The sequence below is a fragment of the Dipodomys spectabilis genome, unplaced genomic scaffold, assembly GCF_019054845.1.
Source record: "Dipodomys spectabilis isolate Male_0828 unplaced genomic scaffold, ASM1905484v1 ptg000480l, whole genome shotgun sequence".
In the NCBI taxonomy this organism is placed as follows: Eukaryota; Metazoa; Chordata; class Mammalia; order Rodentia; family Heteromyidae; genus Dipodomys; species Dipodomys spectabilis.
In genome coordinates, this window is record NW_024871157.1 from 2830527 (window position 1) to 2952422 (window position 121896).

At 44.7% G+C, this 121896-nt stretch overlaps 5 protein-coding genes across 8 annotated transcripts; 3 read left to right on the top strand and 2 right to left on the bottom strand.

Moving 5' to 3' along the window:
- The first annotated feature begins 12469 nt into the window (after nucleotides 1–12469).
- LOC122098537 (disintegrin and metalloproteinase domain-containing protein 1b-like) lies at nucleotides 12470–15580 on the top strand. Its single transcript, XM_042669008.1, has one exon. The coding sequence runs from the start codon at nucleotides 13139–13141 to the stop codon at nucleotides 15578–15580; it is 2442 nt and encodes an 813-aa protein (XP_042524942.1). The 5' UTR covers nucleotides 12470–13138.
- Nucleotides 15581–17548: 1968 nt separating this feature from the next.
- Tmem116 (transmembrane protein 116) lies at nucleotides 17549–34438 on the bottom strand (the record flags this gene model as incomplete). Its single annotated transcript, XM_042668955.1, is given in 8 exon segments — nucleotides 17549–17601; nucleotides 19946–20084; nucleotides 22372–22403; nucleotides 22406–22444; nucleotides 23290–23305; nucleotides 27720–27818; nucleotides 33292–33418; nucleotides 34365–34438. Coding segments are annotated over 8 exon segments (579 nt in total), but the record flags the coding sequence as incomplete, so codon positions are not given.
- Nucleotides 34439–40372: 5934 nt separating this feature from the next.
- Erp29 (endoplasmic reticulum protein 29) lies at nucleotides 40373–49097 on the top strand. The gene is made up of 3 exons (XM_042668956.1): nucleotides 40373–40621; nucleotides 45910–46048; nucleotides 48291–49097. Exons 1-3 carry the CDS (start codon nucleotides 40373–40375, stop codon nucleotides 48791–48793), a joined length of 891 nt encoding a protein of 296 aa, XP_042524890.1. The 3' UTR covers nucleotides 48794–49097.
- A 2184-nt stretch (nucleotides 49098–51281) lies between these two features.
- On the bottom strand, nucleotides 51282–97324 carry Naa25 (N-alpha-acetyltransferase 25, NatB auxiliary subunit). The gene is made up of 24 exons (XM_042669007.1): nucleotides 97247–97324; nucleotides 87474–87559; nucleotides 85741–85879; nucleotides 84647–84765; nucleotides 80864–80938; nucleotides 79788–79895; nucleotides 79432–79510; nucleotides 78158–78269; nucleotides 76730–76819; nucleotides 75646–75815; nucleotides 72014–72126; nucleotides 70193–70403; nucleotides 68170–68259; nucleotides 66687–66867; nucleotides 64556–64655; nucleotides 60921–61072; nucleotides 60343–60468; nucleotides 59130–59373; nucleotides 58650–58773; nucleotides 57127–57192; nucleotides 55679–55776; nucleotides 54623–54733; nucleotides 53504–53650; nucleotides 51282–52878 (listed from the first exon to the last, which is right to left on the bottom strand). Exons 1-24 carry the CDS (start codon nucleotides 97302–97304, stop codon nucleotides 52756–52758), a joined length of 2922 nt encoding a protein of 973 aa, XP_042524941.1. The 5' UTR covers nucleotides 97305–97324; the 3' UTR covers nucleotides 51282–52755.
- An 11586-nt stretch (nucleotides 97325–108910) lies between these two features.
- On the top strand, nucleotides 108911–121269 carry Trafd1 (TRAF-type zinc finger domain containing 1). Of its 4 annotated transcripts, none has more exons than XM_042668973.1 (12): nucleotides 108911–109003; nucleotides 111143–111207; nucleotides 111853–111988; nucleotides 112607–112660; nucleotides 113879–114284; nucleotides 114917–115123; nucleotides 115611–115687; nucleotides 117975–118205; nucleotides 118954–119074; nucleotides 119621–119942; nucleotides 120254–120326; nucleotides 120448–121269. In XM_042668973.1, exons 2-12 carry the CDS (start codon nucleotides 111161–111163, stop codon nucleotides 120499–120501), a joined length of 1728 nt encoding a protein of 575 aa, XP_042524907.1. In that variant the 5' UTR covers nucleotides 108911–109003; nucleotides 111143–111160; the 3' UTR covers nucleotides 120502–121269. The 4 variants fall into 4 exon arrangements, with proteins under 4 accessions (XP_042524907.1, XP_042524910.1, XP_042524911.1 ...); XM_042668976.1 differs by having other exon boundaries at nucleotides 120257–120326; XM_042668977.1 differs by having other exon boundaries at nucleotides 115617–115687.
- The last annotated feature ends 627 nt before the right edge of the window (nucleotides 121270–121896 follow it).

Genomic DNA, 121896 nt, shown 5'->3' on the forward strand with positions numbered 1-121896 from the left:
AGCGCTTCAGCTCAAGGCTAGTGCTCTACCACTTGAACCACAGGTCCACCTCTGGCTTTTTTGGCTTATATGGTATTGAGGAATCAAACCCAGGGCTTAATGCATGCAAGGCAAGCACTCTACCACTGAGCCACCTTCCTAGCCCTATGAGACTCTCATCTTCAGTTCACCACCAGAAAACTGGAAGTGGAGCTGTGGCTCAAAGTGGTAGAACACAAGCATTGAGCACAAAAGCACAGCGACAGCGCCTAAGCTCTGTGTTCAGGCCCACTCAACACCAAAAAAAGAAAACAAAACCACTCTCCAAATAAACTCTAAACTGCAAATAGAGACACGGCACATCCCATCCACTGACCAGCTGAGGGCTATTAACCGAGGTTAGTCATAGCATCTGGACTTTGAAGTTAAATAGTGACTCAAATTTGAATCTTTACCTTAAAAAAAAAATTTTTTTTTTGGTTGTGGGCTTGAACTCTAGGCATGGAAGCTGTCTCCCATCTCTTCAGCTCAAGGCTAGTGCTCTACTACTTGAGCCACAGTCCCACTTCCAGCTTTTTGTTTATGTGGTGCTGAGGAATAGAATACAGGGCCTTATGCATGCATTCTATCACTGAGCCACCTTCCTAGCCCCAATTGTGTGTGTGTGTGTGTGTGTGTGTGTGTGTGCGTGTATGACTTTCTGTCTTTTGGAGATGCAGGGCTGAGTTTGAACTCAGGGCTGTAGGCTTGGTAGGCCACAACTCTAGTCTTTTTTATTATTTTTTTTTGGGGGGCCCGGTTTTGGGGCCTGAACTCTGGGCCTGGGCGCTGTCCCTCAGCTCTTCAGCTCAAGGCTAGCGCTCTACCACGTGTGCCACAGCGCCACTTCTGGCTTTTTTTCTTTTTGCTTATGTGGTGCTGAGGAATGGAACCCAGGGCCTCGAGCATGCAAGGCAAGTGCTCTACCACTGAGCCACCTTCCCAGACCCTTTATTGTTATTTTTTAATGTTTTTTTTTTTTATTGTGAAAATACTGTACATAGGGATTACAATTACATGGGCAAGATAATGAGTACATTTCTTATCAAGCATTGTAGCCTACTCCTTTGTTTCCCCTTCCCATCCCATCCTTCCCCCCCCACCAAAGTTGTAAAGTTGGTTTTTGACATAACTACTTGTACGTCTCATTGTTGCAGTGGGTCCACCTGTATCCCTATTTAAACGATTTGTTTTTTCCCTTCCCCTCCACAAATTATAACATCAAATACAGTGAAAGCAGGGGTTATACCGTGGGGGAGGGATACGGTTTTTTTTTGTGTTTTGTTTTTGTTTTTTGTGAAAATACTGTACAGGAAGGTGGGTTAAAATCACATGAGCAAGGAAATGAGTATATTTCTTATCAAGTATTGTTGCCTCCTCCTTTGTTTTTCCCCTACCATCCCTTCCCTCCCATCTCCATTTTATTGTTATTTTGGGATGGGGTCTTGCTCTTTTTCCCAGGCCAGCCTGCACGGGGGTGCTACTGTTTCCCACTGTAGCTGGAATGGCAGCTGCCTAATAAACACCTTGCCCAAAGCACAGCACAGCTACTGATGCGAGGATTCTCACAAACTTTTCCCCTGGGCTGGCCTGAAATAATAATCTGGCTGGCTTTAAAACACAAACACAAAACCTAGGTCACACTTTGTAGCCTAGGGTGCCCTAGGCACTTCAATTTTAAAAATCTTATTATGTTTTGTTTGTTTTGCCAGTCCTGGACTTGAACTCAGGGCCTAGGCAATGTCCCTGGCCTTCTTTTGCTCAAAGCTAGCACTCTACCACTTAAACAAACTAGTTTTAAAAAACTAGTTTTGGTGAACAATACAATGGTACCACTGAAAACTGTGTTCAAAATGAATTATATGGGGCTGGGAAGGTGGCTTAGTGGTAGCGTGCTTGCCTTGCATGCATGAGGCTCTGGGTTCGATTCCTCTATACCACATATGCAGAAAAAGCCAGAAGTGGTGATGTGGCTCAAGTGGTAGAGCCTGGAGTGAAGAGCTTAGGGACAGCGCCCAGGCTGAGTTCAGGGCTCACAACCGACAAAAAAAAAAAAAAAAAAGAAAAGAAAAGAAAATGAACTATACAACTTGTGGGTGAGGGGTGAGAGGGAGAGATGACACTGTCCAAAAAAGAAAAGCATTCTTTGCCTAACTCTGGTAACTATAATCCCTCTGTACATCACCATTATAATAACAATAAAAATGAAAATAAAAACGTAGTTTCTCAAAGCACAAATAAATCTAGTTACCATATTAACAACCATTCCACCTATGGATACATAGTATGCCTCAAAAATATGAAACAAGTATCCATACGAATACTTGTACATTAGTGTTCATAGTAGCATTGTTAATATTAAAAAAAAAGAAACCAAATACCCATCCACTGATGAGTAGATAAAATGTAGCATATGTATATAATAGACCATTATTCAGCAATAAAAGGAATGAAGAGAGCTCAGCGTGATCAACACAAGCAGGAATAAACACCTAAATATGCTCATAATTGTATTTTAGCTCAATAACTAACCGGATGCTTTCAGTTACACAAGTGTTAAAAGAAAATTATATATTTTTTTCTCTCTCTCCTGTCTTCTCCCTCCACCACTCCTACCCCTCTCCATTTCCTCAAGTGTAGAAATTCAAGAATGTCTCTATATCTCCAGGCAGGGTCACCACACTCCTCTCCCATCTTGTTGACCATGGGAGTGAGTAAGAGAACATACAGGATAGCAAGGACACGATTCTGGAGAATAACACCTGCATTGTGGAAAACAAGTAGGCCTACAGTCACCATATAGGCCTAGTCAAGCCTTGGCATGTGTATCATGGGCTTTTCTATGAAACTTTTCTTTCTCCCTCTCTGATTCTAAGTCTATGCTTTCTTCTGAGATAATAAATATATCAAGTCCTTAATTTGCCTGGTAATATTAATGAATATTTATTTTCTTTTCTCCAAGGCCTGGATCTCATTATTTGTGAATTGGCACTGAGTTCTGGGGACTGGATCTCAGTATAAAAAAAACAAAAACAATAAACAACCAATCAAACAAACAAAAAATACAACAGCCAGGTGCTAGTGGCTCATGCCTGTAATCCTAGCTACTCAGAAGTCTGAGATCGGAGAATTGCAGTTCAAAGCTATCCTGGGAAGAAGTCTGTGAGACTCTTATTTCCAATTAACCACCAGAAAATAAGAAGTGGAGTTGTAGCTCAAAGTAGTAGAGTGCTGGGTTTGAGCAAAAAAGCTCAGAGACAGCACCCAGGACCTGAGTTCAAGCCCTATGGCTGACAAAAACAAACAGCAAAAAAAAAATGCCAAACAACAACAACAAACCTGAAAACTTGATAATGGTGGCAGAACAAAGGGAAGAACCTCACCTTGAACTTAAGAGCAGGGGACACATTTCTGTGGGAAACCCCAGAGTCAAACTCCAAGACAGTAAGTGTGTGTGCCTGATAGGTAGCAGTTAGGCATGAGCGAAAGAGATGAGTGAGAGCACTAGGCACTGAGTTCACTCAGTTACTGGCACAAAAAACAAAAGAAAGACTAAAAGAAAAAAATGTTATGACAAGCCAGGTGTGGTAGAACATCGGTATTCCCTAGCTATCTGGGAGACAGAGTCAGGAGGATCACAAGTTCAAAGCTAGCCCATGTAAAACTATAAAGACTTTATCTCAAAATCTAAATAAAAACAAAAGAGGGTGGCTATAGCTCACATGGTAAAGTGCTTGGCTGGTGAACATAAGACCCTAGTTTCAATTTCTAATACTATTGCTAGGGGGAGAAGATGTTAGAAGAGAGACAGCCCACTCCTCATCCTGAAGCTTTATCAAGGACCAGCACCTGCCATAGCCACCAAACCAGCACACGTCCTGATTGTGTTCTCCCCGCTGAAAATCAGGGAACATCTGTTCTCTATCTCGTGCCTTTGAGACTGCAGCCACTCCTGCCGAAAGCCATGTCCAAGCATGTCTCTGGGGACCAGGGAAGAACCGATCAGTATACTGTATCTCCAGGATCAGGAGTACCAATGCCACAGTGCTATACCTGCATGGATACCAAAACCGTAAGCCAAAATGACACCCACACATGCCCTGGGAGACCTAGGGAAGGTGTCCTTCACAGGTTATAGACTTGAGCTTGATGTTGGTATCAAATCCCTTATATGACTTTATTTTTTTATTTTTTTTTTGGGGTCCAGTCATAGGGCCTGAAATCTGGGCCTGGGCGATGTCCATCAGCTCTTCAGCTCAAGGGTAGCACTCTACCACTTGAGCCACAGCACCACTTCTGGCTTTTTTCTTTTTGCTTATGTGGTACTGAGGAATCGAACCCAGGGCCTCATGCATGCAAGCAAGCGCTCTACCACTGAGCCAACTTCCCAGCCCCCCTTATATGACTTATATTTGTTCCCTGGAACCTGGAGATGGTATCATCTGGTTCCCAGAGCTTCAGGAGAACAGGTGCGAGTACAATAAGCCCCAGAACCACCTACAAACCATCCATAGCATCCATAGGACCTACAGAAGGATTTCTTCATGTTCTATAACTTGAAGTCCCACAGGACCAAGCACCATAAATCCTAGCATCACCTGTGCTCATCCGACAGCACATGGAGAAGTTCCTATCCCATCCTGGGACTCTAGAATTGTGATGGTTGGGTCCCATAGACCTAAATAATCTCTTGTATTCATTTGGAGAGATCTGAGAGGTCTGTGGGTGCTGGTATCATAGCCTTTGCTGTCAACTATGCTTTCCCTGAAACTGAACTGAAGACAGGTCTCTCTACATCCTGTATCACTGAGAATAAGCCCCAGTGACATTATTGCTCAACTCTGTGTAATCCCAGGACACATACATTTGGAAGTCTATGTCCATTGTATAACTGTGCAACTACCATTATATTTTGAGCATCAGGCGCTCAAAGACATTGCTTGGATCACCCAAAGCGGACAAAATTAGACACTATACTTTGAGCTTCCCTATGACCCAGGCCAAACATCTTCCTGACTCTCTAACCTACCTAAACAAAATGTCTTCCTACATAAGTTACTCAATAAAACTGGTAGAGGCAAATATTACAACAGGTGTACAGACACTAATGAAGGTACTAAAAAAAAAAACAACAGGAAAAGATCTTTACCAGCTACATACACATCTGAAAAGGGCCTAATATATAGAATATTCAAGGAGCTCAAGCAACTAACACCACTATCCCCAACCTCCCCGCCCCCCAGTAACTCAATAAGTCGGCAAAGAGCAAAGGAGATATATAGAGACTTTTCAGAAGACACAATAATGAAATACATGAGGAAATGCTTAACATCCCTGGATATAAAGGAAATGTAAATCAAAACAACACTGAGATTCCATCTCACATCAGTAATATTTGTCATTGTCAATAATACAAACAACAAAAGCTGGTTGAGAATTGAGGAAAAAGAAAGCCTATTATTATACTGTTAATGGGAATGTAAACTAGTACAACTACTCTGGAATAACCCTGTGATCCAGCAATATCACTCTTGGGCATCTACCCAAAATGTTACAAGTCAGTAATATAATAAAGACATCTATGAAACCATGTTTATTGATGCATTACTCATATTAACTACGTTATGCAAACTGCCCAAATGCCTTACAATCAATGAGTAGATCAAGAAAACATAGTAGATACATGCAATTGAATTCTACTTATCTATCAGAAAGAATAATATATCATTTGCAGGGAAATTGTAGGCCTAGAAAAAATTAAATGAAGTCAGGCTCAGAGAGACAAATGGCATATTTTTCTCATATATAGAAGTTAAATCTAAAATATAAACATACATGAAAGTGTACACAGGGTTATATGCATATAGACACAACAAAACTGACTAAAAGGATGGTATACTCAGGAGTCGTCCAGGGGTATACCTCTTTTGAACAACTGATGAACTGTTTAACAAAATGAATATCAGTGAGTTAAAACAAGTTCTGGGGGGCAAGAGAGCACTGAGAGGGGGAGCACATAAATGGAGGAAAGGGGCACCATATATAGTCATTATATTCTATATACATTATGTAAAACTGAACTACCTAACTTGAAGTATGGGGAAGATGGGAGAGAATGGTAGAAGGGGTGACATTATTCAAGATGCATTATACTGACTTCTGGAATTGAAACTCCTTCATATAACTACTTGATAAAAGACTTTTTTTTGTTGTTGTTGTTGGTCATGGTACTTGAACTCAAAGCCAGGACACTGTTCCTGAGCGTTTTTATTTTATCTTTTTTGGTCGGTTATGAGGCTTGAACTCTGAGCCTGGGCTCAGCTCTTCAGCTCAAGGTGAGTGCTCTATCACTTGAGCCACAGCACCACTTCTGCTTTTCTGGTGGTTTATTGGAGATAAGAGTCTCACAGACTTTCATGCCTGGGCTGGCTTTGAACTACCATCCTCAGATCTCAGCCTCCTAAGTACCTAGGATTACAGGTGTGAGCCAACAGTGCCTGGCTTCTGAGCTATTTATGTTCAAAGTTAGTACTGTACTACTTTGAGCCACAGCATCACTTCTGGTTTTCTGGTGGTTAATTGGAGATGAGTCTCGGACTTTCCTGCCCTGGCTGGCTTTGAATCGTGATCCTCAGATCTCAGTCTTCTGAGTAGCTAGGATTTTAGGTGAGAGCCATCAGCAACTGGCCAAAACATTTTTATTTTGTTTTATTTTTTGCCAGTCGTGGGGCCTGAACTCTGGGCCTGAATGCTGTCCTTCAGCTTTTCAACTCAAGGCTAGCACTCTACCACTTGAGCCAAAGCGCTACTTCCAGCTTTTTTTTTCTGCTTATGTGCTGCTAAGGAATTAAACCCAGGGCCTCATGAATGCAAGGCAAGCATTCTACTACTGAGCCACCTTCCCAGCCTCCAAAACTTATTTTTTTTAAAAAAGAGAACTGGGAAGGAGGCATAACATAAAATAGAAAACAATTATTCTCCAGAAATACATCCCAATTGGGAGGAAACTATGAAGCTCCTAAAAAACAATAAAAAATAATGATCCTGAAGAAACTCAGTTATATGCAAGAGAATAGATACAGAGACACAGAGATAAAGAGAGACAGATACAGAGGCAGAGAGAGATAGTGAATTCAGAGTCGGAATATGGAAGTTACCAGAAATGTTAAAAGAAACAATAAGTTACTAAAAAGCAACAATGAGAAATATTGGCGCTTGAAATTTCAATGAAATAAGGAGTAGAGATCTTCCAGAAGACACTACAACAAGAAAATGAATTTCTGAACTATACATAGGATGGGTATTTTCAATTAGCCAAAAAAGAAAGGGAGAGGGTGAGGGAGAAGAGAGATATGGGGAAAAGAGTGAAGATAGTCTTAAAGAATGAGAAAAGGTTAGGCATGGTGGCTCTTCGCTAAAATCCTAGGTACTTCTGAGCCAGCGATCTGGGGAAATCATGGTTCAAGGTTATCCTAGGCAAAGCTTCAGGGACATTTCATCCAAAACAAGAACAAGCTGAGTGTGGTACATGGACCTGTCATCTCAATTACATAGGAAGTTCAAATAGGAAGATCATGGTCCGGGCTGGTTTCGGCATAAGTGTGAGACCTTATTTGAAAAATAACTAAAGCAAAAAAGGCTAGAGACATGGCTCAAGAAGCAGAGAACCTGCCTAACAAGCCACCAGGCCTTAAAATCTAGGACCATACTAAAATAATAATAATAGCCTGCAAGACTTAGGAAACAATGATAAGCAAAAATATTTGTATTACAGGAATTTCAGAAAGTGGAGGGAAGGAACTGAAAACTTATTTCATGAAAAAGAAAGTCTGAAAGTCTACCAAACATGGGCATGCAGATGCCAACAGCTCAAAAGATTACAACTAGATTCAACCAAATAGACCTTCATAAAAGGAAATTATATAGAAATGTCAAAAGGATAAGAGAAAATTCTACAAACAGCAAGAAACATCTGGTCTTGTCTAGCATCTTGTCGACTGGATTATAGCATATTTCTCAGTACAAACCTTATAGTCTAGAAGAGAATTAGATGATACGTTTAAAGGTCTAAAAATAAAATCTTACCTGCCAACCAAGAACTAATATAACTTATGAAATTTCTTTTTTTTGGGGGGGTGGGGGGATCCGATCGTGGGGCCTGAACTCTGGGTCTGGGCACTGTCCCTCAGCTTTTCAGCTCAAGGCTAGCGCTCTCCCACTTGAGCCACAGCGCCACTTTCGGGTTTTTTTCTGCTTATGTGGTGCTGAGGAATCGAACCCAGGGCCTCATACATTCAAGGCAAGCGCTCTACCACTGAGCCACCTTCCCAGCCCTAACTTATGAAATTGAAACTCCTTTGTACACTTACATACTATGGTATATCTATATTTTTGGCCAGCCCTGAGCCTCTTTGTGCTCAAGGCTAGCACTCTACCACTTGAGCCACAGTTCTACCTCTAGCTTTTTCTGAGTAGTTTATTGGAGATAAGAGACTCATGGAGTTTTCTGCCTGGGCTGACTTTGAACTACGATCCTCAAAACTCAGCCTCCTGAGTATATAGGATTATAGGCATGAGCCACCAGTGCCCAGCTATATATAGTATTTTTTTATTATTTTTTGTTGTTGTTGTTGTTGGTTGTGGCTCTTGAACGACTGGCCTGGGCACTCTCCCTCAGCTGAATCTTCAGCTCAAGGTGAGCATTCTACCACTTGAGCCACAGTACCACTCCAGCTTTTTCTGCTTATGTGGTGCTGAGGAATAGAACCCAGGGCCTCATGCATGCAAAGCAAGCACTCTACCACTGAGCCACCTTCCCAATCCCTATATTTTTAAGTCTACTATACTCAACAAAATTACCCTTCAAAAATGAAGAGTGGGGGGGGAGGGTTGGGTGGGGGGTCAGGGGGATGTGAAGGGTAAACAAAGGAGAGGCTGCAATGCTTAATAAGAAATGTACTCATTATCTTGCCCATGTAATTGTAACCCCTCTGTACAGTATGTTCACAAAAAATTAAAATTAAAATAAAAAAAATGAAGAGTAAACTTATTTCAAAAACAATTATTTCCTAGACTCAATAGAAACTGAGGCAATCCATCACTACTAAGACTAGTCCTATGGGAAACAGGAAAAGCAATAAATGGATGTTAACCTCCTCTATGAAAATGCTCGGATGTATAAATCTCACTAGAGCATATGCAAAAGACAAAGAAAAACAGCATGAGTGAAAACTATCAATTATGAAAGTAACAGAAAGTGGGTAGGGACAAAGAATTTATAAACTGAGAAACAAAAAGATGAACAAATTTATACTGGTTGAATGCATTTAAGAACTTCCTCAGCAGTGTCTGAGGGTTCTATTTACTCAATATCCAGAACAACTTTTGCTGTTGTAATATCTTTTCACTTTAGCTATTCTGGTATGTTTTGATATTGCCATGTGGTTTTTATTAGAATTATCCTGATGGCAGATGGGACTGGGCAGTTTTGTTTTTTTTTTTTTACTGTTTATTGACCAGTTAGATTGCTTCTTTTGTGAAGTGTTAACTCAATTTCTTGGCCATGTTTTACTGACTTGTAACTTCCTTATACAAGTGTAGGACTTCTTTATGTGTTTTGGATATGAGTTTCTTGTCAGACACACATTACATATAAATCTTCTTTATTTTTTCATTCTGTGTGGTTAGAATGAACTTAAATTTTTATTGTCAAGCTAATGGAACTGCTCCAGTGCTAGGTGGAAAACCTGGGCATATGAACTGCGTTTGATTAATATTGGGGTTGGCCCACTCATTTGTGAGGGTAAATTCAAGAATGGTAGGGCATACCTCTTAGATTCCTAACAAGAGTCCCTCAGCTCAATCAGTCTGAGAACTGACCTTGTTCTTTCTTGGGTTTCAGGCCATGGATTCAGACAAAGTAGATCGACTCAAACTGGCAGAAATTGTGAAGCAAGTGATAGAAGAGCAAACCACTTCCCACGAATCCCAATAATAACAGTGTCAAACTTTGTTTTTTAAGAATTTGAAAAATTATTCCTTAATGTATAAAGTAATTTTATGTAAATTAATAAATCATAATTTCATTTCCACATTGCTTACAGTTGTTACACACATTAGGGGCAGAGTTTAGTATACTTGTTGTATACTTAGTACACTTAGTAGACTATTGATTTAGGACTGTTTTAGTTTTAGTTGTATATGGCAATAATATTGTCAGGAAAGACTATTTTACTTATAATGAAGTATTCATAAACCACTTGGTAGAGGTAGATAAAGGACCAACTAAGTGACCTACTGCTTAGTGAACAAACAGTTGAGTCTAATACTGTGGAATCTCGCTCAGTTACCCTGTGCGTTTACCTTCTACACCAGTGATAGATTCACTCAAGTGCCAAGAAACTGTTGTAGACTTGTTGCAGATGCACAGAGGGGTCCTGCGAGCTGCTTCCTGTGATGGAAGAGGCGGGAGCCGTGTCTTTCCTTTTCTTGCCTCTTAATTCCCAGAAAAAAAACAGACAGCATTTCCTTTTTGTCATTGTTTGTATATATGGTACTAGTATGTTGTTTAAATCTAGAAGCACATGCTTTGGGGTTTATTCTTAACATGTTTAACCACAGCTTTCCTTTCCCTGTTCCCCCTTTCCTGAGTTCCCACTACTTCTTTCTTTTCTCTGCTCCTCTGGCCTCTGCTAGGATGATTTTCCTGAGCTAGTCATAAATATATAACAGAAACCTGACTAGCATCTAAGATGATTTACTTTTTTGTTCCACCAACCTAGAAGTCCTCCCTTTCCTCTGCAATGTTTCTGCCTGGATTTCTCATTAGCATCCTCTGAGCTGTATCTGTTTTATTTAGTACCCTCTATCTTCAGAGAAGGTGTTTGAGTAAAAAATAAGGTTACATGCCTTTCCAGTTTTCTGTGGTGAATACCGTCACAATTTTGGTTTTGGTTTTTTTTTTTTTTTATCCGATCATGGGGGCTGAACTCTGGGCCTAGGCGCTGTCCCTCAGCTCTTCAGTTCATGGTTAGCGCTTTACCACTTGAGCCACAGCGCCACTTCCGGTTTTTTTCTGCTTATGTGGTGCTGAGGAATAGAACCCAGGGGCTCATGTATGCGAGGCAAGCACTCTAGCACTGAGCCAACTTCCCAGCCCTTTGGTATTGTTTTTGTTGTTTATTTGTTCAAGGTGATTTTTGATGGGTGGATATGTTAATAACAGAAGAGTTCACAGATAAACTGCAGCTCATGGAACAGAAGAAAACTATGAGTAACCTCATTTATTTAGTTGTATCCTGCCCCATCCCATCCAAAGAACTCACTTCTTTTCTTTTCTTTTTTTTTTTTTTGGTCCGGTCGTGGGGCCTGAACTCTGGGCCTGGGTGCTGCCCCTCAGCTCTTTATCTCAAGGCTAGTGCTCTGCCACTTGAGCCAAAGTGCTACTTCCGGCTTTTTTCTTTTTGCTTATGTGGTGCTGAGGAATCGAACCCAGGGCCTCATGCATGCAAGGCAAGCCCTCTACCACTGAGCCATTTTCCCAGCCCCAGAACTCAACTTATTTTCTAATGTTTCCATTTATGCTTTGAGGGCAAAATTTTGATAGCATGCCCTGTATGTACATGTAGGACTGACTGATGAAATATATATTGTAAAAACACAACGTATCTTTAAGTGTCTCATGGATTTTCCTCCCCTGGCTGGCTTTGAACCATAATTCTCAGATTTCAGTTTTCTAAGTAGCTAGGATAAATAGATTTGAGCCACCAGTGCCCAGCTCCACAACATTTCTTTTCTTTCTTTCACTTTTGTTTTCCCTAGGTTGGAGTTTGGTATACAAACTCATTGGTTAGTAAGCACTCTACCACCTGAGGCACACCTCCAATGTATCTTCTAAGAGTGAATTTATTAGTCAGGTGCCAGAGGATCACACCTACAATCCTATTCAGAAAGCTAAGATCTGAGGACCAGGGTTTGAAGCCAACCTGGGCATGCCCATGAGATTCTTATCTCCAATTAACCACCAGAAAAAAAACACCAGAAGTTGACACTCTGGAGAAAAGTGGTAGAGTGCTGGCCATGAGTGAAAAAGCTCAGGGACAGTGCCCAGGTCCTGAGTTCAAGCTCCATGACTGACAAGAAAAAAAAAAAAAAAGAATTAATTAAACAGACATCTTGGAGTCTACATCAGTTAAGGAAATGCCACGGTTTAATACTAAGCACCCAACCAAACAAGCAGGCAAACAAGTATCTACCAAACACTTACAATTCAATTTTATTACAAAAATGGAAATAGACTTCTTATAGATCCTATACTTATAATCTTGATTGAGAAGTCCAGACCTGTTTAAATCAGAATTCACTTTTACTCTGAACTCAGTTTTAATGTTGAGGCAGTTAAGAGGAACTGAACTTTGACCAGGTCTCATATCCTTACCTGCTGAAAATAATATCACACAACACTATGTCTGCTTTAGGAAAATGTCTTGGTAGAGAGGAATTACTTTTCACAAGATAGAAAGTCCTAAATCCATTTACTAAAAACTTGGACTATCATGATTTTCAGGGAGAGAAAAATACCAAATCACTGACTAAGGAGGACTGAACAGAGAAACATCACGCAGAAACCTGCAGACAAGAGGAAGAGGCAGTGGGCAACAGAGAACACCGTCCTGCTCAGAGATCCCCAGAGAATCTGCAGCCCCTCCCCCAGGGCCACTCGCCAGAATGCTGGATTTGAAAGAATGAGCAGATTAACGGCTATCAGGAGCAGTGTGGCCTGGACAAAACAAAGTGAAATCAGAGATACTGTACTGCTGAACCACACCAAGCCTTCTACCTGGTTCATCTCTCCATGAACATAAAAAGAAACATAGCCAGGGAACGTCAAACTGTGGCTGTTGAAAGGAACTTCTGTCCAGTGGCTACTGCTGAAGGCCAGGTGAGAAACAATAGGAAAAGACACAGCCTGAAGGCCGTGCTTAAGTGTGGGTCAGCAACTGCCCACAAGGAGCCAGCACACCTCCGGGGATAGTACCGCGTCTCAGAAGAGCTTGTCAGGCAACGTGCTGCTGATGGACACAGGCCTGGCGTTTACCTGATCAACTGATTCCTTTGGGCCATGTCAGTGGTGACATCTCCGAGAGTCTCAGCCTCCATCCTGCCTTCTCTGTGCAAAAGGCAAGTGACCCTAGAAGCAGTTGAGGTAATGTTTCAGACTTGGGCTCCCCCAATGAAGGGACTGAGGCTGGAACTTGCAGCAGGACATCGGTGTGTCAGGCTGGCAGCCATGTTGCTCCTGGGGGTAATTCTTCTCCCAAGCATGCACTGTGACCTGGAATCGGTACACGGCTCTTCCCATGAAATAGTCATCCCAGAGCAGCTGACAGTCAAGAGAGGCGAAGGTCTGGTCCAAGCCGCATCGTACATGCTGTTCATACAAGGCCAGAAGCAGCTGGTTCACCTGAAGGTGAAGACAGACTACTTTGTGAGCGGCTTTCCTGTCTACAGTTACCAACGTGGTGTCCTGGAGCAAGCAGTGCCTTGGCTCTCACAGGACTGCCACTATGAAGGCTACATAGAAGGAGTGCCACATTCTTTTGTTTCTGTCAACACCTGTTCAGGCCTCAGGGGCATCCTGATTAAGGAGGAGGCATCCTACCGCATTGAGCCCATGCCCTCTTCCCAACGGTTCGAACATGTCTTGTACGCCATGGCACATCAAGCCCCAGCCTCCTGTCGTGTGGCTTCCACACACAGCCAAGTGCTGCCCACTGGCCGGCAGCAAGAGAGCAGGGAGCCTCATCACCTCCAGGGGCTGTCCTACTTGTGGTCACACACCAAGTATGTGGAGATGTTTGTGGTGGTCAACTACCAGAGGTTCCAGATGTGGGGCAGTAACATCAATGACACGGTCCAGGGAGTACTGGACATCATTGCTCTGGCCAACAGCTTCACCAGGGGACTCAATACAAAGGTGGTGCTGGCTGGGGTGGAGATCTGGACCGAGGGGGACCTGGCAGAGGTCCTGGTGGACCTGCAGGTGGCACTCAGGAATTTCAACAGCTGGCGGCGAGACAAGCTCCTCCACCGTGTGAGGCACGATGTTGCCCACATGATCGTCGGGCATCATCCCGGACAGAGCATGGGCCAGGCATTTCTCGATGGTGCCTGTTCACGTGGTTTTGCGGCGGCTGTGGAATCTTTCCATCACAAAGATGTCCTCCTCTTTGCAGCACTCATGGTCCATGAGCTCGGACACAACCTGGGCATTCAGCATGACCACTCAGCCTGCTCTTGTAAAGGCAAGCACTTTTGCCTCATGCATGAAAACATCACCCAAGGAAGTGTCTTCAGCAACTGCAGCTCTGACTCCTTCTACCGTTTCCTTCTCGCACACAAAGGGGCTTGTCTGTTTAACAAGCCACAGCGCAGAAGCCGCAAGCACAGGAGTGCTACGTGTGGAAACGGTGTGATAGAGGAGTCGGAGCAGTGTGACTGTGGGGGTTCTTGTGACAGTGACCCATGCTGTAACCGGAATTGTGAACTAAAACGTAATGCAGTATGTAGTAATGAACCCTGCTGTGCTAGATGCCAAATTCAAAAGCGTGGATTCATGTGTCGTGCTCTTTTTGGGTTGTGTGACCTCCCAGAATACTGTGATGGTGCTTCAGCAAAATGCCCTCAAAACAGATATTTAGAAGATGGCAGTCCATGTAATGAAGAATATTATTGTCTTAATGGTCATTGCATGGACTATAATGGACAGTGTATGTTTGTGTTTGGGGAAAGTGCAACATCCGCTCCAAGGGCATGTTATGTTGCACTGAACAGCAGAGGCAATAGATTTGGACACTGTGGCCGTGTCTCTGGGTCTTCAGGAAGCTTTGTCAAGTGTCCTGATGAAAATGCAGTTTGTGGTAAAATTGTATGTATGAGTGTAACTTCAATGCCAAAAATCACACCTGGTCATACCCTTATTCAGGTACCTCATGAGCAAGATTTCTGTTGGACCATGGATGCTTTTAAGACGGCAGGAGTCCCTGAAGATGGAGATGTATGGAGAGGCAGTATTTGTGGTGACAGGAAAACTTGTCAAGATTATACTTGTATTCACACTGAAATAATCAAACCTTCCTGCAATTTACATACAATGTGTAATTCAAGAGGAGTTTGCAATGATTTAATGCACTGCCATTGTATACCTGGCACTGCACCTCCAGATTGCAGAAATAGAGGAAATGGTGGGAGTTTGGACAGTGGCCCACCAGAGCAGCCCAAGAAAGAAGGTCCACAAGAAGAAGAAACTAAAACCAAAAATGAACTGGCTAAAAGCACACAAATTATAATTGTTGTGATAATTTTGTCAATAATAATATTAGGAGTAATTATTTACCTTTTATGTATTGCCAAAGAAGAGGAAGAAGAAGAAGAAGAAGAAGAATTAGGGAAAGAGGCAGAGAAACCAGAAGTGCAAGAGGAAGAAAAACCAGAAGAGGTGGAGAAAAAGGAAGAGGAAGGTGAAGAGGAAGAAGAAGAAGAGGATGAGGAAGAATCAGACTAATAAGAGGGAAAATGGAGTCCAGTATATCCAATTCCTGAGGCACGAGGTGACAATGAGAAGGTCGGGGAAACAGGTTAGGTGGGAACTGATGGGCTTAGTGTCTCTGACTAGAAGCCCTTCAGTCTAAAATTATACTCATGTTGCAGGAGGGATTCTTCTATCTTTATTATTTAGTAAATAAGTGATCATTAATGCATCAAATGTCTTAGTACGTTTTGTCACATTTCATTTGAACTTATCAAATGTATCTGAACATCAAAGTCCTTGTCACTTGGACCTTTTTTAAGTTATTAGAAACTCTTTTTTCAGGACATGCTTTCTTCCACGTAACTTGTTGATGTATGATACATTCCTGAATTATTATATAGTATGATATATTACTGAATTTATATCTACCAGGATATACTATAATCTGAACCTAGGTCCTAGCACTTGCTAAGCACTTGAACTAAACTCTTAGTTTTTGCTTTAGTTATTCAACTGGGATCTTGCATTTTTGTCTAGGTGGCCTTGGATTACAAGCCTCCTATTCATGCTTCCAGTGTAGCTGGGATGACATGCACAGGCTATTATGTCCCTGGGTCATTGGTTGAGAGATTCCCTAACTTCTTTTCCAGGCTGGCCTCAGACCATGATCTCACTGTTCTCCACCTCCCAAGTAACTAGAATTGTAGGTGAGAAGTACTACACCGAGTCAGCTCAGGTGGTGAAAGTTCCACAATCTGTAAACATTTCCAAAACCCACGGATTGTAAGCTTTAAATGGATGAATTTTAGAGCATGTAACTTGTATGTTAAAGATACTTTTCAGTATTTTTTTTCTTTCATTATTTTTTGGTGATACTAGGGTTTGAATTTAGGGCCATATGCTTTCTTTTTTGTTTTGTTTTCATTTTTGTCAGTCATGGTGCTTGAACTCTGGGCCTGGGCGCTGTCCCTGAGCTCTTCAGATCAAGGCTAGCACTCTACTACTTGAACCACAGGGTCACTTCCAGTTTTCTGGTGGTTAATTGGAGATGAGAGTCTCATGGATGTTCCTGTCCAGGCTGGCTTTGAATGTTCTTGCCTGGGTGACTTTGAACCGTGATCCTCAGATTTCAGCCTGCTCATTAGCTAGGATTACAGGTGTGAGCCACCAGGGCTTGGCAGGCCATATGATTTCTAAAGAGGTCCTCTGCCACTTAAGCCAGCCCCTTTTAGGGTTTGTAATTTTCAAGATAGTTTTCTTCTTAATGCTCAGGCTGGCCTGCATTGTAATCTTCCTCTTTTTGCTTCCCTGTGTCCGTGGGACATAATGTTCATGCCACTTCTCCAAATTAATCAAAATGTAGTCTTTTATCTTTTCCCAGGGTAATCTTGAACCACTGATCTCTGCTTCTCAAGTAGTTAGGATTACAGGCTTGAGTCACTGCACCCAGCAAATATTTTTCAGCAAACATAATTAACTCTAAAAGGAGACACCAACTCTAATGCAAAAAAATTTGAGGAGAGTAACATTCTACTTTTGTCAATAGGACAGATCTCCTAGAGCAAAAATACCATCAAAAAAGCACTGGGGTTGGGCTGGGAATGTGGCCTAGTGTTAGAGTGCTTGCCTCACACGCATGAAGCCCTGGGTTTGGTTCCTCAGAACCACATACACAGAAGAAGCCGGAAGTGTCACTGTGATTCAAGTGGTACAGCACTAGCCTTGAGCAAAAGCAGCTCAGGGACAGTGCCCAAGCCCTGAGTTCAAGCTCCAGGATTGGCAAAAAAAAAAAAAAAAGCAGCGGAATTAAGCTAAACCATAGACTATATATTGTATATTTACAAAATACATTAACAGCTATAGAATGCTCAGAGAACAATCTCTATGGTGACAGGAGTTTAACTCAAGAGCACTGAACATGGAGGGAGAGTGCAAATAAGGGCACTCTTGGAAGATGGGACAAAGAAGTGATGAGAAGAAAAAGAAAAACAGAAGAGACGGTCAACAGGCAGGCACCACCACGTAATACCCAGAAGCGCGAGCAGCTACACTCCCTGCAGGCAGCTTAGCTTTAATATTTGACCAAAAACCCGTACCACTAACAACAAGTATATCCAGGAAAGGAACTGAGATAGAAAGGTCCAGGATCGTTGGCTGTTTCACTCTGGCTATGACAATAGCATTCCCTGTAGTTTAATTGGCCTCCTGACTCTTCTATGAAGTTTAATAGTCATAGATTAAATTTGGTGTATTTTTTTTATCTAGGAATTATATGGAGAGATTGAGAACAGAATAGTTAGGCTGTAGAACATTATCTTGCTGATGACAGAAACACTTTCATGGGAAATTAAGTGAGAGATCTCTACTATCAAAGTTACGCCTATGTATATGACAGTGTACAATGGCTAGAAGGAAAAGTAGAATGGTCTAGGTCCTACTTCTGAGGATAATGGAAGGTTTGAGTTGTGAGGAAAATGAGATTGTCAATACTTTCCTAGTCAATACTCATTAAAGTAAGAAACATGCCTCTTATACAGAATCAGCACTACTTCCATGGGTATATTAAAATGGTCACCTGTATTTTTTTCGACTACAGCACTTTCTCACAGCTAAAGGAAGTTCTGAATTGACATGGCACTGTCTATATATAAACTATTTTTTGAGCATATGGTTGACATATGACATATCTGGGACATCAGATGAATCTATGTAGTCATTGGAGATGAACAAGAGAAGCCCTGAACCACTTCACAATTTCAAAGCAGAACAGAACCCATTCCTCATGTTTTCTCTCCATGTATATATCTATATATACCTATATAGATATATACTCATAAATGGCTACTTCCCAAATATTTAGAAATGTTTATTGTGGTTGATAGTTACTCCTAACATGAAATAATGTAAGACAGTATGTGGCAAAAGACAACTATGCGCTCATCAAGTATTACATGAATGTGGTAAATGTGCAAGTAACATTTACTCAGTTCAAGATAAGGACAGAGGGCTGGGAAGGTGGCTCAGTGGTAGAACGCTTGCCTTGCATGCCTGAGGCCCTGGGTTCGATTCCTCAGCACCACATAAGCAATAAAGAAAAAAGCCGGAAGTGGCACTGTGGCTCAAGTAGTAGAGTGCTAGCCTTGAGCTGAAGAGCTGAGGGACAGTGCCCAGGCCCAGAGTTCAGGCCCCACGACTGCCCCCCCCCCACCAAAAAAAAGATAAGGACAGAAAGAAACCTAGTACAAATATTCTAGAATCTTGGGGCTGGGAAGGTGGCTCAGTGGTAGAGCGCTTGCCTTGCATGCATGAGGCCCTGGGTTCGATCCCTCAGCACCACATAAGCAAAAAGAAAAAAGTCGGAAGTGGTGCTGTGGCTCAAGTGGTAGAGCGCTAGCCTTGAGCTGAAGAGCTGAGGGACAGCGCCCAAGCCCAGAGTTCAGGCCCCACGACCGGACCCCCCCCCCCCCAAAAAAAAATTCTAGAATCTGCAGACATCTTTTTTTTTTTTCCTTTTTATTTTGGGTCCGGTCGTGGGGCCTGTACTCTGGGCCTGGGCGCTGTCCCTCAGCTCTTCAGCTCAAGGCTAGCGCTCTACCACTTGAGCCACAGCACCACTCCTGGTTTTGTCTTTTTGCTTATGGGGTGCTGAGGAATCGAACCCAGGGCCTCATGCATGCAAGGCAAGCACTCTACCACTGAGCCACCTTCCCAGACCTGGGCCACACTTTTTCTCAGTGGTATTTATATTGCTAAGAATGAATCTTTCACATAAAGAGATGCCCAGTCTTCCAATTTTCATGGTTCATGAGTGCTTGGCCACAGCTTGGGAATGAAGCTTAACTATGTGGCTTACAAGTGCCAAGACGGGAACCACAGTACCATGCAATGAATTTATTACTGTAGATCAAGGCTTCAGTAATTTCAGCTAACACTACTTCAACCAGCTGTCTTATACACAATGATGAATGAAAATATAGCTAGGTGCTGGTGGTTCACACCTGCAATCCTCGCTACTCAGGAGGCTGAGATCTAAAGGATTGAGGTTTAAAAGCCAGCCCAAGGGCTGGTAAGGTGGCTTCAGTGGTAGAGTGCTTACTGCACATGCATGAGGCCCTGGGTTCAATTCCTCAGCACCATATAAACAGAAAAAGTTGAAAGTGGCACTGTGGCTCAATTGGTAGAGTGCTAGCTTTGAGCAAAAAGAAGCTCAGGGACGGTTGGGATGTAGCTGGGCTAGAATGTAGCTCAGTGGCAAAGCGCTTGCCTAGCAAGTGCAACGTTCTGAGTTCGATCCCCAGTACCAAAAAAAAAGAAAAGACAAAAAAAAAAAAAAGCTCGGGACAGCGCACAAGCTCTGAGTTCAAGCCCCAGAACTGGCAATAATAATAATAATAAAGCCCAAGAAGAAAATAATAATGGTTAATGGTGTCTGGGTATCTGCATCACATTGAGACTCTTGCTTTACTTGGCAGAACTTGTGCCGTGTCTAGCCATGTACTCCACAGTTGAGCAGACCCTGGGATGTTGCTGTTAAAGCCTGGAGAAGACGAAGGGGTGATGAAGCCCAACCTTCAGGGCAGTTTGCAGAGACCCAGAATAATCCTTCTCAATTTTATTTATAAAACACTGTTACAGGTTCTTTTGTATTGCATATCAAAATGTAGCTGTTTTTTGGTTTGGTTGGTTTTTAAAAATATTTTCTAGCTCTTCTTGGACTCACTCTTTTTTTTTTTTTTTTTGTTGGTCATGGGGCCTGAACTCTGGGCCTGGGCGCTGTCCCTCAGCTCTTCAGCTCAAGGCTAGCGCTCTACCACTTGAGCCACAGTGCCACTTCCGGCTTTTTACTTTTTGCTTATGTGGTGTTGAGGAATGGAACCAAGGGCCTCAGGAAGGCAAGGCAAGCACTCTACCACTGAGCCACCTTCCCAGCCCCAACACTTTTGGCTTTATTCTGCCTATGTGATGCTGAGGAATCGAACCCAGAGCCTCATTAATGCAAGACAAGCACTCTACCACTGAGCTACCTTTGCACCTCCTGGACTCACTCTTTAAATGTACTTTTCATAGATGATTGAGAGTTGGTCATATTTCTTAGTATGTACATTACAGGTAATGAGGACAAGGAAAGGCTTCAATGCCTCTTAATGCTGGCCCATATCACAGGGAAAACTATCTAGTCAGTATAGTTAAGATAATCGGAAAAGTTTGAACAATGGAGTAAAGGGGAGAATAAGAATATCACAAACTCCCTTGTTCACTAAGAATAGCTAATTTATCTCACTCAATCGACTCTGGATTGAAGAAATCATCACTATTAGTGTTTCTAGATACTAAGAGCATGAGATCATAAGAGTATGATCTTGGTTTTTTTCTTTTATTGCCCATTAAAAAAACAAATCAATAAAACAAAGCTCCCTAGAGATACGTTTGCTTTGTGGTATATGGCAGCACTTTTTGTTTTTGTTTCTTGATGGCTATACTGGGGTTTGAATTAAGGTCCTGAGCTTATTAGGCAAGCACTCTACTACTTGAGCCATGACTCCAGCCTTTTTTCCTTTAGTTTTTCAAATAGGATCTCTTGGCCTGGTTGGCTTTGGATTGATATTCTCTGTCTCCCAAGTAGGTGGGATTATAAATGTGTGGCACTGTGCCCAGCTTGTTTTTTGTTTTTCTTTGTTTTGTTTTGGTCAGTTGTGGACCTGAGTGCTGTCCCTGAGCTCTTCAGCTCAAGGCTAGTCTTCTATCACTTGAGCCACAGCACGACATCCAGCTTTTTCTGCTTATGTGGTGCTGAGGAATCGAACCCAGGGTCTCATGCATGTAAGGCAAGCACTCTTAACACTGAGCCACCTTCCCAGCTCCCCAGTTTGTTTGTTTTTTGGTCAGTCGTGGGGCTTGAACTCTGGGCTTGGGTGCTGTCCCTGTGCTCTTCAGCTCAAGGCGAGGGCTCTACCACTTGAGCCACAGCACCACTTCTGGTTTTCTAGTGGTTTATTGGAGATAAGAGTCTCACAGACTTTCCTGACCAGGTGACTTTGAATCGCGATCCTCAGATCTCAGCCTCCTGAGTAGCTAGGATGACAGGCACCTGGCCCCAGCTTGTTTTTGAGATACAGTGTTCCTAACTTTTTTTTTTCCCAGGCTGGCATTAAATCATTATCCTCCTACTATTTTACTTCCCAATTAGATGGAATTACAGGTATGCCCCACAATGTCCAACACAAAGCAGTAAGCTCTCTCCAATCCCCCTCTCCCTGCATATATTAACTGTACCAAGGGATTTCACTGTAATATTTCCACAATTAACGCAAGGTACTTTAATCAAATACACACGCTCTCCTACTCTTTCTTCTCCACCATCAGAAGCACTTATACTAAAGCAGCTATCTTTCCTCTGTCTGAGGCAAATTTTACATTTTCATAACTGAGCATAAATAGTACCTATTCTCTTGAACAATGTAGAAATAAATACGTGGGGTTTGTGTGTGATTGTGCTTACTAAGTAATATCAGTATAAGAGAACAGGATAAGAGTTAAGAAAATAGATTGTGGCCGGGCGCTAGTGGCTCACACCTATAATCCTAGTTACTCAGGAGGCTGAGATCTGAGGGTCACAGTTCAAAGCCAGCCCAGGCAGGAAAGTCCGTGAGACTCTCATCTCCAATAAACCATTCGAAAACTAGAAGTGGCACTGTGTCTCAAGTGGTAGAGCTCTCACCTTGAGCTGAAGAGCTGAGGGACAGTGCCCAGGCCCAGAGTTCAAGCCCCACAACCGAACAAAAAAAAAAAAGAAAGAAAATAGATTGTGGATTTGAAGATGTTACCTAGAGTATATATAGGACTATGTGTAGCTGTAGTCTTGTGACTTGATTAGCTTTATGATCATCAGAATAACAGCTGTGAATACAGAAAGTGAAAATCTTATGGTAATTCTCCCTGCCCAAAGACTAAAGTTCCTTAGTATGCCTGGCTGTGCATTCTTAGTATGTAAGCCACAGGTAAATCAAAGATTAGTGGTAAAATAAGGTGGCTCAGTGGTAGAGCGCTTGCCTTGCATGCCTGAGGCCCTGGGTTAGATTCCTCAGCACCACATAAGCAAAAAAAAGAAAAAAACGGACCTGGCACTGTGGCTCAAGTGGTAGAGTGCTAGCCTTGAGCTGAAGAGCTGAGGGACAGCGCCCAGGCCCAGAGTTCAGGCCCCACGACCGGACCTCCCCTCCCCCCCCAAAAAAAAGAAATGATAGGGACTTTGGTTTCTGATTTCTAGTCCTTATTGATTAAACTTCACAGATTAGTGCAGTAATGGTGTCAAGATATACTGTAGGAAGATGCTAATTTATTCTTATTATTCAGAATGTATTAAGCTCTTTCATAAACTTATCCAATCTAACCCATTATAAACTATATATTAGGAAGGGCAGTTGTTAATATTTGAATTAAATAAGGATATTTTACCTCTTATATCAGGTTACATCTCATGGCTAAATGTCTGACTTTCTAAAATAAAAGAAGGGCTGGGAATGTGGCTTAGTGGTAGAGTGCTTGCCTAGCATGAATGAAATCCTGCGTTTAATTCCTCAGTACTATTACATAAACAGAAAAAGTTGAAAGTGGCACTGTAACTCAAGTGGTAGAGTGCTAGCTTTGAGTACAGAGAGGCTCAGGGACAGAGCCCAGGCCCAGAGTTCAAGCTCCACGACTGACAAAAAAAAAAAAAAAAAAATCCTAGCATTGTGGCTCACCCCAGGAATTCCAGCTCTTTGGGAGACAGAGATCAGGAGGATCATGGTTTAAGGTCAAGCAAGGCAAAAAGTTAGTGACTCCATCTGAAAAATAAGCTGGGCACAGTGGCATATGCCTATCATTCCAGCTATACAGGAATTTTATTTTTTTACAGGAATTTTAATTAGTGGGATTATGGTCCTGCCAGGCCTAAGCAAAAAATGGGAGACCTTATCCAAAAATTAACTAAAGGAAAAAAGGTTGAGAGCAAGGTTCAAGTGGTAGAGCATCTACTTAGGAAGCACAAGGCCCCTAATTTAAACTGAAATCCTAGTTTTGAAAAAAAAAAAAAATCTAAATTCATAAAAGTAAGAGAAAAGCCGGGGGCCAGTGGCTCATGCCTATAATTCTAGCTACTCAGGAGGCTTAGATCTGAGGATCACGGTTCAAAGCCAGCCCAGACAGAAAAGTCCATGAGACTCTTATCTCCAATAAACCACTAAAAAACCGGAAGTGGTGTTGTGGCTCAAGTGGTAGAGCGCTTGCCTTGAGCTGAAGAGCGCAGGGACAGCACCCAAGCCCAGAGTTCAAGCCCCATGACCGACAAAAAAAAAAAAAAGTGAGAGAAAATCTACCAAAGAACTCTATATGTAGTCTGTTTCAATTTCCGAGGTGGCCAGGAATAACTTCATTCTCCTTAGCTTGTTCCTATGTGCTTTTTCCAGAGTATACCTTTAAGCAGGCAGCTATTCATCCAATAAATACAACCACGTTTAGGAGCAACGTCAGCTTGAGGTGACCACCACAGAACCTTTCTAGGTCTGAGATTCCTATTCAGTATTTCCTTACTTGAAGACCGCTCTTTATTAAATAACTAAAGGAATTAGAAGCCCAAAGACTTAAAGGAAATTGTTCAAATTCACCCAGAACTGATGGAAGAATTTTGGTTAAAATTCAACTCTAACAAATCAAAATAATTTCCTAGTCCATGTAGAAAACGAGCCAATGATCTCATATGGGTGGCTTCTGACTAAGGCTCTGAAAGGACTTAGTGACAATGGAGATAGCACTGTTTGATGCCACTGAGATACCACAATAGTGAGTCTCTAATAGTAGGAAAGAAAAAGACCTAGCTGGACACTGGGGCTTATGTAATCCAAACTACTCAGGAGGCTGAGATGTGAAGATTGCTGTTCAAAGCCAGCCTGGGTAGGAAAGTCCATGAGTCTCTTATCTCCAATTAACCAAAGAACCAGAAGTGGAGCTGTGGCTCAAAGTAGTAGAGTGCTAGCAAGAGCAAAGGAATTCAGGGACAGCACCCTCACCCTGAATTCAAGTACTATGATCGATGACAAAAAAAAAGAGAGAGAGAGAGAAAAGAAAAAGACCTTACCTTGGCAACATAAAGGCCACACAACCAAGTGGACAACTACAATCTCTCACCTATGTTAAGAATACATGTGAAAAACATCTTAAGACATTGTTATTCATATTACAATAAATGCCAGACCCAGATCATCACTTCCCACTCAATAGAACAGAGAGATTTCCAGAGCCAGTTTCCCCTCTCAAGCAATATTCATCATAAAATTCATGAGATGACTCTTAGCCCTGGTGATGATAGAATTTAATCTGTATTACTAGAGTCTGAAAAATAGAGCAGGAAATTATTTAAGATTTGAGTGCCCATCATGATTGTAATTCTACCTACTCAATCATGCCTCTAATTCTAGCTACTCAGGAAACTGGGTAGATAACTACTGAGTATCCAAACAAATTCTCTTAAGAAAAAAGGCAAGTATGAAATCATACAGTAACTCTCCCTCTTTTGATAATAGTTTTGATAGATGTTTAGCTTTTTTCTTTTAGACCCAGAAAGAAATGATATTTTCATACCTCTTGAGTGGAATGAAACTCTATAAAATACACAACACGGGGCTGGGAATGTGGCTTAGTGGTAGGTGCTTGCCTAGCATGCATGAAGCTCAGGGTTCAATTCCTCAGTACCACATAAACAGAAGAAGCTAGAAGTGGCACTGTGGCTCAAGTGGTAGCCTTGAGCAAAAGAAGGTCAGGGACAGTGCCCAGGGCATGAGTTCAAGCCCCAGGATTGGCAAAAAAAAAAAAAAAAACAAGTACCTAACAGAAAAGCATTAACATGCCATTGTTGATTTAATTGGGCAAGGTCAAATAAGCTCTTTTGATATAAAACCTTTAGATCCTAAAAAACAGAGTATGTAAAACTCTACTTGTTAGGTTAGTGGTATAGCTCAGTAATAGAGTAATTGCTTAGTATATAGGAGGCCTAGGTTCAAAGCCATTGCACTGTAACACAAATATTCACTGCTTGTATTAGAAACTCTAAAATAACTTAAGAATTGTTGCTACCCACTTGGACTCTACAAGGAAAGATTTTGAACAAAGCATTAAAAAAAAAACAAAAAAACAAAACAAAACAAAACAAAAAAAAAAAACAGGGTAAGTCAGGTGCTGTTGGCCCACGACTGTAATCCTAGCTACTCAGGAGGCTGAGATCCAAGGACTGCAGTTTGAAGTCTGCCTGGGCAGGAAAACCCATGAGACTCTCATCTCAAATTAATCATAGAAAAAGCCAGAAGTGGTGCTGTAGCTCAAGGGGTAGAGGTAGCCTTGAACAAAAAAAGCTTAGAGGCAGTGCCCAGGCTCTGAGTTCAAGTTCCAAGACAAGCTCACACACACACAAAAACACAACAACAACAAAAAACTCAATTCATATGCAATGAAATATTATTCAGCAATAAAAAGGAATTTGTTGTTGTTGTTATTGGTCATGGGGCCTGAACTCTGGGCCTGGGCACTGTCCCTCAGCTCTTCAGCTCAAGACTAGTGCTCTACCACTGGAGCCACAGCGTCACTTCCAGTTTTCTGAATGGTTTATTGGAAATAAGCGTCTCAAAGACTTTTCTTTTCTTTTTTTTTTGGGTCCAGGTGTGCAGCCTGAACTCTGGGCCTGGGCGCTGTCCCTCAGCTCTTCAGCTCAAGGCTAGCGCTCTACCACTTGAGCCACAGCGCCACTTCCAGCTTTTTTCTTTTTCTTCTGTGGTGCTGAGGAATCGAACCCAGGGCCTCAGGCATGCAAGGCAAGCGCTCTACCACTGAGCCACCTTCCCAGCCCCGACTTTTATTTTCTTTTGTCCATTGTGGGGCTTAAACTCTGAGCCTGGGTGCTGTCCCTCAGCTCTTCAGCTCAAGGTTAGCACTCTACCACTTGAGCCACAGCGCCACTTGTGGCTTTTTCTGTTTACGTGGTGCTCAGGAATTGAATCCAGGGCCTCATGCACGCGAGGCAAGCACTCTACCACTGAGCCACCTTCCCAGCCCCTCTCACAGACATTTCTGCCTGGGCTGGCTTTGAACCTTGATCCTCAGATCTCATCCTCCCAAGTAGGTAAGATTACAGGCATGAGCCACTGGCGCCGAGGAAAAAAGGAATTATTCATACATGCTAAAATGTACAAACTTCAAAGCATTATATATACTACATGAAAGAACAATATACAAGATATCACATATATTATTTTTGTATTTACATGAAATGTCCAGAAAGGCAGATGGATAGAAACAAAAAGTAAAATAATGGTTGCCTAGGGCGAAAAGGGTTGATTATAATAACACAATTTGGTAAGTTTACTAAAAACATCACTGAATTTTACACTTAAACAGGAGAATATGTAATATGTAAAATATGCACATATATACATTAAAAATTCATATGTGCTGACTTAGCATTCTCCTCTCTTATCATTACAATACTGGACAGTGTCTCAAATCCTGTTTGTGAATTGAAGAAGCCAAGATCCACCTTCTTTAGATCCACTTTGACTTTCTGCAAACCAATACTGTCATCTTCACAGATTACAGTAATATAGCAGAGGAGAACAAATGCCCTCCCTCTTCCAAGTCTGTATCGCCAATCCCAATGTAACAAATGCAGCGCCTCCCCTGGCTTTCTCCAAGATCTTTTCCTTTACTATAGTAACAATGATGGATTGACATGGAGCCAAAGATTTCCCTTACTGAATCAAACCAGGTAGAAATAGCAGGATTAGCAGTACTGCTAAATTATGTTTCCTATAATAAAACCTTTTTTTAATGTGTGTACAGCAATGGAGAAGAGGAAGTAATGTCAACAGAATAGAAATTCAGTGGGAATATGTTTTTTTCTTTGATTAACCTGAAAAAAATGTGCCTCTAGTGCTGAGTGCTTATACTGTTTGGCATGGATATATAGGCTTATTTTAGCCTACTATTCTGGGAGTTTTTTTTTTTTTTTTTTTGGGGGGGGTCGTGGGGCTTGAACTCTGGGCCTGGGCACAGTCCCTCGGCTCTTCAGCTCAAGGCTAGCGCTTCCCAACTGAGCCACAGCACCACTTCCTACTATTCTTAATTATTAGTTCTGAATAAAACTTACCAGAGGAGATGTGTTCTGTCCACTCTGTTTCATTCTCAGCTCTGTGTACGGATACCAGATGTGACTGACGGTGTAAAGAAGTGAGGAAATGTAGAATATCTAGACAAAAATCAAAATACCCCATCATAACTGTCCCATTCTAACTTCCTAAGATCTATTATTTTCTAGTATTAGAATCCTAACTACTGGCTTGTTGGTAATATACCATCAGTGTCCATACCACACAAATGAGATCACTTCTAGGTATTCTACTCAAACCTACCTAAAATAAGTTCAACTTACTATATATCCTTTTGATTGTTCAGAAGACCAACAGAATTATTCACCTCCTCTTACCTAAGTACTCCACTTTTATGAAGACATAAAATCTTCTAATATTTATATTTTTTTAATTTTTAATTTTTATTTTTTGTTGGTCATGGGGACCGAACTCTGGGCCTGGGCATTGTCCCTCAGCTCTTCGGCTCAAGGCTAGCATTCTACCACTTGAGCCACAGTGCCACTTCTGGCTTTTTCTGCTTATGTAGTGCTGAGGAATCAAACCCAGGGCCTCATGCATGCAAGGCAAGCACTCTACCACTGAGCACCTTCCCATCCCTTCTACTATTTTTTTAATTGAAAAGACAATATGGATTTTAATTTAGAATCATAATAGCTATATAGGTCTATTTTCAGTATGGTAACAAAATACCTGAGGCAGGTTCCTTTTGTTTGACTTTTTTTTTTTAATGTGGTACTGAGGAATCAAATCCAGGGCTTCATGTATACAAGGCAAGCACTCTACCACTGAGCCACCTTCCGAGTCCTGGCAGGTTCCTTTTGAAGAAAAAGGCTTCCTTTGATTCCTAGTCCAGAAGTTACAAGTTCTACGGTCTTTGTCTGGTAATAACTCTTTTGCTAGCAGAGTCCTAGCATGATGTAGAACATCACAGCAAGAAACAAGGAACATACATGTCTGTCTATGTATGTTACTCTCCCTCTGCTTGTCCACCAAGATTCACCGTGGGGTCTCCACTCTATAAAGACCTTACATATCCTAGTCACTTCGTTAAGGCCTTGCTTCTGAACACCTTAGTCAAAGTAAGTTTCCATCTCTTAATATCATTAGCATATTTGATCTGGGAGCTTAAGCTACCAAATAAATTTAAGGAAAGAAAACATCTTCAATGAATAGCAATCTAGGCTATTTCCATTCAAAAGAAATAAATATGCTGGATATTTATAAACATACTGGATCACTATGCTGAACTACTTTTTTTTTTAAGATCCTTATAAAAATAAAAGAATGGCATAATAGTAAGGAATTGGCAGGACAAAGTTTAAGGGAAAGAATTCCTGTTTTCAACATCAATAACAAAAATGGCTATTATGGGCTGGGAAGGTGGCTCAGTGGTAAAGCGCTTGCCTTGCATACATGAGGCCCTGGGTTCGATTCCTCAGCACCACATAAGCAGAAAAAAAAAAGCCAGAAGTGGTGCTATGGTTCAAGTGGTAGCGTGCTAGCCTTGAGCTGAAGAGCTGAGGGACAGCACTCAGGCCCAGAGTTCAGGCCCCATGACCGGACCAAAAAAAAAAAAAAAAAGGCTATTGTAATCTTCCTCCCCACCCCAAAATGGACTTTTTTGGATTAAGCAAACATTTCTCAGATGTAGCACCAAAAATGTAACAAAAGACCAAACTAATAAACTGGACTTCATCAAATTAACATTATTGCTCTTGAAAACTGTACAACTTAGTAGTAATGTTGCCTTGCATGCATGAGGCACTAGTTGATCTCTAACACCACACGAAAAAAGAAAAATAAATGTTAAGTATGTGAAATGAAGCTGGGTGCCAATGGCTCATGCCTGTAATCCTAGCTAATTGGAGGCTGAGATGTAAGGATCAAGGTTCAAGGCTAGCCCAGGCAGGAAAGTCCGTAAAACTCTTTTTAAAATTTATTTTGGAAATACTGTACAGAGGGGTTATAATCACATGAGCAAGGTAATGAGTACATTTCTTATCAAACATTGTTGCCTCCTCCTTGGTTTTTCCCCTACCATCCCTTCCCTCCCACCTCCACAACTACATCCCTGCCCCTCCCAATCCCACCTAAAATTTCAATTCGTTTTTCAACGTAGAGTCTTGCACATCTAATTGTTGCAATGGTTCAACCTGTATCCCTATTTAAACCATTTGTTTTTTCCCTTCCACTCTCCAAATTATACCAACATCAAATACAGTGAAAACAGGGGTTATACCGTGGGGGAGGGATATACAAAGCAACAACAACAAAATCAATGGTACCTTATAAATACGTTAGAAACGATAGCAAGAAAGAAAAAAACCACTTGTGTCCTTATCTTGAGGTTCATTTCACTTAACATCATCTTATCTGACATTTTCTGCTTGTCTCAGAATACTAGTTATTGCAAATAAGGGCAACCATGGAACCTATGTTTCTTTGCGCCTGGCTTACTTCACTTAGTATAATTTTTTCCAAGTCTTTCCATTTCCTAACAAATGGGGCAGTATCACTCTGTCTGATGGAGACACAGAATTCCATTGTGTATATATACCATATTTTCTCGATCTATTCATCTACTGAGGGGCACCGTCAAACTCTTATTGAATAAACCACTAGAAAATGAGAAGTGGCACTGTGGCCCAAGTTAGAGAGTGCTAGCCTTGAGCTGAAGAGCTGAGGGATAACGCCCAAGCCCAGAGTTCAAACCCTATGACTGAATTATTGACAGGGAATAAATGTTTGCAATATATATATATAAAGGACTTGATTCTAGAATATATAAGAATTCTCAAAAATCCACAACAGGGGATAAATGAGCAAAATGATGGTGCATGCCTTCATCCCAGCACTAAGAATTCTAAGACAAGAGGATTGTGAGTTCAAGGTAAGCTGGGACTACATAGCAAAAATCTGTCTCAAAAGAAAGAAAGAAAAAAGGGAAGAAGGAAGAAAGGGAGGAAGGGAGGGAGGGAGGGAGGGAGGGAGGGAAAGAAGATGACAGAGTGAAACAGTGTTATAGCATTATAACTCATTTATCTTTCTTTCCTCATTTCTGGTGTTTCTCCATGGGATCAGCTCAAGGAGATTGTCTTTATTTCACCCATCTTTACCTTCTAAGCACAGGAGTGACCTCAAAGGTAATATCTGCCAAGTATATTTAAAGGCAATATAAATAGCCTTAGCCTGCTGAGGCAAGAGATAACAGATGGGTTGAATAGCAGAAAGTAGCTAGGCAAGGTAGCTCAAACCTATAATTCTATTTGAGATGGCAATCAAGGAATCACAGTGTAAAGCCAAAACAGACATAAAGCAAGACACTGCCTCAAAAATAACCATGCCACTAAATGCCCACCAGCTGCTCACAGGTAGGAAAGTCTGCAACACTCTTCTGTCCAATTAGTCACCAAAAATCTAGAAGCAGAGCTGTGGCTCAAGTAGTAGAAACACTAGCCTTGAGTAAAAAAAAAAAATCTCAGGGACAGCATCCAGGCTCAGTTCAAGCTCCAAAACCAGCACAAAAAGAAGCAGAAAGTTCTAGCCAAGTGGTTGAGGTGGCAGACTGTCTAGCAAGCAGTATCATTACTGTATTATTTACTTGTTGTGTTGTTTGTTGATTGTGGGGCCTGAACTCTGGGCCTTGGCGCTGCCCCTCAACTCTTCAGCTCAAGACTAGCTCTACCACTTGAGCCACAATGCCACTTCCAGCTTTTTCTGCTTATGTGGTGCTGAGGAACAGAACCCAGGGCCTAATGCATGTGAGGCAAGCACTCTACCACTAAGCCACCTTCCCAGCCCCTGTATTTACTTACTTGTAATATTCTACCCAAAGGTAAATGCCCAAGAGTGGTCTCCCTAGATCATAGGGTTATTCTGTGTTTAGTTGTTTGAAGAATCTACACAACACCTTCCAGAGTGGTTGCAATTGATTACATTCCCCCCAACAGTGTAATAAGGTTACTTTCACCAGGATTTGTTGTTGTTCATGTGCTTTTTGTGATTGTGGGGCTTGAACTTGCTGTCCCTGAGCTCATTTTGCTCAAGGCTAGTGCTCTACCACCACATCTGGTTTTCAAACTCCAGTGTTTATTATATCCCAATAATATAAAACTATGCTGTCATTTCAAAAGTAGTTGCAGAAAAGTGTAACTCATTACATAGAAATATGGTCAAAATATTTTGACTAATAAAAGCTGATTACAAAAAGTATTAACACTACTTTGTGTATTAAAAATATATAGGTGCTGAGAATGGCTTAGTGGTAGAGTGTTTGTCTAGCATACATGAAGCCTTGGGTTCAATTCCTCAGTACCACATAAACAAAAAAGCTGGAAGTGGTGTTGTGGCTCAAATGGTAGAATGCTAGCCTTGAGTAAAAGTAGCTCAGATGGGCACCGGTGGCTCACACCTGTAATCCTGGCTACTAAGGAGGCTGAGATCTGACGATTGCAGTTCAAAGCTAGCCCAGGTAGGAAAGTCTGTGAGACTCTTATCTCCAATTAACCACTAGAAAACCAGAAGTGGTGCTGTGGCTCAACTGGTAGAGCGCGCCCCTTGAGCTGAAGAGCTCAGGGACAGTGCCCAGGCCCCCAGAGTTCAAGGCCCACAACCGACCAAAAAAAAAAAAGAAAAAAGAAAAAAGTTCAGGGACAGTGCCTAGGCCCTGAGTTCAAGCCAACCAACCAATCAAATACACACACACACACACATATACACACACACATACATACATATATATATATATATATATATATATATATATATATAAATTATACATAGATATGATACTGATGGCACTGGTGACGCAAGCCTGTAATTCTTGCACCTTAACAGGCTGAGATCTGAGGATCACAGTTCAAAGCCAGACTGGACAGGAAAGTCTGTGAGCCTCTTATCTCCAATAAACTAATTCTTCCCCCCCCCACAAAAAAAGCCAAAAGCAGAGCTGTGACTCAAGTGATAGAGCCCTAGAACTGGCACAAAAAAAGTGTATACACACATATAATATTAAAATTATTATTATGTCTGGGCAATTTTTGTGTGTGTGCATGTCAGTTTTTCTGTTCAAGGCTGGTGCTCTACCACTTGAGCCACACCTCTGCTTCTGGCTTTTTGGTGCTTAACTAAAAATAAGAGCCTCATAGACTTTTTCATCTGGGCTGGCTTTGTACCTTGATCCTCAGCTCCGAGTAGCTAGGATTCAGGCAAGAGCCACTAGCACATGGCTGATTTTTTAATTGTTTATACCTCTCTGAATTTTCCAAAATTTCCATAACAGATAAGTAGTGTTTTCTATTGGATTTTGTTTTAAGACAGAGTCTTGCTATTTAGCACAGTCTGACCTTGAACTCTGATCCTCTTGCCTCTGCCTCTTGAATGCTGGGACTACAAGCACATACTACCATGAGTGGTAGCAGTTATGTATATTATGAAAAATAATGAAAGCTATTCTTCAATGTGTAACAATAAAAAATACCTCTATATTTCCCAGAATATATTCTCAGTTTCTTATTTAGATTTGATTGTGTGTGCACCCTTGAAAAGTATGGTTGGTCTAATAGCACTTACCTGTCCAATTGTTTGCAGGTTATAGCAGATGATGTCCTTATGGGCTAGGGAAGTTCTATAGAGAAGTGTTTCAGTGAGTCGACAAATTCCCAGCAGCAGGTCAGAAAAGCTCAAATAAATGAGTGACTGTATCTACCAAAAGTCAAAATCTTCATTTGGTAAATGATGTAGCTAGGAAAATGTAACAATCACTTTGTTTGTATTGTACATGGGCCTCTTGCTCTCCCTGGGTTGCTCATGGCTATTGCTTTACCACTTTAGTCATGTCTTTATCTGCCATTTTGCAGGCTAATTGGAAACAGAGTCTCATGGACTTTCTTGCCTGGGCTGCCTTTGAACTACAATCTTCAGATCTCAGTCTCCTAGGAGGCTAGGAGTCACTAGTATTATAGGTGTGAGCCACTGGCAAACAGCCTTGAGCTATGTTTAGAAAAACAGTTGTTAAACTCTTAAAATGTTCTCTGAGCTAGTAAATATACCACTTTGCCTATATTCTATTAGCAAGGAAAGCTTTAACTTGGTCTTTTTGGAATGAATAGTTTTACCAAGGATGTAATTTTGTTCAACATTACATTTTAATTGCCTAGAACAGGGATAAGGAAATTGTTTTCTTTCAAGGGCCATTTGGATATTTGTAACATCATTCTTGGACCACAGAAATAATTTTCATGGCCCAAATGTTCTCCATCCCAGACAATATGGACAGAATAGCAAAACAAGTATTTACATATACCAAAGTCAGAGAACTATCTCTAATAATTTTCCTAGGATATAATAATGAGGACTCTCCCATGCTTAGAGTGAATATAGGCTTTAGTATTTCAATACTGTTTCCTTGATAATATATACCAAAGAAACCTAACATGATAATCGATATCTGAAAATTCAATGTTATAATTAAAATATTGCCTGGAAGAAAAGGGAGCAGTATTGACATTTCCTAAAGTATCTCTACCTATTATAATGAGGAATTCATGAACAGTTCATAAATTGATTCCATCATTTAGAGGTACTGTTTCTCTGTTATTTCAATGCCTAAGTTACTAAAAGTTCAAATTCAACGGAAAGAATTGCTCATCTCTGGAGATTTCTGTACATTCTGGAATACAGCATAGGTAATAAGTGAGCTTGAATCTATAAGAGATATAGTTGATTATCATTAAAGCAGGATCCTAAGACTTCTTTACTCTTGCTATTTATTTTTTAACAATTTTATTGATGCAACTAATGTAAAATAAATCACAAATATTTTTATGAAATACAGAATGACTTATGAATTTGCATGTCACTCTTCTTTAGAAATTATGTCAATCTTCTCTGTATCAGTTTTAATTTTAATACATGGGATACTGAAGAAAGCACTTTGCCATTGATTTTGCAGTCTTTGACCAGTTTGTCCACTGATTTTAAATGTTATCTTTCAGTCTCTTTTTTGGTTATTATTGTTGTTTCTTAGTTCGAAAGTTATCAACATAGTGAAGAATGTCATTTCTAACTAAAGAGTAAAAAACTGCAACATTCTCCAATTTTGCTTTGCTTGTGCTAGACAGACAGTCATCATATACAAAACTAAATGAACATACCTCAGAATAACCATGACAAATTGTACCACTTTACTGCAGAAAACACCCAAGTGAAACAAAAATATACTTTTACATTTGATATTCAACCTAACACAAATCTCTGTTTATTAACCATCTCTTTAGCACAAATTCTTCTTTGAAGCCTAATCAAATTTACAAGTCTGAGAATGAGTGAAAAGGCTGATCAGGCTCTAAGAAGGCAGGGTGGCTTCTTTGTTTCTCTCATCTTCCTACTCCTCTAGGAATCAGTAAAATAAAAAGAATAGAAAATGACTGAACTTGAACATTGTGGCTCATGCCTGTAATTCCAAGACCAGCTTGTGCACAATGAGTCAAGATATAGGAAGATCTCATCTCAACAAAAACAAGGACTAGGGCTATAACTTAGTAGTAAAGCACTTGCCTGGCATGTGAAATCCCCTGGATTCAGTCACTACTACTGCAGGAAAAAGAAGACAAGACAAACTATAATGAAATAGTAAAATAAGGTGACTGAATAAAAAAAGAAAAGTTGACTGGGAACTAATAAGCTGGAGAAGTAGAAAAATTAATTTTGACAGTGAGGAGGCAGAATACAGAAAGAATGAGTTACGAAGTCAAATCCTAATGAAGTTGACAGACATAAAACAGAATTGTAACTGATAAAGAAGAAAAGTTAATTAACTGTGGATAAAAAATACAGAACAGAGGGCTGGGAAGGTGGCTCAATGGAACAGTGCTTGCCTTGCATGCACAAGGCTCTGGGTTCAATTCCTTGGCATACATAAGTAGAAAAAGCCATAAGTGGCACTGTGGCTCAAGTGGTAGAGCGCTAGCCTTGAGCTGAAGAGCTGAGGGACAGCGCCTCAGCCCAGAATTCAGGACCCATGACCGACCCTAAAAAAAAAAAATACAGAACAGAGAGGTAGAAAGAGGAGCTAGGAATAGCTTTTCACCTCAGAGTCCCATTTGTCCTCCTGGGTGCTGGCCTCTCCCAGGAAGGCCACAGGGACTTCTGTCCCAAAATCCCCTCAAGCAGCCAATTTCTCATCCCAAAGCTGCCAACAGGTAGTTGGACTTTTCCCCAGCTGGACTCCTCCCTATCTAATCTTATATTGTTTGGTACCTTGAGGGCAAAGCCAAAGAGAAAGTCCAAAAACAGAAAGAGCAGGTGACAAGAAAATAAAGTTACCAAGAAGTATTAAAAATTGTTGAAAGGTACTACAAGCAGGAAGAATGAAGAGAAAACAGAGAAAATGAGTTATAGTAAAAGATAAAGCTGTAAAAGAGATGGAACACAAAAACCAAAGAAAGAAAGAAATGGAGTAGAAGGGAGATTTGCTTGAAACTTGTCTCTGTTTTGAGACTTCAGAAGCAGTGAAGGGAAAGAGAGATTGCATATTCAACTAATAAAGTTTTAGTAATAACAGTAAAAATTTAGGAAAGGGGAGGTTATTCATGCTTATCATATTAAATATTAACATCTACTTAAATACCATGAATCCAAAATTTCCAACAAAAATGTTACTAAATTACACTATTCATTTTAAAAATATTTATACCTAAGTATCAGTATTCTGGGAAGCAGAGTGCTTTAGGAGATTTAAAGGTAAGTAAGATACATTTCTAGTCTTCAGGAGCTCATAATATATTAGGGAAAGAGCTAGAAAGCCAAAAACTCAAACTATCTGCATATAGCAACAATGAAAACAGTGTCATGTAAACAGGATTTCAAAAGACTAGTAAGATTCCAACAAAAAGATACTGTAGGAAAGAGAAAGCAAGAAAGGGCATTCATGTAAGTCTTCATTGATCTTTAACCATACTTTCATATTCTGCAAATGTTTGGTGCTAAGGATTGAACCTAGGGCTGCAAAAATACCAAGCATATACTCTATCTGACTGAGCAATAACCCCAACCCCCCAAAACTGTGACTGTACTGCCGTTTGAACTCAAAGCCTCATGCTTGCACTGAGCCACACTCCACCTCCCAAATATTTTTTGTCAGTCAGGGGGCTTGAACTCAGAGTCTGGACACTGGACAGTGTCTCTGAGCCTCTTTGTGCTCAAGGTTAGCCCTCTACCACTTGAGCCACAGCACCATTTCCAGCTTTTTCTGAGTATTTTTTAGAGATAAAAGTCTCGTGGACATTTCTGTCTAGGCTGACTTTCAACCATGGTCCTCAGATATCAGTCTCCAGAGTAGCTAGGATTACAGACATGAGCCACCAGTTACAGGTTCCAAATATTTCTTAATGATATAAATTGGGTCATTTGTATGGCTGGAATAACTTAAAACATGATATTCCTGTCAGGTTAAGATAATACTCTGGAGTGGAATATCAGGCATTATTAAATAAAAAGATTGTTTTAATAACTTTAAGCTAAAATTCAAGTCCTAGGAAATGATGGAAGAGGTGACGTTGATCAAGATGCACTGTATTCATAACCTGACTTATGGAGTTGGAACTTCTTTGTACAACTTCTTAATAATAATATAAAAATACTAGGATATCAAAAATCTCCAGCAAAAGGTCTTGGGGAATTATATGTCTACTTAATAAGGGTGGGGATAGTAATAACCATCATCAAGTGATAAGAAACGCTTTTGGAGGGGCTGGGAAGGTGGCTCAGTGGTAGAGCACTTGCCTTGCATGCATGAGGCCCTGGGTTCAATTCCTCAGCACCACATAAGCAAAAAGAAAAAAGCCGGAAGTGGCGCTGTGGCTCAAGTGGTAGAGCGCTAATCTTGAGCTGAGGAACAGCGCCCAGGCCCAGAGTTCAGGCCCCACGACCGGATTCCTCTCCCCCCCCCCCCAAAAAATGTTTTTGGACAAAAGACTCTTGTCTAAGAACAAATCTCAAATTGTTCAGAGAATAGCTATACCAAACTTGGGCTGTTCTTGACAACATACTCAATCTGAGAGAACTTTTCTCTTTAACATTCCTTCTAATACGAGCATGCTACCTTCCAACATTTAGAGATTCAAATTAAACCCTGCCTTCAGTATATTAAGCATTTTTCCATTTGGAGTATCTTTGGAAACTCGTGCCCTCTTCCTTTTTCTAGCCCAAACTCACACAATGAAGCAGGTGGTACTTACTTTGTTTTCCCTTTTGTAGCAAAAAAAAACTCCTAAAAAAGTACAAATACATCTGAGCTTTCATTTAATGTAATGGGTACAATATATATTACACATCCATTGAAATTGGCCCCTTCATTAAAAAAAAAATTGGGGGGAATGCCGGTCCTGGGGCTTGGACTCAGAGCCTAGGTACTATCCCTTAAGGCTTTTTGCTGATCAATTGGAGGTAAGAGTCATAGGGATCCTTTGCTGCCCTGGTTGGCTTTGAACCTCCATCCTCAGATCTCAGCCTTCTTGAATAGCTAGAATGACAGGGTGAGCCACTGGCACCCAGCATCATTAAACTTCTACCAGGAGCATGTAACTCAAATAGATATAAAGGAAGATACTAGTGTGGTAAAATATTTAAACAAATGCTTCTAAAAATTAAAGATTTCTAAAAATAATTGACGTAAATTTTCAAGTGCTTTCTATGTGTAAAGATCTATCCTTGACAGCCAGGTGCCAGTGGCTCACACCTGTAATCCTAGCTACTCAGGAGGCTGAGATCTGAGGATGGCGGTTCAAAGCCAGCCCCAGCAGGAAACTCCATGAGACTCTTATCTCCAATAAACCACTAGAAAACCGGCAGTGACGCTGTGGCTCAAGTGGTAGAGCGCTCGCCTTGAGCTGAGGGACAGTGCCCACGACCGACAAAAAAAAAATCTATCCTGGCCATTTTAATCCTTTATACAGCTTATGAGTTAATAAGTAGTAGTATTGGGGTTGGAGGCATGGCTCAGGTGGTAGGGTGCTTGCCAATGGTTGTAAAGCGTTAGAAACTGAGTTTGAGACCGGGTCTTGAACAATTACAACAAAAATTAGTATTATTCCTGTTTTCACAAATGAAGAAGCTAATTAACAATTGTCAATTCTCAAGTTGGAATCTGCTTAGGCAAAAGGATTTCTATCTGAGGCTGTCCCCAAGCAAAAAGCATGAAAATCTATCTGAAATTTTAAAGTAAAGCAAAAAGGGATGGAAATGTGACTCAAGTGGTAGGGCACTTGCCTAAAGCACTGAATTCAAATCCTAAGATTTCAACCCACCCACCCACAAACAGCTGTCCTTCCTCTAAGACCAGAGTTACCAAGTGGACACAACATTCAAACTCAGTCGGACTGTTGTGCACCAGTAGCTCACATCTGTAATCCTGGTTATTCAGGAAGCTGAGATTGGAGCATCACAGTTTGAAACCAGCCAAGATAGGAAAGTCTGTGAGACTCTTTGTGTGTGTGTATGGTGTGTGTGTCGGTCATGGGGCCTGAACTCTGGGCCTGGGCGCTGTCCCTCAGCTCTTCAGCTCAAGGCTAGCGCTCTACCACTTGAGCCACAGCGCCACTTCCGGCTTTGTGAGACTCTTACCTCCAATTAACCACCAAAAATCCAGAAGTGGAGTTGTGGTTCAAGTTGTAGGGCACTAACCTTAAGAAAAAACAAAACAAAACTAAACTAAACTCAGGGACAGTACGCAGGCTGAGTTCAAGCCCTAGTACCAGCGGGCAATATGAGGTACTGGTTATATTATCATTCCTATGTCTCCTTTTCCAACAAGAGTTCCTTCAGCAGAGTCTTGCTCACCTCTATGCTGACTTCCCACAGGCAAAACCACGACGCGGCATAACATGTTTGACGCAGGGCCGGGCTCAATGTCCAGCGTGCTGGGATCGCAAGCTTGCACCACAGCGCCTGGCTGAAAGCCGTACTGAATGAAGTCTGTCAAGTTTCCTGGAGCCCAGAACCCAGGTGGGCAGGTTTTCAGCCTGCGTTTCTCCGAGTGAGACACTCATTGCCTGCCCGGGGCCGCACTCGGGCAACAGGCCTCTCCCCGGGCAGACCGGCCCAGGAGAGGGGAGGGTCCGAGGCCTGACCAGGCCGCGGCGCCTCCACTGAGGCTCACGGGGCGGGCTGAGGAAAACAGCACAGTAATAACGGGTTCCAACCGACTTCCAGACGGACCACAGGCAGCCCGGCATGATGGTCGGCCTAGTCGCCTTCCAAGGAGAGGGAAGAGAGCTAGGAAACTCAGCGAAGGAACTCCCAAAGCTTCGTCGCACACGCGCTTTGCGCCTCTCCTCACGCGACCGCCCGCGAGGGAAGCCTGGGCGCCTGCGCGTGCGCGGCAGGCTCACTTCGCCCCGCCTCCCTTGCTCACGTGACCCAGATCGCGCTCTTCGCGCCTCCTCTCACGAGGCGCCGCCAACCCGGCCAACCGAGGCGAAACTAGCCGACTGCGCGTGCGCGACAGTCTACCTTCACCCTCCCTAGCTCACGTGATCCGCCGTCGCCGGTAGCCCGCGCGAGCATCTCCAAGAGCGCGTGCGCAACCGGTTCCACTTCCCCGTCCCGTCAGGAGGCCCCCCCTCCCCCCCTAGACGTGCTCGTGCTTGCCCAGATGTCCGAGTGCGCACGCGTGGCCCCGCCCTTCCAGTCACGTGTCTGCCGGCTCCGCGCGTCCTCGCTACAGGTTTCCCACCACCGGCTCCCGGAATCCGGCGTTGTGGCTGCCGCCATGACCCGCGCCGCCCTTCTCTCTCCACTGCATCCCCTCCTCTTGGGACTCCTCGTCCTCTCCGCTCCGCAGGGCGGCAACGGCCTGCACACCAAGGGCGCCCTTCCCCTGGACACGATCACTTTCTATAAGGTAACGGGGGCCGGGACGTAGCGCGCAGGTGCCGCCCGAGTGGGGCGGGGACCCGTGGGACCGCGAGCCCGGGGGCGGGTGGGGGGAGACGTTGGGCACCGAGGGCTGGGAGGACGCGGCGACCGCGCGACCACGTCAGCGCTTCCCGCCATCCTGTAGGCCCCGTACAGTCCGGGGCCCCCCGGCTCCTCGCGGCCGCGGAGAGTCGCGGAGGTGCAGCGGTGGGAGCCGTGTGCCCGCCTCTCCTTTGCCGGTGGGGCCGGGGCCGGGCGCGGCCCAATCCCCGAGCGAGGTCCGCACCTCGGCGCTCCGCGCGCGGGGCGCTCGCTCTGCCCGGGGACGGGGCTGCAGCCTGCTCTGCCCTCCGTCAGCCGCACCCATCTCCCTGAAAAAGCGCAGCCGTTTAGAGTAAGCCCCACGGACGGGGTTTGGGGCCCAAGCGATAGAATGTCTGCCTAGGAAGGGCGAGGTCCTGAGTTCAAATCCCAGTACCACCACCGCCAAAAAAAAAAAAAAAAAAGCTCCAGGCCCGGCTCCGGTCGCGCACACCTGTTGTCCCAGCTGCTCAGGAGGCTGAGATCTGAGGATCACGGTTCGAAGCCAGCCCAGGCAGAAAAGTCCATGAGACTTACCTCCAGTAAGCCACTAGAAAGCCGGACGTGGCGCTGTGGCCCAAGTGGTAGAGTTCAAGGCCAGTGAAAGAGCTAAGAGACGGCGCCCAAGCCGAGTTCAAGCCCCACGACCTACCCCCCCCCCCCCCCTCACACACACCACTCTTTTTAAGGGAACATCCTGGGTTTGGGACATCCTGCCACCATTCCCATTCCCCTTTCTTAAATTGTGGGATCCTGGTCTGGGTCAACAAGAGAGTGGAGATATTGAAGGCTGAATGTAAAAACCCCTCCTCTTCTATCTGTCTACAGCCACGAGCCGCCTTTAACTTCCTGTAACTAGGCAAGCTACTTGTTGAGATAGTTAAAAGTTTCTTATTTTGTAGTCGTTGGGGGGAAGTGATACCAAGAAGTGGCATTCTAAATATGTCTCTCCAGTGGTCGAAATCTTCGCTTATGATAGGTCTGGGCACTTGTTCCAGTAATTTCCCAGGCTAGGTATAACAGGTTCATCACAATCAAAGTGTGACAGAGAGAGACATTGTACCATGAGACTTACCAGTATTTCCTCATCAGTGTGTGGTTCCATTTTTACTGCTATCACCCTGACCTAGGCTGTCAGACTAGCTTCTGCACTGAGCTGACCTGTTTCCACCTGAAAGCAAGTCTTAGATGATCTGCCCCATATCCCCCTCTGCCCCAGCCATACAAACCTTCCTTCTGTCCTTCAAATACTCCTAGTTTCTTACTGCCAGTGCACTAGCTGATCCTTGTGACTGGAACTCCCCCAACTCCCCAGGATTGAAAAGCCAGTTACTTCTCTTTGAGGCTTAGGTTAAATGTTACTTCCTCAAACCCTAGGTTTTGGACACTCCTAGGCCAAAGGGTTAGGCATTGTTTTTTCAGTAGGGTACTTTAACTGATTGTTTTTTCCTTCCCAATTTTATCATTTGTCTCGAAACTAGCTTATTACATACCTGTGAAGCACCGGGTTGCTTTTGTTGCTGACCATGCACACAGCAGGTGTGTGAGAAGTTCAATAAAAACAATTGGTGAAATGAATGAGTAGGTTTTTTCTCCAGTCTCTTGCAAAATGGCACTCTCTTCACTGTCGAACACCGCAGGGTTTTTTTCTTTTTTCTTTTTTTTTTTTTTTGGGGGGGGGTGTCCAGTTGTGGGGCCTAGACTCTGGGCCTGGGCACTGTCCCTCAGCTCTTCAGCTCAAGGCTAGCGCTCTACCACTTGAGCCACAGCATCACCTCCAGCTTTTTTCTTTTTGCTTATGTGGTGCTGAGGAATCGAACCCAGGGCTTCATGAATTCTAGGCAAGCATTCTACTACTGAGCCACCTTCCCAGCCCTCGAACACTGCGGTTTTGTCCAGCAGCCTTGTTCTATGCTTTGCCTTTTAGGGGTTTCTAATACCTTTTTGTTGTTGTTACCCTTACAAACAGTGAAATGTCCACTCCTTTAAATAAGACCTTGTCTATTTTGTCCACTATTGTATTCTCTTGGAATGGTCCATAATGGTCTAGTCCATAATGGACCCTTTGCAACATTTTTTTGTCAGTTGTGGGGATTGAACTAAGACCCTTAGGTGCTGTCCCTGAGCTCTTTTGTTCAAGGCTAGCGTTCTGCCACTTGGAGTCACAGCTCTACTTCTGGTTTTTGAGTGGTTAATTGGAGATAAAATCATTGAGACTTTGCTGCCCAGGCTGGCTTTGAACCGCAGTCCTCAAATCTCAGCCTCCTCAGTAGCTAGGCATAAGACACCAGCACCCCATATTCCCAGAGCATCTTGAGTTACATACCAAATTTATAGCCAACATGGGGTCCATAGTGAGACCTCTCTAGATAAATAAATGAAAAAAGTGAGTCCAAAAATAGTCTCTGCTTTGAAGAAGGAAGTTGTTTGCTTGTAGGTAAAGTACCACAGTTACCTCAAGGATGAGAGAAGAGTGATTTCTAAAGCAGTTAAATACAGACTGCATAGAATAGAAAGTTCTTCATGCAAGTATTTCTTATTCAAAACCACTGCTTTATCCTTGTTAGCTAAGAATGTTGAACATAAACATTTTCAGTTGTAGTGGTATTAGATTACTGTATGATTATTAATTTTGTCCTCCCCCTCCCCTTTTTATTTTGCAATGTGGGAGGTGGGGGGAGGTCCAACCCAGGGCCTCATGTATGCTGGCAACCACAAACCACTGAGCTATGTCCCCAGCTCGAGTGTAGGCAGGTATTTGTGCAGGGAGACAGATATGTTTTTTTTTGTTTTGTTTTGTTTTTTGTGGGTCATGGGGCCTGAACTCTGGGCCTGGGCACTGTCCCTCAGCTCTTCAGCTCAAGGCTAGCGCCCTACCACATGAGCCACAGTGTCATTTCCAGCTTTTTCTGCTTTTGTGGTGCTGAGGAATCGAACCCAGGGCCTCATGCGTGCAAGGCAAGCACTCTACCATTGAGCCACCTTCCCAGCTCTAAAGTTTTTGGGTTTTTTTTTAAAGCATTTTCACCCTCCCCACTCCTACCTCTAGATCGTAGCACCTGCTTCCAAAGATGACCAGAGTTCTGTTCATTCATCATACGTTTCCAGACATGATGGGGCCCTAGGGAGACAGAACCTAGGCCATAGAATGGCTGTATTCTCACCAGCATCTGTCCTGGTGGAGAGGATAGAAGCAAGCCAGTGGAAATTTCAGAGTGATAAATGCAGTGAAGAAGAGACATCATCAGGATGGAAGCTATGAAAGGAATGATGGAATATTAGATGATTGGTAGACTGTTAGAAGGCGACATTTGAACCGAGGCTTGTCTGAGAAAGAGGTGGCCTAGGCAGAGAATTCCAGCCAGCATAGCAAGCGGGGGTACAGCGCACTGCACTGAAACAAGGCCAGTTGAGCCACAGGGATGTGATCTGGTTTATATTTTAAGACTACCTGCTTTTTCAGCCCCTAAAACTCAGGCTTTTGGGTGTTAGTGACCACTCACAGCTTTTTCTGGAGGCTTCTCCACCTTGCATGTCTAGGCATTGTTAATAGTCTCCAAAACCTAAAGCCAGATGGACATCAATATACAAGTAGGGACCAAAAAAAACATTAATTTAGGTTCTTTGGTTTCTGCTGGAATTATGTCATCTTGACATAATTATGGGTAGTGACTGCCTATGCTGAAAAGCTGAAAAACTGACAATGGTGATCACTAGAATAGAAAACAAAAAGTTATGGGAGGAGAAGAAAGCAGTGTTTCTAACTAAAGTACCATCTACAGGAGTCCCCGAAGTAGAAACCACCACGAGTATTTGTCAACCTATATATGTTTTCTTTTTTTGGCGGGGGGCAGTCCTGGGACTTGAACTCAGGGCCTGAGCACTTTCCTTTTGCTCATGGCTAGCACTCTACCATTTGAGCAACAGAACCACTTCTGGCCTTTTCTGTGTATGTGGTACTGAGGAATCAAACCCAGGGCTTCATGAATGCTAGGCAAGCAGTCCACCACTAAGCCACATTCCCAGTCCAATACATTGTTTCTATTCAGCCCTGAAGAGGTATGAAATTCTAGCCAGGCACTAATGATTTAACACCTGTAATCCTAGCTACTCAGAAGCTGAGCTCTGGAAGATGGCAGTTCAAGGCCATCCTAGGCAGAAAAGTTCACTAGCCTCCCCATCCCAAAATATTATTTATTATTTATTTTTGTTGGTCATGGGGCTGGAACTCTGGGCCTGGGTGCTGTCCCTCAGCTCTTTAGCTCAAGGCTAGTACTCTACCACTTGGGCCACATGCCACTTCCAGTTTTCTAGTGATTAATTGGAGATGTGTCTCATGGATGTTCCTGCCTGGGCTGGCTTCAAATTATGATCCTCAGATCTCAGCCTCCTGAGTAGCTAGGATGACAGGCGTGAACCACCACTGGCACCCTGCTCATAAAAAAATCTTATAAGCATTAGACTAAGGCAAAGAAGCCAGATACAAAAGGCTCAAGGCTCTTTATTGTGTGATTCTGTCACAATAAGCAAATCTATAGAGCTGATGGGCGCAGGGAGGATGAGGTGGAGTACTTGCCTGGCTGCCACAGGGATTGGGGTGATGACAGTGATCTGCAAGTAGCTAGTACTGGGTATATAACATTGTCAGCACACTAAATCAGTGTATCTTAGGCGAATTTTACTGCAATGGAAATGAAAATCTTGGCCTTCACAGCTTAGGACCCAGTTGTCCAGGCCCAGCAAGGGTCTTTCACCAACTTTCTGCCTGAACTTGCCTAGTTCACTTAGTCCACTCCTTTCAGATGGTTTGTCTTTGTCAGATTTCTGGTGCAGTGGGGTGACAGCGGGTGTGATGAGACAATGGAGTGCATGCTAAGGTCTTCTGGAACTTTCCAAAAGGGACTTTAGAGGACAGTGGCACTCATTTTGCTTCCCTACAACTTTGTCTATTCTAGATAGTGTTGTACATGTTCAGTTAGTGTGAACATACACCTGAGGTGCCCAAGGCTTAGCAGACAGTCACGAAATTAAGTGACTCAGTGGGTGAAATGAGTAAATAGTAGTTTGTGAGAGCCCGTCTCCTTCACGGGCTTGCTTGTTTCCAATGTTTCTGAAACAGGGGCCCCTTGGGAAAGAGAAATAGCCCCCCATGTTCCCGGAACATCCCACTTGCTCAGCTCTATGCGCCCTCAGGTCATTCCCAAAAGCAAGTTCGTCTTGGTGAAGTTCGACACCCAGTACCCCTACGGTGAGAAGCAGGATGAGTTCAAGCGCCTGGCTGAAAACTCGGCCTCCAGTGATGATCTCTTGGTGGCAGAGGTGGGGATCTCAGGTATGGATGAGCAGGATGACTGGGGAGGGCAGAGAGGGAGGAAGTTAGGAATGGTGTCCCTGCTCCCAAGGGAGAATAACCAGGGTCTTCCCAGGTGAGCCACTCCCAAGGATTTAATGGGATTGTGGACATCAAGAATTCATCAAGTAGATTCTGGGCCTTTGGAACCTGAGGCTTAGCCTTGAAGTCTCCTTCCCCCAACCTTTCCCTTCCACTTGGCTGGCCTTCAAGGTGCTGTGAGAACTTTGAGCGTCCCCTGAAGAGGACCGGGCCATGGGGCCTTTTAGTGGAGCAGCATAGCTGGCTCTGTCTTCACCTTAGCATTTATACCCAAACCAGGTCTGGGATGTGCTCAAATGATTGGAATTTGGCTTTAGCTCAAGTGCACTGGCTAAGGGCAGCTCTGAACCACACTGACTTTTTTTTGGTGCCAACCTCAGGGCCTAGGTGCTATCTCTGGCTGTTTTGCTCAAGGCTAGTGCTCTACCACTTGAGCCATAGCTCCACTTCGTTTTTTTTGGTGGTTAATTGGAGATGACACTATCACAGATTTTTCTGCCCGGGCTGTCTTTGAACCATGATCTTCACCTCTTGGTCCCCAGAGTAGCTAGGATTACAGGTGTGAGCCACCGTGACCAGTCCATAGTGACAGCTTTTAATAATAAATATAATAATTATCAACACTTAACAGGCTATACAGGTATGATCAAATTTTTCATCTTCAGTTGAACCCTGCTTGAGAAACAAGATGGGTTATCTCCACGTTCCATTTGAAAAGCTAAAGCCCTAGAAGTTTAGTGACCGTCTGGCCCTGGGGTGTGGAGTAACTTCACCCAGTACTCCTAAGTGTTTTTCCTGGCAGCTGTGATCTCCCGGCCTAGAGACCTGCTTTCCCGGTACAAGGCTGGCACTTATCAAAGCTTGGTCATGGTAGAGATGGCTGGCATACTTTGGGGCAGCCAGTCAATTTTAACTGACTTCAGTCAATTCCCTTGGTCCTTTTTGAATAATGAATAGCAATAGCTAAATGTTCACCCTGGTCACTGTGCTGTGTTTTATGTGTTTCCCTCTGTGATGAGTCTGGAGGAACCACTTCATAGAGGCACTGTGCCTCCCCCACACCCCCATTTTTTTAAGTCATGAAACTTGTTGCTAAGTGCACACCTTTAATCCCATGGCTTGAGGCCATCCTAGGAAAACCTAGCAAGACCTTATCTCAAAATATAAAAAGTCAGGGGTGTGGCTCAGTGGGTAACACAGTTGCCTAGTAAGTGTGAGGTCTGAGGTTCAATCCTCAATACTGTAAACAAAAAACACAAAAACAGCCCACTTGCTTATATTAATATCAACATTTTTGCCCAGTAATAGTCAGTTGGGCCATTTCTTCTTGCCAAAGTATAAGAAATGGATTAATGGGCTGGGAAGGTGGCTCAGTGGTAGAGCGCTTGCCTTGCATGCATGAGGCCCTGGGTTCAATTCCTCAGCACCACATAAGCAAAAAGGGAAAAAAAAGCCGGAAGTGGCGCTGGGGCTCACGTGGTAGAGCACTAGCCTTGAGCTGAAGAGCTGAGGGACAGCGCCCAGGCCCAGAGTTCAGGCCCCATGACCGGACCCCCCCCCCCCCAAAAAAAAAAAAAAAAAGAAATAATGCAGCTTTGAGGACTGGTGTTGACTCTTAGGAAGGACAGATTTTAGCATAAAGTTCTTACCAGGTCTCAAGTACACAGGGACTTCCTCAATGATCACCTGCTTCAAGCCCCCATTTGTACAAGCCTCTTGTCCTCCAAACTCAGTCTACAGAGCTTCTGTGCTTTGGACTGCTTTCTCCCTGAGACATGCTTCCCAGATCTTCATGTGTTTGAGGGACATTCAGGTCGCTTGGCTGCTGGTACTTTTCAGGCAAGCTGTATGATGACCTACAGTGGGCTTTCTCAGTGTTTTCATTGTGTCATGAGTCAATTCATTTTACTTGTTCACTATCTCTCTTCTCACCGTTAGAATATAAGAACCTGGATTTCTCACATTCTGAATCTAGGCCTCACACCTAGAACAGCTTCTGGCACCATAGATAAAGATTAAATAACTTGATTAATGCCATAGTTATCCATGGCATAATTAGAATTCAGAACCTACTTTGAACTGCTCTACAGCTAAGACTAGTCCTCTCCACTCAGCCCCCAGAGCAGTGTTCTGCCCCAGATGGATATAGCCCTTGTACCTCATCTCTGGTTTCTGCTCACAGATTACGGTGACAAGCTGAACTTGGAGCTGAGTGAGAAATACAAGCTAGACAAGGAGAGCTACCCAGTTTTCTACCTCTTCCGGGATGGGGACTTTGAAAACCCAGTCCCCTATAGTGGGGCAGTAAAAGTTGGAGCCATCCAGCGCTGGCTAAAAGGGCAAGGGATCTACCTGGGTATGCCTGGTTGCCTACCTGTGTATGATACCCTAGCGGGAGAGTTCATCAGGGCCTCCAGCATGGAGGCTCGCCAGGCCCTCTTGAAACAGGGGCAGGACAACCTCTCAAGTGTGAAGGAGACTGAGAAGAAGTGGGCTGAGCAGTATCTAAAAATCATGGGGAAGGTGTTAGACCAAGGTGAGGACTTCCCAGCTTCTGAGATGACCCGGATCACCAAGCTGATTGAGAAGAACAAGATGAGTGACGGGAAAAAGGAAGAACTCCAGAAGAGCTTGAACATCCTGACTGCCTTCCAGAAGAAGGGGGCTGAGAAGGAGGAGCTGTGAAAGGCTCCAGTTTCCTAGGGTTTGCTGGGGATAGGGAGGGAAGAGTTACCTGTTGGCCTTGAGACCTATGTAGGATGGAGGGGGGGAGGAGTTGGAAAAGGTGTTATTAAACCTGAGCCCTGAGTGTGTCTGGACGTTAACCATGCTTGGGCATCTCTCAAGCCCATCTGGGGAAAGCTGATGGCTCCACTCAGACAGCCAGTAAAAGGACCCCTGGGAAGGAATTGGTGCTATATAAAGAGGGTACTGTCCACATCCACTACGAGAAGTTTCTGATCCAATAAACGTCCCTGTGTTTGGTTAAGAGCTGGAGCCATGTGGGTTTCTTTGAATTATACTTCGGCTTTTTTGGATTTTTAAGCTGGTATCTACTCCCCGTTCCTGGTAATCCTGCTGCAAGGCAGATTCTAGCACAAGGGAAAGCCTCTGTTGATTTCCACTTGTTATTTTCTACTCTTGTAAATTAACTGTGGCTCTTAAATATGTTGCCTATCTTCTTGTCCTTAAAACTCAACACTAAAGAACACAGCAGTTACTTTTCATGAGATAGGTATAGTATTTCTTAGTTTTACTGATAACCTTTTTAGAGTTTTAGACAACTAGATGGTATAATTCAGTCCAACTTTAAAGTTTAAAAAATATTTTCTACTGACCACTGGAAATGCCATCAAACTGCATCAGAGATGATAATGTCTGATTTGTACACCAACAAAGAAATGCGAATTACGGGCTGGGAAGGTGGCTCAGTGGTAGAGCGTTTGCCTTGCATGCCTGAGGCCCTGGGTTCGATTGCTCACATAAGCAAAAAGAAAAAAGCCAGAAGTGGCGATGTGGCTCAAGTGGTAGAGCGCTAGCCTTGAGCTGAAGAGCTGAGGGACAGAGCCCAGGCCCAGAGTTCAGGCCCCACGACTGGACCCCCCCCCCCCCAAAAAAAAAAAAGAAATGTGAATTACAAGGAGTTGGCAAATAAATCCTTAGATTGCTGCTTTTCTGCCAGTTAAGCCAGGTTGACATTTAAGTCACTGGAAACAGAAAGTAGAGGAGCTGCATAGAAAAAATCCTAGTAGCTTAGGCAAACAATTCAAAACTTGATAAGAGACACATTTAAACATAACCAGCACAGATACTGGTTCCACAAAGATACTAATTTTAAATTTAAAAGTTGGCCTGAGCATAAAATTTAAAATTCACAAATAATTTGGTTGCAAATAGAGCATTCAATTCAAAATTGTATTAAGTTTTGTCATTTAGACTAAAACATGAAACGAGAAGAAGCGCCAATTTAAAATCTAAAAGTTTATATAAACCCATCCAATTTGAAGACGTCCTATGTATCACTTAGGAAGACTAGACTTCCTGCCTATATTAATGAATCACATCAAATTAGGAAGTTTCAATAACAAGGCTGAAACCCCTTTTATATTAAAAGTTAAAATGAAAGACAAATCCAGAGTGAACGTAAGTGATTGCAAAATATAATGCAATTTTGAACAAAATTATGAAAATATACAAAATTGATGGGCAACACAACTAGGCATTTGTACATCTTCCATTACGTGGAGAACACTAAAAATGTCTCTTCCTTTTATCCAGAGATATGTGATTTAAACCAAATGTTTCCTATGGAGAGTCTTAACTTAGGATCTCAGTAGTATAAAAAGCAATCATTTTTCAGTCTGTAAACAGTAGTTGTGGTTTCTTTCCTTAGCTTTTTTTTTTTTAAATATGAATTTACCACACAAAAACAAAACAAAAAACCTATACAAACCATAAACAGCAGCAGCAGCACTGGGTTATTTGGGAATTCTCTTCAAATAGCAATGACATACAATTGCTGGGAGATGGTGGTTTTACTCACGTAAGAATATATATATATATGTATATGTATATATATTTAACTGTACACAATTTATAGTGCATGAGTTTTCAGAACAGATAAAAAGGTAGCTATTTCTGCATAATTTCATTCTTTTTTACAATTATCTCAAAATGTTAAGAATCAGATCTTAACTGAAAAGCTACATTTAGTAGGAAAATTAGCAAGTAACAAAGAGAATGTAACTCCAGTCTAATGTTTTGTGTCAGTAACACTGGCAGAGGTCCTAGATGTCCCTGGGCAGGAGAAAGGTTAAAGACCACTAGTCATGCGGTGCCCTTAGGACCACTGCCAGCCCAAGTGCATGCTAGATTGATTTCAGAGCGTTTCTATTTGTATAGGAACATCATTCCCAGAACATGTGCCATATATACAACCCCTCCCTGCATACACACGCAGTCCATCTGAAGTAGGCCATAGATCATGAAATATGTTGTTAAAGGAGTCACAATCAAAATGTTCAATTCATCTTTTTTAAGATCTTCCTTTTAGGATGGATCTATGACATTGTCTACTAATTTATATCAAAAATAGTATTTTATAATTACTCAATGGTATATAGGCTTTCCAACAAGTCCTATTTTTAACAGGCCATAGAGTAATTTCTAAAAGTTCCCATGAAGTTTAAACAGTTTTTAATCACCATATCAAACTGTTAATTTAAGAAAGTCAAGATGAAAGACAAAATGCAGGCTCTGTAAAGATTTTCCCAGCTGGCTTTTAGTTGCTTTAGAAATGACTCCATTTCACTGGAGCAGCATGTAGGAAGGGCTGTTCTTATCTACCAGACCCATCCTCCACCAGATGCGTACGGTTCCTCATCAAATTCATTTCTTCACTCGTATTACAGAATTACCAACTCAATATTCAGGTAACAAAGACCAAAAACAAGCAGGGATTCAAACACCAAAAAAAAGTTGTCAAACTGAAAATTGTGTAACATTTTCAAGAGCAATTTTTATCTTTTTCTACCAGGCAAACCTCTGGAGCCACAGTCTTGGGACTAGACTTGCAGGTAAAGTAAATAGCATCCCGGTGTGAGTCTCAAAGCCTCAAGAAAGTGAATCGAACATCAAATCCATTAGATAATCATTTCTTTTGTCAGCCTAAAACTTAAAACCCAGATTAAATCCATAATATACAATTCCTTCCTTCCCAAATCCCAGACTTAAAAACACTAAAAAAGTATATCTTATTTTCAAGCATATATACACACATATAAGAACCACCTGCAACAGATGACTCACAAAACCAATGGAATTAAGTATCTGACTCACCACGTAAGTTATATACACCTTCTCATTAGCCTAGTGATTCTCATCTTCGCTAAATGGATGACTCCAGGAGGCTTATGAAGTGACCTGTACTGCTTTCTCAAAACAGCTGGAAATTAACAGCTTTTCCTGTCTCCCTGAGACTTAACTCTCAAAGAAGCTAGGATAGGGGATGTCTTGGCTATCAAGACTATTAGACTGAAGACGAGCACCTGTGGTCATCTTGACGGGTGCTTTCAATGGCAGGCTCTAATTGCAAGCCTCCTGTGAGGCCCTCAGTGGACCTGCCATGGCTTCCGTGGGAGTTGGGAGTTGAGAAGCCTCGGAATGAGACTGCAGCTGTGGGAGGGCTCCATCCCAATCTTGCCTCCTCTACTGCCTTCTGCCTCACAGCTCAAGGAACAGAGCAAAACTCCTGCTGTCAGTATGGAAGGGCAACTCAGCTGCTTCAAAGTGGATGCTCTACACCTCAGTTCCATTGCTGCTTTTGTAGAACACCACCTCCCCCGAGATGTGTCTGGTGATAGGAGGGAAGGAGAGTGGGGGGGGAGGGTCTCTTGTTGCTGCCACATACATATGAACATGTATAAAAAGTTGTTGAACCCACTTCAGGGCTCCTGCTTCTGCTTTATATACAATAATTTAATCAGTTGTACATATTTAATACCTCAAAAAATTAATTCACGATCAAAGTCCATGCATTTTATGAGGAAGTTCTGGATTAAAACGATGGTCAACTAGTGTGGCTTTTGCTGGGAAGATGGTTTCATCGTTTTCAGCTGTCGTCATCAAGGCCTGTGGATTGTACCTTCTTAAATCTTTAGCTTCTTTGTGGTCTCAAGTCTTTTTTTCAGCAGCTCCCCTGTCTCCAGGAGTGAGTGCAGGTAACTGCTTCTCACCTTCCCTTGAACAGTCTTTGAAACCTTCCTTTCTTCCTACAAAGACAGTCAAAAAATAAGCAGTCTCGCTCAAAATTCATTCTCACAAGTTAGAATTCCTCAGATAACAACTCACTGCAAGTGCCATTCGAACAGGAATTTTCTGTCAAAGGGTAAAACAAAAACAAGCTCAAGCCGGATGCAAGTGGCTCATGCCTATAATCCTGGCTACTAGGAGGCTGAGATCTGAAGATCATGGTTCAAAGCCGGCTGGGGCAGGAAAGTCATCTCCCCACCACAGAAAAGCAGAAGTGATGCTGTGGCTTAAGTGGTAGAGCACTTGAGTAAAGAGAGGCTCAGGACAGAGTCCAAGCCAGGCAGGAAAGTCCATGATTCTCTTATCTCCAATCAGAAGAAAACCCAAAGTGTCATGTGGCTAAAAAGTGGTAGAGTGTTAGCCTTGAGAAAAGGGCTCAGGGACAGTGCCCAGGCCCTGAGTCCACAGCCTACTACCCACCAAAAAAAAAGGGAACTACTTCCCTACACCAACCTCCCCCCAAAAAAACTACTGCCAAATTACCTTCTACTCTCCAGTCTTCAAAGGAGAGAATACCTTTTCCTTGTGATAAAAGGCAACATTTATATACACTGAAAAATATTGCTGGTTTTCTATATCTCTTACCAGAGAGAATGAAGTATCTTCTAAAATAAGTTCTTCAAGCTTAAGTGCAATTAGATGTGCTTCAAGCCCTTTAACATGATCCACAACATTGGAGATTAAAGTCTGAAGTCCAGTAACATAGTCTTGGAAACAGGTGAAGACAGGCGGCTGGGATTAAAAAGATTAAAGGGGAGCTAAAAGATTATCAAACATTTCCAGAGTTTACATTACACAATGTGTACTAACTTCATTATACCAGTATTCAATGCTATTAACAACAGAAATAGGGCTGGGAATGTGGCTTAGTGGCAGACTGCTTGCCTAGCATGCATGAAGCCCTGGGTTCCAATCCTCAGTACCACATAAACAGAAAAAGACGGAAGTGGCGCTGTGGCTCAAGTGGTAGAATGCTAGCCTTGAGCACAGAGGGGCTCAGGGACAGTGTCCAGGCTCTGAATTCAAGCCCTAGGATTGGCAAAAACAAAAACCCAACACCAGAAATAGACACAGTTTGGGACAGCAACACAGCACAGCCAGGCACAGTGATGCACGTGAGAGGTATAATATGCAACTGTCGGCCCAGCAGTGTAGGAAACAAATAGGATGGAGGCCAGCCCTGGCAAAGACACTTCTTGAAAAATAATGAAAATAAGCCGGGTGCTGGTGGCTCATGCCTGTAATCCTAGCTACTCAGGAGGCTGAGATCTGAGGATCACGGTTCAAAGCCAGCCCGGGCAAGAGAGACCATGAGACTCCTATCTCCAGAAAACTGGAAGTGGCGCTGTAGCTCAAGTGGTAGAGCATTCGCCTTGAGCTGAAGAGCTGAGGGACAGCACCCAGCCCCAGAGTTCAAGGCCCCATGACCGACAAAAAAGAAAAGAAAAGAAAAAGAATGAAAATAAAAAATCTGGGGCATGGCTCAAGTGATAGAATCCTTGCCTGGCACACAAAGGCCGAGTTCAAACCCCAGACGCGCACACACACATGAGCACTCTAGCTTTCTCTCTCTCTCTCTCTCTCTCTCTCTCTCTTGGAGAAAGAATGCCTATAAGATCCTTAAGACTTGTACAACATGGAGGGAGAGAGAGAAAAGGCAGGCAGCCTGCAACAAGATTGTGACTTATAATTTTCTGATACTACCATGATGATGCTAGTTTCTTTTTTCTTCTTTTTCTTTTTTTGTAAATTTAGTTTGAACGGTCGCAAGATGCTCTCACAGTAACTGGATACCCAAAGGATAATAGAAATAGTCTGAAAGAGGAAAATTTGCAAATTCATCAATTAAAGATTATACTCAAGATTATCCATCAGGCAGTTAAAGGCAAAGGATTAAACAAATTCTAACTGGTACTTATTTACGTATCTTTTCCACTTCCGTTCTCAATTTCCACTCTCTCTTCTATAATCACATGTTGATGTAGGTGTTAAGGGTTGCATGTGAGGTCTTCCCTAAAATAGCTCATGGGTTAAAGGCTTAAAAAAATCTAGCTGGCAGTGCTGTGAAGTGGTTGCTTTCACTAGTGGATTCACACACCACAGATGGATTTGTAACGACAGCCTTATTGAAAAGAGATGGAAACTAAGAGGTGGGGCCCCACTGGAGGAAAACAGGTCTGTGAAGGTCTGTATACTTGTCCCACCTCTTCCTGTCTCCCTCTCTTTCTCACTGATTCTTGGCTGCTGAATGGGAAGAGCACCCTACTCTACTGTCCCTACCCTTTCTGCCTCTCTGCTTCCTCAGCTAGACTTAAGAGTAATTCTGGAGAATCTGAGATGAACAAAGCAACTTTAAAGTTCTACCTACTAACCTGAATGAAATACTAAGATTTGTAAAAGGAATTGATTTAGAAATTTATTTAAACTGGGCTGGGAAGGTGGCTCAGTGGTAGAGTGCTTGCCTAGGAGGCCCTGGGTTCGATTCCTCAGCACCACATAAGCAAAAAGAAAAAAGCCGGAAGTGGCGCTGTGGCTCAAGTGGTAGAGCGCTACCCTTGAGCTGAAGAGCTGAGGGACAGTACCCAGGCCCAGAGTTCAGGCCCCACAACTGGACCCCCCCCCAAAAAAAAAAATTATTTAAACTGCTTTTTAATGAATCAGAGCTGGGTTAGGTAAATGAAACTGCAGGTATAAAGCAGCTATTACCTGCTTATTGTTGAAAAATGAATCCTGAACAACATGAAAAGAACAAAAACATACCTCCACAAAGAAGACAAGATTTTCTAAAAGAGTAGGATGTGTTTTCAAGTTGCCATCCTTAACTTCTAAGAGGTTGCCTTTACATTTACTGAAGATATCTGAAAATAGAAAAATACATTTATTCATCTTGGCATTCAATACTACTTTTAAGAATACAATATATAAACTGAATTATAAAAGCTTTTTAGGGGCTGGGAAGGTGGCTCAGTGGTAGAGCACTTGCCTTGCAAGCATGAGGTCCTGGGTTCGATTCCTCAGCACCACATAAGCAAAAAGAAAAAAGCCGGAAGTGGCGCTGTGGCTCAAGTGGTAGAACGCTAGCCTTGAGCTGAAGAGCTGAGGGACAGCGTCCAGGCCCCCAAGTTCAGGCCCCATGACCGGACTCCTCCCACCCCTCCCAAAAAATAAATAAAATAAAATTAACTCTCCACAAAGCAGCTGTTTCTAATTAAAAAAAAAAAAAAGCTTTTTATTTGTTTTAATCTCACTTTTCAACTTAAATCAAACATCAGAGTGTAGCTTTCAATAAAAAAACATGTTGGGCGCAGCGCTGGTGGCTCACACCTTTAATCCTAGCTACTCAGGAGGCTGAGATCTGAGGATCGTAGTTGGAAGCTAGTCTGGATAAAAAAGTCCCCAGGAGACTCCTATTTCCAATTAACTATTCAAAAAACTAGAAATGGTGCTATGGCTCAAAGTGGTAGAGTGCTAGCCTTGAGTTTAAAAAAGCTCAGGGTCAGTTCCCAGGCCCTGAGTTCAAGTCCCATAACAGACAAAAAAAAAAAGAAACCAAAAAAACCACATTCATTACAGGTCTATAGTCTTCACATATAAATAACTGCCTTAAAATTTATATATACTAGGGCTAGACATTAGCTAAGACATTTCAGGTATGTCATGGACACATTAACTTTAAGACTGAGTGAATGACATGTAAGAACTTGTGTCACTAAGGACTGAATAACCAAGAGTACACTGTGCAAACACCTCTTTACAGCACACCATGTCTGATGCTGTACTCTTGACTATCTTTTAATTTTTCAGACATGCTTCATCTCAGCAATAAAGTAAAAGATGATTTGAGAAGAAAAACCCTTACAGATCTAGAATTCTAAACAATTTCATTCCTAGAAATTAAATTCCAAAGCAATAATCAAGTATCCAAATATCCCAATACATGAATTTCAGTGATGATTATAAATGTAAGAAATAATCCTAACTACTCACGAGGGTACCACTGAGAACAAATCCAAAGGTTCTAATTTTTAATTAATTAGCAAAATACCAGACTGGATGGAAGAAAGGCTCAAGTGTTAAGAGCACCAGCCATAGGCAAAAAAGCAAGAGAGCACAAGGCTGAGTTTAAGCCCAGTAACGGCCCAAGAACAACAACAACAAACCTATTGCTAATATCCATAGACAATTCAGGAATACACGGGGTTACTTACCTTTTAACTGTTCTAGTAAATACTTAAGACTATTCTCTACTCGCTCCTGTATCTCCACTGTATCCTCTAGAATTGGGGGGAAAAAAATAGCCCTTTTTCAGATTTTCAAATAACATAAAGCAGGAAGATCAACATCTGGGAACAAATCGTGAGCAAGGACCTTCTTTATCACTAAGAACAAGACATCTAAATTCCATTATTCATGGTGGGGATGGGGAGAGCAGAAAGTGACAGAGGGAAAGGAAAAAAAGAAAGGTACCAGTGGCTCATGCCTGTGAATTTTAGCTACTCAGGAAGCTGTGATCTGAGAATCACAATTCAAAGCCAGCCCTCACAAGAAAGTCTGAAAGACTGTTATCTCCCAATTAACCAGCAGAAAACTGCAGGTGGTGCTGTGGCTCAAAGTGGTAGAGCACTAGCCTTGAGCAAGAAAGTTCAGGGACAGTGCCCAGGCCACGAGTTCAAGTCCCACAACCAACCAGCCAGCACACTCCATTGAGCTGAAAACTCAGAAACAAAATTGCTTTTTGATAGTTTAGTATTTCATTTTAAAAATACAATCAAGCTGGGAACCAGTGGCTCATGCCTGTAATCCTTGTTGCTCAGGAGGCTGAGATCTGAGGATCACAGTTCAAAGCCAGACAGGGCAGGCACGTCCATGAGACTCTTATCTCCAATTAATCACCAGAAAACCAGAAGTGGCACTGTGGCTCAAGTGCTAGAGTACTTGCCTTGAACTGAAAAGCTCAGGGACAGCACCCAGGCTCAGAGTTCAAAAATCCCACGTCCGACCAAAAAATACAATTCAATGTGAAAGTTCAAGAGTATCTAGAGGGAGCCGGGCGCTGGTGGCTCACGCCTGTAATCCTAGCTACTCTGGAGGCTGAGATCTGAGGATCGCGGTTCAAAGCCAGCCTGGGCAAGAGAGACCGTGATCTCCAATAAACCACCAGAAAACCGGAAGTGGCGCTGTAGCTCAAGTGGTAGAGTGCTCGCCTTGAGCTGAAGAGCTGAGGGACATCACCCAGGCCCAGAGTTCAAGCCCCACGACCGACAAAAAAAAAAAAAAAGAATATCTAGAGGGTCTGGGAAGGTGGCTCAGTGGTAGAGTGCTTGCCTTGCATGCATGAGGCCCTGGGTTCGATTCCTCAGCACCACATAAGCAAAAAGAAAAAAGCCAGAAGTGGCGCTGTGGCTCCAGTGGTAGAGCGCTAGCCTTGAGCTGAAGAGCTGAGGGACAGCGCCCAGCCCAGAGTTCAGGCCCCACAACCGGACCCCCCCCCCCCAAAAAAAAAAAAGAATATCTAGAAGTACCTAGAAGCTCTTCCCCTTTTAGATCTAACACAACTTTAACACAGAGATGACCTCTCACGTAGTGCTCTGAAACCTGTCAGATATTTCCAGAACAATTTCCACCTTGCATCTATCTATTGCACCTGTTTCTAAATGTGAAAACTTAAATTTTATTCATTACTAGGTTTTCACTGGCAAAAAAACAAGAAAGTATATTTGTGTATACTTACCTAAACCATTGGTATCCAGCTCATAAATATCATTAATGAGATAAAAGGAACTTATCTGGCATTGGGAACAGCCAGAATTAAAGAATCCACTCATTCTGGTGGGTACAGGACCAAGGAAAGGATACTGAAATGAGAAACAATGCTGTCCTTTAATCCATGCAAATTAAGAAGACACTATAAACTATTAGGTAAAACACAATCTGCCCGGGCCCTTGTGGCTCACACCTGTAATCCTAGCTACTCAGGAGGCTGAGATCTGAGAAGCCAGGTTCAAAGCCAGCCCAGACTGAGACTCATCTCCAATAAATCACCAGAAAACCAGAAGTGGCGCTGTGGCTCAAGTGGTGAGGGCTTGAGGGACAATGCCCAGGCGCAGAGCTCAAGCCCCACAACCAACCAAAAAAAAAAACAACTCAAAGTCCTATCTTTTAAAAGACAGTCTGAGTGTAACTACTGTAAATGGCAAATATATATTAATACCTGAATTTCCTTCTCAATGAATCGCTTTCCCATTTCCACAGCTACCTCCAGCTGTTGAAGGAGCAAGCGGAGAATATCAATCCGGGAGGACACACCATTCTCAGCACTTTTCTCAGAGTTCTTTGGCTCCATGGGGTGGTTGAGGCTGGGAAGTCCACTAATAAGCCTTAATGTGAGGGAGCGGATCCTTAACCACAGGGTCTCTTCTTCCAAGGAAAGTCTCTTATGTTCTTCAGAAACATCCCTTAAACAGAAACATCCCAGACCATCTGTTTTATTCTAACCTGTTGCCTTCAAACCTTTCAATATCACTTTCACCAAGATGCCTCTGAATGGTCTCTCAACTTTCATTTACTGTCTGACTGATTTTAGACAAGCAGAGAAACTACTGATTCCCATTAATTTCACTGTCAATAAAATGGGCATGATAACCTACCTAATGAGTCATTCATTCTTTCTCTTAAGATTTTTTTCTCTGGTGTTTAAAGTACTACATGATAGAGGCTCAAGGCTAGAGCCCAGGCCCTGAGTTCAAGCCCCAGGACTTGCCCCCCCCACCAAAAAAAAAAAAAAAAAAAATCCAGGCACCAGTGGTTCACGCCTGTAATCTTAGCTACTCAGGAGGTTGAGGGGCTCAAAGCCAGCCCGGAAGAAAAGGCCGTGAAACTCTTATCTCCAATAAAAACCACCAGAAAACCGGAAGAGGAACTGTGGCTCAAGTGGAGAGTACTAGCCTTGAGCTGAAGAGCTGAGGGACAGCACTCAGGCCTAGAGTTCAAGCCCCATGACCGACCAAAAAAAAAAAAAAAGTTCTTACCAGTAAAGCTACAGTTTTGAGCAAAAAAGCTAAAGGAGAGCACCCAGACCCTGAGTTCAATCTTGGTACTGGCACCCCCCACCCAAAAAAAAATAAACAGTAAGATAGCTACCAAATTCCAAGAACAATAGCCATTGCTTAAAAATTGGCGTTGAGCCTATTAATCCATCTGGAATTTATTCTGATCTGAGCTGTGAAATACATCTAACCTTTAGATTAGCCACAGTCCTAATATAGGGTGAGCGATACCTTCTTTACCTGGCTTTACTTACATTTTCTGATCCCAACAACATACCACATTTACATCAAAAGGAGACTTTTATTCACTTTTTCATGTAAATCTTAGATCCATCCTGATTCTTTCAAAACTAATTCTTGAGGTTGAGTTCCAGTTACCTGTCTTTTGGATCCCAGCTGAAAAAAACATTTAGGTCTCTGTTGTCCCGCAAATCTTCCCATGGAATGTCATCTTCTTCTGGCCTAAGATTCATTGATTTTATACTTTCTGCTAAGCTGCTCGATCTGTAATAAAGATAATTATGTTTTATTTCCATAACAAAGCAGTCATGAAAAATTAGGACTTTTTTCATTACAAAGAAAAAAGGGGGAAGAGGAAAAGAAGCTAAGGAGTAAGGCTCACATAAAATAAAATACAACACAGCAAGAGAAATACTCCTTAAGTCCAACCAAGACAAAGACCAGCACTAACTTCTGAGAGCCCTGCTTGTAGAAGAGGGGAACCTGGTGAGTATATATGGACCAGGACATGAGGACCACAGAAAGTCAGCTCTGTGCGAGATGTAACTGCTCCCCAATTCTTCACAACAGGCTCAAGAGTCTGTGGTTCCATTTCCACACTCTTACTCCCACCCCATTTTTCCTCAATTTAAATGGCAATGATACCTATGGTGGCTTGGAGCATCAGATCTAACCCCTTAGCTTCTGTGACTGTAAGTTCCTTATGAAATACTTACATATTTGCTTCAAGTAGAAGGTCTAACAGCATCCGTTCAGTACGGACTTGTGCAAAATGAAGAGAATTATTCAGCCTGTTCCTAAAAGCGATAAACTCTGGGATCTTCTCAAATGCACCATATTTGTAAGCTTGAATGATATATTCTGAGGTCTAAGAAGGAAAGATATCACCTTTGTGTAAATATTTCACAAGTCAGACAATGTAAGCAAAGCTTCTATTTTTGGTAAGCAAAAACACAATACTTGTGGCTAAAAGTAAGGCTTTGAATCTGATCTTTAAAGGTCTTGGTCACCGAGCTTTAAAAAATAGTATTTTTCTTCCTTTAGTAGCTGAGTCAACTGTCCCTTTCCTTAGTGTTCCCAACCACAGTGGCCCAATGGTAGTAGGTATGGCTAGCACCTCACAGATTCTAGGCAATCCTGCCTCTCAGTGCAGCAGGACTGATGGTGTCAGTCAAAAGGCCCATTGTGCCATTCTGGAAGGGATTTACTCCATGTCTGTCTGCATCACAATAATCTACATTTTTATACAAAGATTCCAAGGATGCCAGAATAATATAGCCACACCCCACCCAGATCTCTGTTTCTTTCTTTCTGAACACAGCACCAGACACACAGGGCAGATTTGCAGGATAGAAGACAGTAAACAAAGACTCATAAAAACTCATGTCAGAATCCGTTCTGACAAAGACTTCCTTCCACAACCAACTTTCTATGCATCCAGACTACCCAAGATCTCTGCTTGAGATTTCCAAGTAAAAGGAACACTCGCCACATGCATTTTAATCGAGATTAAAAATGGATACATATGAAATGGTACAGAACAGAGGCAAGATAAATTGTCAATGGGAATTTCCATGGGAATCCTGGCAACATCAAAGGCACGCTCAGGGAAGAACATTTCACGGAAATGGGCCTATGCCATCAGGATCAGAAGACAGTGGTCACCTTTTTGGCCAAGAAAAAGATTTAGCTCAAAACTTTCCCCAACAAAGATCCTTTTTAGAAAAGCTGGCCTTTTGCATAGCCTCAGCTTGCAGGCTCGACCCCCAGCTCTATTGTGTCTGAGTAATTTGCCAAGTAGGAAAATAGGCCAATAGTCAACAACATACCCTCTGATACACAGCCTCGCAGGGTTCATTTCAGGCCGCGGGATTGCGCCGCGGGCGCTGCTAATTCAACTGCATTCGATGCGGCTTTTAAACCCCCATGGGACACCTCGGCGAGCTGTTTGCCTGCAGTATCTGGAGAAATTAAAGACGGACGGACACAAGAAAATTAAAAAGATTACTTGTGATCCTGTATGTTTAAAGAAGGACTATCTGAAAAAAGCTCAACTGCACCTTCTAGCTTGATGGAGGACAGTGAAATGCCCCATCAAGTGGAGGCCAGTATGTTAGTCAAGCCTACAGCCCCTGGGCTTAGAAAACAGCGCAAGCTTTATTACCAGCTCTTGCAATAGGGAGTTACAACTGGAAAAAACTGGGAATATTTGATTGAGTAATCAAGATAAGATATATGATTTTTGCAATTCCAAGCACATTTATAAACTCCAGCTCCAAAATATGCTATGGTTAAAGGAGAAAACCCATCCTTCGCCAAGCATAGGGGCAGTTTTACTTCTGAGTGGTCCATGAAATACCACTTTAGGAAAAAACATATTCGTTTCAAAAAAAGACCAGGCGGTGTAACTCCCCGCTTGTGTCATTTAGATAGTCCTCCTTAAACACAGCAGCAAAGTACCGCTGCAGAGCCAGACAAGGAATTGGGGAAGTGCCGCTATGGGAGAGGACGGCCCCCATGGGAACTGCAGGCAAACCCAGAAGCCACAGGCACTGTAAAGACTTTTGAGTGGAGTATGGTGTCCGTAACATACAACTTATTTACCAGTGAGGCTACTTAGATCCCGGAGAAAGTCCTGAAATGAACCCTGGTTACTCTAAAAAATAGCAAAGTGCATGAACATCAGACCCTAAACAATAACCTTTATGAATACAAGTACAATGTAAGTACAAACATTTCAGTCATTTTTTGGATAGGAAAATCTACCACTGAACAAGGAGGCATCAGAGGCTTACACCTGTAATCCTAGCTACTCAAAAGGCTGAGGTCGGAGGGTTGGCTCAAGCAGACACAGCCTCTACTCTTATGCCTCATTAATCAGCTGGAAATGGAAGCATGACCCAAGTGGTAGAGTATCAACCATAAGCAAAAAAGGTCAAAAAACCTAGCAAGAGCTCAAGGCCCTGAGTTCAATCCCCAAAACTAGCATGCACACACCACGCAAGTAAATCAAATGTATTTTTAACCTCCTCATAAACGCAGAAGGAAAGCCAAAATCATGAGATTTGATGAAACTACTTCTTTTGATTTTCAACAAATGAAATTCCTTGAAAACCTAAGAAGGCAAGCACAGACACTGGACAGGAGTGAAAACTCAAGCCTCAGCCACCCACCTACATGAAGAGATTTACAGACCCAATGTTGTAAGGGACACCAACCTGCCTCAAGGTCAAGCCTTGGTGCTCAGGAGCTGATATGCACTTCCTATTCTCCCTAGTCAGAAGCTATGTCTGATCAGCTATCAGTCACCGAGTAACAGGGAGCAGGGTCTGAGAGGCCCTGTCTTCTACATGCCTCAAGCTCTCCTTTGCCGCTCCACTCATGGAGGCCAGGCCCTAAAGTCTGTTAGAACATAACCACCAGAAACTGGGAACAAGGAATCTGTATTTAGCAATGCTTCTGCACTGCCTTCCATGTAATACACTCCACTGAAGAACCCGATGGCAAGTAAAACAGCCATGGCTTTTATAGTTAAAAAGCGGTTTTAAAAATTCAAGAATGCTTCCAAGAAGATCTCCAGAAGGTAAATTCCTCAGCTGCAGAGAGAACATAAGAATGGAAAGCTATGGGCAAATATCCAGCACCCCCAAGTTCCAGGCAGGAGATGTGAAAACCAAGCTGGCAGTGACCTCACCAAAGACATGCCTACTCTCTACCCTACTTCTTGTGTAGCTAGGCCAAGGGTAGCTGACTGACAGCATTATTATTTTTCCCCCAAAGCCTCCACTTAACCCAACTTGGCGCCCAAGTTGGCTTTCAGTAAACCTACAGTGCAAGTGCCATCCTGGAATTATGGCACAAAGAAGCTCTCAGTTACAACTACATACAAAATACAATTGACCAAAGTTTCCTTAAAAGTCCTTCAACTGATCAGCTTCATAATCCTACATACATTACCTCTAATTCTAACTGCACCACACCATTGGCACAGAGCACAGTGAACTTCACAAATTAAGGTAACAGGAACCAGGCGCTAGCAGACAATTCCATGGCATCCCAGGCTCCAAGCTTCCGGGCTACACTATAGCCTTAGAGAAAGGCTCTCAAAGATACATCTGAGAGGCGAAACACTTCTTAGTCTGTTACATATCCGTTTTCAGTGTGACTTTCCAGGACTCCATTGAACATATCCACATTTCAACATACATAATTAAGTCTACCTCTTCCCGAAGGACCTAGCCTAAGGACACCTGACGGTACTACAGCAGGGAGCCATAGCACGTGTCCTCGAGACACAAGGTAGTGAGCTTTGAACCATGTCAGTCAGTAGAAGAAATGGCTTTTCACTTACATCTTTCTGGTTGGAGTGGAAAAACCTGAGTGCGAAGTTACAGGACTGGGAGGCAGCAGCGTACTGACCTAGGGATGCGGCGTACCGGGTCAACAGATAACTGGATTGAGAGAAAAGAAAAAAAATACACATTTTCTAACTCTGGTGGCAAATACATGCTTCAAATTACTATGGCAAGGCATACTATGCAAGGTTACCAACCAAAATAAACTAATACACAGAAATAAATTAAAAAATAAAAATCAAAGTTCATTTGGTTTTATAGGAAACCTAAAGTTCTATGCCATACTTTCTTTTCCTCAGTGATGAATAGAACACAAAACTTGTAAGAAAACATAATGCTGTCTTTTCCCCACTTCCGCCCCCATCAGCTGTGGGGCTTGAATCAGGGACTAGGGGCTGTCCCTGAGCTATTTTTTGGTCAAAGCTAGTGCTCTACCACTTTTGAGCCACACACCCACTTATGCTTTCTGAGTGGTGATAAAGAGTCTCCTGAAAACTTTTCTGCTCCGGCTGGCTCCGAACTGTGATTCTCAGATCTCAGCCCACTGAGCAGCTAGGATTATAGGCATTAGACACTGGTGCCTGGCTAATGCTGACTTCTTAAACATCACTGTAAGGGACATTAAATGATCTCAAGTAATAATAGCCCAAACCCAAATCTGAAAGGATGTCTCAATAAGAAGTATATGTGTATTATGTGTGACATAAATACAAATATGTATGCATATAGTATACACACAAAATATGTATGTATGTATACATATAAAAGGATATCTCAGGATAATAAAGTACATATCTCTATCTCAATTGAGAAAGAAGACTTCAAAATAATGTGCTGCTGGATAGAGTGGCTCAAGTATGTAGTCCTGGCTACTCGAGGCTAAGGTCAACAGGATCAAGGTTAAAGGCCAACCAAGGCAAAAAGTTCACAAGACTTCATCTCAACCAACAAAAGCTAGATATTGTGGTGCATGTCTGTCATTCCAGCTATCCTAGCTATTTATGAAGCATACATACGAAGAATCATGATCCAGGAAAATCCAAGCAAAAAAATCACTACTCAAATAAGGCTGGCAACATCGCTCAAATAAAAGACTGCCTGCCTAACAAGTACAAGGCCCTAGTTTAAACCTTAGTACCATCAAAACAATAAGATATGAAGCCAAGTACTGGTGGCTCACATTTGTGAATCCTAGCTACTCAGGAGGCTGAGATCTGCAGATCAAGGCAGACAAAGCTGAGAGACTCTTACCTTCCAATCAACCAGCAAAAAGTCTGAACTAGGGGCTGGGAAGGTGGCTCAGTGGTAGAGCGCTTGCCTTGCATGCATGAGACCCTGGATTCCATTCCTCAGCACCACATAAGCAAAAAAGAAAAAAGCCGGAAGTGTTGCTGTGGCTCAAGTAGGTAGAGCGCTAGCCTTGAGCTCAAGAGCTGAGGGACAATGCCCAGGCCCAGAGTTCAGGCCCCACGACCAGACAAAAAAAAAAGTCTGAACTAGAAGTAGGTTGAGGAAGAGTCAAACCGTGAGGGAAAAAGCCAAGCAAGAGCAAAAGCCCCAGTACTGGCACACAAAAAAAGAAGGTTAAAATACATATAGTTTGAGTCAGGCACAGGTGGCTCACACCTATAATCCTAGCTACTCAGGAGACTGAGGTCTGAGGTTCACATTAGAAGTCTGCCCAGGCAGGAAAATCCATGAGTCTCTTATCTCCAATTAATCACAGAAAAAGCCAGAAGTGCTGCTGTGGTTCAAGTGGTAGCATACTAACCCTGAATAAAAAGCTCTTAGGGACAGCACCAAGGCTCAGAGTTCAAGACAACCACCCCTCCGGAATACATACAGCTTGTCAGCACACATAGCATTAAAAGGCCCTGGGTTTAATCATTAGCATCAAAAAGAAACTGTATGTAGCTGGATGCTGTCCTTGGGGAAAAAAACCTGACCATTTAATAAATGCAAAATTTTAAATTATCATAAAATCCTGGGTGATAGATGATCTGCAACAAGTCATAGTAGGTGCTAAATTAACATCATGAGCAGTTTTACTGCTCAAATCTAGTCAGAATCCTACATTGCCTTGCTGAGGTGGCTGCCTGCCCATTACTCAGAGTATATACTACCAACCCAATGGTATCATGCTGGATATGTTTAGCATCGAGGCTGGAGTAAAGATCCACCACCGGTTCAAATGCACCCAGCATACAGTAGATTCGAACAAGCAGCAATTTGAACTGAGCGTTGGAAGGGCTGTGGGCTAACCCTTCTTCCAGCAATGTCAGGGCCTGCCACACCGCAGTCTCATCACCTAAAACCAGAGTAGATCATTATCCCCTGATCTTGACAGCAGAGTTTCTCAAAACAAATAAAGAAAAACCCTTTGATACCATCACCTCCCTTAAGTACTCCACAAATAATTTTAGGTAGCAAGTAATCAATTTTAGTTATAAACTTGTGAACTGAAATAGGAAATTTCCTTAATAGCCCTCAATTGTTAAAAGCTAATTCTTAAATATGCCCTCTACAAAAAACTCAAGAGTTGCTGGGCACCGGTGGGCTCAAGACTACAATCCTAGCTACTTAAGAGGCTGAGAGGGCTGGGAAGGTGGCTCAGTGGTAGAGTGCATGCCTTGCATGCCAGAGGCCCTGGGTTCAATTCCTCAGCACCACATAAGCAAAAAGAAAAAAGCCGGATGTGGCGCTGTGGCTCAAGTGGTAGAGCGCTAGCCTTGAGCTGAAGAGCTGAGGGACAGTGCCCAGGCCCAGAGTTCAGGCCCCATGACTGGACCCCCCAAAAAAAAGAGGCTGAGATCTGAGTAATGTGGTTTGAAGCCAGCCCAGGTAGGAAAGTCTGTGAAATTTTTAATCACCAATTAACCACCAAAAAGCCAGAAGTGGAGCTGTGGCTCAAGTGGTAGAGTGGTAGCCTTAAGTGAAAAAGTTCAGGCCCTGAGTTCAAGCCCAGGACTGGCACAAAAAATAATAAACAAATCAGAACTTACTCCAAAAAATGTACATCTGTGTATATAAAACTGTCTTAAGTAAACAGGCCCATTCTGTTTCATCTACTTATCAATTGCCATTATCATAGCTTTGTATTATTCAAGCACACCTGGAAACAAACTAGAGATGTATGAATTTAAAACCATCCTGATTACAGGTAGCAGGAAAAATTTAAGTCTTGATTCCTCTATTAGAGCCACTGAAGAGTACAAGAAAGACCTAAAAGCATGAAGCAATTCTTGAGTTACATCCTAAGGAGAGAATCCAGTACTTACAGTCATTAAAAACAAGGAATCAGAACTGAGTTCTGGTGGCTCACACCTGTAATCCAGGCTGATCTAAAAATGGAGGTTCAAAGCCAGCTGAGGCAGGAAAGTCCACGAGACTCTTAACTACCAAGAAGCCAGAAATGGAGCTGTGGCTCAAAATGGTAGAGCACTAACTAGCCTTGAGCACAAAAGCCTAGGGAGAGCGCCCAGTCTCTGAGTTCAAGCCCCAGGACAAACCGAAGATAATGATGTAACAGCTGGCAAAGCATACTGCAAATAGTTCAATCTAAAGGACAAAAAAACAAAAACAAAAGTAACATTGAAATCATCAGACTCACCTGTTTCTCTCCATACATCAATGAGCACGTGGACAGCGAGGAGACAGTAATAGTCAGAAAATTGCAATTCTGTTTTCAAACAGGATTTTCCTATGAGGAATTTAAAAAAGCAACATTTGTTCATTTATTACTGTCCCAAAGGAGGTTTTTTTTGTTTTCTTTGTGTGTGTATGTGTATGTGTGTGTGTGTGTGTGGCACTCTACTGCAGAAGACACAGTTCCACTTTTGGACTTTTGGTGTTTAGAGCTAAGAGTCTCATGAACTTTCCTGCCCAAGCTTCAAACCTTGATCCTCAAATCTCAACATCCAGCATGGCTAAGATTACAGGCATGAGCCACCAGAGGCCCACCCAAAAGATTTTTTTTTTTTTTTTTGTCGGTGTGGGGCCTGAACTCTGGGCCTGGGCACTGTCCCTCAGCTCTTCAGCTCAAGGTTAGCAACCTACCACTTGAGCCACAAAGCCACTTCTGTTTTTTTCTGCTTATGAGTTGCTGAGGAATCGAACCCAGGGCCTCATACATGCAAGGCCAAGCACTCTACCAGCCCCCTCCCCAAAAGAGTTTTTAAAGGAAGGAATGTGATGAGAAGAGGAAAGGGAAAAGGAAACAAAACAGGCTGAGTACCAGAAGAAATATACAAGCCATAAGGGCTGGGGAAGCAGCTATGTGGTAGAGTTTTGCCTAGCTTATGTGAGGCTCTGAATTCAACTCCTAGTTCTGTGCACTCTGGGTCATGAATGAAAAGATTAGATTATACTCAGCTAGACCAGAGAGAGCGCAAGAAAACACACAGTATTTAGCCTGGACCCAATGTGAAAGTTTCAAAAGGTTTTTAGGTAAAGAATCAAGGCCCATATATAAATAACTATATTAATATCATACACCTTACTTCATCTATTTTTTTTTCTACCAGTCCTGGGGCTTGAACTTCGGTCCTGGATTCTGCCCAAATGTCTCTGTACTCAAGGCTAGTGCTCTACCACTTAGGCCACAGCACCACTTTTGGCTTTTTCTGAATAGTTCTCTGGAGATAAGAGTCTCACAGGCCAGGTGCCAGTGGTTCATGCCTGTAATCCTAGCTACTCAGAGCCGGGCGCCGGTGGCTCACGTCTGTAATCCTAGCTACTCAGGAGGCTGAGATCTGAGAATCTCGGTTCAAAGCCAGCCCGGGCAGGAAAGTCCGTGAAACTCTTATCTCCAATAAACCACTAGAAAACCGGAAGTGGCGCGGTAGCTCAAGTGGTAGAGCACTTGCCTTGAGCTGAAGAGCTGAGGGACAGCACTCAGGCCCAGAGTTCAAGCCCCACAACCAAAAAAAGAAAAAAAAAGAAAAAAAAAAAAATCCTAGCTACTCAGGAAACTAAGATCCGAGAATTGCGGTTCAAAGCCAGCCCAGGCAGGAAAGACCATAAGATTCCAGAAAACCAGAAATGGTGCTGTGGCTCCAATGATAAAGTGCTAGCCTTGAGCTGAACAGCTGAGGGAGAGCACCCAGGCCCAGAGTTCAAGCCCCATGAACAACAAAAAAAATAAAAATTAAAAGTTATATATATATATATATGTATATATATATATATATAAAATGTCTTAAGTGGTAGAGTGTTAGCCTTGATAAAAAGAAGCTCAGGGACAGTGCTCAGGCCCTGAGTTCAAGCCCTGGGAAAAAGAAGTGTGTGTGTGCGTGTGTGTTTGTGTAATATTCCTTTTCTTAACTATAGAGAATATTAAAGCCTAGTGTGTGTGTGTGTGTGTGTGTGTGTGTGTGTGTAATATTCCTTAACTATAGAGAATATTAAAGCCTATATCCCCCCCCAATATGACAATCATCAACTATGCAATTCATATAAAGCTCCATATATAGCAGGAGCTACTACTCTTAAGCTCCCAGTGTGGGCAGAATCCCACCCAATAAAATGTGCACCTTAGCAAGCACAATGAGACATGTGGTGATGGCTGACCAAACAGCTGACTTGGAAGCATGAACAGGTCAGGCAAATACTGCACATCACACAAGGCTACTCACCAAATTCTAGTCCATGCTGGTACCTTAACATCAGTTCTCTGACCACACTCAGTTTCTGATTTTTATCCATAGTGTGGTATAAACCGAGTAACCTCGTCAGCTGCACCACACACAAATGCTGCTGCAGAGCTCGGATGTCAGCAGGCAGTGCAAGCTTATCATCCTCTGTGGGTGTCGACAAAGGAACAACTCCAAGTAACTGATTAATGAACTGCAGAATGAGAAAAAAAGGAATACAAATCTCAAACTGTAACTCCACAAATAGAAATGGTCTGGATAAAGCTATCAGAAACAAAAACAAAAACATAAATTCCAGATTTAATACACCATTTTCCATCTACTAACAGCTTATAAAGATGTCAGGAGTTGGGCTGGGAAGGTGGCTGAGTGGTAGAGTGCTTGCCTAGCATGCATGAAGCCCTGGGTTCCATTCCTCAGTACCACATACACAGAAAAAGCCAGAAGTGGTGCTGGCACTGTAGTTCAAGTGGTAGAAGGCTAGCCTTCAGCAAAAGCAGCTCAGGGACGGGACAGCACCCAGGCTAAGTTCAACCCAAGTCCCAAGGAAAAAAAAAAAAAGATGTCAGGGCAACACAAACGCTGTGACTCAGGTGAAACTAGCACATTCCTTCACTGCTGTCCAAAACTATGACTTGTACCCTTACTACAGGCCTACAGAAATAAAAAACATCATAAAAATGTTTCGCAAGTTGTGACATCTTGAGTATGTAACTAGAGTAATGAAAAGGTATCATAAGGAAGACTTAAAAAAAAAAAAAAAAGTAGCCAGGCATCAGTGGCTCATGCCTATAATTCTAGCTACTCAGGAGGCTGAGATTTAGGGATCGAGATTCAGAGCCAGCCCAGGCAGAACATCCATGAGACTCTAAATATACATGAGAAAAGCCAGATGTGGCGCTGTGGCTCAAGTGGTAGAACACTACTCTTGAGAAAAAAGCCCAGAGAGAAGGCCCAGGCTCTGAGTTCAAGCCCCAGGACTGGCGCACGCACACCATAAACTGCATTTGCAATAAATTCTTTTGTGGACAGTATTTGGGTTATGAACTCAGGGGCTTTGTGCTTGCTACCACATGAGCCACGCCTTCAGCCCTTTTGCTTGCATTGTTTCTTGAATAGGGTCTCATTTTTTTGCCCAGGTTGACTTAGACTAAATCTTCTCATTTATACTTCCCTCAGTGCAGAGAACATTCATGTACCAACACACTCAGTTTTTATTGGTTGAAGTGAGTTTCTAGAACTTTCTGACCAAAGCTGACTTCTAACCTCCATCCTCCTTATCTCAGCCTCCTGAGTAGGGAGGATTATTGGTATTGAGCCATATGCCCAGTGATTTACAAATAAATTTGCTGGGGGTACAGGTCCTGAGCTCAGGTACTGCCTGCTTTGCTTGCACTTGAGCCTCATCTCCAACTAACACAAAAATCTCCAGTTATCCCAGAATGAAATGATATAATGGGGCTAAGTCTCAAGTGACAGAGCCTAGTAAGCAAAAGTCCTGATATGGGGGTGTGTGGCTCCAGTGGCAGAAAGCCTGCCTTGCAAGCACAAAACCCTGAGTTTGATCCCTAATATCACCAGAAAGAGTAATTTTTTAAAAAGACTCCAATCACCTTCCAGGTGTTCATTCCCACTATAATTTGCCTTGAAGAGAAACTGTGCCTTTGATGTGATAGCACTCAAAGTACTTAGCTGACCAGCAAACTCACCATGTACCTCATGTTTGCTGTTCCCACACATTAAGGAAAGGAACCCCAAATGCTTAACCTAGTTTTCATCAACAAAATTCTGAAAGGTACTTACTTTTGTACACTGTGTAGCTGGCAATAGGTCAACAAACACTTTAAGGTCTGTAAAACAACACGGTTTATCTCCAAACATTTTAAAATACTGGAACATCAATTCTTCCGGGTCTCCTAAAAGGGAGAAAAGAAGTCAATAAATTATCCATAAACTTTAGCAATTTCTAAATCAAATGAGTTTAATTTTATAGCATTCATTTTGCTGAGTGTTGGTGGTTCATGCCTATAAGTACGGTTTGAAGCCAGCAAAGACAGGAAAGTCCTTGAGACTCTTTAACTCCAATTACCAAAAAAACTTTGAGCTATGCTTCAAAGTGGTAGAACATGTTGATGGCTCATGTCTATATCCTAGCTACTCAGGAGGCTGATATCTGAGGATCACGCTTCAAAGCCAACCCAGGCAGAAAAGTCTATGAGACTCTTATCTACAATGAACTACCAGAAAACTCGAAGTAGTGCTGTGGCTCAAAGTGGTAAAGTGCTAGCCTTGAGCAAAAAGAGCTCAGGGACAGTTCCCAGGCCCTGAATCAAGTCGCATGACTAAAAAAAAAAAAACACCTCAGGGAAGCCAGGCTCCTGTGTCTCATGCCTATAATCCTAGCTACTCAGGAGGTGATTCGAGGATCAGATTTCTCATCCAGTGGAAGCAGGAAAAGTCCATAAGACTTTTAGCTCCAATTAACCACCAAAAAGTCAGCATAGAGCTATGGCTCAAATGGTACAGCATAGCCTTAAAGGAAAAACAAAAAAAAAAGCTCGGGACAATGTCCAGGTTCTGAATTCAAGCTCCATGATCAGTACCAAAAACAGTAATAATAAAAATATTAACCAGGCCAGGCACTGGTGGCTCATGCCTGTAATCTTAAGCTACTCAGGAGGCTGAGAGCTGAGGACCGCGGTTCAAAGCCAGCCTGGGCAGCAAAGTGTCTGTAAGACTCTTAATCTCCCATTAACTACCAGAAAACCAGAAGTGGCACTGTGTCTCAAGTGGTAGAATGCGAGCCTTGAGCTGAAGAGCTCAGGGACAGTGCTCAAACCCAGAGTTTAAGCCCCATGACTGACAAAATCATCATCATCATCATCATCAATGTAAAAAAGGGGCTAGCAGGCTCCAAATGGAAGAGCATCTACCCAACAAGCATGAAGTCCTGAGTTCAAACACCAGCACTTCCAAGGAAAAGAAGACATGACATCATAGCTATTCAACAAATGTAATACCCATACCAGCACGTTTGTAAGATATAAGCTGGTGAGTGGAAGGGGGAGCTAGGAAATAAAACAGGTATCAAGACAGATCCACAGACATTCATGTTCAGTTTGCAAAGAAAGTAAGCCTCCAGTTCTGTAGCTAGTATATCCAGTGAGGTCTAATAATGTAGCCCAAAAGAGGAAGCCAACACAGAACTAACTGGCTATGAATAAGCTACAAAGGGAATGACAGAGAAAGAACACTGAATTTTAGGATGAATAGCCAAGAACACTAATTAGATAATAAAATGTGTGGAGACCACAGGACAGATGACACACACTGCAGGCGCATTATCACAGGACAAGTGGCCACCAGAACACATGTGGACCAGCCCTAAAAAGGACCAAACGTTCAGTGATAATGAAGTTTTTTTTTTCCTTTTTTTGTCGGTCATGGGGCTTGAACTCTGGGCCTGGGCGATGTCCCTCAGCTCTTCAGCTCAAGCCAAGTACTCTTGAGCTACAGCGCCACTTCCGGATTTCTGGTGGTTTATTGGAGATAGGAGTCTCACGGTCTCTCCTGCCCTGACTGGCTTTGAACCGCGATCCTCAGATCTCAGCCTCCTGAGTAGCTAGGATTACAGGCGTGAGCCACCAGCACCCGGCTTTTGATAATGAAGTTTTTTAAAAGTTTCTTTGGGGCTCTCTTTTTCAAAGGAATACTGAAAAAAATGACTATTTATTACCTAAGTTTAGTGAATGCCAGAATTTAATTGAAACTATGAGACAGTTACCTTAGGGAAGGCATTCACAACATTGAAAAGTAGCAACAATTCCTTCACTTCTGATTTGTGATGATTATAAAGAACCACTGTACCAGAACATCTAAGGTTCCATCAAATTTCCTAAGGGTCTCCATTAATACTCTACCATTCTTTTGTCCCTGTGCTATTATCTTCACAAATTTATACTTTCTGGTCAGCTGCTAACCGCGCTAATTCTACCCAATATCGCTTTACTTTTCCTTCATGTGCTAGAAGTAAACCCAGAATCTGCCGAAGTAGCAGGCAAATGCTCTATCACTGAGCTCTATCCTCAGACCTCCAATATTCTTTTGTCAAGAGTTAATAGTTTTGGTGAAAATAGCTTTTCCAAAGCTTTCATCCATTTCATAAAACCGGCAAGTTCTCCTGGAAGCTGATTTGACTTTCTTATTGGGTTAGCAAAAGCACTGATAAAAACAAGCTGTATTGGGGCTGGGAAGGTGGCTCAGTGGTAGAGCGCTTGCCTTGCATGCCTGAGGCCCTGGGTTCGATTCCTCAGCACCACATAAGCAAAACGAAAAAGCCGGAAGTGGCACTGTGGCTCAAGTGGTAGAGCGCTAGCCTTGAGCTGAAGAGCTGAGGGACAGCGCCCAGGCCCAGAGTTCAGGCCCCACGATCGGACCCCCCCCCCCCCAAAAAAAAAAAAAAACAAGCTGTATTAAGGATTATCTTTGTAAGTGATTCTTCAGGCCGATATTGTGATACACACTTAGAATTCCAGCTACTCAATAGACAAGAGACTGGGAAGACCAGAGTTGGAAGCCAGACTGCAAAAAGTTTACAAACGCCATCTCAACTAAAAAGCTGAATGTGGTGCTACATGCCTATGAATACAGCTACACAGGCTGTAGATGGGAGTATTATATTGTCCAAGGCTAGCACTTACAAAATTGCCATACCCTATCTAAAACATAACCTAAAGCAAAGAGGGCTGGAATGCTTGCATAGAAAATAGGTTTTTTAAGCCAGATGCTGGTGGCTCACGCCCATAATCCTAGCTCCTAAGGAGGCTGAGATCTAAGGATTATGGTTGAAAGCCAGCCTAGGCAGAAAAGTCCCCAGGAGACTCTTACCTCCCATAAACTATCAAAAAAGGCTGGAAGTCTCACTGTGGCTCAAGTGGTAGAGCACTAGCTTTGAGCATGAAGAGGCTCAGGGTCAGCGCCCAGGCCTTGAGTTCGAGCCCCAGGACCAGCAAAAGAAAAAAGAAAACAGGCTTTAAGTGTAAACCCCAGTACCACCAAAAAATAAAATAAAAAATAACAGTACATCGGGGCTGGGAAGGTTGCTCAGTGGTAGAGCACTTGCCTTGCATGCCTGAGGCCCTGGGTTCGATTCCTCAGCACCACATAAGCAAAAAGAAAAAAGCCGGAGGTGGCGCTGTGGCTCAAGTGGTAGAGCACTAGCCTTAAGCTGAAGAGCTGAGGGACAGCGCTCAGGCCCAGAGTTCAGGCCCCACAACCGGACCCAAAAAGAAAAAAAAAAACAGTATATGATCCATTTTCCAGTGAACACTTTCAGATGACTTCAGATTGCTACACTTCATCATCACTGGAATCAGAGGCACTGAGGACATCCCTATGCCTGCTCCAGGGTCCACAAACACTGTACCACTTCTTACCCAGCTTGTACTCATCATTACACCCTTGACTTCGTAAACGCCTAATCAGCTCCAGTTTAGCCAGATGTGGTCCTCGGAGATGGCGAGAGCCTCTGGACTCCTCTGTTATCCGGTCTTCTATAAACTTCACAGCCTCTTCTGCTGAATAATGTACTTCTCCTTCTAAAGAGCTGGGTACAAACACATTAAAAAAGGTATTTTTATTACCTCTACCATCCTTCCAAAAGGTTAAAGCCAAGTGGAATTCATTGTTTTCTATGTGGGTAAGAGGGCAAGATGGGTTCATATTTGGTATCTTTTATTTTGTCCAATGATAGGGATTAAACCCAAATGTCAACAACACTGCCTCAGAGTTACTCAGGGCTTGACCACTGTCCCTGAGCTTCTTTTGCTCAAGGGTAGCGCTCTACCACTTGAGCCACAGAACTACTTCCAGCTTTTTCTGTGTATGTGGCACTAAGGAATCAAACCCAGATTTTCATGCATGCTAGGAAAGCACTCTACTACTAAGCCACATTCCCAGCCCTCAAAGCTATCAAATCCACAACTGCTATTTTAGATCTCCTCTACCGTAATTCCTATCTTAAACATTATTCCTGCATTCATTATTTTTAAAATATCCCATTTCTGGGCTGGGTAGGTGGCTCAGTTGGTAGAGCGCTTGCCTTGCATGCCTGAGGCCCTGGGTTCGATTCCTCAGCACCACACAAGCAAAAAAGAAAAAACTGGAAGTGGTGCTGTGGCTCAAGTGGTAGAGCGCTAGCTTGAGCTGAAGAGCTGAGGGACAGCGCCCAGGCCCAGAGTTCAGGCCCCGTGACTGGACCCCCCCCCAAAAAAAAATCCCATTTCTGTTTATTATAGTATTAACTATAATAAGAAAGAAAAAAAAAAGAAATCCAAAAAAAACTAAGTATCATCAATAGAGAAGTTAAATAAATCATCTCTAAGACAGAGGGGGAAAAAATGAGAGAAAAAAATCTTACTTTGAAGGATTTTACAATTCAGACAGAATTCAATTAGCTTCTGCTAAAAAAAAAAAAAACCTATTTGAAAGTGCTGTTGTAATTCAGGAAAGATGACTTACTGTTCACCTTCAGCGGGAGGGGTCCAGGCCTCTTCAATCAGTCGGAAGACAGAATCGAAATAAGTCAGATAGAACTGCCAGTCATCTGAGCTAAAATCAGATTGAATGATGCACACAGGATTAAATACAAGTTGTGATAAATCTGTCTTATGCACCATGTAGCATTACTTTTGTTCTAAGTTACGTTTCTTTGTAAGTAAGGAATGGTTCACCCATTCCTATAGAAACTTTGCAACTCTTAAGAGAATATCACTCCAGAAGCATTATCATCAAAGTGAAAGACTTAAAAACAAAAAACAAAACAAACAAAGCTATGTGTCCCTTCAAAAAAATAACCATGCTGGGCACCACGCCTGTAATCCTAGCTACTCAGGAGGCTGAGAGCTGAGGATCTCGGTTCAAAGCCAGCTCAGGCAGGAAAGACCGTGAAACTTTTTCTTTTTTTTTGGGGTCTGGTCATGGGGCCTAAACTGGGCCTGGGTGCTGTCCCTCAGCTCTTCAGCTCAAGGCTAGCACTCTACCACTTGAGCCACAGCGTCACTTTCGGCTTTTTAATTTTTGCTTATGTGGTGCTAAGGAATCGAACCCAGGGCCTCATGCATGCAAGGCAAGCACTCTACCACTGAGCCACCTTCCCAGCCCCAAGGCCGTGAAATTCTTATCCCCAATAAACCACCAGAAAACTGGAAGTGGTCCTATGGCTCAAGTGGTAAAGTGCTAGCCTTGAGCTGAAGAGCTGAGGGAGCGCCCAGGCTATCAAAGAAAAGTAACTTTATTGTTTGGTTAGTTGGCTGGTTTTTGCACTTACTAGGGAGGTATAATACTACTTGAGACATGGAGCCAGCACAGTTTTCTCCAATTGTTTTTTAGGGTAAGTTTTGTACTTTTACCCAGGCTGGCCTCATACCTCTATCTTCCTATTTGTTTCTTGTTAGCTAAGCCTATGCCATCTCAACTCAGCTTTTATTAGTTGAGATAGAGTGTTACAAACCTTTTGCCTGCGCTGGGCTTGAACTGCAAGCCTCTCAATCTTTATCTCTTAAACAGCTAGGGTTACAGGCATAAGCCACCTTGCCCAACCTAGAAAATTTACTTAACAGATGACTGTCCAAATGAGCTCTTCCTATATAGGAGGTGGTGTCCTAAGAAGGAAGACTCTTTTGGGCCAATATTGGTTGTAATACATTTATGATATTCAGCATTCATTCTCCAGGTCTAGCCACCATGGTGACATTAAGTACCATTGTACCTCCTTAGCAAAAGGTGAAGGCTCTTTGAAAACTTGCTTTTTAAAAATACCAACAATACAACTACTGAGAGAATTTTCTCTCTACCTAGAAATCTCAAAATACACAGGCACAAAAATTGTCAATAATGAGGCCAGGAAACCTGCTGATGATCTCAGCACAAAATCCAGGATCTACTCACTTTTTCAGTAAGAGGCGCCGGGAAAGAGCGTTGCACTCTGGCCACCTGCTCAGCTTCTTGTACATAGCCATGCATTTGTTCTCTCGACTCTGAATCTCACTTGTCAACTTCTCTATAACACAAAGTTACGAAAGTTGGTGAGTTGGTGCCTTTCCACCCCAAACCAGAAAAAAGTCCAATCATAGATGGGAAAAGGTTTCATTTTCCTTATTTAGTCCTTAAAAAATGGGATTGCTCTTAAACCCAAGCTTATAATAAAGATTTCACTTAAGAGAACAAAGGAGGGGCTCTGGGTTCAATTCCTCAGCACCATATAAACAGAAAAAGCTGGAAGTGGCACTGTGGCTCAAGTGGTAGAGTGCTCACCTTCAGCTGAAGAGCTGAGGGACAGGGGTCAGGCCCAGAGTTCAAGCCCCATGACCAACCCCCTCCCCCCCCAACAAAAAGAGAAAACAAAGGATATTTCTAATGTTAAATTTTTATAATTGCTTTGTCAGTTAAAAACAAGGGTGCACTGGGCTGGGAATGTGGCTTGGTGGTAGAGTGCTTGCCTAGCATACATGAAGCCCTGGTTCAATTTCTGGGAAAAGCCAGAAGTGGCGCTGTGGCTCAAGTGGTAGAGTGCTAGCCTTGAGCAAAAGAAACTCAGGGACAGTGAGTGCCCAAGCCCTGAGTTCAAACCCCAAGACTGGCCAAAAAGAAAAAAAAAAGAGGTATACAATGGAGATTGCGTATGTGGAAGACTCATAAAACTACTCCAACAAATTTAGCCCAGGCAAACAGTTGGTTTTTTTTGTTATTTGGGGGGGGGGGGGGGGGGGGTCGTGGGACTTGAACTCAGGGTCTGGGTACCATCCCTGAGCTCCTTTGCTCAAGTCTAGTGCTCTACCACTTTGAGCCACAGTGCCACTTCCAGTTTTCTGGTGGTTCACTGGAAAGCCTCAGAGACTTTCCTGTGCAGGCTGGTTGTGAACCACGATCTTGAAATCTCAGCCTTCTGAGTAACTAGGATTACAGATATGAGCCACCAGTGCCTGGCACAGTTCTTTTGTGTATGTGTTTGTGTGCATGCATGTGACTGTATGCACTGAAGTGGTACCAGAAAAATTAATTAACAACATATAGAAAAAAATCTGTAAGAATATTACAAAGTTATCAATCACAAGTGAATCTATAACATTTTAACATGTTTATTTTTTATGAGAAAAAATTTAGCACAATAAATAATTTTTATGCTTAAACAGAAAAAAATTCAGGAAAACTTTTAAAATTACCTCCTAATTTCCCCCTAATGACATCCAAGGCTTGCTGGTACTTCCCCAAGCGTTCCAGGATCATATAGTAAAGTTCCACCTTACAGAAGACATAAATGAGGACAGCCATTGCAGTTTTTCAATAATAAAATCATCACGTGTATGTTTTTGTTGGTTTTTTTTTTAACACTTATTTAATAGAACACTATCCTCCAGTGAGATGAAACTTCCCACCCACACATCTCATCCTAGGGTACTTGCTAAAGACCAGAAAGCTTCAATTATAGGCAGGGCAGAGATGGAGAGGCTAGGTGAAACTAGACTAGAGTTAACAGTACTTTAGCACAATATTGTGAGACTACTAAAATCACACTCACCTCAGCCTCAGCTTCGATCTTGTCCTCTTTCACCATTTTTTCTACCATTCTCTCAGCAAGGGGCAGAAACATGGTTTTAGACAGGTTTTCATCCTGTGCTGATATAGACTAGAAGGGGAAAAATAAATGGTTCATTCTAACTTTTCCCCTGCTTGCACTATTCCTATTAACACGCAACTCTGGCATATAACTGCTGATCCAACGTGTCACATAGCTGATCTACTCTGAACCTGCCAACTGGCCATCTAAGAGATTATATGCTTTACAAGAGATTCCTTCACCACAGCTTCACCAACCAGTGCATTTTGAGATGCTAGACTTCCACCATGACATATCCCTGCCTTTCTTTAGAAATGTGAGGCCCTGTATAAGCTTGTCATACGTCAACAGTGTCCTCAGCTGTGAGGAAGGAGAAATGCCGATTCTTCTCATTTATATAGTTACTGGCTACAATTACCTTAAATACTGTCTGACCCCAGAATGCCTATTCTTAATCACTACATTTTAACTATTCTTCCGCATCTTCTCCTACAAAGAATCTCACTTTGCTGCTTACAGGAAGCATTTCCATTCCACAAAAGAGCAAGCCAAGGCTCAGAAAGGAAAACACTAAATGAAGGCTGACCCATTCAATGACTGCTCACTCACCTCTAACACTGCCTCTGTCATCTCCAGACTGAGCTTCATGACTGACCAAATAACCCAGCAATGGATCAAACACTCAGGGGAAATTGAGTCTCTGTTATGTACAAATAAACTGATATACCAACTAAGGCCTAAGGCCCGGTATCCCAGAACTCAGGAGGCAGAAGCAGCAGGATCTCCAGTTTTAGCCTAACCTGGGCTACTTAAGAGTTCAAAGCCAGCCTGGGCTGTGTAGAAGAAAGGAGGGAAGAAGCGAAAGAAGTGGAAGGAAGGAGGAGGAAGAGGAGAAAAAAGATACCAAATATCCCTACCTAGGAAAATCACCTGACAATAAGTCTTATATTTAACACTCACTGCAGTATGTTCAGAAACACTTTAAGAAAATAAATTTTTAAAGACATACTTTGATGCATTCCAAATGCCATACTCACTTGCATAATTAAGCTCATCACAGACCAAAAGTAGTAAGGGTTTTTGGGGACAATCTTATATAGAGCCATGCCAGCCTGAAAGAGAGCCATTAAATTAGAATAACTAATTTAGAAAATATCACATAGAGATCAATTAATAACTAGGTATGAAGGAAACAATAAATAAAAATAATCTAGGTACGTAGAAGAAGTTTCCTAAAAGACCAGCATCACATTTACATATCCCAGATGAGAGCCAAGTTACTTAATGATGACAGCAGTCATCAGAAGGGGGTTCTACATCTTGAGTGCTATTTTCACCTTTCCAACTATCTTATTCTAAGAGAAAAGTCCAAATATTCACAGCCTACAACATGATCTAATACAGTTCTACAGGCTACCATGCAAACACACAAGTCTTACAAATATTTATCAGTAAGCAATCATTCCTGAAAATGCCACAATAACCATTTATAGTAAAACAAAGAAAAGCAGATAGTAATAAGGCAGCGTGGCACATGCCTGTAATCTGGGCACTAATGAATCAAAGGATGGAATATCAAGAGTTTAAAGGCCAGGCTGGACTATATAGTACCAAACAAGCAAACAACAGAAAAAGAAAACAAAAAACCTCAAACGGAATATTTAAACATCAAAATCAAGAGTACAAGGACATAAATCAAAAAATAATTCTTAAATTAGGAAAACAGTTAGGTTCTTTCAAGATAGCAATCAAAATTAAGCCTTTCATTGTGAAATGTACAATATGCAGCATTACTTCAAAGCAGGGACATGACAAAATGAAATAATATACTTATTCAAGCATATCTGAGAACCTATTCATAATGAGCTAACTGGAAGCTAGAAGTCTGTTTACTAATCATCATAGTCACTGTTTTATGTCTTTTACTCTTCTGCCAACTGTCAATCCACTTCCAAAGTTACATGAGCCCCAATAAAGCATAAAGGGCTGTCTATTCCTGCCAATGATTTAATGATTGTAGCCTTGTCCCAAAAGCTCTAAAAGTTAAGAAAAGAACTCTTGATATCCTAGGTTTCATCCCCTGTAAGGCCAAAGGGTGTAGGGGGGAGGGGGAGGGGAGCAGCAGGCAGAGAAGGAGAGAGAGAGAAGAAAGAGAAGCTAGGAAGATATGATAAATACACAACTGCAATTTAATTTACAATAAAAATGCATACTAAAATATCATGGCAGTGCTGGGAATGTGGCTCGGTGGTAGAGTACTTGCTTAGCATGCATGAAGCCCTGAGCTCAATTCCTCAATACCACAAAAAGAGATAAAGCTGGAAGTGGTGCTGTGGCTCAAGTGGTAGAGTGCTAGCCTTGAACAAAAGCAGCCCAGGAACAGTGCCTAGGCCCAGAGTTCAAGCCCCAGGACTGGCAAAAACAAAAACAAAAACACCATGGTATGGTAGGCTTTTCCAAGAAAAATTTAGTTAAGTTTATTTCCTTTCTACTTTCTTTAAGGGAAACTGGGAGGAGACTGGTATGTGTAAAGCCTCTGGGAAGCAGCACTGGTTCAGCAGTCAGACAGGTGCTGCCAGGCAAAGACCTGAGGTGAGGCTGTGGATGCAAGAACAAGTATTTGGCTGGGGATAAGTAACTACATCAGTTCTAAGATGGGAAAAATATCAAAGTAAGTAAAAAAAAAAAAACCTAGGTGAAGTTCAGAGGTAGCTTAGCAAACACGGGGCCTGTGTCCAATTCCCAGAACCCCTAAAAAAAAATAATAAAAAAACAAAGGGTTGAGATGTAGCTCAGTAATAGAATACCTGCTCAGCATGTATGTGCAAGGACCTAATTATAATCTCTAGCACAATTTTTAAAAAGTGGGGGAGATCTTTGGAGGCATGGCTCAGGTGGTAGAGCCCACCTAGCAAGAACCTAGCAAGCACCTTGCAAACACCTAGCAAGCACCTTGCAAGCACCTAGCAAGCATAAGATGGAGTTCAAAATCCATGTGCCAGTGGTCCACACCTATAATCCTAGCTACTCAGGAGACTAAGATCTGAGGAACAAGGTTGAGGCCAGCCCAGGCAAGAAAGTCCGTGAGTCTAATCTCCAATCAACTTGTGGGGGGGGAAAGCCAGAAGTGGAGCTGTAGGCTCAAGTGGTAGAGTAGAAAAGCTCAGAGACAACACCCAGACCCTCAGTTCAAGCCCCAGGACTGGCACAGAATAAAGGAAGGAAGGAAGGGAGGGAGGGAGGGAGGCAGGGAGGGAGGCAGGGAGGGAAGAAGGAAGGAAGGAAGGAAGGAAGGAAGGAAGGAAGGAAGGAAGGAAGGAAGGAAGGAAGGAAGGAAAAGGGGTTGCAAGGCAGACTGTGGGTACCTTTGTTGAGAAGTCTTCCAAAAGGACTCTATAGAAAGCAGGGAAATGATACATATAAATCAACTTTTCAGAGAATTCTATGTTAACACTACTGTGCAGACAGAAAACAGGAAGAAAGGAGGCATTAAACAAGGATGAGGTAGATCAAAAAGAGAAGAGATCTGAAAGCAATATGGAGTATATTCCAAAGGATTGGACAGACAGCCTAGGATGGCCTGAAGTCCCTGTAGCTGAGACTGGGGTACACACACTGGAGGAATGGGATGAAAACTGTTAGAAACAGTCTGACATCGTAACTGTTAATGAGCTTTTTGTGTGGGTGTTTCATTCCTCTCCAATGTCAGCTTTACCAATACACTAGTTCAGACAGGTCCATGTCCAGATGAAGCTCCCTCAAATATACACACAAAACACTAACTGGCAAGAAGCTGCCTCAGGAAAATATTAAAAACAAAAAGTCACTCAAACAATGAAGACTTTTTTTCCCCTTCTAAAAAAATCTCACCATGGCCTGGCCCTAGCAGTTCAAGCCTGTAATCCTAGTTACTCAGGAGGTGAGATCTAAGGATAGAGGCAAAAAGCCAGCCTGGGCAGAATCGTCTATGAGATTCTTATCTCAAGTAAACAAGCCAAAAGCCAGAAGTGGAGCTGTGGCTCAAGCAGAAGAGTATCAGTCTTGAGCAGAGAAAACCAAGAGTGCAAAGCACTGAATTCAAGCTCCAGTGCTGGTACAAATTTAAAAATAACCACAACAATAATGAACAAAAATAAAAAACCCAGCAGATTAGAGTTGTCCAGAGAGCATGGCTCAGCAGCATTGCGTTAGTTAAACATGAGGCCTAAGTTCAAACCCAAGTGCCACCTAAAATTTAAAAAACAAAAACAGGGCTGGGAAGGTGGCTCAGTGGTAGAGCGCTTGCCTTGCATGCCTGAAGCCCTGCGTTCGATTCCTCAGCACCACATAAGCAAAAATAAAAAAGCCGGAAGTGGCACTGTGGCTCAAGTGGTAGAGTGCTAGCCTTGAGCTGAAGAGCTGAGGGACAGCGCCCAGGCCCAGAGTTCAGGCCCCACGACCGGAAAAAAAAAATAAAATAAAAAACAAAAACAAAATCCAGAAGGCTACAAACACTTAAATTTACAAACTAGATGAAACTTTAAAATTATTCTTCCGATAGTCTATTCATTTCAGATTGCTATCTGATGCTATTCATTTCAGATTGCTATCTAACGCAGTGGGACAGTTACCGAAACCAAACAAAACATACCATTTTAAGCCACACAAGAACAATCAACTCTTTCTCAAATAAGACACCTTTAATAAATGTGGCTGATCACTGCAAACCAATATATAATTTTAATTTTCTACACACACACACACACACACAACACAGCAATTAAACCACATTACCACTTAACAGTAACCCCACAGCCCGATAGATATGGGGCTCAAGTTACCTGTTGCATTTTCTTGTATTCCCCTACTCTGGCATAGGCCATGAAGAGGTGCGAGTGGTATTCCTCACTATTGGGAACTTTCTTCACAGCTGCCTCATAAAGTTTTGTAACTAACTCCGCTAAGACAAAGAGAAATAAAAATTTCAGCATGCTTCAATAATCAAAGCAAATCCTAACAGCATTTAATGTTCTCCCTATTTGGTACAAATGGAGGTGTGCTACCAGTGAGGAGGAGGAACGCATTCGCTTTGCCTTTACATCATCTGATATTCACTTTGTTTTTTTGATGTGTATGTGTACAGGTCCTGGGGCTTGAACTCAAGGCCTGGGTACTCTCCTTGAGCTTTTTCTTACTCAAGATTAGCCCACTAGAGCCACAGCTCCACTTCTAGCTTTTTGGATAGCTAATTGGAGATAAGAGTCTCACAGACTTTCTTTCCTAGATTGGCTTCAAACTGCAATCCTCAGATCTCAGCCACAGGCATGACCCACCAGCATCTGGCTGATACTGACTCTACTAGCTGTTGTTTGGCAGAAGCACAAAGTAGCTCAGATCGCCTCATTACATTTACAACATACAACAGCAACCAGGACCCGCTCTGTCTCCTTCCTAATTCTTTCCCCTAGTATTTCATTGTTAAATTGTTTTAGTTCCACTAGACTCGATACTCAGAGACATGAAATCTGGATATTGAGGTTCAAAGCCAGCCTTGGCAGGAAAGGTCAGTCCATGAGACTCTGACCCACAAAATTACCCAGGCAAAAGACAGAAGTAGAGGTGTGGCTCAAGTGACAGAGCGGAGTGCTCAAGCCCTGGTACTAGCACCAAAGTGAAAACAAGGGGAAAAGACTTCATTTAGCAAATCACAATGACACAAATAAACTCACTTAAAACTTCATTCCACTTCATGAAACCTAACTCTCGTAAATATATTTTCTGTTCAAGAGCTTCCATCAACAAGCCCTGGCTACTGTGTCAATCTAACTAGTTATCATGTAAATCATGGTTGATACCTAAACCAGACAAAGCAAATAGAGAAGTCCTCAGAAAAGGGGAAAGCCTATGCTTCACAGTGGAAAGAAAGCCAACATACGCCGATGCATCTCCCGGTAGAGAATGGTCAGTGCTTGGAGTGAGTTGTCATCTGTGGGCTCCAGAGCGGCCACTTCCTGAGCCAGAGTGAAAGCTTCCTCTTGCTTTCCAGTTCTCTGTAAACCAATTGCCTTTAGGACCTACCAGCAAGGAAAGAAATGTCAGTTTTGCTTGTTTTTTTTGAGGATGGGGGGGCAGTACTGTGGTTTGAACTAAGACCTTCATACTTGCTAGATAAGCAATCTACCACTTTAGCAATGTGTCCTACCAAATCCATTTTTAAAATGAAAAGCTGAGCTGGGTGCCAGTGGCTCATGCCTGTAATCCTAGCTACTCAGAGGCTGAGATCTGAGGATCATGGTTCAAAGCCAGCCCAGACAGCAAAGTCTGTGAGACTCTTATCTCCAATTAACCACTCAGAAAAAGCTAGAAGTGGCACTGTGGCTCAAGTGGTAGAACACTAGCCTTGAGCACAAAGAGGTTCAGAGACAGCTCCCAGGTCCTGAGTCAAGCTCCACCAAAAAAAGAAAAGGAAAAGCTGAGACAGGAGAAAGAAATGGAGAGTTCAAGGTCAATCCCTAAGGCAAGCTTATGTGGCAGTTTATGGATCAGCACAATCTTAAATTTAAACCTTAAATATGATATAATTTAAGATTTCTTCCTATTTGCTTAGTTTTTTGTTTTTTTGTTTTTTGGTCAGTTGTGGGGCTTGAACTCTAGGCCTGAGTGCTGTCCCTCAGCTCTTCAATTCAAGGCCAGAGCTCTACCACGTGAGCTACAATGCCACTTCTGGTTTTCTGGTGGTTTATTGGAGATAAGAGTTTCATGGACTTTCCTGCCCAGGCTGGCTTTGAACGGCAATCCTCAGATCTCAGCCTCCTGAGTAGCTAGGATTACAAGCGTGAGCTACTGGGGCCTGGCTATTTTTGTTTTTTGAGAGTAGTTTTTTGTTTGTTTGTTTGGGGGGGGCGCATTGTTTTGGGGATCAAACCTCGAGCCTTGTACATTCTAGACAAGCACAATACTTGCTGGTACCTTTGCTCAGGACTGCCTCCAACTCAAGATCCTCCTGTCCCCTAAGATTACAGGAGTGTACCAACTGCCAGACCTTAATTTAGTCATACTAAGAGTGTATAGTAGCCACATAGGGCATGCTATAAAATATTCTAAAAACGGCACAAATACTAAAGAGAGCAAACATCTCCTTCCTTTAAGGAACTTAAAAAAAAAAAAAAAAAAGCTGGAGATGTGGCTCAAGTGGTGGAGTATTTGCCTAGAAAGCTCAATGCAAATGTAAACAATCCCAAAGCTCCAAGTTCAAACTCCAGTACTCCCAAAAATAGTAATAGGGCTAGAAATGTGGTTTAGTGGTACAGTGCTTGCTTAGCATGCATGAAACCCTGGGTTCGATTCCTCAGTACCACATAAACAGAAAAAGCCAGAAGTGGTACTGTGGCTCAAGTAGTAGAGTGCTAGCCTTTAGCAAAAAGTAGCTCAGGACAAGGCCCAGGCCCTGAGTTCAAGCTCCAGGACTGGGGGAAAAAATAGTAATAATAATAGTCTTTAACTCCTTCATGGGAAGCAGGAAAGGTTTCTATTTCTCCCTCCTTTAACCTTATTTTTATACTTAAAAAACTTTGCTAAAATGAAAAAAAAAGTTGCAAAAAAGGAAAGGCCAATTAAGAATTACAAATATAACTATATATATGAACACTCGAGCTCAAAAAAACTTACCTTAGCACAGTGAAGATCCTTGTGTTTCTTCAACAATTTGTCTGCCTGCTGAATTGCCATTTTATTATTCCCATTATCAAGATAATCTACAAAGAGAAAATATGTTGTAGTCATTACATTCCTACAGCAAAAAATACAAAAAATGGGGGAGGGAGGTTGTTCACGTGGTAAAGGACCTGCTTAGCAAGCATGAGTCTCAGAGTTCAATTGCAATACTGAAAAAAAAGAACTAACCACCAGGTACTGGTGGCTCAAACCTGTAATTCTAGCTACCCAGGAGACAGATCTGAGGATCATGGTTCAAAGCCAGCCTAGGCAGGAAAGTCTGTGAGACCCTAATCTCTAGTTAACTACCAAAACAACGGAAGTGGAGTTGTAGCTCAAAGTGGTAGAGGCTAGCCTTTTACAAAAGACTCAGGGACAACACTCAGGTCCTGAGTTCAAGCCCCACGACCAACAAGAACAGCAAGAGTCCCATGTACTTCTTTTCTGTCCATGCTGGCTTCAAGCCAAGATTCTCAACTCTCAGCCCCCTGAGAAGTTAGGATCACAGGCATGAGCCACCACAGCTTATCTGACATACATATACAGTAGATTAACTTTCACTCAACCATATCCATAACCTTGTGTGACTAGGGCACGTACAGTATATTATTAGTAACCATAGCCCTCAACCTGTAGGTTAGATCTCGAGACCTGTTCATATAGCATAACCACACTGTGGCCTTATCACCTACATCTCCCTTGTCTACCACTCCCAAACTTTGTCACCACTGGGTGGAGAGGGAAGTCAAAGGGAAGGGGAATAAGCTCCTTTCTCAGGGTCTTCATCCCTGTCTCTTCATCTCTTCACCTAACTCCTGCTCTTCTTTCATATCTAAACTTATTGCAGACCCTAGGTCTGATCCAGTATGGCCAAAAGATGAAAATCAGTTGGGATTACAAACTCCTAAAAATTAGAATCTTGTCTGTGTTGTTCTCATTCCCTTACCTTCCCTGTGCCTAACTTATAATAAGTTCTAAGTTAATATGCAAGATGAAGAAAGGAATTTATCCTGGGCCCCACTGGCTCACATTGAGATCTGAGGACCAAGATTCAAAGCCAGCCTTGGCAGACAAATCTTATTTCCAATTAACCAGAAAAAGCTGGAAATGGAGGTGTATCTCAAGTGGTTGAGTGAAAAAGCTAAGCATAAGCATGTGAGCCTCTTAGTTCAAGCTCCAGTACCAGCATCAAAAAACAAAAGAAAAAGAAATAAATAAAAATAAATGCACAGGGGCTGGGAAGGTAGCTCAGGGGTAGAGTGCTTGCCTTGCATGCATGAGGCCCCTGGGTTCGATTCCTCAGTACCACATACACAGAAAAAGCTGGAAGTAGGTGCTATGGCTCAAGTGGTAGAGTGCTAGCCTTGAGCTGAAGAGCTCAGGACAGTGCCCAGGCCCAGAGTTCAAGCTCCACGACCAGCAAAAAAAAAAAAAAAAAAAAAAAAGCACAAAAAAATAAAGGATAAAGAAGAGGGCTGGGGGACTAGGAAGGTGGCTCAGTGGTAGAGCGCTTGCCTTGCATGCGTGAGACCCTGGGTTCCATTCCTCAGCACCACATAAGCAGAAAAAGCCAGATGTGGCGCTATGGCTAAAGTGGCAGAGTGCTAGCCTTCAGCAAAAGAAGCTCAGGGACAGTGCCCAGGCCCTGAGTTCAAGCCCTAGAACTGGCCAAAAAGAAAAAAGAGAGGGCTGGGAAGGTGGCTCAGTGGTAGAGTGCTTGCCTTGCATGCGTGAGGCTCTGGGTTCGATTCCCCAGCACCACATAAGCAAAAAGAAAAAGAGCCATAAGTGGCGCTGTGGCTCAAGTGGTAGAGCGCTAGCCTTGAGCTGAAGAGCTGAGGGAGAGCACCCAGGCCCAGAGTTCAGGCCCCACAACCGGACCCCCCCCCCCCAAAAAAAAAAAGCAAAGAAAAAAGAGAGTGATGCACTTATCTGTAAGATGATACAAAGTAGCTAAACAATACTTATTTGAGCAGAAAAAGAAAGTGGCTGAGAGAATCTTTCCTTTAATCCAACAAAGATGATAAGCAATGGCCAGGTACAGATGTACATGCCTGTAATTCCAGCACTTGGGAAGGGGAAGCAGAATAGAGTTCAAGCCCAGACTGGGCTACAAAAATAGTTCCAGCCCAGTCTGTGCTACATAAAGAGACCTTGACTGGAAAAAGGAAACAAAACACAAAGGGACCACACCAGGCAGCTCAATGCAAAGACTGGTGATACCTTTCAACTAATAAGGTAAAAATTTCAGAATGTTCTACTACCTTTTAAATGACAATACATGTCACTGTAAAAACAAAACAAAACACTATAAGGCTTAGCTGGGCTAGATGTGCGACTCAAGTGTGAGGGGAAAGGGAAAAAAAGACAAGTAAGCCAGGCACCAGTAGCTCACGCCAGTAATCCTAGCTACTAAGGAAACGGAGATCTGACAAATGCAGTTCAAAGCCAGCTGGGACAGACAAGTCTATGAGATTCTTATCTCCAATTAACAACCAGAAGTGGTGCTGTGGCTCAAAGTGGTAGCTAGCCATGACAGCCTTGAGCTAAAAAGCTCAGAGAGTGGCTAGGCCCTTAGTTCAAGCCCTCCCCCCCTCCCAACAACAACAACAACAAAGTGAGAGAGCAAGGCCTTGAGTTCAAGGTGAGTACTTTTAAAAAAAAAAAAAGCTTCCCCCAGCCCCCACTTCCCCCAGCCCCCGCCTCACTATTGAGGCTAGAACCCAGGACCTTGCACATGCCACCTGAGCACCCTACCACTAATCTCTGTCCCCATGACCGCCAAAAACAACAAAGAAAGTGAAGAAAAAAACAGGTTGTATGAAGTAATTTTTCTACAGAAAATCAAAAGTCTTCACTACCACAATACTTAGGGGAAACAGACAAAACTCATAAAGTTATTTTGCTTTTATGCCAGTCCTGGAATTTGAACTCTGGGCCTGGACATCGTCTCTGGGCTTTTTTTGCACAAGGCTAGCTAGCGCTATACCACTTGAGCCACAGCTCCACTTGCAGCTTTTTGCTGGTTAATTAGAGATAAGAGTCTTGTGGTTTCAAACCATAATCCTCAAACCTCTGCCTCTTGGGTAGAGGCATGAGCCACTGACGCCCAGCCAAAGATTTAATCATACTTAACAGGAAAGAAGTTCAGAATGAATATCGCCTTTGATTGAGGATGCAGGAGCTTTCATTAATGAGTAAAAGCAGAATAATTTGCTGACATTTGACCAGACACTCAAAGGAAAAATTCAAACTCACCAAAGTGATCATGTCAGTGGCTCATGCCTACAACGCATGATTTGAGGATCATGATTCAAAGCTAGCCTGGGCAGAAAAAGTCCATGAGACTCTTATCTCCAATTACATCAGAAAACAACTGGAACTGGCACTGTGGCTCAAAATGGTACAGTGCCAGCCTTGAGTGAAAGAGCTCAGGGACAGTGCCCAGGCCCTGAGTTCAAACTCCACAACTGCCCCCCGGCCCCCCCGACTCCAAAAAAAAAAAGTGATTGCTGTTGAAAAGACACTGCTAGGAATCATGCATCCCTGAACTAGGCTGGTCAAAGACTGGAGGTACAACAGCTAGACCAAGGATCTGTGCATGGGGCAGGGGTGCTAGTATGTATTTCTACTTTGAAATGTCACTATTCCTATTTTTTTTTTTATTTTTTTTTTGGGTCCGGTCATGGGGCCTGAACTCTGGGCCTGGGCGCTGTCCCTCAGCTCTTCAGCTCAAGGCTAGCGCTCTACCACTTGAGACACAGCGCCACTTCCGGCTTTTTTCTTTTTGCTTATGCGGTGCTGAGGAATCGAACCCAGGGCCTCATGCATGCAAGGCAAGCACTCTACCACTGAGCCACCTCCCCAGCCCTACTATTCCTATTTTGCAATTTGCTAACCTAGTAATTCCCATATTCTACAGTTGTTAAATCTAATACCAGGCTATCATTTTCACTTCCAATTGGTTAAAAAGTGGTGAGAGGGTACTTCATTTAACAGAATCAAACTTTTTTTGGGGGGGGTGTGAGACTTGAATTCAGGGCCTTGTGCACGGTCCCTGAGTTCTTTCTGTCAAGACTAGTACTCTATTACTATACATCACAGCACCTCTTACGGTTTTGCAGTCGTTAACTGGAGATAAGTCTTCTCCAGGAATTTCCTACCCAGACTAGCACTGAACCTCCATTTTCAGATCAGTCTCCTAAGTAGCAAGGAGCCACTCACATCTGGCTTAAAAATACTTTTAAATTAAGCTGGGCACCGGAGGCTCAAGCTTGTAATCCTAGCTATTCATGAGGCTGAGATATGAGGATTGTGGTTCAAAGCCAGCCCAGACAGGAAAGTCCATGAGACTCTTATCTCCAATAAACTACCAGAAAACCAGAAGTGACACTGTAAGCTCAGGGACAGTATTCAAGCCCCACAACCCACCAAAACAAACTAAAAAAATAAAATAAAATAAAAAAATTTTAAGTCATTGATGGTAGAAGAAAGTACCAAGTCATACAGGAGTACAAAAGCTAGTGGAGGGGTTGGGAAGGTGGCTCAGTGGTAGAGTGCTTGCCTCCCAAGCATGAGGCCCTGGGTCCGATTCCTCAGCACCACATCAACAGAAAAAGCTGGCAGTGGCGCTATGGCTCACATGGTAGAGCGCTCGCCTTGAACTGAAAAGCTCAGGGACAGCGCCTAAGGCCCATAGTTCAAGCCCCACGACCAACAACAAAAAAAGAACTAGTAGAAACTATATAGCACAATAGAACTATTTCAAAAAGTCAGCATGAAGCCGGGCGCGGGTGGCTCATGCCTGTAATCCTAGCTACTCAGGAGGCTGAGATCTGAGGATCGAAATTCAAAGCCAGCCCGGGCAGGAAAGACTCCTATCTCCAATAAACCACCAGAAAACGGGAAGTGGCGCTGTAGCTCAAGTGGTAGAGCACTTGCCTTGAGCTGGAAAGCTGAGGAACAGCACCCAGGCCCAGAGTTCAAGCCACATGACAGAAAAGAAAAGAAAAATACTATCTTGAAAGAGCTGAAGTATCAGGCAAGGTTTCCCACAGCTGTAAAATCCTAAGACACTTAGCAGCCAGTACCTATGATGTCTTAGAGAGTTAATGATGGTAAACTGAACTTGGTGAAGCACTGGGCTCTCCTGTGAGCATACTGGTGTTCAATCCCAGAGCTACAATCTATTGATACAACACAGGGTAAGCTAATCTCCTTGGCCTTCAGTTTCCTACAATGACCCCCAAAATTCCACCTAATAAGGCAGCCCAAGCGTAAGTAAGCACTCAATGGAATTACTCAACTTTTGAATGGACAAGCTCCATCATAGACCACCTTGTTTACTTGCTAGCCAGTAAACATTAGAACTCAAGGGTTAACAGTTGCTTAAGAATATTAATGGAGGGCTGGGAAGGTGGCTCAGTGGTAGAGCGCTTGCCTTGCATGCATGAGGCCCTGGGTTCGATTCCTCAGCACCACATAAGCAGAAAAAAAAAATCCGAAGTGGCGCTGTGTCTCAAGTGGTAGAGCGCTAGCCTTGAGCTGAAGAGCTGAGGGACAGCGCCCAGGCCCAGAGTTCAGGCCCACAACCGGACCCAAAAAAAAAAGGAATATTAATGGATGGGCGCAGGTGGCTCATGCCTGTAATCCTAGCTACTCAGGAGGCTGAGATCTGAGGACCGCAGTTCAAAGCCAGCCCAGGCAGGAAAGTCCATGAGACTCTTATCTCCAATAAACCACCAGAAAACTGGAAGTGGTGCTGTGGCTCAAGTGGTAGAGCACTCCCCTTGAGCTGAAGAGCTCAGGGACAGTGCCCAAGCCCAGAGTTCAACCCCTGTGACTAACAACAACAACAAAAAAAAAAACAAGAGTATTAATATGTTTAAACAACAGAAGTCTGAAGTTCAGAATCAAAAGTGCTGTAGTCGCTTGCTGGGCAATAGTGGCTCATGTGTGTAATCTACCAACTCAGGACACTGAAATCTGAGGATCAAGGTTCAAAGCCAGCCCTAACAAGAAAGTCCATGAGGCTCTTTATTTCCTATTACTCACCCCAAAAAAGCCAGAAATGAAGCTAAGCCTTGAGCAAAAAGACCTCAGACAGTGCCATGAGTTCAAGTCACAGGACTGGCACTTCCCCCACCAAAAAAAAATGCTATAGTCTGTTCTCTTTCTTTCCCTATTCTTGCCCATTTCTATTAATCGCTTTAGAGTTCCTAAAGAAAGCCTCTTCTAATCCTCTTCCCTTGTTGACAATGAAAGTTACATAACTGTGACTTCTGTTTTGAGAATACATGTCACTTCAAGAAAATGTGTTTAGCAGTGTGAAATGGTGCTTTTTATTAGACAGCTCAAAAACACTATTAATTGCAAATGAATATGGAACCAAAGGCATTTTTTTGTTCTCAAGAACTTTAAGAATTCAATTATTCTTTTTTTTTTTTTTTTGGGGGGGGGGGGGGGGGGGGTCCGGTCATGGGGCCTGAACTCTGGGCCTGAGCGCTGTCCCTCAGCTCTTCAGCTCAAGGCTAGCACTCTACCACTTGAGTCACAGCGCCACTTCCGGCTTTTTTTTTTCTTTTTGCTTATGTGGTGCTGAGGAATCGAACCCAGGGCCTCTGGCATGGAAGGCATGCGCTCTACCACTGAGCCACCTTCCCAGCCCAAGAATTCAATTATTCTTAAAAGTACTTTTTTTTTTTTTTTGGGTCTGGTTGTGGGGCCTGAACTCTGGGCCTGGGCGCTGTCCCTCAGCTCGTCAGCTGAAGGCGAGTGCTCTACCACTTGAGCCACAGCGCCACTTCCGGCTTTTTTCTTTTTGCCTATGTGGTGCTGAGGAATCGAACCCAGGGCCTCATGCATGCAAGGCAAGTGCTCTACCACTGAGCCACCTTCCCAGCCCTGATTTCAAGTTTTCCAAACTGTCAAAAAAAAAAAAAAGTCTGTAGGCTGAGATCTAAGGATTGAAGTTTGAAGCCAGTCCAGGCAGAAAAAACATCCCTGAAACTCTATTTCTAATACAGCAGCAAAATGCTGGAAGTAGAGATGTGGTTCAAGTGGCAGAGTACTAGCTTTACACTAACAAACTAAGAGAGAGTGCGTCCCAAGTGCAAGCCCTAGTACCAGCACTCCCCAAAAATTAAAGGGGCAGAAACATGAATCCCCCCAAACAATGTGTAACGAGTAAATGGAAAATTCCATATAAAAGGCCAAGAATATTAAATACATTAATGAAAACACTAAGAATGGGGACTTACGTGTATTCTCTACACTTTATTGTTACCCACCTCACAGAATTGTTACTGGGATCAGATGTGAGAGGACTCAATCACGCAAAAAAAAAAAAAAGCAGGATCCACTGAGCCAGAAACACGAACACCCACAACCCCAACAATGCTCACACACACACACTCACAACACCAACAGTGCTCACACACACTTACAACACTGAGTCTTCACACTCACAACACCGACAGTCCTCACACACACACTGACAGTCCTCACAAACACCTACTCCTCACACACACACACAACACCGACAGTTCACACACACACAACACCGACAGTCCTCACACACACAACACCGACAGTCCTCACACTCACAACACCGACAGTCCAAACACACAACACTGACTCCTCACACACACACGACAGTCCACATACACACACCGACAGTCCACACACACACTCACAACACCGACAGTCCACACACACAACACGGACAGTCCACACACACAACACCGACTCCTCACACACACACACACACACACACACCGACAGTCCTCACACACACACAACACCGGCAGTCCACACACACACACACACACACCGGCAGTCCACACACACATACACAACACCGACAGTCCTCACACACACACACCAACAGTCCTCACACACTCACAACACCGACAGTCCACACACACACACACACACACACACACAACACTGACAGTCCACACACACCGACAGTCCTTACACACACAACACCGACAGTCCTCACACACACACACAAAATCGACAGTCCTCACACTCACAACACTGACAGCCCTCACACACACACACCGACAGTCCACATACTCACACAACACCAACAGTTCTCACACTCACATGACAGTCCTCACACACACACACACAACACCGACAGTCCTCACACACACACACAACACCGACAGTCCACACACTCACACCGACAGTCCCCACACACTCACAACACGGACAGTCCACACACACACCAACTCCTCACACACACACACACCGACAGTCCTCACACACAACACCGACTCCTCACACACAAACACCGACAGTTCACACACACACACAACACCGACAGTCCTCACACACTCACAACACCGACTCCTCACACACACACATCGACAGTCCTCACACACACACAATACCGACAGTCCTCACACACAACACCGACAGTCCTCACACTCACACACAACACCGACAGTCCTCACACACTCACAACACCGACAGTCCTCACACACTCACAACACCGACAGTCCTCACACACACTCACAACACCGACAGTCCACACACACACCAACAGTCCACACACACAACACCGACAGTCCTCACACACACACAACACCGACAGTCCACATACACCGACAGTCCTCACACACACACCAACAATCCACACACACTCACAACACCGTCAGTCCTCACTCACACACCGACAGTCCTCACGCACACACACACACCGACAGTCCTCACACACACACACACCGACAGTCCTCACGCACACTCACACACCGACAGTCCTCACACACACACACACACACACACCGACAATGCTCATCACTGAACCTTCTGAGACCTACCTTTGCAAAAACCTTTGACCTTGAGGCTTCGCCCCCACTGAGAGCCCCCCGTCTGAGGGGAAGGAAATGGGGGGCGACTGGCGACAGACGACCCCGCTGCTGGGCGGCCGCCTCGCACTCAACTCAGGGTGGGCGCCTGAGGTCGTGGCTTCGCGGTTCCAATCCAGATCTACCTTAAAGCCCGCGGGGACGAGGCCGGGCGGGGACGAGGCCGGGCGGGGACGAGGCCGGGCGGGCCGGGGGGCGGCGGCCGGGGGGCGGCGGCCGGGGGCGGCCCGGGGGAGCCGCGCGGGCGCCGGGCCCGCCACCCCGCCACCCCGCCCCGCGCCCCCCGCGTGCGCCGAGCAGCTGTTTCCCCGCCCGCAGCTCCGCGCCCGGCGTCCCGGCGCCCGGGCCTCGCCGGGGTGACCTTGCGCCCCGCCCCGCGTGGACCTCCGTGTCTCCACGTGCACCCCAGCCCGGCTCACCGACAGCCCCCCAGGCCCAGGCCCCGTGCGTTCGCGCTCTCCTCCCCCGGGGCCGGGCAGCCGGCACCACCCGCTCCCGGAACCGGTCTCCCTGGCGGGGACACGCCGGGCGTTCCCGGGAGCGGCCGTTAGCCTCGCAGCCCGCGGGCGGCGCGGGCCCCGGCGCAGGGCGCGCCCCGAGCGGCCTTCCTGTCAGACCCGCCGCGCCGAGGCGCGCCGCGGCCCGGGCCGCGCCGCTGCCGACCGGGGGCTCCGCCGAGCCGGGCCGGAGACTACGCGAGGCCGCCGCTGCGGCCTAGCTGCCCGCGCGGCCCGCCCCCTCGGCTGCCCGCTCCGCGCGCACGCTCCCTCAGCACCCCTCCCGGGCCCTGGCCCCGGGCAGGGCAGGCCTCGGCGTGACGGGCTGCTGACCAGGCTGGCCCCAGGCACTCACCGTAAATGGGCCGGAGGCGCCTGTCGTTAGGGTCCTGCACATGGCCCCGCGTCGCCATGATGACAAGCGCAGAACCGCAGTGCGCACGCGCCGGTCGGGCCCCCGGGAAGGGGCTGTTAAAGGGCCAGCGTCGATCCGGCCGCGGTATCGCGATAGTCGAGGGGCTGGGGCCGAGACTATGCGTGCGTGCGCGCGCAGGAGCGGAAGTGCTCCCCAACCCGTCTCCCGTGCCCGGCGCCCCTCTAATCCGTCCCGCTCAGGGAGATCAGCTGACCAGTGGGAAACGCGGAAGAAGAGGAGAAAGACCTGGGCCGAAGTCAGGGCCGGGCCGGCCCCGCCTCTTTATCCCCTGGGACCTCTGTCCCGAAGAACCAGTTCGACCGGCCTCTCTCCAATGGCATTTGCTACGCAGTGCGGCGGGATCGAAGCCCGGGCTAGGCGAGCCGGCTTGCACGCCACCACCGGGCCACCTGCCCAGCCCCAACGCCCTTAAAACACGAAACGAAACCAAAAGCCGGGCTTGGATTAACTGTTGAGTTGTTGAGGAAAGGGAAATCCTCAGGAACCCTGACCCCAGGAAAGTACGGAAAAGAGGGCGGAGGGCCCCCTCGCCCGGGGCCCAGCCACCCTGGGGGTGCCTCACGTGGACACTAGGTTACGCTGGGGGCTCACCCCGGTCATCCTAGCTACACCGGACTCAGATCTGAGGACCAAGGTTCGAGGCCAACCTGAGCAGGGAAATCTGTGAGAGACTCTGATCTTTCCTAACCCGCTTATCTCCAGTGAACTACTAGGAAGCCCGAAGTGGAGCGCTGGCTAGTGCTTGCCTTGCACGCATGAGGTCCTGGGTTCGATTCCTCAGCACCACATAAGCAGAAAAAGCCGGAAGTGGCGCTCTGACTCAAGTGGTAGAGCGCTAGCCTTGAGTTAGAGCCCCAGCTTTGGAGGGATAAAAAGCCCAGGTTAGACTGGGAATGTGGCTTAGTGGTAGAGTGCTCGCCTAGCATGAATGAAGCCCTGGCTTCCATTCCTCAGTACCACATACACAGAAAAAGCCAAAAGTGGTGCTGTGGCTCAAGTGGTAGAGTGCTAGCCTTGAGCAAAAGAAGCTCAGGACAGTGCCCAAGGCCTGAGTTCAAGCCCCAGAACTGGCAAAAAAAAAAAAAAAGTTCATCTCACAGGCCCTGAATTCAAGACCCAGGGTGACACAGTAAATAAATAAATAAAACTTTGCTTAAGCTGGGCATCGGTGGCTCACGCCTGTAAGCCTAGCTACCCAGGAAGCTGAGATCTGAGGATCATGGCAGGCCCGGGCAAGCAAGAAAGAAAATGCAAGCAGAAACAGCTGGAAGTGGTGCTGTGGCTCAAGTGGTAGAGTGCTAGCCTTGAGCTGAAGAGCTGAGGGACAGCGCCCAGGCCCAGAGTTCAGGCCCCATGACAGGAAAAAAGAAAAACAAAACCAAACAACCCTTTTGCTCACTCTGGCTGAGGTTATTGGGAAACATTTAAATATTCCCCAAGATAAAGGTTATCAGACAAAACACAGTGTAACATTGGGAACATACTCATACATTATTATTTATCTGAAATTCAAATTCAGTTCGATGTCCTGTATTTTTGTTTGCTAAATCTGGTCATTCTATCTCAGGGAGAATGTCACGGTCACCATACTAACCAACAAGGAAGGAAGGGTGGGAGCCTCAAGTAAGTTGACCCCTGGATCTCTCTGAGAGGAAGTGACCAGGTATGACCTGGCTGAGCTGGGAGTGGAGGGAGGAGACCTGGGGTTCACCTTTGGTGCAAGTGAGAGATGGAGGGGGCAGGGAATGTGGCTCAGTGGTAGCGTGCCTGCCTAGCGTGCATGAAGACCTGGGTTCAATTCCTCAGTATCACAAACACAGAAAAAGCTGGAAGTGGCACTGTGGCTCAAGTGGTAGCATCCTAGCCTTGAGCAAAAGAAGCTCAGGGACAGCGCCCAGGCCCTGAGCTCAAGCCCTAGGACTAGTAAAAGAGAGGGGGTGGGGAAGGGGAGGGAGGGAGAGAGAGAGATGGGGGAGTCACCTGGAATTTTCAAAATTTTCCCAGAATGGAAAAACACAGCACCCTGCGGAGGGGGTCACGGGAGGCGCCTGGCAAGGGCTGCTGCTGTCGCGTTACTCAGCTCTGTTTTTAGGTTACCTTTGTTGGCACAGCACCAGAGAAATGCTGGCAGGCTGGGCATAGGCTCCCTTCACTTGGCCAGGCCAGAACATGGTGTGGACCTGCTGACAGAAACTTCTGGAACCTGAGGTTAGCACCCTTAGTGGAATATATTTCCTTGTATGCTGGAAGCCAGTTTAACCTCCAGGTAGGAGGAATTGGTCCTTCTCTTCTCCCATTTCTCTCCCTTGTTCTCAGAGCCTAGGAATGAAGCAAGGTTGCAGCTCAGAGCCTGTCCTCTGCTCCCTGGATGGCAGCCTCCACGCCTTGGAAAGGGCTGAGTCATTTCAAGTCATTCCAGTCAAAAGAACCAAGGAGCTTGAAACTCTGAGAGAAAGTATTATGGGGTGGTGCTTGCTCAACATGCATCAGGTATTCCCATTTTCTCAACTTAATCCTGGCAAGTATGCACTTCATTCAGAGGCAGATATGCTCTGGGGAGAAGCTTTCTCCCTGTGCTTCAACTGCTGGGGACATGGTGGTGGTTCTAGATCTCTCCACCAATAACTCTTCTGGTTTTCTCTGCAGCCTTTATTTTTGTGCCAGTACTAGGACTAGATCTCAGAGTCTTATGCCCTTGGGTAGTATTTTTTCACTCAAGGCTTGTATTCTATTACTTGAGCCACTGTCCCTTCTTTGTTTGTTTGTTTGTTTGTTTTTACATCTCCACTTTTATTTTGGCTTTTTGGCGGTTAATGGGAGATACGCTGCTTAGTGGTAGAGTGCTCGCCTAGCATGCAGGAAGCCCTGGGTTCCATTCCTCAGAACCATATAAAGAGAAAAAGCCAGAAGTGGTGCCATGGTTTAAGTGGTAGAGTACTAGCCTTGAGCAAAGGAAGCTCAGGAACAGTGCCCAGGTCCTGAATTCAAGGCCCAGGACTGAGAAGAAACAAAGAAAAAGAAAGAAAGAAAGAAAGAGGAAGGAAGGGCAGGGCAAGGAAGGGAATTACAGATTCTTGTCGGGGCTGGTTTTGAATCATGATCCTCAGATCTCAGCCTCCTGAGTAGCTAGGATTATTGATGTGAGCCACCAGCGCCTGGCTAGTTTCCTGCACTTTTGACAGAATTAACAACAGTGCTGACTCTGAAATCGAATCGATTCCACTTCAAACCCAGGCTCTAACATCTATTGACTGTGGCCTCCTAAGCAAGTGACTAGAAAGCCCTGAACTTCATCTGCAAAATATAACAAAGGACCCTACCTCATACAGCCAAAGAATAGACTCTGGTCCTGGTCCATATAAAGAAACAGACACACACAGACAGACATGATAGTGCAGCCCTGTAATTCCAGTACTCAGGCTGTGGCAGGAGGATTATGGGTTTGAGGAAAGACTGAGTTACATAATGACATGCTGTCTCATGAAGAAGGAAGAAGGAAACAGGAGGAGGAGGAAGAAGAGAGAAAAGATTTTATCTTTTCTTTTCTTTTTTTTTTTTTTTGTACTGGGGATCGAACCCAGGACAATGCGCTTGCTAGGCAAGCGCTTTGCCACTGAGCTACATCCCAGCCCAAGAAAAGATTTTTAAAAAGCACAAAGGAAGAAAGCATTAGCTGGGTATTGGTGACTCATCTCTATAATCCTAGATCTCAGGAGATTGAGATCTGAGGATCACAGTTCAGAGCCAGCCCAGGTAGACAAATCTAAGAGCCCTATCTCCAATTAACCAGAAAAAGCCATAACTGTTGGCATGACTCAAGTGGTAGAACACCAGCAGTGAGCAAAAAAGCTGAGCAAGAGCTTGAGACTCTGAGTTCAAGGCCCAGGACTGAAAAAAAAAAAAAAAGTACAGGCAGATCAAAGCAGAGAGCTACAGAACTGAAAACTATAAGTTGAGATAAATTTTAGATATGGTCTTGATTTTACCAGTAGTTGAAGGAGTGAATTTTTCCCAGCAGAAAAAAAGAGGATGGGGCCAGGTGCTGGCGGTTCATTGCTGTAATCCTAGCTATCTGACGCTGAGATCTGAGGAGTGAGCTTCTAAGCCAGCCAGAGCTGCAAAGTGTATGAAACTCTTATCTCCAATTAACTGCAGCACAAGAGCAAATGGGGGGGGGGGGGGGGGGGGGGAGAGCACTTTCAGGCTCAATCCTTTTTGCTGTAGCTTCGCACTTCCAATTCTATCCACCAGATGGCACACAAGTTCCAAGTTGATCATACCATTTTCCACATGAAAGGAATGTCTCATTTTGTTTTTCCTGTTTAAGAAAACAGAATATTAATGTCATATGTTATACATTACCAATCATTATTATCATATATAACATCTATATATCTTTGATACTCTAATTTCAAATATAATGTTGTTATATTTTAATAATTTTACTCATCTTTATCCAGGTATAATTTATATCATAACATTCACCTGTTTTTGTTTGGAATTTATTTTTTAGTACCCGTCCTGGGGTTTGAACTCAGGGTCTGGGCACGGTCCCTGAGTCTTTTCATTCAAGGCTAGAGCTCTACCATTTGAACCACAGCTCTACTTCCAACTTTTTGGTGGTTAATCGGAGATAAGAATCTCACAGATTATCCTTCCTGGGCTGGCTTCAAATCACAATCCTTAGACCTCAGCCCCCTGAGTAGCTGGGGTTACAAGTGTGATCCACCAGCGCTCAGCACTGTTTCCATTCTTAACACGTGAATCTTTGTCTTGTTTTGTTTTTTTGTTTGTTTTTTGTTTTTCTGGGTCTGGTCGTGGGGCCTGAACTCTGGGCCTGGGGGCTGTCCCTCAGCTCTTCAGCTCAAGGCTAGCGGTCTACCACTTGAGCCATAGTGCCACTTCCGGCTTTTTTTCTTTTTGCTTATGCGGTGCTGAGGAATCGAACCCAGGGCCTCAGGCATGCAAGGCAAGTGCTCTACCACTGAGCCACCTTCCCAGCCCCAACACGTGAATCTTTGATCCATTTGGAATGTGTTTCCTTACAAATAGTGAAATGGAGCTCCAGTTTTATTTGCACTAACCCTTCCCACTGTAGAATCCATCTTTCACGAAGCACACAATGCCATATTTACCAGATTTTTAACTTGCGCATGTATTTCTGTGTAGTGGTAGAATAGCTTTCAGGCTCCAATCAAGGACCCAAACCAGGAGCTACAAGTAAGGAGTCCACAGAGCTAGTTGGCATGTGCGCTCTGAGCCTGAGCTTTCTCTGTGCAGCCTTGAACTGCTGCCTCTGGGTAAAACTGGTCAGTTACTTGAAACTGCCGGAGGCCAAGAAGAAGGAGACCCTCCAATCCAGACGAAGAGGCCCTGGGACAGCACTACTGCCTTAGAGGCAGGTATTGGGTATGATAAAGCCTAAGAGATAAGGGATTAAAAGAGCCAGAAAAACTACAAACTAACCCTGAAATTTATAAGTGCACCTGACCTAGAATAGCCTAGAAGATCTTGAAAAACAGCAAAGTATAAGGTGACTTACATGACCAGATATCATGGCAATGTAAGTTACAGCCATTCAGACAACATCAACGTGGAATAAAGATAAACACAGAGGTAGAGAGAGTCCAGAAATGGATTCCATATATATGGCAGGAGCCCAAGTGCAAGGCAGTGGGTAAAGGAAGGAATGTTTCTCCCGGTATGTGCTCCATTGGGATTTATCTTTAAAAACTAGGCAGCCAGGTGTTGGTGGCTCACACCTGTATTCCTAGCTACCCAGGAGGCTGTGATCTGAGGATTCCAGTTCAAAGCCAGCCCAGGTGGGCAGAAAAGCCTGTGAGAATCTTATCTCCAATTCAGTACTAAAAATGAAAACAAAACTGGAAGTGGAGCTGTGGCTCAAGAGGTAGAGCACTGGACTTGAATGAAAAAATGCTCAGGGACAGTGCCCAAGCCCTGAGTTCGAATCCCAGGACTGACACACGAAATAAAAAAATTAAATTATAATGAAACAGGGCCACAATGGGATGTCCTTAGGTGGGTTTGATCCTGAGCAGTGCAAAAAACAAGAAAAGGACACACTATACACACTACACACATATAAACTTAAATATAAAGAGACAATAGTAGCTCAGTGCTTGTGGCTCATGTCTGTAATTCTAGCTTATTCAGGAGTTTGAAACCTGAAGGGGTTTGGGGTTCCACAGGACTGTCTCTCCAATTAAACAGCAAAAGGCCAAGCTGTGGTTGTGGCTCTGGGGTGGAGCCCCAGCCATGGAGCAAACAAACTAAGCTGAACAAGGCAGTGCGGGGCCCTGAGCTCAAGCCTTGAGATGAGCAATAAATAAACATTCAGGTAGGTCAGCCTTGACAATTTGAAAAATGTGTCGGGGCTGGGAAGGTGGCTCAGTGGTAGAGCACATGCCTTGCATGCATGAGGCCCTGGGTTCGATTCCTCAGCACCACATAAGCAAAAAGAAAAAAAGGTAGAAGTGGCACTGGGGCTCAATGGTAGAGCACTAGCCTTGAGCTGAAGAGCTGAGGGACAGCGCCCAGGCCCAGAGTTCAGGCCCCATGACCGGACCCCCCCCCCCCCAAAAAAAAAAAAAAAAGAAAAATGTGTCTATTATTCATTTTCCTTTAATTGCTCATTAAAGTCAAGGTGCATTCCAACTTAACCAAACACAGCAATTACTCTCAAACTTTTAATTTTATTTTTTTGCTGGGCCTGGGGCTTGAACTCAGGGCCTGGGTGCTGTCCCTGAGCTCTTTTGCTCACAGCTAGTACTCCACCCCTTTGAGCCACAGCTCCACTTCTGGCTGTTTTTGTGGATCATAAGAGTCTCACAGGGACTTTCCTACCCAGGCTGGCTTTGAACCATGATCCTCAGATCTTGGCCTCCTGAGTAGCTAGGATGACAGGTATGACCCACCAGCTTTACTCTCAGACTTTTAAAATGTAACTTCTGTGATGCCACCCCAGAAATATTTATTCATTTATTTATTCATTTATTTTTGTCGGCTGTGGGGCTTGAACTCTGGGCTTGGGCACTGTCCCTGCACTCTTCAGTTCAAGGTGAGCGCTCTACCACTTGAGCCACAGCGCCACTTCAGGTTTTCTAGTGGTTTATTCGAGATAAGAGTCTCACGGGCCGGGCGCTGGTGGCTCACGCCTGTAATCCTAGCTACTCAGGAGGCTGAGATCTGAGGATCTCGGTTCAAAGCCAGCCCGGGCAGGAAAAACCGTGAGACTCCTATCTCCAATAAACCACCAGAAAACCCGAAGTGGCGCTGTAGCTCAAGTGGTCAGCTCGCCTTGAGCTGAAGAGCTGAGGGACAGCGTCCAGGCCCAGAGTTCAAGCCCCACGACCGACAAAAAAAAAAAAAAAAAGTCTCACGGACTTTCCTGCCCGGGCTGGCTTTGAACCGTGAGTCTCAGATCTCAGCGTCCTGAGTAGCTAGGATTACAGGCATGAGCCACCGTCTCCTGGCTCAGAAATCTTTATCTAGTGTCTGTACCGTGAGCCTGGGAATCTGCATTCTCATCCTCTACGACACACCAAACTACTCTGAGAAAGACTGATTGAGCATAAACTATCTTCCCCTGAAACTCCTATACAGTGCAGGGGGAGACCATGGAAGGATTTTCTGGAAAACTGGGAGATACAAGTGCTCTCCTTACAAGGAGGACAGAAGGTATCTGGTCAGACATCTGGGGGAGGAAACTACCAGCAAAGGGAGGGAGCCCCAGCTCTTAGGAACTCTGCCTAGTAACAGGCTGGCCTGGAAAGTACCCAGCATGCTCTGAGACCTTGGGTCCAATCCCTGTCCTCATGAATATGTATGATTCCCCAGATGTCAACTGAGAACCCTTCCTTTCTGCACACACACACACACACACACACACACACACACTTCATCCTTCCTCTTCTCTACAATTCCTGGCAGAATCTCTAGTTCTGTGCTTAAGAACAAAGAAGAAAAAAATAATGTGAATATTTCATTTCAGGGTCAAGGGCACACCCACAGAGTGTATCAGGGCTGGCACCTCCATTAGGAAACTGGCTTCAAGCAGTGGCTTCACAAGCATTTTCCCAGTGACACATGAATATGTTATTGTGGGTAGATACAAAATACCATTTTAAAAAATCACACCAAAAAGGATGTTTACAGCCTGCCCTGAAAGTCCTACATCCATGAAGAAGACAAGGGCTCGTGGCGTGTGCGCTATGCTAGATCTTGTGAGTTGCCTTCCTAATAGCACTCCCTTCCTAGTTTCCCTTTGTATCCTGTCAGTTGTCAAGCAGCTCTGAGCAAGTGACACACCATCAGCTTTCAGCCCTGGACGGCGCTGAGAAGCACCAGAAGAATATAAAAGACTTGTGGCTAGAAATGGAGAGGCCGAGACTTGGGATGTGGCTTCTGAAGGAGCCCTGTCCGTCCATGTAGGAGGCCCTGCATTCCACCCTCAGCACCCACAAACAAGCAAAACAAACAGCCCAGCTTAGCTAAATACTGATGACTGGAGACAGGAGCGCCTCTGTTCACGTGGACACATGGCTGGATGGCTGCATTTTCTGGTTTTGGTGGTGATGGTGCTAGGAGCGGAATCCAGGGCTGCTCCACAGGACGCAAGCACTCGATGGGCCGCTGAGCTATACCCTCAGCTTCGTCCTAACACTGGAGGGTGGCATTGGTGTGGGCTTCTCAATTTACACTCAGAACCCAGGTCCTTGAGATCCACTCATGAAAAGCTTTTCCGGATGTCTTACAAGACAGAGAGGGTTACGGAATTGTTTTACTATAGTAGGGTTAAAGTAGGGAGAAAGAAAAAGATAAATCATTCTTGCTCCCCATGGTAATGGGCATTAAAGATTCAAAATGGAGGTTTTATATTATTATTATTATTTATTAGTTGGTCATGGGGCTTGAGCTCAGGGCCTGGGTGCTATCCCTGAGCTCTTCTGCCCAAGGCTAGTGCTCTACCATTTTGAGCAACTGCGCCACTTCTGGTTTTCTGGTGACTAATTGGAGATAAGAGTCTCACGGACTTTCCTTCCTGGGCTGACTTCAAACCTAGATCCTCAGATCTCATCTCAGCCTCCTGAGTAGCTAGGATTACAGGTGTGAGCCACCAGCACCTGGCTAGGATACACTTTAAATGGGTGAAATTCCATGTGGTATGGAATGTTAATAAGACTTTTTTTTTTTTTTTGGTCGGTCGTGGGGCTTGAACTCTGGGCCTGGGCGCTGTCCCTAAGCTCTTCAGCTCAAGGCGAGCGCTCTACCACTTGAGCTACAGCGCCACTTCCGGTTTTCTAGTGGTTTATTGGAGATAGGAGTCTCACGGTCTTTTCTGCCCGGGCTGGCTTTGAACCGAGATTCTCAGATCTCAGCCTCCTGAGTAGACAGGATTACAGGCGTGAGCCACCGGCGCCCGGCTTTTGTTAATAAGACTATTATATAATTTTTCGTTGCTCAGTACACTAATTTTTTACTTTACTATATGTAATTCCAATAAAGTTTAAAACCAAATGCAAAATAATAGTACCATCCTTCCAGAGGTACTTGAGAAAATGGGTGGAAAAAAAGGGATGTGGCTGAGCGCTGATTGGGCCACCATGAATCCAGGGCTCTGGGAGCTCAGGGTGGATTGCTACAGTTACCCTTTGTTGTATGCAAAAAAGTATCAGAATCAAAGCTGGGGGGGGGGGGGAGCAGAGGTCAGTTTCAAGCTAATCCTAGCTACTCAGGAAGCTGAGATCTGAGGAATGAGGTTCAAAGCTAGTCTGAGCAGGAAAGTCCCAAGTGACTCTTAAATCCAAATTAACCACCAAAAACCCAAAAGTGGAGCTTTGGTTCAAGTGGTAGGGAGCCAGCCTTGGGCAGCACACAGGCCTTGAATTCAGATGCCAGTATTGGCACCAAAATGAAAAAGTAAAAATTCAGCCCAGCCAGAAAAGGGCTGAGGGAATAATAAAAAAAAAAAAATCGAATCCCATAAAAACATATTTGGTATTAGCCAAACAAAACAATGCTACCATTTAGGGTTTTTTTTTTTTTTTTTTAAATCATAAAGCAGCAGAAAGAAAGCTATTAAGTGTAAGAAACCGGTGAAAACTCACAAATACCTTGGTGTCATTCTGCAAGTATGGAGCGTCTTCTACATGTCCCCGTGAGAGCTGGGCACCCGGCCAGGCATCTGTGACTCTGGACAGCTGCTGAGCTGTGAAAGTGGGAGAGAGGGAAGAGGCTGCAGCCTCAACCAAAGGACAAGCTTTATTTTGTCAGGGAAAATCCTGAACCTTGAGTGGAGCTGAGACTGGAGGCAGCTGAGGACACTTGGGTGAGCAGCTTTGGAGCGACTGCTGGGGTGGGGACAAGTCTCTACTGACATCTCAGCCTTGCGAGTGACAACCTTGGCTGAATAGAGGGACCCAGCTCCCCTAAACCTAGCTAAGCCTTGAGTTTGGCTGAATCGGAAAGGGCCTGAAACATCTCCCAGGGGCCTTATGAAAATTCCCCTCCCCCCCCCAGTTAGAGCCCAAGACACTGGCAATTCAGTTCATAGGATGCATTTGTGCTGATGAGGGGTCAAAGCAGTTGGGGGTTGCTCAAGAGCTTGACCTCAGAGCCTCAGGCTAGCCAGAAAGATGGCTGGTCCTCCATTTCTAGGGCCCTGTCTCTGCCTCTGGCATTTTGCTCCTTAATTGGAGGTAAAGAGTCTCAAGGACTGTCCTGCCCTGGCTGGTTTCAAGTTGAGTATTGAGAGTCTTGGGTGCTGGGCTTTACCTTTTTTCAGTAAGAAAAAAAAAATGTTGTGTTCTTGTGTGTTTGGATGAACTGCCCTTCCCCTGTCATAAAACCGGGGCCTCGAATGCTAAGCAAATACTCCATCACTGTGCGCCAACTCCCAAACTTAAAAAAAAAAAAAGGAATCTGCATATAGGTCAGTTAAAATAAGGTATCCCTAGGGATTGAGATCATCCTTATTTCTTCTTTATTCCCAGCTCTCCCGGTCATGCTGCCAATTCTCCTGGTAAATTCTTTAATTCAAAGGAACCTCTGAGTCACCCACGCGAGGAGGACAGTTGTTCCCAGGAGACACGTCTGCCACTCAGCCCCAAGCGGAGAAGCTGGCACTTGTACCTGTGTCTCAGGGCCTCGGTCCGTGCACTGCATAAAGCCGAGTTCTCTTATATGGTCAGAAGTCTCGCTCAGGGCATTAGAGTCACAACAAGAGTGACAAATACATATTTATGGCCTATGACAGAACGCAATTAATTATCTTAATATATTAGGCTCATTCGTAATGTTTGCACAGTATTATTCATGCAAATCTTTGTGTGTGTGTGTGTGTGTGTGTGTGTGTGTGTGTGTGTGTGTGTGTGTGGCAGTTGCTAATCAGGCGCTCGGTCCAGATGTGCAAGGAGTTGGGGCTCTTAGGGACACGCTCCCTTGGAGCTTCGATTAACCAATCAGGGCTCGGAAGGCGGGGCCCGGGGAGAGACAGCAGTACTGTCCAATGGGCCCTCAGCGGGGGCCGGCCCTGGCCAATGGGAGCGCTCCTCCGCGACGCCCCGCCGCGCGGAGGCAGCTCCGGGGGCCGTTGTTCGGCGGCCGTAGGGATCGGCGGCGGTGGCTGGCGCGGCCGCGTTCCTGCTCTCGTCCCGGGTGAGCCTGGCGGCGACTCGCGCCCACGGGCCCCAGGAGGCCCCGGGGACCTCCGTTTCGGAAGGCGTCTGGCCCGCAGGGGCGGGGCGCGGCGCCGGGCGGCGGCGGGGCGCGGCGGCGGGGTCTGCGCCAGGCGCTGGGGGAGCGGCGCTGCGCTCCGCTCGTCGCGGCCCGGGGGAGCCGGGGAGCCGCCGCGGCCGCCCCGCAGCTCCGGCCGCCGCGCCCGGGGCGGAGCTGGGCTCGGCGCCGGCCTGGGCCGGGAGCCCGAGCCTCGCCGGCCGGCGTGGGGTGGGGACGGCCCGCGGGGAGCCGGGCGCGGCCTCGGAGCCGCGGGGCCCGGGTTCGAGCCCCGCTGGCCGGCCGGCGAGGGTCACGGCCTCTGCGCGCCGCCGCCGCCGCCTCTAGCCCGGGTCTGCGGCTGTCCCTCCCCGCGGGGCGCTCGGGACCGGAGGGTGTCGGAGCCGCGTTCAGCCGCGAACGCTCACCCGGCGACGCCAACGGCCGGGCCAACCGCCGCTCGCCCCGGGCCCCCGGGCCCGGCGCCGCCCGGGGCCCGCGGAGGCCAGGAGCCCCTCGGCCCCTTCGTGCTCCCCGCCACCCTCGGGAGCGCGGGGCAGCGGAGCGTCCGAAGGGCCAAAGCCCACGGGTGGCAGAACTCGAGCCTCGAGCCGGGACGCCGGGCCCCCGCGTTCCTCCCTTCCCCGGCGCGCCCCGCCGAGGGCCGCTGCACCCGAGCACCCGAGCACCCCCGGCTGCCCGCAGGTCGGAGCCCTGCCTGGAGCCCGACCCCCGGCCGGCCCCGCGAGCTTTCGCTTTCAGTCCAGGCCTCCTCCTCCTCCTCCCCCGACCGGCTCCGTGTGCTCCGCATCTTAGGTTTGGTTTCGGTTTTTGTTCTTGCCGGGCCTGGGCGCCGCCCCGCCGCCGGCCTTTCCCGCCCGGGCTGGCTTTGAACCGCGGTCTCAGATCTCAGCCTCCTGAGTAGCGGGATGACCGGCGCCCGGCTGCAGCTCGGTTCAGAAGCCCCTTCCTGGGAAGCGCCTCCCTGGCCGCCCTCCGAGTTCCCGCCACCTCGTCCCTCGTTGTCTCTGCTTTCTCTTTAAATAGCCTGTGCAGGAGGCTGAGAGCTGAGGATCGCGGTTCAAAGCCAGCCCGGGCCGGAAAGGCCGTGAGTCTCCTATCTCCAATAAACCACAGAAAACCGGAAGTGGCGCTGTGGCTGGAGCGCAGGGACAGCGCCCAGGCCCAGGGTTCAAGTGTGACCGCCAACAACGAGAATCTGCTTCATACATCTTCTTCTTCGTTTTTCTTGGTCACTAAGTTGTTCTTTTGCCAGAAGCGATATATTTTTACAAGTTTGTAAACATTCTCAGTGCCAGGGCAGCTGGTTTGATCGTGCCAAAACTATTACAGAGCCTTTCTTAGGGCTCAGTGTTCAGACTTCTATTTTTCTGTGTGTGTGTCATGGAAAGGAAAAATTTGAAGTAAATATTGGTAGAGAAGGTAACAGCGCTTTGCTTTCTGTATTGCCCTTTAAAAAGAAAGAAGTTTATTTTTTTTGGTTAGTCATGGGGCTTGAACTCAGGGCCTGGGCGCTGTCCCTCAGCTCTAGCTTAAGGCTAGCGCTCTACCCCTTGAGCCACAGTGCCACTTCCAGTTTTCTGGTGGTTAATTGGAGACAAGAGTCTCATGGGGAATTTCCTGCCCTGGCTGGCTTTGAACCATGATCCTCAGATCTCAGTCTCCTGAGTAGCTAGGCCTGAGCCACCAGTGCCAGCAGAGAAGTTTATTTTTTTGTGCTGGTCCTAGGACTTGAACTCAGGGCCTGGGCACTATTCCTGAGCTTTTGTGCTAGTGCTTGAGCTACAGCTCCACTTCTGGCTTTGTGGTGTTTAATTGGAGGTAAGAGTCTCACAGCTTTCCTTCCAGGCTGGCTTTACACTGTGATCCTCAGTTGCAGCCTCTGAGCAGAGAGGATCCCAGGCGCCGGTCACTGGTGCCCAGTAGGCGGGTGTTCATGTTCACTTCACTTTTTGGCACCTGGCATTTAACTAGATGGAGCCACACCTCCAGCGTGGTATTTTTTACTATTTTTTGCATGTCACCCCCAAAGCAGAAATGAAAGTTCATCTTTCTTTGCAGTTCTCAGAAGAGTAAAAGATGGCGGAATTTCCCGATGACCAGGATACTCGTCTTTGTAATAACTGGTAAGAATTGAAACCTAATGTTAAATGAGGATAAACTAACCTCTGTAACAAATTGTGTTATTTTTGGTAGGTCAAAATTACAACTGTATATTGTATTGTACAAGTCAGTAGAGCTAGAGCTGCTTAACAATTTTGAAAAATTGCCTGTTTTAGTCATTTGCTAGGGCAGCTGGCTTGGGTGGAGTGAGCAGCGGTGGCAGGCTGGGAGGCTGGGAGGCTGGGAGGCTGGGAGGCGGGCTCTGCTTCCTGCACTTAATGACTGACTCCGTTGCATGGACTGTTCTGGAGCCTCCTTTTCTTTTCTTGGCTTGCTTGAGATTGAACCCAGGGCTTTGGCATGCTAGGCAGGCACTGTATCACTTTATATTCCTAGGCCCTAGACTCTGCTTTCCTGAGAGATTCCATCTTGAAAATAACCAGCCAAGAAAAGGCCTGGCTGAAATGGTAGAGCACCAGGTGTGAGCAAGCAAGCCAAGTTACGGCAAAGCCCTGAGTTTAAACATTGATACCAGCAGAAACAAATGCTAAAAAAACAAACAAAACCCAACAACAGTAATTGAACAAATTTCCATATGATAGCACTGTTCAAGGTAAGGCACAGATCGATTAGTAATGCCTGTCTGTTGTCTTGGTCTGTTTCTGTAGCTCAAAAGAAATACCCGTGTTTAACTTTACCATCCATGAAATCCACTGTCAAAGGAACATTGGTGTGTGTCCCATCTGCAAGGAACCGTTTCCCAAATCCGAAATGGAGATTCACATGGCTACAGAACACAGTCAGGTGAGAGACACCAGTCCCCGTGTTGATGTGGTTTACTTGCAGCTGTTCATAAATGTGTTATACTTGTGATTTTGCAATAAGAGAAGAGTGTACTGTCTTTTTTTTTGTATTGCTTTTTTCTTTTTTTGGCTGGGTCCTGAGGCTTGAACTCAGCCTGGGCACTGTCCCTGAGCTGCTTTGTGCTCAAGGCTAGTGCTTTACCACTTGAGCCACAGCACTACTTCTGGCTTTTCTGAATAGTTTGTTGGTGGTAAGAGTCCCATGGACTTTCTTGCCTGGCCTGGAACCCTGATCCTCAGATCACAACCTCCTGAGTAGCTAGTGCCGGCCACATTGTCTTTTTTTTTTTGTCGGTTGTAGGGCTTGAACTCTGGGCCTGGACGCCGTCCCTCAGCTCTTCAGCTCAAGGCGAGCACTCTACCACTTGAGCTATAGCGCCACTTCTGGTTTTCTGGTGGTTTGTTGGAGATTAGAGTTTCCTGGACTTTCCTGCGGGCTGGCTTTGACCCAAGATCCTCAGATCTCAGCCTCCTGAGTAGCTAGGATGACAGGCGTGAGCCACCGGTACCGGCCCACACTGTCATTTTAAAGCTAGCGTATTCTTACTTTTTACCCTAGGTGGTCTGCAAATGTAACAAGAAGCTGGAGAAGAGGCAGTTGAAGAAGCATGAGGTTCGTAGTCATGTACTATGAAGGGAGGAACTTACATGGGTTGTTCTTACTAAGATTTCAGAGCACATGGAAAAACAGTTTGATAGACTTATTATAATTTTTTTTCTTTTCTTTTCCCTCCCTCCCTCCCTCCCTCCATTCCTCCCTCCCTCCATTCCTACCTCCCTCCATTCTTCCCTCCCTCCTTCCCTCCCTTCCTGTCAATTGTGGGGAGTAAACTCAGGGCCTGGGCACTGTCCTTGAGTTTTTTTTTTATTTGTTTTTTTTTTTTTGGGTCCGGTTGTGGGGCCTGAACTCTGGGCCTGGGCACTGTCCCTCAGCTCTTCAGCTCAAGGCGAGCACTCTACCACTTGAGCCACAGCTCATGGCTTTGTAACCTGAATGGTTGCAACAGAGTCCAAGTGGAGTTTGTACTAGTGTGTGGCACCAGGAACTCTACACCATGTCCTTTGGATAGATCAAACACTTATGTCGAGTTCAGACTCAATGTCAAGTTCATTTTATGTACTGTTCTCATATCTTTTAGAGAAGCCTTACCTGGGGCCCATTCACATTTTTCAGGAAAATACTTTGGAAAAGCTAACAGTTTTTTTTTTTTTTTTTTTGCTGGTCATGGAGCCTGAACTCTGGGCCTGGGCGCTGTCCCTCAGTTCTTCAGCTCAAGGCTAGCGCTCTACCACTGGAACCACAGCACTCCTTCCGGCTTTTTCTGCTTATGTGGTGCTGAGGAATCGAACCCAGGGCCTCATGCATGCGAGGCAATCTCTCTACCACTGAGCCACCTTCCCAGCCCCTGTTCTTGAGTTTTTTTTTTTTATCACTTTGAGCCACAGCACTTCCCCTTTTCTGGTGGTTCATTGAAGATCAGAGTCTCACAGACTTTGCTGCCCTTGCTGGCTTTGAACTGTGATCCTCAGATCTCAGCCTCCTGAGTAGCTAGGATTGATTACAGGTGTGAGCACTAGCACCTTGCCTTGGCTGATTTTTAGTTATCGATGAACAAAACTACATGATGGCAGGGCAGCTTCGAAGATTCCTTCTAAGAGTTTCTTGAAGAACTCTGGAGACACACAGAGGAAACTGTAGTTTTCAAACCCTTAGAAAACTAGATGACCAAGAAAGCTAGGGGTTGAAAGAGAAGATTGGAGTTTTCTTTTCTGTCCTAAAGGCACAGCCTCTTAAGAGTGTGTGTTAACTGCTCATTGCCGTGTGTTGCAGGAGACCGACTGCCCTCTGCGGCTTGCTCTCTGCCAGCACTGCGATTTGGAACTTGCTGTTCTCAAACTGAAGGAGCATGAAGAGTACTGTGGGGCCCGGACGGAGCCGTGCGGCAGCTGTGGACGCAATGTCCTCGTGAAAGACCTGAAGACTCACCCTGCCATTTGTGGCAGAGAGGAAGTGGAAAAGCGGAACACCACTGCTATGTCTCCTAATGCGTATGATGAGGCGTGGGGTCAAGACAGAATCTGGATTGCTTCCCAGCTCCTCAGACAGATCGAGTCTCTGGACCCACCTGTGCGGCTGTCCTCGAGGCCCCTGAGAAGCCTTGAGTCAGACTCTGTGCACAGCAGGACTTCAAGCCAAAGGAACGTGCCAGCCCATTTTCCAATTCAGAATAATCTGTGTGAGTTAACATTTGGGGTTAGGGTACCCCGGGAATGGCAGCACCATCCCTGGGGCAAATGAGACCATGCAGATTATGATAGTAGAAGTCTGCCAGGCTGAGGAGAGTAGAGTTCCTACTTTTCCTGTGGAATAGCAATGTCAGAACCTTGGTAGATTTCTGTAGGGTTGATGCTGCTGTTGCTGCAAGTAGCTGATACTCCTTATGTTTGTTTCTGCAGAGTGCTTTCCATGTATTAGCTCAGTTCTCAACAGGAAGTACATGCAAAATGTTTAGGCCAGTGCCTGGCCAATAGTGGTGCTTAGTAACTGAGTGACTTTTCTTGTGCTGGGGAGGGAACCCACGTCCTTGGAGTTAGGCAAGCATGCCACCCGAGTTCCACCCCTCACAATTGCTCAGTAACAATACCATTTCTGTAGTACTGGAGAGTGAACTCCGGTCTCATGCTTGTCTACCCCCAAGCCATGCCCCCATTCCAGCATTGCAGATCAGTAAAATACTGTAATAATAGTGCAGCTTAATCTGGTGGCACACTTAGGGTTCAGAGGATGCCGATAGACTTGTGTAGATTTGGAAACTTAAGGTCTGGCTATATCTCCAATGTATCTTGAGTGCTGATTGTTTTTGTTCAGTTGAAGAACAAGAAAGGCAGGAAAGGAACAGAAGCCAGCAGCCCCCCACAAAGAGTGGTGAAGATAGCGCAAATCTGGACTTCATGCTGGCCCTCAGTCTGCAGAGTGAAGGCCAGGCCTCCAGCATGGCGGAGCAGGACTTCTGGCAGGCTGTGTGCGAGGCGGAGCAGCTGCACAGTGGTCCCGGTTCTTTGATTGATGGGAAAGGTGGGTGTGAATATTCTGTGTTAGACTAATTTTTGTTACATTATACAACGTGTACCATTGTCACACATTTTTGTAGGTACTGGGATTTAACTCAAGGCTTCCTGGCTAGGCGGGCACTCTCCTTCTTGGGCCTTGTGTTTAGCCCTTTTTTTGTTTTTTGCTTGGGTTTTGCTGTTTTGCGTAGGCTAGCCTGGACTGCAATCTTGTGGATCTCGGCCAGGATTAGGCTTTAGCTACTGTACCAACCTGAAATACGTATATGTGTGCGCATATGCGTGTGTCACGGGGGATGGCAGGCATGCACCACTGGGCCTGTGCCACCGCACTCGGCCATTTGTTGAGATTGAGTCTCGAATTTTAGTCCCCCAATCTCTGACTGCCAAGTAGCTAGGATTATGAGACACTTTGCCTGGCTAGGTTCTCACTTTTGTTGCTTTTAATCAATTCCGTTTTTGTTGTTGTTGCATCTAACTGTGAGCTTACCTAGGTGCAGCAGATGAGACCATGCTGCCTTGTGAATTTTGTGAAGAGCTCTACCCAGAAGACCTGCTGATTGACCACCAGGTGTGTTGAGAACCGAACTGTGCAGTTGGTGAGGTCATGCGCATACTCAGTGCCCAGCTGATGTGTGGCTGTGGAAGTCAGCCTTTTTTCCTCCTAGAAACACCATGCTCATTCCGGCTGTCGCCCTGTGAGATCACTTCTGGGTGATTTGGAGGTTTGCACCTCTGAACCAAGTTCCTCCATGGTAGCTTCTGAGTTTTCCTGATTCTTTCCTTTTTTCTTTTATTCTTTCCATTTTTATTTATTTTTTGTGCTAGTACTGAGGCTAGAACTCAAGGCCTGGGCACTGGGTCTTAGCTTTTTTTTTTTTTTGGCTCAAGTCTGGCATCCTACCAGTTGAATTACACCTCCACTTCCAACTTTTTGGTGTTTTTTTTTTGTTTGTTTTTGGTTGATCATCGTGGGGCTTGAACTCTGGGCCGGGTGCTGTCCCTCAGCTCTTCAGTTCAAGGCAAACGCTCTACCACTTGAGCCACAGCACCACTTCTGGTTTTCTAGCGGTTTATTGGAGATAAGAGTTTCAAAACTTTCCTGCCCTGGCTGGCTTTGAACCGCAATCCTCAGATCTCAGCCTCCTGAGTAGCTAGGATTACAGGTGTGAGCCACCGGCGCCCGGCTTTTGGTGTTTTTTTTTTTTAAAGATAAGAGTCTTTGTGGACTTTCTTTTTTTTTTTTTTTTTTTTTGGTCGGCCGTGGGGCTTGAACTCTGGGCCTGGGTGCTGTCCCTCAGGTCTTCAGCTCAAGGCGAGCGCTCTACCACTTGAGCTACAGCGCCACTTCCAGTTTTCTGGTGGTTTATTGGAGATAGGAGTCTCACGGTCTCTCCTGCCCGGGCTGGCTTTGAACCGAGATCCTCAGATCTCAGCCTCCTGAGTAGCTAGGATTACAGGCGTGAGCCACCAGTGCCCGGCTTTGTTTTTGCTTTTTTTTTTTTTTTTGGTCGTGGGGCTTGAACTCTGGGCCTGGGTGCTGTCCTTCAGCTCTTCAGCTCAAGGCAAACATTCTACTGCTTGAGCCACAGCGCCGCTTCCTTCGTGGACTTTCTTGCTCAGGCTGGTTTTGAACTTCAATTCTTAGATGGCAGCCTTCTGAGTACCTAGGAAAGAGTCTTGCTGGATGGCTGAGGCTGCTCTTAACTCTTTCCTCAGCCTCCCGAGTGGGACTGGGACTACAGACTTGCACCATCCTGCTAGTTTTACAAGGGAGTCCACTCGACTCTGACTGTTTGGCCTAATGCAGCATTTCCAAAATTGCTAAATACTCTGTGCTCTAGGTAATGGAGCAGACTTTCCTTCATGAATGGGATAATACACTCAATATGTGTACTTACTGATTTAGAAGCAGCAAAAGAAAACTTACTAATAGGAATAATAACCAGGTTGGGTGCCAGTGGCTCACGCCTGCAATCCTAGCTACTCAGGAGGTGAGATTTGAGGGCTAAGGTTTGAAACCAGCCCAGGCCAAAAAAAAAAAAAGCTTGAGACTCTTTTTGTCCAATTAAGCATAAAAACCTGGAAGTAGAGGTATGGCTCAAGTGGTAGAGTTCAAGCCTTGATCAAAGAAGCCAAGCAAGAGTGCAAGGCCGGGCTGAGAAGGTGGCTCAGTGGTAGAGCGCTTGCCTTGCATGCTCGAGGCCCTGGGTTCAATTCCTCAGCATCACATAAGCAAAAAGAAAAAAGCCGGAAGTGGCACTGTGGCTCAAGTGGTAGAGCGCTAGCCTTGTGCTGAAGAGCTGAGGGACAGCGCCCAGGCCCAGAGTTCAGGCCACGACCGATGAAAAAAAAAAAAAAAGTAATATTTGCATCTTTCTCTTAGTTTGGTAGTATCTTGGATCTTTGTAAATTTAGAAAGAACAATCACATGAACAAAATAGGAAAACAGTCTAGGAGATGAGGGATGTGCTTTGGATTCTAGTCCTAGTGCCATCCACACATACAAGATCATCCGGCTAGGTATGGTGCTCAGGAGATGAATGAAGGTGGATACAGAGTTCAAGGTTGGCCTGAGTCGAAGTGAGATCCTACCTATTTCAAAATAAAGTTCCAAAGACAAGGCTAGAGGCATGGTTCAAGTGATAGAATGTGGACTTACTGAGTATTCAGCAATAGGTTCAATAACCAGAACCACCCAAAACTAAACAGTAAACCAATAAAGAAATGTTTAAAAGTAAAGATTCTAGTTATGTTCTCCTCACCCTTTTTTAGCCCTCCTCAATATTAAGTAGTATTAAAATGCTTTGATTTTAACCTCTGATTTTTAAAATCTGGTGTTTGTTTTTTAATGACAGACAAGCTGTAATCCATCACGTGCCTTACCTTCACTTGGTCCTGACAGCTCGTCTTCCAGCCGGGTGGAGGATCCTGGTGATCTTTTCCAGAACATTCTGCAGCAGGCAACATATGACCAATTAGGCTTTATAACAGGCCTAAATACTCTGTCTCCCGTGGAAGGCAGCATCATCATCCCATGTGAATTTTGCGGGGTGCAGCTAGAGGAAGAGGTGCTGTTCCATCACCAGGTACCAGTTCCTGGAGTGTCTTGTCTCTGTCTGTCTGTTGAACCTCTGTGAGTGAATGTGAGCTTTCCGCACTTTAGCCTTTCCACCTGTTCAGAAATTCATGCCCTGTTTTGGGACCTATCTGGGGGCCTGCCTTCTGGCCACGGACCTCAAACCAGGACTGCATTTATGTGGGCACAGAGCCTTTCAGTTTTCCTGTCTGAGCCACAGGTGCCAGCTTTACTTCACTTTTGTAAGAAATCTAAGCATTGGGCTGGGAAGGTGGCTCAATGGTAGAGTGCTTGCCTAGCATGCATGAAGCATGAGCCTTAGGTTCTATTCCTCAGCACCACCTACACAGAAAAAGCCAGAAGTGGTGCTGTGGCTCAAGGGGTAGAGTGCTAGCCTTGAGCAAAAGAATCTCAGGGTCAATCTCCAGGCTCTGAGTTCAAGCCCCCAGGAATGGCCAAAAAAAAAAAAAAAAAGGAATCTAGGTATTGGATGAACCACTGGAGACAATCAAGCGAGCTGCACTTGTCAGCATGCATGGCATGCTTCTCTGGGCCCCCGTGGCCAGCCCTTCCTTTGTGCCCTCAGTGCCTTTGATGCTGTGGGATGGCTGCTTGTCCCCACTGTGGGCTTCTTCCTTCCAGGACCTGCTTAGTGCCTGTCAGCCTCCCTCCACGGTACATGATCGCCCTACCTGCTGTGCCCCCTTTGCTCCCAGCCCTCTCAATTCGGATGACTAGTTTTGGTTTTGCTTGTTTAGGACCAGTGTGACCAGCGCCCAGCCACGGCACACAGCCACGGGACGGAGGGCTTCCGGAGACAGGATCCTCAGCGGCAAGAGGCCTCACCAGAGCAGCTCCGGAGGCGCAGCAGGCACCAGGGTACCCGCCCGGCTGCACACAGCCGTGGCCTGGCCCGCCGCTGGCTCTGTACCCTCCGCCCCTCATCTGTTGCCTTCTGGGGGCTGTGGGGATCTTGGGTTACCTGGCACCAAGGGTCTCCTGGGAAGCTCCACTGGGGCCAGTTGAGTGCCCCTGTTCTCCTGAGCTGTCGTCCTGAGGCTGCATTGCTGGGATAAAGGCTCTGGGTAGCCTTGAGTCCCATTAGAATTAGCTGTGCATCTCCTGTGCATGCACTGTTAGTACTGCTGTTAGTCACAAGACTCATGGCTAGAAAAGTGGACTGTTTTCAAACTTACCACTGTAGAACCAATTAGAAATGAGGCTCGCACACACACTTTGTGAACCATTAGGAGACTCACTAGTGTGTGGAGTAGATCGTCCTGATTCTCTCCTGGAGTTTGAAGTTCTAGTATCCGTTAGGGGGCCCGTTGATTTCTATTCAGAACAGTTCACTTCCTGCCCCGAATCCAGCATTAGTAGCAAGAGTAGACTTTGCTCTCAGGCTGTGACTCTTGTCTCTCCCAGGAGACCTGTCTTCTGGTTACATGGAGGACACCAAGCAGGGGACTGCGAAAGGCTCCACCTATCCTCTGCCTCCCAGCAGACCCATGAATCATATGACCGTGACCTGCAACCGACTGTTAAAATCAACGCCAGGCCCCAGGTCTGGGTACCAGCCCAGCCCTCCACGAGTGCTGAAGCTCAACAGCGCAGACGGCCAGGAGCTCCGGGGGCGGAGTGGGGGACAGGATAGCTCAATGGCCACGGACCACCCCTCAGTGATTCACTCTATCCGAACTCTCTACCCCGAAAACCTGGTGCCCTCCCTCCCCCGTGGTGGAGCCAGGTAAGCACGGGTAGCTAGGGGTGGTACTTGGAGCTGGCACTTGAGCACAGCGCAGGGGAGCGTGGTCGGGTCTGGTCACTGGCCTTGGCGTGCTGAGCACACGCTGCCTCCGAGGCCCGCCCGCCCGCCCTCGCTGGAGGCAGCTCTGCCCCGAGTTGCCTGATTCCCAGAGTTCCTCAGCTGTCCGCCAGCTTTCTTGTTGATTTGCTGCGAAGGGCCGCGCTGGGCACCGCTGGGTTCTTGGTGTCCCTTCACCGTTGGACTCTGCTCAGGGGCATCTCAGGAGCTGGTGTTTCTCCCTTTTCTTCCAGCAGCAGGAGTGAAGGCAGCAGGAGCTCCCGGGCCACCCCTGCCGCTGCCAACTACCGCAGCCGAGGCGCAAAGGTAGTGGGGTGGCAGGCGAGGTGGGGCTGGTTGTGGGAAGGACTTCCTTTGGCCTTTGGAGAGGGGGCTTCAGCCCCATTCCCTCCTCCGCTCAGCCTGCCTTCGTGTTGCTCTGGTGCAGGCGAAGCCAAAGCCACAGGGGGCTGGCGATGCTGAGGAGGAAGAGGAGGAGTGATGACATCCAGAGGCTTGAGCCCCGCGCCCCGCGCCCCGCGCCCTGCACCCACCTTCTATGCACACAGCACTTGCCACCGCAGGCCTTCCTCTCAGGCTCTTCAGGCAGGAGAGCCTTCGTGGATTTTTTACTTTTTCTAGGTTCTGGCCATTTTGTGTCTTTGGGCTTGTGCTGCAGGACTCTGGGTGTGAGGGAGGGCCGCGGAGGGAGGCTGGGAGGCACGTCCGGCCTCCACTGCCCACCAGGCTCTGTGTTTTGACACTGCCGCCGCCGCCACTCCTTGGTGCTTTGCAGTCCTGGTGGAGGGAAGGGGGAGGGGAGGGTTTTAGAAATCTGGCAGCCACCAGTGATTTTTTTTTTTCCTGTGGGCTCTTAAGCTTGGGACTTTTGGGACCTTCCCTGTGTGCTTCCTGACCAGCTCCAGCCTCCGGCCTCTGATGCTCGCTCATAGGCCAGTCATGGTGTCAGGAAGGAGGCCCGAGGGGAGTCAAGCATAGGTGCGTGCTGGGAGCTGTGTGTTGAGCTGCTTCCGTGGCACTTGGCATCGCTGCCTCCTGTTCCGGTGGCTGCTGTGACTTCCGGTCCTCACTGCCCTCTCCTCGGGCAGCTGGTGGCTGCCTGTCCTGGCTGGGCCCTGCTGTGCTCAGGACAGAGGCCCAGGCCTAGGCTTGGAAAGCGCTGCTAGAGCCCCTTTCCCTTCTTTTTATTTTACTATTATAATTATTATCTGTTCCTTGTAATAGAAATAAAGTTTGTACTTGGAGTTCAGCCAGGCTGTGGGCTCCGTGGAGACTCGGGAGCTGGTGGCGGGCAGTTTCTTCAGTACCCCGTCACCTGACAGCCCCACCGTGGGCATCCGGGGCTTGCAGGTGATCTGCCCCCTGAGCTGTGCCTGTACCCTGCGGCTCAACAGTTTTGACCTGGGCAGGCTTTGTGCCTGCCATGATCCTGCCTCACCTCCTGTGGGGAGATGGGTGTGAGCCACGGCGCCTGGTGTGGCAGCTTTTCAGGGAGAGGTTTGCTGAAGCTCCAGTGATAGCTCAGGGGGCCGGGGAGGGGGCTCTGACTGAACAGAGAAGGGCAGATTGTTCACAAGCCTCAATTTGGAGCCAGGCACAGAGATACACCTCTGTAGTCGCAGCCCTTGGAAGGTCAAGGACAGCCAGGACTTCAGCTCCAAACAAAACCCAAGCAGCCTGCACGTGCTCTCGTAGTGGCTCCTTGCTGGGACTTTCACTGCCCGCTCTGCCCATTGCGATTTGCGCAGAGCCTTTCAGCCCCCTAGCTCATTTGAAGCTCATTTGTTCTTCCAACAAGCTAGTGTGTGTGTGGGGGGGGGGAGGGGGCGAGAGGAGAGGGAGGGCCAGTGCGTGGTGGCGAGTAAGGCACATGGAA

Coding starts and splice junctions, on each gene's coding strand:
- Erp29 (XM_042668956.1), top strand. CDS start 40,373: ATGTCCGAGTGCGCACGCGTGGCCCCGCCCTTCCAGTCACGTGTCTGC. Junction 40,622..45,909: donor ACACGATCACTTTCTATAAG/GTAACGGGGGCC, acceptor ATGCGCCCTCAG/GTCATTCCCAAAAGCAAGTT. Junction 46,049..48,290: donor GGCAGAGGTGGGGATCTCAG/GTATGGATGAGC, acceptor TTCTGCTCACAG/ATTACGGTGACAAGCTGAAC.
- LOC122098537 (XM_042669008.1), top strand. CDS start 13,139: ATGTCAGTGGTGACATCTCCGAGAGTCTCAGCCTCCATCCTGCCTTCT.
- Trafd1 (XM_042668973.1), top strand. CDS start 111,161: ATGGCGGAATTTCCCGATGACCAGGATACTCGTCTTTGTAATAACTG. Junction 118,206..118,953: donor AGGTGCTGTTCCATCACCAG/GTACCAGTTCCT, acceptor TTGCTTGTTTAG/GACCAGTGTGACCAGCGCCC. Junction 119,943..120,253: donor CTCCCCCGTGGTGGAGCCAG/GTAAGCACGGGT, acceptor CTTTTCTTCCAG/CAGCAGGAGTGAAGGCAGCA.
- Naa25 (XM_042669007.1), bottom strand. CDS start 97,304: ATGGCGACGCGGGGCCATGTGCAGGACCCTAACGACAGGCGCCTCCGG. Junction 79,896..80,863: donor TGATGAGCTTAATTATGCAA/GTGAGTATGGCA, acceptor TTCCCCTTCTAG/TCTATATCAGCACAGGATGA. Junction 78,270..79,431: donor CATTAGGGGGAAATTAGGAG/GTAATTTTAAAA, acceptor TTTGTGTTATAG/AGAAGTTGACAAGTGAGATT.